The 144,179-nt window shown below is 46.5% G+C and overlaps 2 protein-coding genes across 6 annotated transcripts; one reads left to right on the forward strand and one right to left on the reverse strand.

Annotated features, from left to right (window-relative positions):
• Positions 1-44,125: 44,125 nt before the first annotated feature.
• TSC22D3 (TSC22 domain family member 3) lies at positions 44,126-107,029 on the reverse strand. 5 transcript variants are annotated; one of them, XM_047081836.1, is made up of 4 exons: positions 106,870-106,936; positions 105,770-106,195; positions 46,803-46,854; positions 44,126-45,682 (listed from the first exon to the last, which is right to left on the reverse strand). In XM_047081836.1, the coding sequence occupies exons 2-4, from the start codon at positions 106,087-106,089 to the stop codon at positions 45,452-45,454; spliced, it is 603 nt and encodes a 200-aa protein (XP_046937792.1). In that variant the 5' UTR covers positions 106,090-106,195; positions 106,870-106,936; the 3' UTR covers positions 44,126-45,451. The 5 variants fall into 5 exon arrangements, with proteins under 5 accessions (XP_046937792.1, XP_046937788.1, XP_046937791.1 ...); XM_047081832.1 differs by having other exon boundaries at positions 106,829-106,895; XM_047081835.1 differs by lacking the exon at positions 106,870-106,936 and adding an exon at positions 106,446-106,528.
• An 18,354-nt stretch (positions 107,030-125,383) lies between these two features.
• On the forward strand, positions 125,384-127,272 carry NCBP2L (nuclear cap binding protein subunit 2 like). Its single transcript, XM_047082110.1, is given in 2 exon segments — positions 125,384-126,758; positions 126,761-127,272. Coding segments are annotated over 2 exon segments (516 nt in total). The 5' UTR covers positions 125,384-126,595; the 3' UTR covers positions 127,114-127,272.
• Positions 127,273-144,179: the final 16,907 nt, after the last annotated feature.

A 144,179-nucleotide genomic window follows, 5' to 3' on the forward strand; every position in this document is an offset into this window, starting at 1 on the left:
AATACATATAGTCATTTTGTCTGATGTAACTATTGTTACTTCAGCTTTCTTTTTGTGTGCATCTGCATGGATTGCTTTTTCCATCTCTTCACTTTCAGTCTGTGTCTTAGGTTTGAAATGAGCCTCTTGTAAGCAGCATATAGATGGATCTTTTTTTTTTTTTTAAATCCATTCAGTCACCCTATGTCTTTTGACTGGAGCACTCAATCCATTTACAATTAAATTAATTATTGAGGTATGCAAGCACCTGGGTGGCTCAATCAGTTGCGCATCTGACTTTGGCTCAGTTTTGTGATCTCACAGGTTGTGGGTTTGAGCCCTGAGTCAGGCTCTGTGCTGACAGCTCAGAGCTTGGAGCTGTTTCATATTCTGTGTCTCCCTCTCTCTGCCCTTCCCCCATTCACAATCTGTCTCTCTCAAAAATAAACATTAAAAAAATAAAAATAAAAATAAAAATAAAAAAAAATAATTATTGAGGTATGTAATTATTGGCATTTCATTCATTGTTTTCTGGTTGTTTTTGTAGTTCTTCTCTTGCTCTCTTCCCTTGCAATTTGATGACTTTCTTTAATGTTATCTTTGGATTTCTTTCTCTTTATTTTTTGTGTATCTATTATAGATTTTTGGTTTGTGGTTCTTATGAAGTCCGTGTATAACAACCTATGTATATAACAGTCTGCTTAAAGTTGGTGGTCATTTAAGTTTGAACACATTCTAAAAGCACTATGCTTTTACTTCCCTTCCCCATGTTGTATGTTTTTGATGTCATATTATACATCGTTTTGTGTGTGTGCATCTCTTAACAGATTATTGTAGATATGGTTGATTTCATGACTTTTGTCTTTTAACCTTCGTATTAGCTTTATAAGTGGTTGATATACTACATTTACTATATGTCTGCCTCTACCAATGAGGTTTTTTTCTTTGATATATTTTTTTATTTCTGGTTATGGCCTTTTCTTTTGACATTAAAGAAGTCCCTTTAATATTTCTTATAAATCTGGTTTAGTGGTGATGACCTCCTTTAGATTTGTCTGTCTGGGAAACTCTTTATCTCCCCTTCAACTGTGAATGATAACCTTGCCAGGTAGAGTATTCTTTTTAAAAAAATTTTTTTAATGTTTATTTACTTTTGAGAGAGAGAGAGAGAGAGAGCATGAATGGGGGGGGGTGACAGAGAGACAGAGAGAGACAGAGAGACAGAATCTGAAGCAGGTTCCAGGCTCTGAGTTGTCAGCACAGAGCCCAATGCGGGGCTCCACCCCATGAACCGTGAGATTGTGACCTGAGCCCAAGTCGGATGCTTAACTGACTGAGCCACCCAGGCGCCCATGCCAGATAGAATATTATTGATTGTAAGTTTTTTTCCTTTCAGCACTTTGAACATATCATGCCACTCCCTTCTGGCTTACAAAATTTCTGCTGAGAAATCTGCGAAAGTCTTATGGGGTTCCCTTATGTGTAACTAATTGCTTTTTCTTGCAGCTTTTAAGATTCTCTCTTCATCTTTAATTTTTGACATTTTAATTATAATGTTTTTGTGTGGATCTCTTTGGGTTCATCTTGTTCAGGACTTTCTGTGCTTCCTGGGCCTGGATGTCTGTTTTCTTCTCCACGTTAGGGAAGTTTTCCGGAGTTATTCCTTCAAATAATTCTTCTGCCCCCTTTCTCTGTCTCTTCTCCTTCTGGGACACTTATAATGCAAATGTTAATATGCATGATGTTGTCCCAGAAGTCCCTTAAACTATCCTCATTTTAAACATTTTTTTTCTGTTTGCTTTTCAGTTTGATTGATCTCTACTCCCCTGTCTTCTGCATTGCAGATCCATTCTTCTGTATCATCTAATCTGCTATTTATTCACTCTAGTGTATTTTTTTATTTCTGTTGTTGTATTCTTTAGCTCTCATCAGTGCTTTCTTGGTTAAAGTTTTCACTGTGTGTACCCATTCTCCTGAGCTCTCAGCATCTTTATGACCATCACTTTGAACTTTTTTTTTAACTTTATTTATTTATTTCTAGAGAGAGAGAGCATGAACAGGGGAGGCTCAAGAGAGAGAATCTCAAGCAGGCCTAGCGTGGAGACTGGTATGGGGGTGGGGCTCGAACCCACTAACTGTGACATCATGACCTGAGCCTAAATCTAGAGTCAGACACTTAACCGACTGAGCCACCCAGGTGCCCCATTACTTTGAACCCTTAATCAGGTAGATTGCTCATTTCGGTTTCATTTAGTTCTTTTTCTGAAGTTTTATTCTTTCTTTTGGAACATATTCATCTGTCTCTTCAACTTGCCTGACCCTCTGTGTTGTTTTTACATATTAAGTAGTTCAGCTAGATCTCCTACTTCTTTTTAAAATTTTTTTAATAATGTTTATTTGTTTTTGAGAGAGAGACAGAGTGCAAGTGAGAGAGAGGGAGACACAGAATCTGAAGCAGGCTCCAGGCTCTGAGCTGTCAGCACAGAGCCCGACGCAGGGCTCAAACTCACAGACTGTGATATCATGACCTGAGCCGAAGTTGGACATTCAACCGACTGAGCCACCCACGTGCCCCTAGATCTCCTACTCTTGAAGGAGGGGCCTTAGGTAGGAGATGTTGTTTGGGGGCTCAGAAGCACAATACTCCCCTGGACATCACAGCCAGAGGCTCCAGGGTCATCCCCTTTGTGGGCTGCATCCAGTCTCCTTCTTGGGCAGGGCTGTGCTTGCTGTAAGTACATTGGGGGGAGGCACTGGCCCTTGGCCTGGTTGGCTGCAAGGCCCAGCCACAACTGCTGCAAGTGTGCTTTTGAGCGAGGGTGGCCCCCAGGGGCCAGGCTGCAACTTACCAAACTTGTTCTTGTCAAGGTCCCCAGTTTCCTCCAAGTTACCAAGTCCAATGGCCAGCTGTCTGTTCTTAATGCACTAGGCCTGTCAGCACCAGTTGTCGCATTGATCACTCACTCCTTGAAACTCTTTCTTCACTTCTTTTTTGGGACCCCTCTACACTTGCTTGGTTCTTCCTACCACACCGGTTGCTCCTTCTCAGCTTTGCAAGGTCCTTCTCATCTTTGTGATCTTTAAACAGTGGAGTGTTCAAGGCTTAGATATGTGATAAATCAAATATATATAGGATACATCAAAAATATATAAGATGAATATATCAACTCCCTTATTCCAAATCTGTTGATATCTGCCCATTGCCCACAGCAGTTTTCAAACTTGTTTGTAGGTGGTCTTTTTTTTTTTAATGTTTGTTTATTTTTGAGAGAGAGAGAGTGAGCACATGAGCAGGGGAGGGCCAGAGAGGTGGTGGGGAACAGAGGATCCAAAGCAGGCTCTGTGCTGACAGCAGAGAGCCTGATGTGGGGCTTGAACTAAGGAACCGTGACATCATGACCTGAACTGAAGTCAGATGCTTAATCGACTGAGCTACCCACACGACCCTGTGGGTGATATTAGAACAAACAAACAAACAAACAAACAAAACAGTGGCACTTTAAAAAAAGACACTTTGTGAGGGGCACCTGGGTGGCTTTTGGTTGGTTGTCTGACTTTGGCACAGGTCATAATCTTGCAGTTGGTAGGTTTGAGCCCCAGGTTGGGCTCTGTGCTGGCAGCTCGGAGCTTGGAGATTGCTTCGGATTCTGCGTCTCCCTCTCTCTCTGGCCCTCCCCTGCTCACTCTCTCTCTCTTGCTCTCTCTCAAAAATAAACATTAAAAAAATGCTTTTTGAAACAAACGAAGCTTTTTAACACAAGCAAATGTGGAGCTACTCTAGCTGGAGAGCCATGGAGATCCTACAGCACCATCCACCCAACGTCCTCCTCATACCTGCCTCCCTTCTCACTGCTGGCAGCTACTGGAGTAGCCCCTTGGAGGCCTCTCTGTGGAACCTTCATACTCCAGGAAACACAGTTGGAAACCCTGTAAGATAAAGCCCAAACTCTTACAAAACAAAGAAAATGTCAACAATAAGAAAGTTGTTCTCCATGCTCTGGGCCCTGCTCCCTTGCCCATGTCCTGGCTTCCCACCCTATCTGCTCTTCACACTTTGGCCACAGCCAACCAATGGCAGGTCCTTCAGTGAGTCTCAGCCCTCAGCAGCAGTTTCGGCCCTCAGTACACACATGTCATTTACCCTTGGAGAATGCGCTATCCTCCCTGCCCTGCCTCTCAGTCTGACAAACTTAGTTTTCAAGAGCCAAGACAAAATCTGTAAAGTCTTGCCTGGCTCCTCCAGGAGGATTTAGGGAGTCCTTCTTCACAGTCCCTTGGAGAAGTCTGAGAGTTACGTTTTCTTGGCCTGGGTGCCTCAAAGGGCAGGGATCTTACTCTGCTTATCTCTGGATGCCGTAGCACCTGGTTTATCACAGACGCTCAATCAATGTTTAGAAAACGGCCAAGGAGACTACAGTGATGGTTTTGACTCTATTAATAGGCCCTATTGATATGTCGCTTTAACCAACAAGACTAACTAGAGATCTTTACTATCTTTACTGATAAGCACGAAATCAACTGCGCCTGGTGGCTTAGTTTCTTTTCTCCCAGCCTGGAAGTCATAAACAATGTGTCCCCTCTGTCACAGGTTCCGGAGGGGGAAGAGAGGTTTCTTAGAGCCAGCTGAGGTTGGCAGCTTTCCTGAGCCATATCTGGCCTGAGCGGGAGCCCCACAGGACCTCCAGGTTATCAAGCACACAATGGCTACAATGTGCTGGGCTGCAGGAGCGAAGAGAACAATTTCTATAGCCCCTATATTGTTTACATGAACTTCACAAAAGCATTTCACAACAGTGGAGGGGCGCCAGCCTTAGCTGACTATCAACACAGGGAAAGGGGTGGGGGATGGTGGAGAGGGAAGTCTATAAATTCAACACCAACCCACCCTGGAAAACACACTGAGGTGGCTCCCACTAGCTCCTTGAGAGTTTGTTTTGTTTTGTTTTTCAAAGAGGTAGTGAGGGGGATAAAGGGGACTTAATAGTAACAGCTCCTATTTATTTAGCATTTACTGGGTACCAGAGATTGTACTGATGATTCTGTGTATATGGTTCATCATAATCTCTTGAGATGATACTACTATTACTGTTCCCACTTTACAGATGAAGAAACTGAGGTATGGTGAAGCCAAGTAGCTTGCCTGAGGTTCACAGGAGCAAGCCAGGATTCAAACTCCCGCAGTCTTGTTTCAGAGCCCAAGCCTTTAACCAACTGCACTTCACTGTCCCCCATTGGTTGTACCAAGGCCACTGAAGCTGTGGTCCTGCTCCTCGGAAAGCTGACTAAGATGGTAACCAAAGACTGACACGTCCTCAAGGAGAGAGAATATGGCCATAACTACACGGGGCAGAAATCAAAAATGAAGCCCAGAGAGGTTTGCCAGAGTTGCTGCTGAGGATTGTGGGCAACAGAATGGGGGCAAGTGAGGAACTTATCCCAAAGGTGCTGAAACAGATTCTTGTACACCCATATTCACAGCATTCAGCACTGTTCACAATAGCCAAAAGGTGGAAATCCAAATGTCTCTCAAAGGACAAGTAGATAAACAAAATGTGGTTTACACATACATTGAATTTCACTCAGCCTTAAAAAAAAAAAAAAAAAAAAAGAATGAAATTCCTGGGCGCCTGTTTGGCTCAGTTGGTTGAGCGTCTGACTCTTGATTTCAGCTCAGGTCATGATCTCATGGTTCATGGGTTCAAGCCCTGCAATCAGGCTCTGTACTGCCAGCGGAGCAGCACAGGGCCTGCTTGGGATTCTCTCTCTGTCTCCCCCTCTCTCTCTGCCCCTCCGAGGCTCTCTCTCTCTCTCAAAATAAATAAATAAACTTTTTAAAAAACTTTTTTTTTAAATGAAATTCCAATCCATGCTACAACATGGATGAACTCTGATGACATTATGCTCAGTGAATGCAGCCAGACACAGAAGGACAAATACTGTCCATTTATATAAGGTCCCTAGAATAGTGAAATTCTAGAGACAGAAAGTAGTATAGTGCTTACCAGGGGCTGAGGGGGGGCAAGAATGTGAAGTTACTGTTTACTGGGTACAGAGTCTCAGTTTGGCAGGATGGGAAAGTTCTAGAGATGGACAGTGGCAAGCAGTGGCTGTGGAGCAATGTGAATGTTAGGTACTTCATGCCACTGCTGTACGCGTAAGAATGGTTAAAATGGAAACAGGATACAATAGAATGAAATAAAAACAGACTTAGCAGCCACCTGGCCCACAGAGCTTGCAGCCCATAGGGAATGGTGGTGGGTTTTGAGGTCCCCAAACAGAGGGTCAGATGGCAGAATTTGGTCACTCTGGGAGGAGCAGCAGTGAGCGTGTGTGGACTGAAGAGGGTGCCAGAGAGCTCCGGAATGGTTTCTTCCAGTCACCTCCTTCCTCCCACCCCTCCCCCGACGCTGACTCCCAAGTGCGTGTGAGCGCCTGCACACACACACACACACACACACACCCCTACCCCACTGCGGAGCTGACACCGCCAGCACAAGCAGCAGCTGGGTGTGGCCTGACCCCCAGGGAGTCCTGGGGAATCCCTCCAACTGAGCAAAGGTCGAGTCTGCCTCTCCCAGCTTCTCCTGGGAACACTCCCTCCCGTTTGCGGCGGCGCGAGCTAGTGTATCCTCCAGTGAAAACATTTTTAAGAGGTGCTACCTGTCCAGGCCTCGGAATTGTCCTGGGGGGCGGGGCGGAAAGGAGGCAGGCCAGTCCAGTGGAATGATCACGGACGCTCAAGTGCCACAGACGTGGATTCGAATCCCGATTGGACCCTTTGGCCCAGTATTTGACCTCTTTGTGCCTCAGTTCCCTTATCTGTTAAATGTGATCAAGAACAGCACAGGGACATACTTTACAGTTGTTGCCAGGATTAAATGTGTCAAGTGCTTGCAACACTGCCTGCACGTGGTGAGTGCGAAATAGGTTGTCAGCTACTATTATTCCCTCACAAGGTGGCTGTGATGAAGGCCTGCAAAGGGTGAAAGCACCCAGTACCACATGGGCCTGTGAGTGGTGCTACCTAATAATAGTAACAGGAACAGTAGTAGTGGTGGTGGTAATAATAATAATACCAGAGACCCGGGGTCGTCGGCAGAGAAATGGCCAGAGGAATGTGGAGACGCAGAGCAATGCTGGGGGAAGGAAAGCCACGGTGTGGGGTCTCTGGGGAAGCCAGTGACAGCCAGTCCCCAGAGAGCACTGCCCTCAAGCAGCCATTCAATAAGGCATGGGGAGGGAAGGGAAGAACAGGCAGTAGAGAAGCAGGGACACTGTTGGCCTTCCACCAGTGGGACACCTTCAGGGAAGGGGGAAGGAAGCAGGCTTGCCTCCGAGTCTCCAGGGACCAGCTATACAGTACCAGCCTCTGTTTCAATTCCTCCCCTCTTGGTGTCTCAGCTTTGTTTTTGTAGCTGGAGAGGAAAGGCCTGGGCGGGGCTCTGCTGCACAGCACCAGGAACCACAGACCCAGCCGCCCCCGGATTGAGGGTACAGAATGTACCCAGACTGCAAACCACACCCTTGTAGCCCAGGGAGGCCCCTGGGGCTTCTGGGGGAACTGTCACACTACATTGTTTGAGAGCCCTGTGCCTAGCAACCAGCCTGGGGTTCCACAGCCCTCATACTGTGGGATGACAGTGGGATGTCCCAACAGGTCAGGACTGAATTAAAGAACTTCTTGCCAAAGGGTCTCCCAGGACTTAGGGTCCCTCTGATCTGCAGAGAGGTCCACAGACCCCTCCTGTTGCTAGAGTAGGTCTGGAGCTGGCATAGGATAGAGCTTCCAGCCTAAGGCCACCGTAAGGGGACACTCCCAGCCACAGCCAACTGCCCCCCCACCCCCAACCAATTTAGGGGAATGGCGTCTGCTTCCCTCCACCTGTCTGCACCATCCTGCTACAATGCACCTAACTAGAATTTCCAGAGCAGTGAAGAGAGAGAGACAGATGGGACATTCGGGGAAGGTGGAGACAGTTTCCTGAAGCCTGAAGTGACTAGAAAATGAAAACAGATTGGGAGGGGGCCAAGCCCACGGCAGATGGGGGAAGGACTTCCAGGTGGGTAGGCTGGAGGAAGAAGGCCCTGTGAAACCGGGATGAAATTCAGCGAGGGGACAAGTGCAAGGGGTTTGTTAGCGACAAAATCTAACAACATAATTTAGCTCAACACAAATAAGAAAAACACCAAGAGAAGGAGGGAGTTGACCACAAGTTGAATATGAATCAGCCTCAAAATAGAGCATGGCTCACTTAACATTGGCCACATTTTCCAAACCAAAGATCAGGGCGCATATTTGACAAGAATGAGTGTACTTACAGGGAAACAAGCCTGAGTGTTTGGAACTGAGGCTCTCCCCAACAAGCCTAGGTGGTAGGCTCACTGAGACCATGCCTCTGACAATCTAGTCTGTCATCAGAGGGCTGTGTCCAGAATCTGGGCGAAACGGAGAAGGTTCAGAAGAGAACAAAAGATATGAAAAATGTGGCAAATATTCATAAAGTAGAAGCCGTTTGAGGAGGTGGACAGGACTCAGGTAAAAATGTCCAGCAGCTGGACCCTTGGGGCCTGTGCAACTTCAGGAAAGTTACTTAACCTCTCTGAGCTCCAGTCTCCTGGTCTTTAAAACTGGGATCATAATATCTGCCATAAAGGCTGTTGTAAAGATTTAAGTGATAAAAAAAATGCAAAGCACCAAATGCATAGTAGGTCCTTGATAAATGCATAGCTATGGGTTTGGAAAAGGGAAGGAAAACATGTGAGAAGATTTTATGAGGAGGGTACTAAGTAGATGTTCCCTCACATCCATGGAAACTGTAACAAGGAGAAAGGGACTATGGCCAGAGCAGGACTATGGGTGGGAGTGGGTAAGAACCTGGTGACCATTAGAAGTCGCAAAGTGGCAGCTGACAGGCTGAATCCAGCCCTCAGGCGTGTTTGGTTTGGCCCCAACAGTGTTTTCCAAAGTTTTGAGTTAATCGCCAATCTTTTTAAAAGTGGACGATTTCATATAAAAGTCCAGAGTTCTGGATTTTCTTGAAAAAGCAGAAAATCTAGCAACTCTGGACCCACATGTCTGCATGACAAGTGTGGGAGGGGAGCGAGGGCTGCTTCTTTTAGAAGGTCTCACACTGGTGCTCCTCTGACTGTGACAGGCAGAGACATTCTGTTAAATGCAGATGCTAATATCCTGAACAGGCAAATCCATGAGGACAGAACGTAGTGATTGCCCATGGCTGCAGGGAGGAGGAGGTGCAAACTCATATTGCTAACAGGTATGGGGTTTCTTCTGGGGGTGATGGAAATGAAACCAGGTAGACAGAGGTGGTAGTTGCACAAAATGGTAAAAACCACTGAATCGTGCACCTTAAAAGAGAGTATTTTGTGGCATGTGAATCATATCTTAGTAAAGCTGTTACTTTAAAAATGCAGATTCTGGGGGCGCCTGGGTGGCTCACTGGGTTAAGCATCAGACTAAGCCTTAGGTCATGATCTCAAGGTTGGTGAGGGCGGTTGGTGGGACTCTGTGCTGACAGCCCGGAGCCTGCTTTGAATTCTGTGTCTCCCTCTCTCTCTGCCCCTCCCTCTCTTGTGCTCTGTCTCTCGCTCAAAAATAAGGAAATAAACATTAACAAAACAAGGCAGATGCTGATTCAGTAGGACTGAGGTGGGGGTGGAGACTCTGCCTTTCTAAGGAGCTCCCTGGCATGCTCCAGACTGCAGGTCCTTGGGACCAGCTCTGTGCAACTCTTGTAACCGCTGGTTTTTAGCTGCTGCACACTGGTACCACCTGGGGAGTTTTTAAAACTACTGAGGCCTGGATCCCACCCCCCAGGGATTCTGATAACATTAATCTGGGATGAGCACATTAATTTGGGATGAGGCCCTGGGCATCCGGATTTTTGGAAGCCCCCCACCGTGATTCTACTTTGCAGCCAAACTGGAGAACCACTGTCTCACATCCTGGCCACGGTCCCCTTTCCCTGTCACCTGCCCTGGTGTGCCCCCGGCATTGGACTCCAGGCTGGGCTCCAAACCCCGGAAGCTCAGCTTCCGGGCCTCTGCCAAGCCCGCCTGGCCCTGCCCACCGCCTTAATCCCACCCTAGTTGTGAAGTTTCTGAAGCCAAACATTGCCTCCCCCACCTGTGCCCAAGTCCCTTGCTGGTGGATACTGTTCTGTTTCCTTGGGCGAGTTTGGGCCAGAGCATTTGTCAGAGGCTTTGGGAAAGTCCGATCCTCCCCGGGTGCCTCCGGTAAGTAAGGCCGGGACTCCCCGGGAGCCCAGGCAGGGTAGCCCCGCCGCCGCCGCCCCGGCCACCCTCCCCGCCACGCCCTTGTCTGGCAGCCGCATGGCAGCCCACACGCCCGCCGCTTCGCCGCTTCCCCGCTTCCCGGGGCGGCGGCGCGTGGGAAGACATGTGCTCACAGGGGAGGGTGAGGCGAGGCGAGTGCCGCTGATCTGCCCGGGCTTGGAAGCCACCCGCGAGCCAACCGCGGCGACTCAGTGGGCCGAGGCCAGGGGGAGGGGAAGACAGTGGGCGGGTGCGGGGCGGAGACCTGCCCACGGGGCTCACTGGGTAATTCATTATTGCGTGCAAGCCTCTCTCAGAGGCGAGGCCCCGAGCAAGGTCCAGACATGGGCAAGTCATTCCAAGTGAAAAGAGGTTATAACCACGAAAAGAACATTTCGTTCTGAGTGGGAGGAAGACAGCTGGGCAAGGCCAATGGAAAGGCCCCCCAGCCAGCCTCGTAGTTACGGGACTGATACCACTCCCCAGATGTTTGAAGCAGAACATCTCTATCCGCCCCCTCCCCCGACCCCGCCCTCTGACTACTTATTTTCTCTGTGCAGTTGGCTTGAATGTAGCTATTTGTGTCCTCTTTTTCTCAAGGGCTTGCTTGCCTTTTTTTTTTCCTAGAGATTGGAAATGATTTAATGAGATTCTACCTAGAAGGTGCAGAAAAAGCTGGGGAAAAGCTGGTATTAAGGGCTTGATTGCTGAGGCTATCCTAATTGATTCAGCACTGGGGACATTTTCACTCTTGCTTTTTATAATTCCTAGGAGGCCACAGGGTCACAGAAGCATCTCTGGGGGCCTGTTGTAATTTGGAGAACAAACACAGGCCTCTTGTGGTGGTTGCTGCTTGGCTCTCCAGGTCCCCTTCTCTTTGCAGACTAGCTTTGTCCCCTTGGGTTTTTGGTGTGTGGTATGAATCGGGGGGCACAGGGGTGCCTGAAAGACAGCAATGGAAGATGATAGCAGGCCCCCCTTTGCCCCCCCCCAGGAAGGGCCCAGGAGGAGGTGAGCTTTTGAGCTCTTTGAGCTTCTCAGCTCCTTCCTTCCACCCAAGAGATCAGAGAAACTGCTAGAGAGGGGGCTGTGGCCCGAGGGCAGGCCGGCTTTGGACTGGAGCAGGGTTGGGCATTCTCAGAAAACTCAGTCCCTTGTTGTGGGCTGCCTCCCCACACTGAAAAAGCGCTGACAACACAAATTCTCAGCATCTCCTCTGCCCCACCAGGCCTAGCCAGCCTGCTCTCCACCCCTGCCCTTTGCCCTCTGTACCTGACTCCTTCTCCAACAATGACACAAGAGATAAAAGACAAAAGGCTGAGGTATACAGGGCAAGTGGCTCTGAATTAGGATGAGAGGCCCCCAGAGAACCACCATCTGTGGAGCAAGGACTGAGTTCCTCAGAGAAGGATCTTTGGGTGGGGGGGAGTTCTGTCACCAGGCAATGGTGGCCTGAAGGGATGGTCCCAAGATGTGACCTTGGGGAAGAGAATCTGATGAGGGGTGAGGGAGAACAGAGAGGGCATAAGATTAAAGGAGCACAATTCTACTAGCTAACATGTATTAAATGGTTTCTAAGTGTCAGACACAAGGCTAAGTGCTTCACATGGATAATCTCATTTAGTCCTCTGAAGCGCCCTAATTACCACCATTTTGCACCTTGGTGGTGGAAATCTAGGCATAGAGAATGTTGAGTAACTTGTCCAAGGTCCACAGCTGTTAAGGGGAGAGTGATGCTGAGAACTCAGTTCCATTTGAGTTTAGAGCTGCCACCCTTAACTAGACAGCCTCCCCACTGATAGCATAAAGGCCTCAGAGGTTACCAAGGAGGGTTCTGGCCACTCCACCCCAGGCCCTGAGGGACAACTGCATCCTATAGATCCTGGGAAAGACAGCAGGGATCATAGGGAAATTCTCACCCCATCCTCTGTGCCCAACTTTGCAGCATGTGGAGAAGAGCCCTTCTCTTCTGTCAGCCTCTGGTCCCTGCCTGAGCCATGTGTGGATCCCTGTGCAGCCACAAGGCTCAGGGGATAGGGGTGGGACTTGATGTTGGCACAAGTGTCTGGGTCAGAGTGGAACAAATCAGCACGCAGAGAAGCAGGCTCTGCCTTCTTGGCTCTTGCATCCACAAGGAGTGCTAGACTTCAGCTAGGAAAGTGTTCTAGATGTCCCTCCCAGCCAGTAGGGCTAAGACGAGGCCATCTCTTTCATCAGCTGTGCTAAAAATCACCCCCAGAAAAGGCAGAACTGTTTAGATACCTGTTGTTTTCCCCAGTGGGAACCTTTCGGTAAGGGTTTGCACAGGGGGCCCTTTGAAATGTTCTTAGGGGTTGCCTGATCCTTGCCCCAGCAGGCAGGCCCTTCTAGCCAGGGACAGTGTATCACCCAGACCAGAATCCATGCATCTGTTTGGGAGAACACTGTGTGCTCTGGACCGGTGCTGGAGCCCAAGGGGAAAGGGAAGTGTGCAAAACTGACCAGCCAAGGGAGAGACTGGGAGAGGTTTCTTCTATGGCATCTGGTCAAGTTCTTCCAGCTAAGTTTCACCAGTGTGTGCCACACTTTCCTCTTCTATGCTCACCGCCTCTGCCGTGACTCAGGCCTTCCTTGGTCCTCTGTCCCCTGAATTGCTGTCACAGCCTCTAGCTGCCCCATCTCCCTCCCCCCATCCTCTCTCCTTGCCACAACCTGAGCCATCTTTCCAAAAGACATATCTGATTATGTCAGTCCTCAAGTTAAAACCCTTCAGTGGCTCCTCATTACTCTCAGGGCAGAGAGGGTAAACCTTTTGGCATGACATTCAAGGCCTTAGTGGTTTGGCTCAAACATGCTCTCTACCAGTGTAGGGATACCGGAGAAAATGTGGAGAGGCCCAGGTAAATGTGAATTTCAGATATCCAGCAAATAATATTTTAGTTTAAGTATGTCTCTTGCACTGGGTCCTATATTTTTATTTGCAAACTCAGGAAAACCCTACTCCAGTGGTGTATCCATCATTCCTGATAATAGCTGTACATGAGGTCCTTCTCATCTCCTGGAAGGAGTCACCAGCATCCAAACTGATTCCTTTGCCCCTGGGCCCTCCCTCTTCTAGAACATCCACCCCCTGACCCAAGATGTTGCCTAGGTCATTCTCTCATTGCCATCCAATAATGCTATTTACATTTCTCACCCCTGTTCTAATCCCTCTCTTCTGGGGTCTTGTTGCATCCCACTGTCCCACCTAACATTTGGCTGTGTCATGTTTTGCATTGCGACCTGCTGATCTGTGGAGAGCATTTCTTGACTGGCCCCACAAGGCCTCGTCCTTTTCATTCCCTCCTTCCTCCCATCACTGGGTAGTGGGGCCTCGGTAAATGTAGGTTGACTGATCAATGGTTGATTTACTCCCTCACAAGACTGTGAGCTCCTAAAGGGTAGTTTCTGGACCAAACGTCACATAGTTCTGTTTGGTTGGCACCCATGCTGAGCCAGGATCTGTTTCCAATGTGAGGATCTAGAGATGAATAGCATTATGCTTCCGCCCTCACGGAACTCACAGTCTAGCCAGGGAGTTCCAGTGTGTATGGGTACTTACACAGGAACGTGAGTTGTGCAATGAACAAAGCACATACAGGGTGCAAAGTACTTACAGAGGTGGAAGGGATGAACAGAATTTGGGAAATGGGATGTTGGATAAATTATAGCAGAGGTTATATCTCCTTAGGGGAGGGTAAGGGCATTCCTGGCAGGGGAACCACAGGCACGCATGCATGGAGGCAGGAAAGCCCATGGTGTGTGTTCAGGAACCATAGGAAGTTCAAAAGCAGGGTCAGGCATGAAGGACCTTGAACAGTAACATGAGATGTTTGGATGGTGGATGATGGGGAACTGTTCAAAAGGGTTGAAGAATAGGGGCGCCTGGGTGGCTCAGTCAGTTAAGCCGCCAACTTTGGTTCAGGTCATGATCTCGTGGGTTCAAGCCCCATGTTGGGCTCTGTGCTGAGAGATCAGAGTGTGGAGCCTGCTTCAGGTTCTGTGTCTCCCTCTCTCTGCCCCTCCCCTGCTCATGCTCTCTCTCTGTCTCAAAAATAAATAAATGTTAAAAAAAATTAAAAAAAATAAAATAAATAAACATTAAAAACATTTTTAAAGGGTTGAAGTATAACCTTGACATATAACATTGTGTACATTCAAGGTGTACAACATGATGATTTGATATACATATATACTGTGAAATGATGACAATAGTAAGGTTATTTAACACATCCATTGTCTAGTTACCATTTCATTTAAGTGCTTTAACTGAGCAGACTTCTGTATTGAGAGAGGCGATCAAAGCCCAACACAAAAGACCACACATTGCATTATTCCATTTATATGAAATGCCCAGAAAAGGCAAATCCATAGAGACCGAAAGTAGATTAGTGGTTGTCTGAGGCTGTGGGGGTGGGAACAGGAAGTGACTGCTAATGGGCACGAGGGACCTTTTCAGGGTGATAGAAAGGTTCTAAAATTGGATTGTGGTAATGGTTACACAACTCGGTGAATATTCAAAAATCATGGAGTTGCACACTGAAAACAGGTGAATTTTATGTTACGTAAACTATACCATGATGAAGCAGTTTAAAAATAAGAGACCATCAGTTTGGCCACACTGTGGAAAATGGATTGGAGTGAGGCAAGCCTAGGTGTGGCCAGAGCAGTGAAGAAACTTCTGCAAAGGTCTGGGCAAGAATTAGTGAACTCTGGCGCTAAGACAATGGCAGAGAGGCCTGGGGGGAGGGTTGGAGTCAACAGACATTTAGGAGGTCCAATCAATGAGGTTCGGTAAACAGATTGCCTGGAGGGGATAAGTAAGACAGATGGAAGAGTCTAGGATGATACTCTGGTTTCTGGCTTTGACAGGTGGGCAGATGGCACCAGCAAACCTCACAGCGCTTAGTACAGGGCCTGACCCTTAGCACATGTTGGTGGAATGCATAAATGATTGAATGAATGAAGTGCCTTCATGTCATCTCCTCTCCTTCTGTTGCTCCCTCTCACCCATAGGCTAGTCCTCTGGCCCCCAGTGTGCTTATTTCCAGCACTGCCCACTCGGAGGCATGGAGCTGCCCAGGGATTCTGCTGTTCCTGGATTCACCTGCTAAGAAACACTCATCTGGTTTCTTCCCTCTGACCCAGAAACCGTCAGGGCACACAAGAGACCTCTGGTCTGGGGTGAGGAGGGGAGCAGTTGGGAATGGATGGCCACCAAAGCCCTGAGGACTCTTGTCATGGCCTCAGGACTCCTCTCTCATGAGGTTAACCCCCACCCTTACCTGGACTCTGCCACTCACCTACAACCCCCTCCCCATCAATCACTGCTGCATCCCGAGTCCTCAGGATGCCCTGTCGTCCTAGGCTTTCACTTAAGTTCCCACTTGCATCAGTCACCTGTCAGTCCATGGACCAGCGTCCATCTGAGTGTTCTCTTTGGAACGCCTGCCTCAGAATGACGTGGGGGGTGTTTAGTAAGACGCAAATGGCCAGCCCAGCACCTGACCCACTCAATCAGAATCTACAGGGCTGTGTAGGAGGAAGGAAGTTCTGCCCTGTTTCAGAAGTTTCCCCCCAGTGGCTGGGAGGCGCAAGAATGTGAGAGCCACTGTAGGGGAAAGCATGAACATGGATTAGGAGTGCTTGTAAGCCAGGGCACCTGGATGGCTCAGTCCGTTAAGTGTCTGTCTTTGGCTCAGGTCATGATCTTGCAGTTAGTGGGTTCAAACCCCATGTCGGGCTCTGTGCTGACAGCTCAGAGCCTAGAGCCTGCTTTGGATTCTGTGTCTTCCTCTCTCTGTCAGCCCCTCCCCCACTTGTGCTCTGTCTCTCTCTCTCAAAAATAAATATTTACAAAATTTTTTTAAAAAGGAGTGCTTGTAAGCCTGCCACACCGGCATGCAGCCCCCGGTGGCCACTTGATGGACAGAGAGCCCTCCCCAAAAAGCTCCCCACAACATGGGCGGCCTTCCCTGACATTCATCCCTCCATCAGGAAAGGCACTCTAGCACAACCGCTAATCGGATTACCCTCTTGCACAATCTTCTCCCCCTCCCCTCTCCCCCACTAAATTTCCACAGGACAATCAGTGCTCAATTGCTCTTTCCTCTGTCCTCCCAAGCACTGAGGACAGGCTGACACACATGAGAATTGGTTGTTTACATGAGAGCTCTTGAAGAGCCCAGACCAAGTTTGGGAAGACGAATGCCTTTGGAGTAACAACGTCTAGGACAGAGCCAGGCATACAGTAGGTGCCCAGTAGATACTTGAGGGTACTGAGTCACTAATGAAAGGAGCAAGAGGCATGAATAACATAAATGAAAGTCGTGCATCTGGCTATACAGAGTGACCACATTCCAAGTGTACCAGAGACAGACTTGCCCTCCTGGCTTGCCTAACAGTGAGGTCAATAGGTCAACACCACTGTGTTAGAACCCTGGAGAGGGTGGGAACACAGTGACCAGGCTAAAGAGCTGCAAGGCTGGCAGGGACCTTTATTCATTCATTCATTCATTCATTCATTCTTCAACCAACCAATTTTTTTAAAGTAGCCTCGACACCCAGCTTGGGCCCAAACTCATCACCCCAAGACCAAGACGGGAGGTGAGATCAGGAGCCGGATGCTTGACTGACTGAGCCACCCAGGCGCCCCTCCACCAACCAGTTTTTCATGAGCTCTCCCCATGTGCCAGGCACTGCACAAGGTATCAAAAATAAAACGGTGAACAGGACAAACAAGGCTTCTGCCCTCACAGAGCTTACAGTTTAGTGGGGGAAGACAGACATTAGATAATTATAGTTGTGAGAAGTGCTATGGAAGAAAAGAACAGTGTCCAGTGAAAGCGTATATAACAGCAGAACTTGAATTAGCAGGGCAGGAATGGGTGGGAGATGCTGTTCAAGGACAGTTTATACCCAAGGAAGTGACCTTGAGCCAAGACCACAAGCATGACCAGGAGTTAAACAGGCAAAAAACTGAGGGAAAGCATCTCAGGCAGGAGGTACTGCTGTGTGGGGACCTGAGGCAGTCACAAGCTTGGCATGTTTGTGGAATATGCAAGAAAGCTGGTGTGGCAGGAGAGGGAGTGAGGGGTGGGGAGGCAGGAGCTGAGACTAGGCAGCAGATAGGGGCCTTTTGAATCACAATAAGAGGCTTGGATTTCATTTATTTATTTATTTATTTACTTGCTTATTTTATTTTTTTTAGAGAAGAGTGTGCATGTGCATGCAAGCGGGGGAGGGGCAGAGGGAGAGAGAGAATCTTAAGCAGGCTTCTTGGTGCAGAGGGGGACACTGGGCTTGATCTCATGACTGTGAGATCATGACCTGAGCTGAAATCACAAGTCAGATGTTTAACTGACTGAGCCACCCAGGTGCCCTTTGATTTTTATTTCGAGTGGGATGGGAGGGTTTCAGGCCAAGGAGTGGTGCAAGATCTGATTTGTGTTTTAGAGTCCCCTGGTTGCTGTGTTGGTAATGGATTGAAGGAGGACAGGAGTGGAAACAGAGGGACACATCAGGGAGTTGTGGTGAGCTGGTCTAGGGTGGCAGCTGTGGAGACTGCAGCGGATGAGTTCGTTCAGCCCACACATTTTACAGATTAGGAAACTGAGGCCCAGGGAAGGGGAAAGACTTTCCCAAGGTCACTTGGCTTCCTGGTCCTGTTTTCCCACAAAAGGTAGGTTAATTGAAAACCAAGCAGGGAAGGCTAAGTGGATCTTGGCTGGCTAAATTCACTGATGCCTCATGGCACATCTGGGGTTCTGGAAGCCCATGCAGATGCTCAGAGTGGGATGGAAATGGAGGGACCCTGGTACCCATTAAGGCAGCACTCTGTAGTTCCACTGCCTGGGGGTGTAGCAAAGTCAGCATCAGCCTTCAGTTGCATATCCCAGCTCTGTTTAGTCTGGCCGTGGCTCAGCCAGGAGCTAAGTACTTACTGGCCAGTTCCTTCCTGCTTCCACAGTATAACGAAGTGCTGAGCTGGGCAGAACTCCCAGTGCGCGCCTCTCAGAGCAGGCAAGTAGCAACCTCATGCGGGGCCACGTGAGGTCGGCGCTGCGGGGGGGGGGGGGGGGGGGGGCGGGCCAGCACGCCTGAACTCGCATGGAATTGGCTGCTCTTGGACACACCACTTCCGCGGAAAGCCAATCACAAGAGCCACAGCACCCTTGCTCTTACCCCGCTCCACCCTCTGCACTTGTCCTTGTGAAAGCCACAGCACTTCCCGCCGCAAAGTGAGCTGGGGGAGAGAAGTTCTTTCCCTCCCCTGTCCCACACCCGGCCCAAAAGGCCCTGGGGAGAGGCGCCTGGCTCACTGTCCAAGTAAGATGAATGGGCTGCTTGCCAAAAAGAAACGTTTGCTTTTTGGAGAGAGTATTGTTGAAGACCAATTAGGGAGAAATGACCCCAAAGGGATGGTCAACCAAGGCTTTGTTGAAATGGCCTTGGGTGTAGATAATCATGAAAATAATCCTAGGCTGGAAAAAAATCTCACAAGTCCTCCCTTGCTAGCCGGCATCCATGTCCACTTCCGTGGCACCGCCCCAAGTGGCATTTGCCATCTCTTACACCAGGTCTCCCCCCAACCTACCCATGTGCTTTGGGAGTGCCATTCTTAGGGCAAGAGAGGCACCAGGTGAATTGAAAAAGCTCAGGGAAACTTTTCTAATCTTGGTTCTTTCATTAATGAATTGGATAACCTCCCTCTAGGTCTGTTCCTTCACCTAGAAAATAAGGAGTCTGAGTAAATGCTCCTTAAGAGCACTTTTAGATGTGACATGTTGGGAGTCTAAGAGTTGCTATGCACCAGATACTAAGCGTTATGTTAGTATGTTATGCACCAGGCTAAGCGTTTTACTTTCTTCATCTCTTTTAATCCGCACAACTCCTGTGAGGTAGATACTGTCATGTGTCCCTTCCACACTTGACAGGTAAGGAAAAGGAGGCTTGGAGATGTTAAGTGACTTACCCAAGGACACACAGCTAGCAAAGGGCAGAGCCACTACACTCCTGCTTCCTTAAACAGCAAGTTTGCTGGCTCTACACTGTCCAAATTGTCCTTGAAGTCCTGACAAGCTAGGAACGTCTAGGAGAGAAAATGACTTTGCCTCCTCATTTTACATTTTGAATTCCAAACTGACATGTCTGTAGAAACAGGTGGACACTTTGCTGCTGGGAGCTGAGGAATCAAGAGAAGGTCTCTTTTGGGGTGCCTGGGTAGCTCAGTTGGTTAAGTGACCGACTTTGGCTCAGGTCATGATCCCACGGTTTGTGAGTTTGAGCCCCACATTGGGCTGGCTGCTGTCAGCACAGAGCCTGGAGCCTGCTTCAGATTCTGTGTCTCCCTCTCTCTCGGCTCCTCCCCACTCGCACTCTGTTTCTCTCTCTCTCTCTCTCTCTCTCTCTCTCTCTGTTTCTCTCTCTCTCTCTCAAAAATAAATAAACATTAAAAAAAAGAGAGATAAAGGCTCTTTCAATTTTTTCCTGGCAGCGGTGCCATGGTGGGGGGTCCTGGGCACTCAGGGAGAAACAGGAGGGCACTGCCAGCTGGGAAAGTTGGCAGGAGAAATGCCTCATGAGGGCATCACCTGCTTTATAGAATCGGATCCCTCCCTTGGGTTCTGGGATGTCTGACAAATACTGGACAGGTTTGCAGGTCTATACTCTAATGATATTAATGAGGGCAGGGGAGCCTAGTGAAAATTTAATAGACAAGTATAAAAAGTTTCACAGACTCTGTCTGCAGAAGTTCCTTTGAAGGTCTACACAAGGCCGCAAGGGCTGCTCGGAGCTCTCTGTCCAAGGAAATTATTAACCTTCCTCGTTTCTGGAGAACGATGAGATCTGTTTATTAAATGCCTAAATTAAAGGGAGAGGATACAGTGCAGTTGGGGGTTTTCCACCATAATTCATCTGAGGCTCTCAGTCAGGGAAATTCGAGCCTGGGGCTGACTAGGCTTCCTGACCACTTCCTACTCCCAGACTTCCTCCAACCCTATGCCTTTAATAAGTTCAGGTTGTTCAGAGTTCAGCTTTCATTAACCCTTTGAAGTCTGGGTGGATAAATGATAGTTAAAGTCCACAAACCACTTAATGTACATCAAAGATTGGCCAAGGAAACGATTGTTCCAGCATGGATATTTCTATTGTAAGGATCAAATGAGATAACGTGTGTGTGTGTGTGTGTGTGTGTGAGTGTGTGCGCACGCATGCACCTGTGTGTGAAAGCACTTTCTGATCCTTAAAGCACAGTAAAATACTTTTATTATTATTTTTCTCAATAGGATGTCTTATTTTTTTGCAAGATAGATGCCTGTCCTCATTAAGTGCCTTTGGACCAACCCAACTGGTACTTGTTGAGCCTGGGAAAGTACTACCTCTTGTGTTCCTCAAGCTGATTAATACTTGATTAAGAACCTTCTGATAGGCCTGTTGCTTTGTGCACTTGGAACCAGTGTAATATGTGTATTGTTTCTCCTCAACAAAACTGTGAAAGGCAGAAGATGAAGAAGGAGCATTTCCAGCAATGCGGGGCCTTGGGTTTGTCCATTGCTTCACCTAAGAAAGGAGGGGGGGTGTCTCAGGAACACAAGGAATTCTCTTGTGTGCTGAGTAGCTGAGGTACCTTCATGCACATTGGAATGGATCAGTCACAAAGACAGGTCAGCTGAGAAATGGAGCTCATGTCCTGAGAAAACTCTCTTCCAAAAATGCCTGCAGTGACTCTCACATTAATGGTGGAAAAGAAAATTGGTAAAGCCCTTTAGAAGGGAATTTGATAATATCTCACAAAATTATATGTCTTTACCTTTTGACTCACCAATTGCCCTTTTGGGAATTTATCCCAAGGATATGCCTCTAACAATATGGAAATGCATATGCATGAGGTTATTCATTACAGCGTTGTTTATAATTGCAAAATATTTGAAACTTACCTAAGTGTCCATAACTAAGAGAGTGGTTGAGTAGGCTTTTTGGTACAGCCACAGAGGCACCTGGGTGGCTCAATCGATTAAGTGTTTGACTTTGGCTCAGGTCATGATCTCATGATTCATGAGTTCCAGCCCCACATTGGGCTCCCAGATGATAGTGTGGAGCCTGCTTGAGATTCTCTCTCTCCCTCTCTCTCTCTCTCTCTGCCCCTTCCATGCTCTCTCTCTCTCCATCAAAAATAAATAAGTAAAATTTTTTAAAATGAGGATACTCTCTATGAACTGATATGGAGTGATTTCTAGGATATGTTGATGGAGGTGGAAAAAAGCAAAATGAAAAAAATGTATCTGTAGTATGCTTCCTTCTGAATAAGAAAAGGGGGAAGTAAGAAAATGCAGATACATCTGTTCACACATACAGAAAGAAACACAAGAAGAATAAATCAGAAGCTAATAGAATGTGTTACCTATGGGAGTGGGTGGGAACAGCATATAATAGGAGCTTCATAGGCATTTTCTGACAATGACTTACAGGTGTCATGAAGGACACAGTGGAAGCAATGGTAGAGTCAATCTGGAGTACCAAGAAAGGTTTCTGTTGCTGTCTTGAAAGATTAGTACGTGGTCACCAGGTTGGCTGCTGAGATTGGCTGGGCAATTGTCCCAGAGAGAGGGAACGGTTATGAGCAAAGGTGCAAAGATCCAGAAAGGGGAGACAGCCCAGTATATAAAGTGGTTGGGACATTGAGGAAGAGGGTGACAACTGGGAGAGAAGGCTGGAAAAGGCAGTCAGGAACCAGAACATGGACTTCCTTTTATACAATGGTAAGGAGTTGGAATTTTATTCCAAGTGACAAGAAGCTGTTGGAATATTTTGAGCAGAGGAAATGATATGAGCCAGTTGATGCTGCAGCAGTCTCTCTGGCTACAGTGTAGGGGGTGGGCTGATGGGGAGAGAGTGGAAGCAGGGAGGCCAGTAGTAATACTTATGGAAAGGACTGGTCCTGCTCTGGAGACATTTTGAAGGTACAACGGGTGGGACAAATTGGTAGATTGGGAGTGGGGGAGGATGAAGGAAAAAGAGGAGTCTGGGATAATTCCCAGATTTCTGGCTTGAGTGATGGGGTGTCTGATGGAGCCGTTTAGCAAGATGAGAAATGCAGGAGAAGGAGCAAAACTTGTGGGAAAAGGTGGTAAGTTTTCTTGGATGTATCAAGTGTGGGGTGTCGGTGGGACACCTAGAAGTTGGATGTATGGGTGTGGGGCTCAAGGGAAAGGTCCTGGCCTGGACCATAGGTGCGGGACCATATACACGGAGATTGAAAGGATGAGGCCAAAGCGGGAGAGTGTATGTACTATAGTGAGAAGAGAAGAAGTTCAAGGACCGAGTCCCAGGGAACACTAACATGAAATAGTGGCATAAGATGAAGACCCAGTAGAGGGAAACTTTTAAAATGAATGTTAATAGAAATAGGAGAACAATTCAGAGAGCAGAGGGCCACAGAGACCCAGGGGAAGACATTTGCAAGAGGAATGCAATCAATGACTGCAAAGTGGCCATTGGGGCATTCACTTCTGATCTTTGAGCCTGATAGTTGGGGGTGGAGGAGCCAAACCTCAGGGACTAGGGAGTGTGGGGGAAGTGAGGAAGTGCAGTCAGGGAGGGGGACTCTTCTTCAAGACCTTTGACTGTGGAGGGAAAGAGTAAGATGGGTTGGCAGCTGATGAAGTGTTGGAGGAGAACAGGCAAGTGAGACCATCTGAGCTACAGAGAAAGAGTTACTGGACACACAGGCTGAAAACCCAGAAAAGAAAGGTATTAACCAGTGGAGTCAGGTAGGGTGGGAGGGTCGGGTGGGGGCCTAGGTGGCCCGGAGAGCCCCAGGAGAGGGGTTAGGGTTTATTAGGAGAAGGGAGACCTCTCCGTCTGAAGGGTGACTTCTCATGAAATCATTTTTAATACAAAGGAAGCAGCAAAGATCAAATTATCCATGCATGAATTCGGGCTCTTTGCAGACTTGCAGAGTGTGGGCATAATCCTATGTTGGTTCAGATAGGGCCCTGGGGTTTGGTCACAGGCATCTGGAGAGGAGGGTGCAGACAGGGGCACTGGTTGTGCGCTGTGAACTACAGACAGTACACACTTGGGATGTGTTTGTACAGACTCAGACACAGTTTCATGTACGCATGGGAGCCATGATAAATCATCGAGGTAAAAATCTCCCTTATAACAAATTATGAGACTTTACAATGAATGCATAAGACCTAATTAATAGGTTTGCTGATTGTTCTTTCCTGCCCTGGACTTCTGCCAAAAGCTGGAGGGCTGAGAACAGGACAGGGAAAAGGGCCCCAGGCTCCTTTCCTGGTTCTCAGCTCTGAGGTCGCCCCTGGCCCTGAAGGCTCAGCAGAACTTGGGGCAGAAGCGAGACCTGGGTTTGGCAGCAGTGCTGATCTTTTACGAAGCAGAGGCTCATTGGTCATAGTTTGTGCCAAGGGCAAAGGACTCAGGGCTAAGACATTCTGTCCCTTTGCAGACAATAGAGCCTGTAAGCTGCTTCCGAAGAGCTCATGCAAGTCATTGTCTAACTGAAAAAACAATGTGCTGACCCTTGCGTGATATATATTGGACAAACAAAATATTTGGTTTTGGCCCAGGCTCTGGCTGCAAGCTTGCTGCGTGACTTTAGGCAAGTACCTTCCACTCTCAGGGCTTCAGCTGTTCCATCTGCCAAATAAGTGGAGTGAACAGATGATCTTGAAGGCAACTGCCACCCCAACATTCTATCTTTTTTTAATTAATAGACTTTCTTTTTTAGAGCAGTTTTAGGCTCATGGCAAAATTGAGCAGAAAGTACAGAGTGTTCCCATATTCCCCTTTCCCTGCACATGCACAACCCCCTCTCCTATGGACATCCTTCACCAGTGGGACATTTGTTACAATTGATGAAACTGCACTGACACGTCATAATCACCCAAAGTCCATTGGGTGGTACATTTTATGGGTTTTGGCAAGTATATAATTATGTGTGTCCACCATCACAGTATGATACAGAATAGTTTCACTAGCCTAAAAATCCTCTTTGCTCCCCTGATTCATCCCTCCCTCCCCTCAGTTCCTAGCAACCACTGATCGTTTTACTGTCTCCATAGTTTTGCCTTTTCCAGAATATTGTATAATTGGAATCATACAGTATGTAGCCTTTTCACATTGGCTTCTTTCACTTACTAATATGCATTTAAGATTCCTCTATGTCTTTGTGTGGCTCGACAGCACCTTTCTTTTTAGTGCTGAATAATAAATATCCCATTGCCTGGATCTACCATAGTTTATTTCTCCACTCATCTGGTGAAGGACATCTTGGCTGCTTCCAAGTTTTGGCGGTTATGAATAAAGCTGCTGTAAACATCTGGGTGCAAATTTTTATGTGGACATAAGTATTCATCTCATTTGGGGCAATACCATGAAGCGTGATTGCTGGATTGTATGGTAAGTATATGTTTTGTTTTGTACGAAACTGCCAAACTATTTTCTGAAGTGGCTGTACCATCTTGCATTCCCACCAGCAATGAATGGGAGTTCCTCTTGCTCCACATCATCACCAGCATTTGGTGTTATCAGTGTTTTCAATGTTGGCCATTATTTTTTTTAATTTTTTTAATGTTTATTTATTTTTGAGAAGAAAGAGACAGAGCATGAGTGGGGGGTGGCAGAGAGTGGGGGGTGGCAGAGAGAGAGGGAGACACAGAATCAGAAGCAGGCTCCAGGCTCTGAGCTGTCAGCACAGAGCCCGATGCGGGGCTGGAACTCACGGACCGTGAGATCATGACCTGAGCTGAAGTTAGACACTTAACCAACTGAGCCACCCAGGCGCCCCTCAACGTTGGCCATTCTAATAGATAAGTAGCGGTATCTCACTGTTGTTTTAATTTGCATTTCCCTGATGACATACCTGATGTTGAACGTTTTTTTCATATGCTCACATACCAACTGTATGTTGTCTGTTCAGGTCTTTTGCCCATTTAAAATTTTGTTTCATGTTTATTTTTGAGAGAGAGAGAGAGAGAGGCCGAAAGAGGGGAGACAGAAACCGAAGCAGGCTCTGCACTGTCAGTGCAAAGCTCAACCTGTGGCTTGAACCCACGAACCCTGAGGTCATGACCTGGGCTGAAGCTGGTTGCTCAACCAACTGAGCCACCCGGACAACCCTCCTTTGCCCATTTTCAAATCGGGTTGTTCATTTTCTTACTGTTGAGTTTTAAGAGGGATTTGCAGATTTGGGATAACTATCCTTTATCAGATGTGTCTTTTGTAATTATCTTCTCTCAATTTGTGGCTTATCTGCTTATTATCTTGACAGTGTCTTTCATAGAAACTTTTTTCAGAAATTTTAAACTTTAATGAAGTTCAGTTTATCAATTATTTCTTTCATGAACTGTGCCTTTGGTGTGGTATCTAAAAAAGTAATTGCCTAAGGTCATCTACATTTTCTCCTATGTTATCTTTTAGAACTCAATATTGTTGCTTTTAGGTTTTACATTTAGGTAAATGATCTGTTTTGGATTATTTTTTTAAAATTGTTTTATGTTCATTAATTTTTTAAGAGAGACAGAGCATGAATGGAGAAGGGGCAGAGAGAGGGAGACACAGAATCCAAAGCAGGCTCCAGGCTCCAAGCTTTTAGCACAGAGCCTGATGCAGGGCTCAACCTCACGAACCGTGAATCATGACCTGAGCCGAAGTCAGATGCTTAACTGACTAAGCCATCCAGGCGCCCTGTATTTTGAATTAATTTTTGTGTAGAGTGTATGGTCTATGCTTAGATTCATTATCTTTTGTACATGAGTGTCTAGTTGTCCCAGGACCATTTGTTGAAAAGGCTACGTTTGCTCTATTGTATTGCCTTTCCTTCTTTGTCAGATATCAGTTGAATATATTTATTTGTGTCAGTTTATGGGCTGTCTGTTATGTTCCATTGATCTCTTTGTGCATTCTTTCACCAATACCATACTGTCTTCATTACTATAGCTTTATAGTAAGTCCTATAGTCAGGTAGTGTGAGTCCTCCGACTTTATTCTTCCCCTTCAATATTGAGTTAGCAATTCAGAGTCATTTGCCTCTCCATATAAACTTTAGAATCAGTTTGCCGATATCCACAAGATAGTTTGCTGGCATTTTGTTTGTGAATATGTTGCATCTATATACCTAGTTAGAAGGAACTGACATCTTGACAATATTGAGTCTTCATATCCATGTACTATCTCCTTATTTATTTAGTCCTTTTTTGATATCTTTCATCAGAGTTATATAGTTTTCCTTATATAGATCTTGTACATATATTGTTAGATTTATACTTACACATATCATTTTGCGGGGTGCTAATGTAAATGATAATATGTTTTTAATTTCAAATACCACTTGTTCGTCGCTGATATATTGAAAAGTTATGGACTTTTGTATATTAATTGTGTATCCTACAACCTTGCTATAATCAATAGTTTCAGGGTGGTTTTTTTTTTTTTTGTCAATTCATTCAGATTTTCTACATAGACAATCATGTCCTCTATGAACAAAGATTGTATTGTTTCTTCCTTCCCAATCTGTGTGTCTTTTCTTTTATTGTCTTATTGCATTCGCTAGGAACTCCAGTATGACGTTGAAAGGGAGTGGTAAGAGGGGACATCTATACCTTGTTCCTGATCTTTGTATGAAAGCTTCTATTTTTTCAGCATTAAGTATGCCCTTAGCTGTAGGTTTTTTGTTTTTGTTTTTGTTTTTTTTTTTTTGGTAGATGTTCTTTATCAAGTTGGGGAAGTCTCCCTTTATTCCCAGTTTTCTGGGAGTTTTTATCATAAATGGATGTTGGATTTGCCAAATACTTTGTCTATATCCATTAATATAATCATGTGATTTTCTTCTTCAGCTTATTGATGTGATGGCTTATGTTAATTGATTAAACAATGTTTTTACATTTTTATTTTTGAGAGACAGAGACAGAGTGAGATGGGGGAGGGACAGAGAAAGAAGGAGACACAGAATCCGAAGTAGGCTCCAGGCACAGAGCCAACTGTCAGCACAGAGGCCGATGTGGGGCTCAAACCCACAAGCTGTGAGATCCTAACCTGAGCCGAAGTCAGACACTCAACCAACTGAGCCACCCAGGTGCCCCCATTAATTGATTTTTTTGAATGTCGAACCAGCCCTGCATACATAGGACAAATTCCACTTTGGTTATGGTGTATAATTCTTTTTATATATGTTGGATTTAATTTGCTAATAGAGGATTTTTGCATCTGTGTTCATGAGAAATATTGGTCTGAAGTTTTCTCATTAAAGCCTTTGTCTGGTTTTGGTATTATGATACTACTGGCCTCAAAGAATGAGTTAGAAAGCATTTCCTTTACTTCTATCTTCTGGAAAAGATTGTAGAATATTGTTATAAGTTCTTAAATGTCCTATAGAATTCACCAGTGAGCACATTTGGGCCTGGTGCTTTCTGATTTAGAAGGTTATTAATTATTGATTCAATTTCTTTAATAGATATATACTTATTCAGATTGTCTATTTCATTTTGTGTGAATTTTGGAAGATTGTCTTTTAAGGAATTGGTCCATTTCTAGTTCATCAAATTTGGGGCACAAAATTGTTAATAACATCCCTATATTATCCTTGTAATGTCCATGGGATCTGTACTTGTGGTCCCTCTTTCATTTTTGATATTAGTAATTTATGTCTTCTTTTTTTCTTAGCCTGGTTAGAGACTTAGAAATTTTAATGATCTTTCCAAGAAACCAGCTTTTGGTTTTGTTGATTATCTCTGTTAATGTCCTGTTTTCAATGTCCTTAATTTCCCCTCTATTTTTTATTTTTTTTAATTTAAATTTTAGTTAACATACAGTGCAATATTGGTTTCATGAATAGAATTCAGTGATTCATCACTTACATACAACACCCAGTGCTCATCACAAGTGCCCTCCTTAATACCCATCATCCATGTAGCTCTCAAACCAATTTCCTCCATCAGGTCTCAGTTTGTTCTCTTTCTTTTTTTTTTTTTTTCTTAAAAGATTTATTTAGTTTTGAGAGAGAGAGAGAACACAAGGGAAGAAGGGGCAGAGAGAGAGGGGAACAGAAGATCCAAAGTGGGCTCTGTGCTGCTAGCAGTGAGCCCGATGCGGAGCTCGAACCCATGAATTTTGAGATCATGACCTGAGTTGAAAAAGTCAGACGCTCAACTGACTGAGCCACCCAGGTGCCCCTGCTCTCTTTCTAAAGAGTCTCTTGTGGTTTGTTTCCCTCTCTTCTCTTCCCCCCCTTCTCATATGTTCATCTATTTTGTTTTTTAAATTTTACATGAGTGAAATCATATGGTGTTGACTTATTTCACTTAGCATAATACATTCTACCTCCATCCATGTTGTTGCAAATGGCAAGATTTCATTCTTTTTGATGGCTGAATAATACTCCATTGTATATATAGACCACATCTTCTTTATCCATTCATCAGTTAATGGACATTTGGGCTCTCTCCATAGTTTGGTTATTACTGATAATGTTGCTATAAACACTGGGGTGCATGTAACCCTTCAAATCTGTATTCTTATATCCTTTGGGTAAATATCTAATAGCACAATTGCTGGATGTTAAGGTAGTTCTGTTTTTAGTTTTTTGAGGTACCTCCGTACTGTTCTCCATACTGTTCTCCAGAGTGGCTACACCAGTTTATATTCCCACCAAGTGAAAGAGGGTTCCCTTTTCTTCACATCCTCACCAACACCTATTTTTTGTTAATTTTAGCCATTCTGACAGGTATGATGTGGTCTCTTATGGTTTTGATTTGTATTTCCCTGATGATGACTGAAGAAGATATTGAGCATCTTTTCACATGCCTGTTAGTCACCTGGATGTCTTTTTGGGAAAAGTGTCTATTCATGTCTTCTGCCCATTTCTTAACTGGGTTATTTGCTTTTTGGGTGTTGAGTTCAATAAGTTCTATATAGATTTTGGATACTAACCCTTTATCAGATATGTCATTTGCAAATATCTTCTCCCATTCTGTAGGCTGCCTTTTAATTTTGTTGATTGTTTCCTTTGCTGTGCAAAAGCTTTTTATCTTGATGAAGTCCCAATAGTTCATGTTTGCTTTTATTTCCTTTGTCCTCAGTGATGTGTCTAGTAAGAAGTTGCTCCAGCCGAGGTCAGAGGGGTTGCTGCCTGTTTTCTCCTGTCAGATTTTGATGGTTTCCTGTCTCATATTTAGGTCTTTATTTTAAATTTGTTTTTGTGTATGGTGTAAGAAAGTGGTCCAGTTTCATTTTTCTGCATGTCTTCATCCAGTTTTCCCAGCACCATTTATTAAGAGACTGTCTTTTTTTTTCCATTGGATATTCTTTGCTGCTTTGTCAAAGATTAGTTGGCCATATAGCTCTGGGTCAATTTCTGGGTTTGTTCTGTTCTGTTTCATTGATCTGTGTGTCTGTTTTTGTGCCAGTACCACACTGTCTTCATGACTACAGCTTTGTAATATAGCTTGAAATCTGGAATCGTGATGCCTCTAGTTTTGTTTATCTTTTTCAGGATTGCTTTGGCTAATTGGGGTCTTTTGTGGTTCTGTACAAATTTTAGGAGTGTTTGTTCTTGCTCTGTGACAAATGTGGGTGGTATTTTGATAGGGATTGCATTAAGTGTGTAAATTGCTTTGGGAAATATAGTCATTTTAACAATGTTTGGTCTTCCAATCCATGAGCATGGAATACTTTTCCATTTCTTCGTGTCCTCTTCAATTTCTTTCATGAGTGTTCTATAGTTTTCAGAGTATAGAACTTTTACCTCTTTAGTTAGGTTTACTTCTAGGTATCTTATTGTTTTTGGTGCAGTTGCAAATGGAATCAATTCCTTGATTTCTTTTTCTGCTGTTTTGTTATTGCTGTATAGAAATGCAACAGATTTCTGCATATTGCTTTTGTATCTTGTGACTTTGCTGAATTTGTGTATTAGTTCTAGCACTTTTTTGGTGGAGTCTTTCGGGTTGTCTACATAGAGTATCATGTTGTCTGTAAATAGTGAAAGCTTGGCTTCTTCCTTGCCAATTTGTATGCCTTTCATTTCTTTTTGTTGTCTGACTGCTGAGGCTAAGATTTTCAGTACTATCTTAAATAGTATTGGTGAGAGTGGACATCCTTGTCTTGTTCATGACCATAGGGAAAGGCTCTTGGTTTTTCCTCATTGAGGATGATGTTAGCTGTAGGTCTATCATATTTGGCCTTTATGATATTGAGGTATGTTCCATCTATCCCCACCTTGTTGAGGGTTATTATCAAGAATGGATGCTGTATTTTGTCAAATGCTTTTTCTGCATCTATTGATAGGAGCACATGGTTCTTATCCTTTCTTATATTAATGTGGTGTATCACGTTGATTGATTTGCAAATATTGCTATCTTCTTGTCAGTCTCTCCAATTTTGGAGTGAGAAGTTTGCCCTATGACCTCACTTCTCTCTCTTTTTTAGTATTTATTTATTTTGGGGAGAGTGCAAGTGGGGGAGGGGCAGAAAGAGGGGGCAGAAAGAGCCTGCACTGACAGGCTGACAGTAGTGAGCCTGATGTGGGGCCTGAACTCATGAACTGCGAGATCATGACCTGAGCCGAAGTCAAACGCTCAACCGACTAAGCCACCCAGATGCCCCTGACCTCACTTCTCTTATGGATCTAAGTTTTTTACTTGTAATTTGATGGAGCAGTGACTTCTAAGCTTTTTACATGCTGTAATGGAAACCAGAAATGTCTATGGTCTTTCTCTGTGGGTTTATGTTTTTTCTCCCTCTGGACAGGAACCTTGTCTGTCTTATTCATCTTATATCTTCAACGCCTAGCACTGTGCCTGGCACATGGTAGGTGCTCAGTACTGAATGTATGATGAAAAAAACGAGGGACAAGGAGTCAGAAGACCTGGGCTGTGTGATCTTGGGCAAGTTCCTTCCTCTCTCCCAGTCTCAGCTTCCTCTCTGATGTTGTTTGTTCCTTTACTGCCTCCCTCCCTCCCTCCTCCAGAATGTAGACTCCATGAGATCAGGAACTTTGTTTGTCAGAGAGCCCAGCACACAATGTGGTCTTTTTTTTTTAAGTTTATTTATTTATTTTGAGAGAGAGAGAGAACACGAGCAGGGGAGGGGCAGAGAGAGGGAAAGAGAGAGAGAATCCCAAGCAAGCTCCACACTGTCAGCTCAGAACCTGATGTGGAACTCGAACTCACCAACTATGAGATCACGACCTGAGCTGAAACCAAGAGTCAGTCACTTAACTGACTGAGCTACCCAGGAGCCCTGCAACAGGTTCTTTATTAATATTTGTTGAATGAGGGCGCCTGGGTGGCTCAGTTGGTTAAACGACTGACTCTTGGTTTCGGCTCAGGCCATGATCTCACAGTTCGTGGGTTCAAGCCCTGCATTGGGCTTTGTGCTGACAGCTCAGAGCCTGGAGCCTGCTTCAGAATCTGTGTCTCCCTCTCTCTCTCTGCCCCTTCCCCACTCTCTCTCTCTCTCTCTCTCTCAAAAATAAAAAAATAAATAAAATAAATATTTGTTGAATGAACAGATGGATGACTGAATGACTGAATCTACAAAAAAAGGGGTTTGCCTTGGTACTTTGATGGCAAGGATTTCTGGGAACTTTCCCCTTCCCATACCCTAATGGGGTGCCTGTCTGAGCTAGTTTTATGTGCTCCTAAGAGAGCTTGATTCCTCTCTAGGAAAGAAATGCAAATAGGTCACATGGGTTAAGATGGTCCGGAGTATATGGAAAAACAAGTAGCCAAAGTTGGGACACAGTGGCTTCCCTTCGTGTCACCCAGGAGAACCCAGGTTGTGCTCCAACATGTGTGTCTGACTGCAGTTTGAAGCTTGAGGTTGAGCCCTTCAAAGCCACATAGACTTAAGTAATGTGACCCAGTTCTTTGGTTTTGCAAAGAAGGGGGCGTGCAACTGGAAGAAGAGAATGCAGTTATGTACCAGTTTCTTCCTAAGGGCAAAAAACAGAATGTTCAGCATTTGTGGGAGGGGCAGGAGTTGTGTTCCGCCTGAGGAATTCTTGCTCACTGGATGGGCAGGGTCAGGTGACACACTTCCATAGCTAGGCCTGGCACCAGAATGGGCCCTGCCCAGGGTCAGAAAAAAAATGTTTTAAGTCTTAGCTTCCCTAGCAGCTTGCAGCAGGGCCCTGCTGTCCCATTTCACAGACGTGGTGGGGCAGATTGAAGGATCTTCAAAGGAAACTCTTGTTGAAGAATTCAGTTGGGAGCCCCTCTGACCAAAGTTCTAAAGGGCCCCTTGCCTTTTGCCAAGAGAAACCCATTCCTTGACCCTTTGCAAGGCCGAAGTTGCTGAGATGTTATGGATGCCTTTGGAGTGAGAACAGGGGACTCACAGGGAGCAATCTATCTTTCGGGGACACTCGACGTCTATGTCTTTCTTCCTAAGGTGAGCAACTGCTCTTCAGCAAGTTTGAATCAGGCTGTTGAAACAGATCCTGTATTCCTAAGTTTGGGGAACTGGGCGTTATTGGGTAATTTTTACACACAAAGGTCTTTCAGCTCTGCGAAAAACTCTATTCCCATAGAAAATAATCCCCTCGAGTTAACATCTTCTCAACGCAGCCTGTCTTGTGTGAGATGGAAGGGTGGAAGACAGTGGGGACTGGTGGGATGAGACCGGACTGGATGGCTTGTAAAACCTCTTGCAGCCCCAAGATGCGACAATTCTGTGCTGATGTTACTTTTACCGTCACCAAAATCTAACAGGGTCTTCTCTGAAATTTTGCCTTTGGGTATCAGAGACCCAGATTTTGACCTGAGGCTGCTTATTTTAGGGATTACTCTCCTTTTTACCTCCATAAAGACATTTAAGAGGATAGGCCGGCCTCCCAGTTTCTGGAATCTGTCCGGTGAGAGGCCTTTTGGGTCATCTCCTGAGGCCTTCTTGGATGAGCAATTCTGGGAAAACAGTTCTGCAGCAGCAGAGACCCCACCCCACCCCAATCAGGGGTCTATTCTGCTTGCTTTGTTCCCAAGGCATATGGCCACACCTACCAGCCAGCTCTGGCCCCTGCAGTAAGCACATTCCCCTATGTGGAAGTCAGTAGTCACAGACCCTTTCTTTTCTGATGCATTTTTTGATGCTCTCTTCCCCTTTTCTTCTCCCTCCTTCTCAATCTCTCAACACATCCAAACTCTTAGAGAAGAGACTGCTGGACATGCATTCTTCTCTTCCTTAAAAACAGAAACTTGGGTTTGTTTGGGGATGGCAGTGAACCTAGGTAAAGAAAGCCTCCCTTAGGAGGAGTGACCAGGCCAAATTTTGGCCAAAGAGATGTAAGCAGAAGTGCTGTGTAGTATTTCTCAGAAGCTTCCTCAAAAGGAAGGTGTGATTTTTCTTCTTCCTCGTTTCTGTTGTGTGGACTGTGGGTACAATGCCTGGAGCTTGAGCAGCCATTATGGGCAATGAGGCAACATGCTGAATATGGTGGAACAGGAGCTTGGAAGAAGTTTAGGTCTCTGGTGACTTTATCAAGTCACTGTCAATCCTGGACTGCCTGCCTCCAGGCTTCTTTTATGGGGGACACAGACTTCTATCTTTTTAAAGCAAATGTTATTATTTTTTCTGTTATTGCAACTAGAATTAATCCTACCTAACACCATACCCACTCCATAAAATGAGACTGTAGCTTGATAAGTAGCTCCAGATAATGGGATGGAGTTTGGGGGTTAAAATATGGACATGGAGAAAAGTGAGCATGACTGTGGGACTTTCCCTAGTCCAGAGGCAGAGAAATGCCACTGGGCTGAATGCAGTTTCCCTTCACAATGAGCCCTGTGAGAAGCCACATCACATCTCTCAGATTTGCCACAGTGCTTAGCTCAGTGCCTGACACATAGGACAGATTCAATTAAAACATTATTACAAGAATAACCAATTCATTGCTTTCACAATTGATATACTCAACAGGGCATTTTCTTGTATGATTTCAAAGACATTGGGAGTGCTCCCCCCACTCGTCCCCCTCCAAAAATTTCTTCCCCAACTCACCATCCCCCGCCACAATATCTGAAACTCATATATATTTATTTATTAATCAGTTTGTGTCCGGTACTGTGTTTGACTCCAAGGTTGTAGCAGTGAGCCAAACAGGTATAGGTCCTGCCCTTGGGGAGCTTCCAGTGCAGTGGGGTAGAAGCAATAAATAAAAATATGTGAACTAGTCATTACAATCTGGGATAAATGCAGGGCACCTGGGTGGCTCAGTTGGTTAAGCCGCCAACTCTTGATTTTGGCTCAGGTTATGATCTCATGGTTCACAGGTTCGAGCCCCACATCAGGTTCTCTGATGACAGTGCAGAGCCTACTTGGGATTTTCTCTCTACCCCTCTCTCTCTGCTCTTCCCCTGCTCTTGCTATCTATCTCAAAATAAATAAATTTAACAAAACCAATCTGGGATAAATGCAATGAAAGGAACAGTACAGAGGGAAACTTCTTTAGACAGGCTTATGGGCAAAAGCCTCTCAGAGGAAGGGGGACGTCCGAAGGATAGGAACAAACAGTCATGCAAAGAGCAGGGTGGCTGGCCGTGCTGGCAGGAGCATTCTGGACTGCAGGAACTCCATGCACAAAGGCTCTGAGGTGTGTTTAAAGAATGAATGGAGCTCAGTGGGTTCGGGGCTTGGCAAGAGCAGGGGAGTGACACTCGAAAAGGCTGGAGAGGTCAGCAGAGGCCAGATCATCCTGGCCATGGGAGGGAGTTTGGACTTTATCCTAAATGCAATGATAAGCCTTTGATAAGCTTCAAGCAAGAGAACACCAAGATCTGATTTTGCATTAAGAAAGCCACTCTGGCTGCTATGTGGAATTGGACAAGGTCCAGTGGGCAAGCAGGGAGACCAGTGTAAGACTTTTGCCTCCTTGTGAGAGAAGAAGGTGGTTTGGACCAGGTAGTGGCAATGGGGCTAGAGAGAAGTAGAGGGATTCGGGGTGCATGTTGAAGGTCGAGTGGACCAAATGGGCAATGAACTGGATGTGGAAGTTGAGGGATCAAGGGTTCTGCTTTGAACAGTTGTGTAGATGGTGGGAGTTAGATGGTTTTGATCAGGTAGATATTGATAGACTTGTGAAACATACAAGTGGAGCTGGAGAAACATACAGATGGAGCTGTGGGGGGTGTGGTGAGGGGCAGTTGGATTTTTGAGGCTGGAGCCCAGGGGAATGCTTAGGACTGGAGGTGTAAATTTGGGAGTCATTAGCGTGGCAATGTTTCTTAAGACCTTGGGAATGGATGGGACCCACCACAGAGAGAGAGTCCTGAGGGGGCAGAGCTGAGCCCAGAGGCACTCCAACAGATAGAGGAACAGAAGCAGGCAGAGGTGGTTGAGAAGGGGTGAGAGGATTATTTGTAGGCTGCCTGTCATCCCCAACAGAATGTTTTAGAGTTTGAGAAGGCTGGTAGATAGCACCTCTTCCCTTCTGCCTGAAGTCAGAATCAATCGAGAGAGACACACACGGAAGTCAGGAGAGAAGAATATCGCCTTTACTAAGCATAAAGTAGCTGCCTCCATACGGAAACATGAAATGATCTCTAGTGGGCACAGAGTCAATGTCTGACCTGGTCTGTGCCTAGCAGAGCACCTGGCACACAGTAGGTACCAATGTTTGTCGAATAAAGGATTCCAGATGGCAAGATTGAAACAACCTTCACAGGCCATCCGAGCATCACCTGGGGAGCTTTAAACTGCCCATGCACACGTTTTAATCCCAGATCAATTTTATCAACATTTCTGGGGATGTGGTTGAGGCATCAGGTCTCATGAAACTTGCCAGTTGACTCCGTGTGCAGCCAAGAGTAAGAACTGTTGCTCTGGTCCAATTCCTCATTTTACATATGGGGACACTGAGACTTGGTGCAAAAGGGTCATCTGTAACATTAGGGGACTCATTCTGGCCCTGGTGCTGACCTTGTGAGTAGCTGGGACAAGCCAGTTTCTCTCTATGGGCTTGTGGGCCCTCCTTTGGGAGTGAGGAGGTTAGGACAGCCCCATCCAGCCCTAATGGTATATTAATCTATTCTCTTATCCTACGTGTGACAGAATTCACTGGGACATGGCTTGTGCCTTGAGATGCTTTGACATGATGATTTAGTTTCGTGCTTGAAAAGACTGGTTTCTGGATTGGGATATACAGCAAAGAAGAGATGTTGGGGACAGTTCACGAGCCACAGAGTCAGTCTTTGGTAGAGAATTTGTTCTGTTTCCTCTTAGGTGGTGGCAGCAGGAAGCTCACCAGTGGACCAAGAGCAAAATAGCAGAGGAACCCAGCTGAGGAAGGTCCGTCCAATGGGCGGGGGCCACCTTTTTTTTTCACATTCCTCCTCTTCCAGTTCTTGTCTTCCTTTGCCCAACCCCCTCTGACTTATCTCTTTTTCATTCCCTTCCTGCTCTCTACAGTTATCTGCATCAGACACAAATCTTTCCAAGGTGAACCTATTCTCTCTGCCTATCCAAGATGTCCTCCATGCAACCCACCCACCTCTCTCCCAGTTCAGTTTGATGACTCAGAGTTTGTAAGTGTGTTGTTCATGAAACAAGAAAGACTAGGAAATAAGGCTGTAGGTGATTCCTGGCTTCACAAAATTACATGGGGGTGTTGTGGTGCTGAACCATGGGTTGACGTTTATAATTTTTTAAAAGTAGGCTCTATGCTCAACGTGGGGCTTGAACTCACAGCCCTGAGATTAAGAGTTACATGCTTTACCAACTGAGGCAGCCCGGTGCCATGCCATGCTTTTTAAAGGTGGATATTTCTTGGGGTGCCTGGGTGGCTCAGTTGGTTAAGTATCTGACTCGATTTCAGCTCATGTCATGATCTCGTGGTTCGTGAGATTGAACTCTGAGATGGGCTCTGTGCTGACAGTGCAGAATCTTCTTGGGATTCTCTCTCTTCCTCTCTCTTTGTCTATTTCCCTCCACCCCTCCATCTCAAAATAAATAAATAATTAAAAAAAATAAAGGTGGATATTTCTTCAGCAACTTGATAAGGACTCAATATGAGTATGAATAGAATCTGGGGGCTGGAAGAGAAACTGAGGCCTAGTGCAACGAGGCAATATGTGAAAATCTCATGGCTAGAGGGCCCTTCTTGGTCTGGGTACTTACTAAGCCCTGGGCTTAGAAATGATCCTGGGTAATCATTTTGTTTTGCAAGTGGGAAAACAGGTCTGACAATGCCAATAACTTGCCCAATGTCACACAGTTTGTTAAACAAAGACTAGGATTATGCCCTAGGACTCCTGACTCCTCTCCTTGGAACACCTCAGCCACCTTGGTCTTCCCCAAAGAGACCTTTAGGGACTAGTTATACACACATATATACGTGTGTGTGTGTGTGTGTGTGTGTGTGTGTGTGTGTGTGTGTTTAAAAGTTTAATGGGGTGCCTGGGTGGCTCAGGTGGTTAAGCATCCAACTTCAGTTTAGGTCATGGTCTTGCCATTCATGAGTTCAGGCCTCATGTTGGGCTCTATGCTGACAGCTCAGAGCCTGGAGCCTGCTTCGAATTCTGTGTCTCCCTCTCTCTCTGTCTCTCTCTGCTCATGCTCTGTCTCTCTCTCTCAAAAATAAATAAACTTTAAAAAATATTTTTTAAAAAAGTTTATTTATTTTTGAGAGAGAGAGAGCACACACAATGAGGGGCAGAGAGAGAGAGAGAGAGAGAGAAAGAGAGAGAGAGAGAGAGAGAGAGAATTCCAAGCAGGCTCTGTACCATCAGCACAGAGCCAGACGTGGGGCTCGAACCCACGAACCATGAGATCATGACCTGAGCTGAAAGCAAGAGCTGGAGGCTCAACCGACTGAACCACCCAGGTGCCCCTAGTTTATTTTTATAAATGGCGGGGCTGTGGTGAGGACTCTGAAGAGGAAATGTCAAAAAGAATAGACTAAAAGATAAAAGCAGAGAGATCACAAACCTCAGTGTTCCTTGGGGATTTTCCTTTCTGTCACACTTCCCCAGCTGGCCATTCCTCCTCCCTCACATGGCCTTTCTGTGGGCAGCCTCCAGAGTGTGGCTCTGGGCCTCTGGTTGGCCTCCTCTGCCCCCATCCTCCTGCCCCCTGGGGCACATGTTTGCTCACATCGCTTCAGCTCCCGCGACGCAGACAACACCCGCATCTGGTGCTCTAGCCTTGGACTTCACACTGCTTTCCACAGCTGGTTTTGGGATATTTCCACATGTAAATATGTTGAGCTCAGCTGGAAAGCAAATTTGGAATTCATCTTCCCTATGAAAATCTGCGGCCTGTTCCTACACCCGTTTCCTTGGGCGCGTCCATAGTCTCCCAGTCCTCCGGACTCAAAACTATCCTGTCACCAGAGGCTGGTGGGGGGGGGGGGGGGGAGGCAGAAATGGGAGACTCGTTCAATGGGTCCAGAGTTTCAGTCCGGCATGATGAGAAAGTTCTGGAGATGGACAGCAGTGATGGTTGCACAACAATATGAACGTACTTAATGCTGCTGCGCTGTGCATGTAAAAATGGTTGCAATGGTAAATTTTATGTTATATGTATTTCACCACAATTAAAAACAACAGAAAAAAACAAAAATCTTTCTTCTAAAAATTTTTTTTCAATTTTATTTGTTTATTTTGGGAGAGACAGAGAAAGTGAGGAGGGGAGGGGCAGAGAGAGAGAGAGGGAGAGAGAAAATCCCAAGCAGGCTCCACGCCCAGCAGAGAGCCTGATGTGGGGCTCAAACCCACGAACTGTGAGATTGTGACCTGAGCTGAAATCAAGAGTCGGACACTCAACCGACTGAGCCACCCAGGCGCCCCAAAACAAAAATCTTTTAAGCCCTTCTTGACTCATGGCTATTTCACTCTCTCCTCCCCAGCTCACTCTGTTAAATAAAGGTCATGCTAATTTTTCACTCCGCGGAGGTTCTGCAAACTTTCATATCCTCCAGCATCAACAGGAGTGACCAATTCCCGAACCTCACTCCCTTCTTTAGTCTGGGAGTGGGGTCTGGAATCTGCCTTTAAACAAACTTCCCCACACAGTTCATGGGGATGGGCTGCAGACTGCATTTGGACAAACACTCCCTTGCAGTGTCTTTTGGTTTTGTCCTTTTGTCTCCTTTCCATGACCCCTGTCCCTGCCCCGGCTGGCCCTCATCACCTCACACCTGGATTACAGCAACAGCTGGCCTGCCTTTGGCTAGCCTTTCTCTGCTTCAGCCTCCCCAGCTGCCAGCACCCATCTTCTGCAAATATCTTTGGCATCACATCACTTCCCTACTTAGAAGCCTACCATGGCTCCCTCAGCCTGATTAGATCCTATCTCAATTCATCTGACTGGGAGCCAGCCAAGTTGACCTCCCATCCCCCCTCTTTCCTCCTTCCCTGTTCACTCCCATCCCTGCAAGCTCCTTGATCATTTTTAATCTAATGTGAGCCTCTTCTGCTAGTTTGGGGTGGTCTCCTTTCTACCCACCTGTGAAACACTTCTGCTTACACAAGAGGAATTAGAAAAGCTGTTGAAATTCGGGGCGCCTGGGTGACTCAGTCCATTAAGTGTCTGGCTCTTAGTTTCAGCTCAGGTCATGATCTGAGAGTTCGTGAGTTTGAGCCCCGGATCGGGCTCTGGGCTGACAGTGCGGAGCCTACTTGGGATTCTCTCTCTTTCTCTCTTTCTGCCCCTCCCCTGCTTGTGCTCATTCTGTCTCTCAAAATAAATTTTAAAAAACTTAAAAAAGGGCGCCTGGGTGGCTCAGTCGGTTAAGGGTCTGACTTGGGCTCAGGTCATAATCTCATGGTTCATAGGTTCGAGCCCCACATAAGTTCGGGCTCTGTGTTGATAGGTTGGAGCCTGGAGCCTGCTTCGGATTCTGTGTCTCCCTCTCTCTCTGCCCTTCTCCCACTTGTGCTCTCTCTGTCTCTCAAAAATAAATAAACATAAAAAAAAACTTAAATGCAAACTGGTGCAGCTGCTCTGGAAAACAGTGTGGAGGTTCCTCAAAAAATTAAAAATAGATCTACCTATGACCCAGAAATAGCACTGTTAGGAATTTACCCAAGGGATACAGGAGTGCTGATGCATAGGGGCACTTGTACCCCGATGTTTACAGCAGCACTTTCAACAATAGCCAAATTATGGAAAGAGCCCAAATGTCCATCTACTGACAAATGGATAAAGAAGATGTGATTTATATACACAATGGAATACTACTTGGCAATGAGAAAGAGTGAAATCATGCCATTTGCAGCAACGTGGATGGAACTGGAGGGTATTATGCTAAGTGAAATAAGTCAGAGAAAGACAGATACCATATGTTTTCACTCATATGTGGATCTTGAGAAACTTAACAGAAGACCATGGGGGAAGGGAAGGGGAAAAAATAGTTACAGAGAGGGAGGAAGGCAAACCATAACAAACTCTTAAATACTGAGAACAAACTGAGGGCTGATGGGGGGTGGGAGAGGGGGGAAAGTGGGTGATGGGCATTGAGGAGGGCACTTGTTGGGATGAGCACTGGCTGTTGTATGGAAACCAATTTGATAATAAATTATATTTAAAAAAAACCTTAAACCTGTCTCGATCCTCTTTCCCGTTTCTCATTGTGTCTGTCTCCCCTCCCCACCAGTGCTGGCCCTGCCATTCACTAGCTACATGACACGTGGCAAGCCGTTTCACCTTTCCGTGCCTTAACTTCATTTTCTCATCTGCAGAATGGGGATCTTAGCCCATTCTCATAGGTTTGTGGAAAGGATTAAAAGAGGTCATGGATGTAAAAGTTTACAGCAGTGTCTGGCACAAAGTAAATGCCATGTAAGTGCTAGCTATTATTACTAATTATTTTTATGATGACCCTTCCAGCCAGCTTCTCCCTGGAAACCACTTTTGCTTGGAAGAGCTAACTGAGGGAGTTCTCTGTCAAACCCTGCCCAATCTAGCAGAGGTGATCTGCAGAGCTTCTCTGCCTGAGACAACCTGAGGAACTGGGCTGTCTACCAAGCTCTAATTATGTTCATTAATTTCTAACCAACTAGGAGGAGAGGGAGATTTGAAAGCAAGAGTGTTCCAGAATATGTACGATGATGTTAGGACAACTTCAAAATACCCTAAAAGGACGGTGGGTTGGGTGCCTTCTTTCCGATGATCTTTCTAGAATCCTTCTGCCTATACTTCAGGTCCTTCCTGATCTGCTTGCTCCCTGGGTTCCTTCTGGGAGCCCAACTGGGAAAGCCTGTCTCAGTGGTAGTTCCCAGCCTGAGAGCTTTGCACCTTGTACCCCAGTAGTCCTTGTCTGTAAATAATCTACTGCCCACATTTCAGTTCTACTTTTCAAATCCCCCTCAGTGTTTTTGTGATAAATACAATGAATTCCTTTAAAAGCACTACTGAATCCACAGTCACTGTCATTAAGTGTTCTCTCTCTCTCTCTCAATGAATACTAAAAGTTCAACTACTATTGGGTTGAGGGGAGTCTGAGAATAATTCTGACATTTTATTTATTTAGTTTTAATTGGTTTTCAGTTTATTTATTTTTAGCATGAGCGTGCACGCACGCAAGAGAGAGAGAGAGCGAAAGCGCACAACTGGGGGAAGGGCAGAGAGAGAGGGAGAGAGTTGAGAATCCCAAGCAGGCTCCACACCATCTGTGTAGAGCCTGAGCAGGGCCCAAACCCATGAACCATGAGATCATGACCTGAGCCAAAATCAAGAGTTGGTCGCTCAACTGACTGAGCCACCCAGGCGCCCCTGACATTTTAAAAGAGCCCCTTGTTCTCACAAAGGCTGGGAACCACTGCCCCATGGGGTATGCGGGAGCCGTGGGGAGTAGCACCAAGCCCTCTGGCTGTCAGTTTTCCTGTCAAATGGAGGTAACTCATAACTACCCCTTTTTCTAAGATCAAGAAACAGAATGTTCTGCATTCATGAGGAGGGGCACAGAGCGGTGTACTCGTGATTCTCATCAACGTATGGGGAGGATCAGATGAGATAAGAGATAAGAGGGTTCTGGGAGAGGAGGCATGTTCAGGCAGGGGAGCATTAATGCTGCTGTTCCTCTTGTTCTTTTCCTTGTTCTGGGTCCAGCTGGACCAGCTGAGCCCAGAACCCCAAAGCCCGTGAAGGTCTTTCCGGGACTAGTGTGTTCTTTTGTCCCTCCACACCCCTACTTGGTTTTCTGTGGAGCAACAACAAAGAACTCCTGTATGTAACTAACAAACAGCCGCAAAGTTCCTCTTATCTAGTCTAGCAACCGGTGTGGCCTCAGAAGTTGTAGTGTTTGTCTCTGTTTAGTTGGGGTTGCCTAGGAAACAAAGTTGTTCTCTCTTTCCCACTCTGTGACCATGGGCCAGTTTTTTTCCCCCCTTTTCTTGTAGGGAAAGGCTGGATGACTGGGGAGGGCCATGTGTTTGCTGAGCCATCTTCTGGGTTTCTCTTTTGCATCTGTGGGTTCTTGTTTGGCTGGAGAGTGGGTGTGGGAAGTCTACAGATGAACCGAAGAGTCAAAAAGTCCCTGAGGGCCTCTTGAAAGGGGGAGGGGCTTGGGACCTAGTGGGAGCTGGGAAGAGCCGTATTTGGGTCAGGGTGGATGCCTGGTCCAAAGTTTGTTCCTGCAGCTGTGTGAAGTGTGTGCGCCGTGCAAATCGGCCGGTGTACACAACGAACTTGGCATCAGGAGCAGAGAGGTTAGGAGCAGGTGGGGAAATTGGGATTTGAGAGGCCAGCCAGGCAGAGGTTAAGTTCTGAAGAAGAGTTTTGGCAATTGGAAAAAAAGAGGCCAGCACGTATGACTGCTACAGTGAAAGAAGCATGGCATTTTGAATATATTTGGACAGTGATTGGCACAAGGGATGGGGGCCAAGACCTCTTGGTCCTTGAGGTTTGTGGTTCAGGAAAATCAGGGGGTTCTGTTAAATTTCAACTGGCAAAGGGATAGGCATAGATGTTAGAGGAAGTTGAGAGTGAATGGAATCACCTCCCTGGGAATAAGGTGGGGCTTAGTACACAGCTCAGGATCTATGGTGGCTCCAGGGTTGGGTGTGGCTAAAGAGACATGGAATAACTCGTGGACAGAATCAGAGAAATGGCAGGATTCTGGATGCCAGAGACCTGGGGTCAGGGAAAGAGTGATGGATGAGAATGGACCCCACAGAGAGCCAGAGGAAGGAAGCAGAGTCATGATCCTTCGACCTGCCCATGCGTGCACAGCTGGTGGGTTTTGAGCCAACTTTCAGCGGTGACAAGTGCAAGGGCAGGGATCCTGAGCATCTTTCCTTGGGGGAGGGGGATCCTGTTGGGCACCGTATACATTCTGTGCCCTTTTCTCACGAGGGTCCTCTTAACTCCTTTGCCAAGGTCAAGGGTCTCACGTGGATTGGTATTAAGGAGGATGCACGAAGTGATCCCAAAGATGTTTTCAGAAGAGGGAAGAGGCCCACTCGCGTTTATTTGGTTCCCTCCCTTTTCTTTTGGGTCCTTTTCTTTTGGGCCTTCTTGGGGTATCCTTCCTCCCAAATCAGCCCCTTAAGTTGAGGTTGTGTGTTAGCGGTCACTTAGCCACTTGCTCTGGAGCGGTCTTATGAAAGCAGGGAGCAGGCCAACGGGGTAGATGTGGGGTTGAGTCCCCCAATTTGCCATAATAGCTGTGTGACTTTCGGCAAGTCACTTGCAATGGCTGAGCCTCAGCCTCCTCACCCGTACAATGCGGGTGTTTTGAGAGTTCTGCAAGATCACGGATGTGGCACTGGCCTGCCACTTAGAGGGTGCTCATGAATGTTCAGTGCATCAGAGAAACAGGGCCCCCAACCACGCCAGGGCCCCCCCCCAATACCCACTCTGTTTACACTCAGACGCCAGGTTTATTTTTAGAAAAAAAGAAGAGCAAAGTTTATTGAAATTTCAAGCTACATTTGAAAAATCAAAATCCAAATCCTGGAGACATACATCAGAAAATGGAAAATGTTCACTGCCACAGAACCCCCTAGACACAAGCTCCCTGAGTACATCACCCAGGCACCGTCGGGTCAAAGCCATCCCCTCGTCCATCCCTTGTCCACAAGGGGACACCAGCAAGCCAATCATGCAGTTCACTTGCAAGTTTTCCACAAACACCAAAACAAAAGTTTCTCAATGACAATGTGAAGTCACAGCTGCTCTTCTCTGAACCCCATTCTATGTAGTCAGCACCAGTGAATGGTGGGTTTGGCATCTGAATGAGGACCTCACACATCTTCGGGCCGGGGCACACATGGGGCAAGGGCTGCAGCAACAAGGCATCTGTGGCCACATTCAGAGGCTTGGCCCTACTTCCTGCCTTTTCTCTTTAGTCTTACTTAACCTAAAGGACACACTGGATCAACTTGGTAAATGAACACAGTCAAAGAATTAGCCTTAAGAGATAAGAGACCAGTTGATACTCCCAAAGCCGGTTAGGCCCTTCAACACATAGGTGTGTGTGTGTGTGTGTGTGTGTGTGTGTGTGCGTGTGTGTGTGTATACATTGCTACACTAAGATATAGATCTAGCCCTATGGGTATATATACGCATGTATGGCTATATAGAAAAACTATGCCAATACTAACCAAACAGAACTTTGTAAGCAGTCATCCCAAAGCTGTAATCCCACACTGGGCTGTGCGCAAAGCCATGCATTAGACCATATGAACCAACAGAAGACTGACTTGGCTCAATCTCTCCTATCTGTGGCCCTGCCTTGGTGAGACAGGGGAGAAGAGAGAGGTTGCCTCTGCTCAAAACACGAGTGGCTTCTTCATAGGAACAGTCGTTGTCAGGTGAAGCTGCTGAAGATGGCCATGGAAATGAAAAACAGACCCCTTATGCTTTCTGGAGTAAACTGGCATCACATCTCACACTACCTTTCTCCTTTGCCAGTTGCGGCCAAGTTGCCCAGACCCTGGGAGCCCCCAGGACACGGTGGTATTAGAGGCTCACTGGCTGGGGGTGATGTGGCCCCACGCAACTCAGCCTCCAGAGACCTGCTCTTTGTCAGGGGTCTGTCACTGGAGTGGACCCAAGTGGCCATGTCCTTAGGACATCTCTTGGCACCAGCTATGCTAGGTGTAAAGTTCTCCACGTGAGATGACGCTTGGGGAACCAAAAACAAACTGGAAAGAACTAGGTAGAACAAGTTTAGTGGCTCTGCCCACCCTGAGGACAGAGCCACTTACACCGCAGAACCACCGGGGGCCTCAGGTGTGTGTGGGGTTTCTGGAACTGGCTCTTCAGGGCTCAGGCGGGACTGGAACTTCTCCAGCTGCTCTGGGCTTGCCAGGGTCTTCAGGAGGGTGTTCTCACGCTCCAGCTGGGAGTTCTTCTCCACCAGCTCCCGGATCTGCTCCTTCAGGATCTCCACCTCCTCTCTGACTGCATACATCAGATGATTCTTCACCAGATCCTGCCAGGGAGGGGAATCACAACAAAGCCATCCAGGAGCCATCACGGCCCCTCTGCAGCACCTTCACCCTGCTGTCTGGGCACCCGTGCTGTCCCTCGTGCCACTGGCCCTCCCCCCAACCTCCCCTATCAGCATCCTGGCCTTGCAGCCCTATTCCTCCCTTTCTCCAAAGCACTTAGACCCACTCAAGAGAGCTGCCCGACTGGACAATGCCTGAGCTGGGAGCCCAGCTTTGAACTACACAGGATGCCTTCTGCAAGTTTCTACTGACTTTCAGAGCTGGCCACTTAGGAGCCACTTCTGTTGGTTGCTGGTGGTCGGCTCTATACCCGTTTCTACATTAAGGTCCTGTTGCTGGCTGACCACCTCTCAGGGAGGACCTGCTAGGCACCCCATAAAGTTTGTCTGCTGTACACATCTTCCCCAGAACAAGATTGGCTCTTTTGGAGACTCCTCCTCTTCAAATGACCCAGCACACCAGTTGCATCTGTGGTGCAACCAGACAGGACACTGGTGGCCCTGGGGGAAGGTGCCAGGATTGCTGCATCCTCTCTAAACCTGATGATTGCACTGGGGGTAGGGAACTGTGTCACTGGGCACTGGGGGCACAGTGAAGTGGTTGCTGACTGCTGGAGGCCCCAACCCCCTGCAGTCATTTTGACTGCTACCTGGAGTATGACCTCTACCTAGTAAGGAGAGGGAGATGGGGAGGGGTGCTCTGCTTCTTGGTTCCTCCCAACTCCTGACCCTAGCCCAGGCTCTGCAGAGGCACTGCAGTGCAGTTGCATCCAATGAGCTCCCGCCCCTGCCAAATGCGGGGATGCAGACAAATTCAAGAGTCTGAGCTCCCTGCCCTGCAACCTCCCCAGGAGGGAGCTACAGGCTGCTGCAAAGAGCGGGAGGAGAAAAGGAGGGGGTCCAGCAAAGGCGACTGCAAATGCCCTAAAAGGTGCCGCTATGTTGGGATGGTACTTAGGGGCTCCAAGGGCATAGGAAGCAGGCCGTTGGCTTCCTCAGGCTCTTGCCTAATGGCTTTTGCACCCACCCCCCTCAGTCCTGCCCGAGTTACATAAGCGGCAGCTAGGTCTGGGGACAGGAATGACGCAGTGATGCCACTCACCATGGCCTGCTCAATCTTGTTGTCTATGGCCACCACGCTGGCTCCAGAGGCACTGCCAAAACAAAAAGCAAAGCGACCGCGTTACCCACTTGGTTCCACTCTGAGTACCTGGCAGCTGCAGCCAAAGTCCTCCATCTGCCCCAGCTCTTCCTCTCTCCCACCTCCCTGGCCCGGAGTCCCGGGCACTTTGTTCCCAGGCCCTGCAGGAAGCTGCACCTCCCCACCCGGGCCGGCTCCCCGCCGCGTGGAGCAGCGCGCGGGTCCCGAGGCGCACCGGCGAGCGTGGTCTGCTCGGCCGGCCCGGGCGACAGGCAAACAATGGGGGCGCGCGGCCTGGGGAGTACCCCCGCCGCCAGCCCATTCCGGCGCCGGCCCAGAAGGTCCCGGGTGAACCTACCGCGCTCCGAAGCTAGCTAGGAATTCCTTCTCGGCTCGGAAGCTTCCGGCCTGCTCCCCAGCGACGCACGGCGCGTGGCCTGCCCTGCCCTGCCCGGCCCCGCCGCCCCTCTGCCTCCGGCTGCCTCCGCCTCGGGCTGCAGCAGTTCGTTCTCACGGCGCATCGGCCGCAGGGACGCTCCGACGGCGGATCCCAGCGCGGCGGTGACCCCCCTCCCTGCGTCCCCTACCCCCGCCCCTTCCCAGGATGCTGCACCGCGGGGAACGGGGACCGGCGGCGCACGGCTAGCTCGGTGATCCCGCTCGCAGCCCAGCCCCCGCCGGCGCCTCGGCTCGGGAGCTGCGGCCAGTGGTTACCTGTTATCCAGCTTAACGGAAACCACATCCCCTCCAAGCAAGGAAGAGAAGAAGGAGATGTTGAAATTGTGCAGCTGATAGACCGCCACCTCCATGGGGGTCTGATACATTTCGGCGTTCATAGCTCGGGCTGCTTGGGCGGGCTGGGCGGCTGGCGGCTGCTGGAGCGCTGCACAGGGCTGGGCTCTGCGAGTCGGGCCCAGGGGCTAGGAGGGGGGCGAAGGCTGCCGATGGGACGCAAAGCCAGGCAGGCGCTTCAGAGTTGAAGGGAAGTGACTCGAGGGGTGTCACCTAGTGTGTCACAAACTCCACAGCCGCCAGTCCAACCCAGACTCGGAGATATTTCGGCTCCTGCTTCTTTATATAGGAGGAGCTGGCTGCGTCACATGGCGTCAGGGGCCATGCAAATGAGTCCTGTACCGGGCTTTGTGGTCCAGTTAAACCACATCCCCTCCCTGAACCTTAAGCTAGGACTGTAAACAGTTCAGCACTTTCTTGTGCCAACTGGCATCTGCAGAGAGGGCTCTGGAGATTGGTAAAAATCAAACTGGAGCTGATTCTTGAAGAAAGAAGTCCAAATGCCCTAACAAGAGCAGAAAGCATTCAGTAAAGGGTGGCGCTGGTTTTCAAAGCTCTTCTTCAGGTGTCAGCCGGCACACCCCCATGGCTTTGCAATGCCATCACACACCATGCTCCCTGGGTACCCACCCTCACCATCAGGAGCCTCACCTTCTTCCTGCCGCCTGCCTTCTCAGCCGCTCTTCTGCACACACACTTTGTCATCTGCATGTCCCCTCACCCAGCCCGCTGGCCTGCACCCAGTCCCAGCCCCTATACACTCACCTCCTCCTCCACAGAAGGATGTAGCCTTCTGTGTACTGACACATGCACAGATCTGTGACATGCTCAGGATGCAGCTGAACTAATCTGCACCTCAGTGTGCATGTAAGGAGAGGACAGTGTCCAAGAACTCCAGTGAGCCGGGGGAACATGTACCATGGGGAGGCTGGGGCCATGTGGGTGACAGAGGAGGTGGGGGAGGAGATGGTAGGGGAATGAGTGCTGGAGTGACCACAAGACAGGGCCCTTTTCCTTTGATCTCCATACCCTACTCTGCAGAGAAAATACCTTCCACATTATCCAGGATTTCATGTCCCTATTTTTAAAAACAATATTTCCTTACTTTCCTATAAACAGCAAACTACAAACCAAGGCTATATATAAATTATCCCAGGAAAACACCTGCCCTGTGATTCGCCCAGCCACAGGTAAGAAAGGCTACTTCACTTCAGGAACAGATTCCAAGTTACAAGGAAAATGAGGTGGTTGTTGCCTACCAAGAGTTACATATGTTTCCATGAAAATTTGTTTTCATTCTTTTCAGGCTCAAGCTTAAACCAAATAAAAGTCTGCAGCGGCTAGAGGTCCTTTTCTCCTGATGTTTCCTAAGCGAGGCCACCTGGTGGACAGAGGCGGAATTGCAACCAGAAGGAGCAATCTAGACAGAACAAGGGACAGGTGATGACCCAACCGCAAGGATTATTGACATGGACTCAGGGCCGTGAGGAGAACATCGGGTTCCACCACATACACAATAGTTTGGATGAAGTTGGGGCCAGTACCCATGAATCAGTTTGTGATTCAGGCAGTGGTCCAAAGAAATACCCTAATGCAATCATGCTCCTGGAAAAGTACTGGGGCCTCTTATCAGCGAAGAAGGTAATTACTATTTGCCTGAGGCTATTTCTCCTAACCAGGTGCCTGGCACCGACACCCTGGCCAAGGCCCCAGTTAAGCCCAGTCTTAAGGCCTTGATTTTCTCCAGGCTGCCAGTGCCATTGTGCCACTGAACAGCCAACATTTTTGCCACTATGAAATGGGGCTCCCACTGGATCCCACAGGTGGTAACACATGCACAAGGGGCTGTTCTACTTGCAAAGGGCTGACAATAGAACTATCTGAGAGAACCTACTGTGCGCAGGCCCAGGATAGTGTATGTCTTCACCCTAGTTTAGGTGGGAGATAATCCCAGTCTCTGGATATTATGTTACCTTTAGGTCATAAATTCTCCCAATTTTGCACTCAACTGTGTGTAGTTGGCAGAACAAAGCACAGACTATATTTGTAGGTCATCGAGAACACTAGCTGAGGAAAAATAAATACTTTTCTTAAATCAGAAGCTTAATTGATACTGGAATTCCCTGATAGAGTAATCTGCCCTCTGTGCCGCAGGGAGCTTTCTTGGCCCCAGGAAAGAGTCGAGGAGGTTTCATTGGCTTGTAAATCTTTCCTAAACTAACTATTGCTACCCACCCCCAAAATTCCAAGTGAAATGATGAAAAGAAAGAGGGAGAGATAAATAAGCTGGGTTGGCAGAGAAAAAACACCACCAGGGAGACAAGGCATAGGACAGAAGAAAAAATAGCTCCTTCCATGGGGACTCCCTTATATGGAGTCAGAGGCAAAGAAACCAAGGTGGTTTGGGAAGGGAAAGGAAGAGAACTTTGCTAGCAAAGTTGCGTTTGAATTGTACGTTAATTATGCTTTGATTAAAAATAAGCTGAGTTTGGGGCGCCTGGGTGGCTCAGTCTGTTGAATGTCTGACTTCGGCTCAGGTCATGATCTCGTGGTTCGTGAGTTCGGGGCCCCACATCAGGCTCACTGCTGTCAGCGAGGAGCAGGCTTCTGATCCTCTGTCTCCCCTCTCACTGCCCCTCCCCCGCTCATGCCCTCTGTCTCTAAAAAAGAATAAACATTCAAAAGAAAAGAAGACTGTCTTAAAAAAAAAAAAACAACTGAGTTTGAGACCTACCAACCATAATGTCTACCATTAAGTGAGCACCAGCTATGGGCCAGACATTTGTGCCAGCTGCTCCACAAAACCTGTGGTGTAGGCACTGTCACCATCATTTCACAGATGAAGAAACCAACGGTCTAAGAGGCTACCTTGCCCAAGGTAGCACAGCTAGTAAATTACAGAGCTGGGACTCCAATCCAGGTCTTCCTGACCCAGAGACCAAGTTCGTTCCTACTGCATTTAGGAGTGGGGTAGGGGGTAGGTGTGTTGAATAAGTGAATCAATGCAGTTGGCGGGCTGGGTTGGAGGTGCCCAAAAAGCAGTAAGGAAGAAGAAAGGATGAGGGGCAGGACATGTGCCTCTAGGATGCCAGCAGCAGTACTGTTAGAGAATGGTCCAGAGGCCGACTTTGAGCTCTGTCAGCACAGCTGGCTTTTCTGACGCTCATGGCAGGGGACAGCAGCATCGGGGACCAGAAGAATATCCAAAGTGTCCGTGTGAAATTTATAGTGGGCTGGGCTCACCCACATCATTTCAAAAGGCAGCCACACAGTCCTCAAAGAAAGCTCACTCTGTCTAAGGAAATAGGAAATATTAATCCAGCCCGGTGGCTCCTGCAATGACAAATATGTAGTCGGGGTATATGATACCCCAAAAAAGTAAGTAGTCTGAGAATAATCACAGTACAGGCAAACCTCCACTTCCTAGGGCCCCACTAACTAGCATCCTTAATTAACTTTTTGTTGTTGTTGTTTCATATTCCTGCTATGCTCAGCTTTTAGGAGAATGAAGCCAGGCACAAGAAAACAAGCTCCTACCAGGGATTTAGTTTTACAAAACAACTTCGAAAGGATGTCCCACGTTCAGCCCACTCAGCCCACGCTCAGCCAATCTCTCATCCCCTCTATACCTCTAGTTTTGCCTGCTGCCAGGCAAGTGAGAAGTGATCACCTTGAGGCCTTAGGATCCACCATTAGCAAACAATGAAACAATAGCTGGATCCCAGGATCCCAGAGTTCGCTAAGGCAAGACAATGGACATAAAGGTCCCTGTAGAGAGATTTTTTCAAACAAGGGCAGGTAAGAGGGGGAGAAGAGAAGAAGCGGGAGGACTCCAGAAGGTTTTCTGCTTAACCCCTGGCACACTAGAAAATTCCTCTGCCCAGAATATCTGCACGAAACTTCACAGTGAGTGGAGGCTTGTGCTGTATGAAGTATCTATGATCTGATCTAACTTTTCTGAGAAAGTGCTGATCCGAGAGGCTCTCTGCGTCCCTATGTCCTACGGAGGTGGGCCCCAGGTAGGAAACCGTGGGCTAGGGATTCACCAGCCCAGCGACCTGTGTGCATATATCCAAATTCCCTTTCTTCTGTCCTACACTCGACAGGCTGGGCTGGACTCAGAGCCAGCACAGCAACAGCGGCTGGCTGATGAGCCAGGTCCTTTGCTGACTCACAGGTCTAGCCCCAGTGGCCACGGGATTCGGCAATTAAACACACACAGCTGCCCCCTCCCTCTCTCAGGGGTGACTTGTAGATGCAGGGTGGCATACAGGAGGACAGAGCCAACTCCCTCCATTTTAGGAGGGCCTGGAAGCTGACTTGTTGAGCTGGAAGAAGTGTCTCAGCATTCCCACCGATATGTTCCACTTCAAAAGCCAGACTCTCTAGGACAAGAGCGCTTCCTACTTGGGGTTCCCACGGGACAGTGGGACAGAGACTGGGTAGTCTGGGCCACAGAAGGCGTGGGCCAGATTTCAGCACGCTGGTGAGGGGTGGGGAGCTGACTTGGGGTGGGTGTGGTAGGGTTGGGGGTGGCGATGAGGGGGAACATCTCACTTCCCTTTTTGTCACACTTGAAGCATTGTGTACCATGTAGCCCAAAGGAAACTATTTATAGGCAAGTCTTCCTTATTTTCTACAGGGAATGTTCCACCCAAAGATTCGGCAATGGTGCCAGCAAAACACAGGGTCCTGTGTCAGGAGAAGCGGAAAAAGACACGACGTGAGAGGTGCAGGACAAGCCACAAAGCAAACACAGGGTTAGGAGCTGGAAAAGGAAATCAAAAAGGATATTGAGCACTGGAGCATTAGCACAGTTAATGGGGCGGCTGCAAAACAGCCCTCCCCTCTTATTCCTCCACCCCGGCCCCCTTCCGGCTGAAGCTCTGGCTACTACTAATTACTTACTTGTCCCTTTTTCTGAAGAGGCTGGGGGAATAAGGAGGCTGAAATGCCATCGTTTAATTTGTCCTTGCTTCTGTCTTATCTTCTCTCTTCCCCTCTGCTTCCCCCTCCAGTGTGGAAGACCATAGACAGGAAGGCCACTGCAACTTACATCATTACTTTGGCTTCATGGAAAATCCCCAAAGTCCAGAAGGAGGGAAGCAAGAAGGAAAGACGGGGACAGAGAGAGCGCCTTGTCCTCTGTGGGTCATGTGAACTGCCCTGCATGGCCAAGGCCCAGAACCCTGACTCTGGGGGGGGGGGGGAGGAGCAGGAAAATGGTGGGGGAGGATGCGAACACAGATGCAGAAGGCGATGATGGTAGGAGGGACCCCAAGGAGAGTCCTGGTGGAGATGGATACTCTCTTGGAGAAGCAGTTCTAACCACTGATTTGGGCCAAGCCCTGACACCAAATGACAACAGGAGCAAATGAATCGTGCCTTTCAGCTCCCTCCGGGACAGGGTCCCATGTGAGCTTCACAAACAATCTCTGAGTGACACTAGGGATGAGAGGCAGAACCAAACCCCATTCTGACAGGGCGGGCCTCCCTGCTCACCCTCATTCAGAGGAGTTCAAAAAGCGCTCTTGTCGAATCATCTTGGTCACCCCAACTTTGGCGGCTAACTCTGAGGGGAGGCAGTTCCTCCCGGTGTTTTGGAAAGACTGGAAGTATTGGCCAACGTTAGCCAGGAACACTGTTTAGCTCAGTGGATCTTAAATCTTATGAACCTTGTGTCAATATTTATGCCTGTCTCCTTTCCCCTTATGCCTCGCAGCTGGGAAAATTGACCTCCATCATTTTTCTGAGCCCTCTTCTCATTTTCCACCCTCCCCATTACCCATCTCCTAGCATGAAATAGATGTTCCTGAAAAAGAGACTGCAAAATTAACCTTAGTCAATAGAATCTCCTCCTCCTCCTCCTTTTCCCCCTGTGTTGCCATTATCATTCAATTCAAGTCAGTTCAACTCAATTCAATTCAAAATTGACTGAATGCCTATTTAAAGCCTAAGGCCCTTTTTGGGGGGGGGGGGGATTTAAACAACCAAACAAACAAATTTTTGACCAGTCAAAAATTGTGCTTCCTTCCAGAATATCCTGGGCCTGCAGCAAATTCCGGAGTCTCCCTACTTGGTTATATCTTAGTGAAATGTCTGCTTCAGGAAAAAGCCCAGGACTTGAGGGTGTCTGGAAGGGTAGCTTGGGGTTCAGGAGGGCCACAACCACTGCCATCCCCAGGCATCACTTCATTCCTCAGAATTGACTGTGCTTTTTTTTCTCCTCACCCTGACCATTGGGCCATGCCCATCTAGATGGGGATAACACAGCTGCCGCAGAGCTTGGACTTTCGGACCTACGTAGCTGCTCTGACCTTGTAGCCTAAGTGCCAGTGCCTCTAACTCAGATTCTCTTCCTTAACCCTCAACATTTGTAAACTAAGGGGTTTGTAAACCTTGTTTGTAAACAAAGCATAGATATTTGCTCTCTGAGTTACCACTGCCTTCCTTCCGAGAAGGGTGTCCATGTTTAGTGTGGGGATCACCTCTACCTGCCCACTTCTCGGTCTTCCTTCTTTGGCCAGCTCCTCTTGGTCTTAACCTTGGTTAAGGTTAACCTTGGGAGGCTCACCCTCCCAAGCCTGCACCATCTTCAGGCAGGCGGAAGGCCTCCCCTCCCCCAGTCACAGCCCACCCTCTGGAAGTCCTAGCCCACTGCAACCTGCTCAGGAGCTGGCAGAGAAAGCGGCAAGAACATGGCCGCCCTTCACGTTTGCACCAGCCCTCCACCAGCCGACCCGAGCCAGGGAGACCCTGGCAGGGCCTCTCCCTGTCCCTTCTGCTCTGTGGAGCAGCCCCAAGAGCTAAAATTCCAAGCCATTTTTTCTTGGAATGGGTTGCCAGGGTTACTTTGAGTGGTGTATGAAGGACTCAGGGCTACTGGTAATGCGTGGAAGACAAGAACCAGGAGGATCTCGCTGGGGATGTGGAGCCGGCTGACAAGAAGCCAATGAAGAGGCCAGGGCCTCCAAGGTGGAGCACCTGGCTCCATTGTGGGCCCTGCTATAGAATGGGTGACCTTTGAAGTGGTACAGGTTTCCTGGGGAACAAAACGCCAGTAATAATGCCAGCCTCTTTAGGTGCTTGGGCTCCTGGGCCACGATGGGCAAGCATTATGAGCCTCCCAAGGCTCTTGCGTTGTATGCCCCAGGCCCGTGCTTACCTCATAGCAGAGCTATTCACCAAGGGCTCACTTGAGGTAGCTCCTTGATCCTCTGTGGTGGGATTCTCTGACTTGTGAAGAGGGGCTCTGCAGACTGCAAAGGGCCTCCCCACTCTCCAGCTACCCCCAGAAGCCTCGGAGGTTCCTGGATGGAAAGGAGGCAGCCTAGCTTCGGTGAGGCCAGTGGCAGGAGGGGGCAGGGGACATGCTACTCGCACCAGAGAAAGGAAGGAGATACAAGGCAAAGCTCCTCCCTGGCAGCCCCCACCCTGGCCATGGGAACAGTGCCCGGGAGCTCAAAAGAGTGTTTGTTGGGAGGGTTAAGGAAGGCCTCCCGGCTCGGTTTGAGAATTGCTGACAAGGAATATACATACCTTATCAGGAAGAAAGAGAAGCACAGAGGCACACACATCCATGCAAACATTTCTCTCAGCCTTTCACCAAGTCTAATTCACAGAGATAGGTAGGAGAAGGACATTATGCATATCTTCTGTCTCTGTCTCTGTCTCTCTCTTGGCTATTGCCAGCTTCCTCCTGACCCCAAATAAGTAGTAAGACAACAGGACATGGCAAGATGGCAAGGCAGGACACTCTAGACCAAGCCAGCGTATCAAAAGACACAGCCTTGGGGGCTCCTGGGTGGCTCAGTCAGTTGTGTCTCACTCTTGATTCTGGCTCAGGTCATGATTTCATGGTTTCTGAGTTCAATCCCCGCATCGGGCTCTTCACTGACAGTGCAGAGCCTGCTTTGGATTCTCTCTCTCTCACTCACTCTCTCTCTGGCCCTCCCCTGCACTCTCTCTCTCTCAAAAATAAATAAATAAACATTAAAAAAAAGACGCAGCATTGGCTCTCCCTGACATCCAGGGCCGGCTGCATGCTGTGCAGAGTCATAGGTGATAGGGTTCTTGGGAGAAGCGTGGAGAGGCAGTCAGATGGGTACAGGGGGAACCAGTTGAAGCCTCCCACTGTACACCAGGAACAGGAAGCCTTCGTGCTGCCAGGTGCACAGGTTTCAAAGATGTCGATCACACATTAAATTAAAAGAAAAATAAAAGCAAGCACTGCTTGTACGCAATCATATGAATGCCAAAGAAACGATCCTCACAGGCTCCTAGAAGAAGACCGTTCTAACTACAGCCAGTCGTGGCACAGATGCTATGTGACTGGTTACCTGAGAAATGTGATTTAAAGGGCACTGAGAAAAAATCCTCTCAGTACAAGATGTCTGCCTGACCTAGCTGCTGTACTGCCTAACGACATCACCATCTGAGTCATACTCTTGGGTTCTAATGATCATTCCTGGACTTCTTTATAATTTGAGGAATTAAGAAAGGGTTTTTTTTTCTCCATGAAAAAGCCCTGGGAAAGTGCCACATTCTGCCACGATCGGTTATGCATACTTAAGTATGAACTCAATTTTCATATTACTTTCAACAGAGTGGTCAGGGGCTGATCAGCACTGGAAGACAACTGGACACACAGCAGGTAAACCTTGCTTGGTGGGCTGCAGAGGGAAAGAAATGGATCCTTATTAGGTTTTTTTTTTTAATTTTTTAATGATTATTTTTAAGAGAGAGAGAGACAGAGAGACAGAGCACGAGCAGGGGAGGGGCAGAGAAAGAGAGAGACATAGAATCTGAAGCAGGTTCCAGGCTCCTAGCTGACAGCAGCAAGCCCGACGCTGGGCTCAAACTCACAAGCCGTGAGATCATGACCTGAGCTGAAGTCGGACACTCAACTGACTGAGCCACCCAGGAGCCCCAAGGTTCTTATTTTTTTATGTTTATTTATTTTTGACAGAGGGAGACAGAGGATCCGAAGTGGGCTCTGCACTGACAGCAGTAAGCCGGATGTGGGGCTCAAACTCATGAGATCATGAGATTAAACCATGAGATCATGACTTGAGCCGAAGTTGGATGCTCAACTGACTGAGCCACCCAGGCACCCCCGTTTATGAGGTTCTTAATATCAGGATCACCCTGGGGGGAGCTTGTGAAGAATATGGATGTCCTGGGCTCCATCCAGCCCTAGAAAATCCAGTGGAATAGTGTGTGGCTTGGGAAGGGTATTTTCAGATGGTTTGGATGCAGCTTTTCTGGTCCCAGTCCATGGAACTGCCTTTGGGAGCCACTGGCCTAAAGGTGACAGCCAAGACAGGGTCTACTCAAAGAGTCCCCAGAGGGTCAGGGTCACCAAGAGTTACTTTGTGTGATACACCATGATGGGGTTCAGAATATTCTGGGCCTAAGGTCTGTTTGCCCTTCACTTGCTTTCCCTTGCCTTGTCAACTCCTGAAAATTTGATCAGAACATGAATGAGCACTGCTAAAAGAAGGATAACCCAAACCTGCTCTAATTTATAAACCAGTCTCTGACAAATTTCACCTGTCTGTTATGAGGAACAGATTGCTTCTAAGACACTTCACAGCTGTCAGCGGGAACTCTGCCTGAGAGGCTGGGGACGCAGAGGGTGGGCATCAGAGGGTGGGAAGGGAGAAGAACCCGGGGAAAGGGAGAGAACAGGGAAGGGCTGAGTTTTCTCCAACAGCACAGTTTGGTCAATTAACCAGCCCTGCCTCCCTTCTACAAAAGCCAGCTCTTCGCCAGCCCTGTGCCTGTCACCACCTGGTCAAATGTGGGTCTGTTCAGAGGTAGGCTAGAGGGGTGTGACTCATTCCCTCCTCAGGAGCCTGCTGGGGCTGACTACAAAGAGTTACTAGGATCTCCGCAACCATGCTCATCTCCAAGGGAGGGCAGAAGGGGAATTAGATGCTCTCTCTCTGTGGTACGCACCCGGCCTGTGTTTTGGTATTTTATTTTATTTTTATGTTTAATTTATACTGCCTGCTAGGTTTGGGGCTTAAATAAACAAAAACTATGCTTCCCCCAAGGCTTGAACTTCCTGGTTGCCTGTCAGCAACAGAGTGACCCTTTTAACCTCTTCTCTTGCTCCTTGAGACAGGCAGTGCAGAGGGTGGGGTTGGAAGAGAAAGATATTTTGGATCCAAAGCCTGGAAATTCTTGGTGCCAGCTTAAAATACCATCCTCGCCCCCGCCCTTCTCGACATGTATGTTAAGTTCCAAAGCCACCTTACCAAGCACAGACTTGTTTTAAAGGCCACAGCAGAACTGTAAGGGGAAAGCACAAAAATGGGAAATTCAAAGTATTTATTGATTTTTTAAAAAGTCTACCTCCAGACAACTTTGTACCACCAAGCAAAGACAGAAGGGCCCCAGGTCTTTGTGGGCAGAGCAGACTTAAAGGCCTATAGACTGAGTAGAGTACGGTGAGCCTGCCTACCTGAAGAAGGCTCCCTGCCAAAGCTCATACACCTTAAAAAATAAGATGAACACTGGCTCCTATGTCCTAGGATAGAACTCTAACAGCAAAGTAATGAATCCTGGTCTGACATCCTGTTATTTGCTAAAACTAATAATACCATGGAGTTTGTTGACAGACTTTCAGGAGAGCTAAAGTAAATATGGAAACTGAGGAATGGCCAAGTATAGACAGTTACTAGCTCAGCAGAGGAGAAGAAAGGAGTTTCACAGTTATTCCTTGGGCATCTTGGGGCACTGGGGTCTGGGCACAGTGGGGAGGTAATCCGGAGGCATCTGTCACATCACTGGATGATTTCTCTCCAACAATAGGCTGCTGCAATAATGGACTTGGCCCACAGAGCTGGGTCCTGAGCCCTTAGAGAATAATGGTAAGAATCGAGAGGGACTGCCCTAATACACATGCCAAGGGAGGTGCTCCCTCAGAAACACAGCTTTCTACATGAACTTGGTCAAGTAGGAAGAGACTATGTCAAGAGGCCAGAGTTCTTTTTCCACTTTGGCCACTAGCCAGCTGGGGGACTGCTTGGAAGGTTCTAAACCCCCTGTGCTGCCAGCTCCTCATTTATGAAATGGGAACGATGCTTCCCTCCCCAACATATACACCATACAAGGTGGATAGGTTTATAGACACCTCAAAGTCTGGAAACAGATAACATCATTGTATTATTTTTGCAGACTGACAATGTCTTGACAGTAACATATACACATATTTGCCCAGGTTTCCTGACTTGGTGGCTATCCTGTCAGTGACACAGCTGTGTTCTTCGGAAAGTCAGAAGGGCCACGTGATCACTCCATAAGTAAGGGTCCCGGTCCCCAAACACTGCTGGCAAAATGGCTCACTGGGTAAGCAGCCCTATCAATGCGATTTCAAAGCCTGGCATTGCTAACTTTGTGCCCAGTTTCAATTTTTGTTTCCAAGGTTTCACAAATTATTGGTACTGCTTATGGGGAGGGGGTAGCATGAGGGACAAGAGGCTAACTCATTTGCTTGGAGGTCTTTGGCAATCTGTCCCTGTACACAGGACTTGTCACTTGCATAACATTTTGGCCTCGAGAGTCTCTTCGATGGCACAAGCAGTCAGTAGTCGGCAGGACCTCTTGTCTTTCAAGCAGGACTGAAGGCACAGCCAGATAAGACCATGACCGGAAGTGGGCACTGTACCCTCAGAGTCTGGACAGTACCTGGCACACAGTCTCAATATGGTAAATATGTACTTTATAACTAACTAAAAGGTTTGAATAAGTGTTAGAACTTTGCTAATGGCTCCCGCAGGGAGGAACTATAGGCCAATTCATGAATTTGCCTTCTGTTAATGCTTTAATTTGGGGACAATCACTGTCTGAGAGCGATTCTGCAGTTAAAAACATGAAAGACTAGTGAAAATCAAACATACTTGGGAAACCCAACCCAAACACAATTTAATTGAGTAAGTGGCCACTAATGACCTGGAACCGAGGCCAGACCTTTTCAGTAAAAAGGGATAATTCACCCGCGTGTGTGCTCCTGGTTCTCCACTAACGCTAGGACTTTGGTCAGTTTCCATCTTTAGCTGGAGGGGTTGGGTCAGTTGGGAACAGGGCACCCACAGGGAGCAGTGGAGGGTGATGAAGCCCAAGAGCAGGGCAGCCAAGTCTCAGCTGGCAGTAACATCAAAGAGGGATTTGGGGCAAGCAGGCCTCATTCTGAGCCAGTGACAGCCATTTAACTGGAAAGATGTGGGTGCGGTGGGGGGGCAAATGGGGGCAGACACACACACACACACACACACACACACACACACACACACACACAAACCTGTCCTGATCAAAAATACCCTGATACCCACCAAGATAAAGGAAATCTTCACTGTTAATGTCACCATTGTCACCATTGGGTTTGAAGTCTGAGGATCCCTGTTAAAATGAAAAGTCTTTCTCAGAAGGGCAAATGTTCAGTTTTTTTCAGGGAAGGAACACGACGGCCTGCCTGGTGTGGTTCTGAATAGTGGGGGGCTTCTGGGAGAACTGACGCAGGCTGGCTAAGTATAGACAGGTGGGGTGCTGCCTGGGAAGGGGCCTCACAATGGGTCCTGGCTGACCGGTGGCCTTGGGCTTTCAGGGGCCAGGCAGATGTACCCCCATATTCCTGGACTCACTGTCAAGAAACCAAACTGCCTGAGTGGGCAAACTCTAAGAGCAGTGGAGTTTATGACAAAGGAGATGGTTTTCTCCTGCCCTCCTTGGGAAAACGGTTCTGAAGAATCTGTGAGGAGCAGGGATATGCCTGAGCCTTACTGGGGACATTTAACTTCCATGTTCCCTGTCCAGGGGATTTTGTTTGCTTGCTTGTCAAGGCATCCTCCCTGGACACACCTTCCTCAAGTTTGACTTACTCATTAATAAGCTGGCACGGGTGACAAACTGACCCCCAGGAAGGCTCCATTGGCTGATAAGGGGTTGATGGGTTCTCCCTCCCATGGGGTAATTTCTTTTTCCCAAGAGCCTCCTATTAACCCAAAGGAACGAAATCTAGTGGGGGAAATGCCAGGCAGAAAGGCAGGTTGCTGGGGGAGCTGTCTTTGGCCATTTTCTGCCACTCTCTGTTGGCAGTCGCCTTCTCTGCCTGTGCACCAGGCGGCCCTGGCAGCAGACACAACACTCACACCAGAGCTAGCCAGGCCAGCCCTTCCCCTCCGCACCCCTCCTTCATACTCTTGTAAAAGCCTGGCAGAACCTCCTCCCTGAAACCCATTCTGGTCTGACCAGGTGATGGCCAACCGCCTAACACCAGGCAGAGCCGGGTCAATGGAGGGGGGGCAGGGTGGGGGGACAGCCCCCCACTCCTCCCTGTGGCCCTGTTGTGAGGCGTTGGCAGCTGGGAGAGGACCTGAAACCAGTTAGCCTGGGGCTCCCAGCCAGCAGTGTATTTTCATCTTGTTTTGACTGGGACTGTCCTCCCCTGTGTAAACATGTCCATGACAGGGGGAAGAAAATGTAGAACAGCTTAAAATAGGTGGGTGGAATACATCCCACCCATGAATCACCAGCACGGGGAATGGCCTGTAGGTGGGCCTTGCTTTAAGCAAACCTGACATATGAAAACCTTGATTCAATAAGCGGGTGGGGATGGACAGCTGTTAGGTCTTGACCTATCACTGGGAACTCTCAAAGCCACATCTGGTCCAAATAATAACATCAGTGGCTCCCGTGTACTGCTAGCTTAGCAGGCACTGTGCTAGAGTAATTATATACATTAGCCTTTTGAACCTTATCAGCAGTTGGAGGATCGACAGTAGGGGGATGGGTATCATATTATCATTAGGCCCAATTGGTGGATGGGGAAACAGAGGCTCAGAAGGGTTAAGTGACTTGCCTAGGGTCCCCAGGCTAGTAAGTGGCAGAGGCCAAATATGATACCCTGGTGTGTGATTCTAAAGTTCCAGGCTGTCTCTGGCTAGGCGTTTTGCTTTGTTTTAAGGCGATTTCCAGGCATCCGTGGCACGAATGTCCCTTCCCACTGAACCCTCTGCATCACAGCTGCAGGGGAACTGGGAACCTTCTCAGGGTCAGGGTGGGGAAGCCCTTGGGGTCGGGGCTGGTTCTTTCCATTGATTAAAGGATTCCCATCTCAGTCCCCTGGAGGGGGGGGGCGGCCCTTAGCATGTCAGAATGGAATGGATCTGTGTTTCAACTCAGGGACTGGCTGACTGTTTAAGGGCTGACTGTTTAAGGGCAACTGCTTGACCAGACTCTGGGAAGGCCCCTCAAGTAACTGCAAATAAGTCCAAACTACTCACACACCAGGCCAGGGAAGGGACAAAAGACTCAGTATAATAATCTAGTATAAGGAAAGACCAAATGTAAACATGTATTTTGAAACAAAATGTCACCAATCATGCTGTTGGTGCATGGCTGGCCCCCAGGGCTAAACTGTGAAGTAGGAGTCTGTCTTCAGAACCTTCCTGCTTCCTTTACTGGTACCTTCCTCCTGCCTGTTCCCTCAGGCAACCTGTGCCCTCCTGCTGCTGGGAGTTCCATGGGGCCCCTTACTACTATGTCGGGTGCCCTGCCCTCCCTAGCAGTGCCCACTTCGGGGGAGACTCTGTCTCCCTCCCCCAAATCAAACGTACCTGGTTTGAGGGCCAATCCTAAAGGACAAATTAGAGAAATGTATTTGTGCCAATGGCAGGTAATGACTTAACTTGTTTTGCTCTGCCAGATCACAGGGGCTTTAACCCACAGATTTTGGTCAGTGGTTATTTCAGGCATGGGTGGGGCATGGGGTTGGGGAGGAAACAAGGTTGGGGGGGAGAACGATAATGGGAGTGGGTAGGTTGTTTTTCAGTGATCTTCAAAACTGGCCAAGTAGGCCACATGCTACTCTGACTATAGGTAAGTCTGGATAGACAGAGAGGGATAAATACTGTGTCCTTATACTTGTGCTGTATTCTTTCCAGAACATGGCGGAAAGAGCACTGGAATAGTAATCAGGAGACTTGGGTTCTGGCCTGGTTTTGCCCCTGGCTACCAGAACAACCTTGGAAAAGTCCTGTAACCATTCTGGACCCCACTTTTCCCTAAACATAAAACGAGAGAATCAGGGCTGCAAATTTATATTTACTTGGGTGCTTATTTGATGAATGATTCCCCTATTTAGATGGGGAGCTCCATGAAGCCATATGCCAAGGGTCTAGAACAGTGTCTGGCACATAGCAGCACTCAACAAATGGAATAGTAGAATGAATGAGTGAATGACCTGAATGAATGAATGGCAAGGCAACTTCTGACTGTGCTGCCCGTTCTAATAGTCTCAGCCTCGACCTCGTCAGATGCAGCTGTGCCTAGAGTGGAGGGACCCAGGCCAAGGGCTGGGTGAAGCCCTCAGGCCTTTGTGCTCAGGATCATCAGGTGCAGGGGCAGCCTCTAGGACCTTAGGTAGCAGGCAAGAGCTTCTGTGAGGCCCAGGATGCCTGCAGGATGCTGGATGGGAGGGCAGTTAAGGGTTGTAGGAAGGGCAGGGTCGGTCAGGAGGAGTCAGGAGAGTAACTTTTACACAGTTTTCTGTAAACCGGGAAGCCGAGATAACAGAGAAACTGATGGGTGTCTGGGCTGAGGTAGGAAAAGTGCCGAGTTGCATGGTGACTCAAGGTCAGGAGCTGGAATGGGGCCCGGAGCTCTCAAGCCTCCACTCACCCCCTTGGGGCTGCCCCTGGCTCCAGGCCAGCTCCCTGAATAGCTCCCCCACCCCCATCCCCTCCACAATTCCAGCCTCCAGCCTGCTGCCCTCCCCCAAGGCCACATGGAATCCTACCCCACCCCCCACCCGCCTCCCTTTAAGGACTCCAGTGCAGTCACCCATCAGAGCTCTCAGAGGCCCACCTCTGGGCAGGCCTGCCCCCCTTCTCAGTGTCTGCCCTGCCCATATTCACGCTCTGACGCAACTCCTCCCCTTCTTACGCAAAAGAGGGGAGGTTGGCCAGCACGGCCTCCCCTCCCCCTCCTAACACACCCCCTGCTTCCCCTCCTCCACTCCATGGCTAGGGCCCTCTCCTAGAAACGTTCTCAGGCATTATTCTGAGGCACTGAGATTTTTCTCCCATGGCCCCACTCTTTTCTCCAGCACCCTTCCCATTTTAACACGGGCCACAGTTTCAGTCCAAAATGATGAACCTTTTAAGAGTGAAATTTCAGGAATTAGTGAGTGGAGTGAGAGATTATTTATGGGGCAGGGGCCCTTCCCAGAATTCTTGAGATAATGTTTGGGAGGTGGTTACCTCCATACTCTGCTCTGAGTGTTCATTAGGCCAATTCTGGCCTTTGTTGCCCCGGGAGTTGGGAGACCAAAGTTCTGGTTCCTGCACTACCATTAAACTTGTCTGTGTGACTTTGAGCAAATCAGTTAATCCCTCTGAGTCTCAGTTTCTTCATCTGTCAAATGGGAGTAATTACCCCATGCCCCACCCACCCTGATGGAGCTGTTAAAAGTAAAGGAGTGTGTGTGTGAATTTGTGAGTGTGAGTGTGTGTGTGTGTGTGTGTGTGTGTGTGTGTGTGTGTCTGAGAGAGTGCGAAAGCAAGAGCCAGAGAAAGAGAGAGAGCTTACTAAATGGCAAGGTCCCGGACAAATACCAGGAATTATTATGTCTCCCTTCTGCTGTGCTTGAAGGACCTATTCAGGTTGCATGGCAGTGCCCTCCTTTTATGAAAAATGTCAGCGTGCCCCAGAACCTTTCCTCTTTCTCATTCTGTCTCTCCTCCAGGGTTTGGCCCTTACCCAGATTTGGTCTCCTACACACCTCTGCTTTGCTTTAAGAACATCTCTTGCTCTGCCCCTGTCCCCTTCACCACCCATCATGTCACCCACAAGCTTTCCTTTACCATCCAAGGGCCTCCAGCCATTCTCTCTCCCTCTCTGGCCATGACCATGGCCATGGGTGTGCCCAATGCTCTTTCAGCCCTGAACTCAGCCCACCCCCACCAAATCTTTTAAGAGGAAGGATTTGGTCGGCCGGGGGTTCAGGGGGTGGTAATGATCGAACCTGACAATTTGCTATCGAGGCTGAACACAGTGCAGAACACCCAGCATGTGCTCAAGAAACATACCATTGGTTGGTTACAGATGTGTGTGTGTGTGTGTGGGGGGGGTAGATTTGGGAGTGGAGTCTGCTTTGGGGCCCCTGAAATCCTGCCAGATAGGTAATTGCCTGCTCCACCTCTAGATTCACCAGGCCCTGTACCAGCCTGCTCTTCCCACCCATCTTCCCCTTCACCTCTCAACCCTCAGAATGGGCTGGGCTCTTTCATCTGCAGGACCTGAATGCTATAATGTGATCTCGGGCCTCCCTGGCCTAGTGCCACAGTTTCTCTGGTGACCCCACCTTTGCCCCAGGGACAAAAGGCTGGGAGCAGTTTGGGGCACCCTCTGAATTTCCCAGCATAAGCAATCAGCTCCCTCTGAAGGACCGCACCCAAGAGTCTTTTTACCTGAGGAAACTTGGGTTTCCTCCCCAGAATCAGAGGCCCCTGAGCTTTTTCCCAGAGGCTGGAGAGTGATGCCTACCACAGTTCCACACAGATATTGTAGCTGTGCTCCTACATTAGGGGCCATGGCAGTCCCTTTGCCTGGCAAATACTGGAGAGAAAGTTTCTCCCAGATTGCGGGAGGGGGGTGGGCAAAGCCATTGCTTGCCTCTGAATGCTCCCTCAGGGCTTCATTTCAACCCTCTCCTCCCCAAAGGAGGAAATTAGAAGCAAAAGGTGACCTTGGCAGGCCTTGCCAGGGACCCGTGACAGGGCAGCAATGCATGGCCTCATTTTGTTGGCCCCCGCCCACCTGCCTCCCTCCCTCTGCCTGCTGCTGGGCCCCCATGTTGGCAGGCAGGTCTGGGGGAGGTGAGACTCTGGAGGCCACTGAGAAAGCTGGTCCCATAACAGAGATGGTGAAGGCAGTCTCAGGGGCCCAAAGTTTAAGCAGTCGGAGGGAGCAGTGGTAGGACTCTGAGGTAAGTGAGGGAAGAAGGAAATCAATAGGACAGAGTCTAGGTCTTCGATGGAGGTTGGACATTGGTAAGAAAGGTCACAAACTCTCACATTTGTTAAACCAGTAATGGAAAGAGTAATGATAATAATAATAGCTACTACTTATTGAGAGTTTATTACGTACCAGACATTGTGTCCAGCGCTTTTCATGCATTATTTCATTTATTCCTCACAACAACCCTATGTAATTTTTTTTTACACATGACACATGAGGAAATAGAAGCTCAGGGAGGTTGTGACCATCCCAATGTCACAAGCCTAGAGCTGAGATTTGAGGACCTTGTTGACTCTGGAACCCATATTCTTCACCACTAACCCAGCCCTCACTGCTCCTGTCCCAAGCATGGGCCCCGTGGTCAAAGGGCCCACCAGGTACCCTCCAGCATGGTTTGGGCTCCCAATTCCCTGAGAGCCTCAGTTACCTGGAATTGACTTTTCTTCACCCTGCTTTTTTCCCCTAAGAAGCCAACAATTGCAATCAAGGATTCATTTAAGAGCATCCAGTGGATGGAAAAGGGGTCACACAAGAGACACATGAATCAGGAAAGAGACCAACTTTTGTTCTTGGCTCTGCCATGAAATTATCACGTGACCCCAGGCAGGTTGAATCCTCTTTTAGGACCTCAGTTTCCACATCTTCCCAGACATTCTCTCTGGTCCCAGGCAGGGATCAGTAATGTATAAAATCTAAGAGTATCAAATTCTTAGTGATGGGCCACTGACCACCCTCTCCTCCATGGAAGAAGGCCTGCCAATTTGAAAGTGCTCCCACTCCCCACTCCGGGCTTACCCTTTGGTTAGTCTGCTGTAACACTCACCACCACCCTCAACATCTAGTCTGGGATCCACTCAAGACCTCTGTGCCAGGAGGTAGCTCCTTATCAACCAAGCCTTCTCTCCTTGAACATGCATCAATATGCCTTCCAGTCACTACTTTGAGATGACCTTGATTTGCCCTTTCCTCCCCTTCTTCCTCTCCTTTTCCCCTGTCCACTATTGCTCTGGGAACACCATTCTTCTTTTCTTCTGGCAAACATGTCTGACGCACACCAGCTGGCTTCCTCCTTGAACGCGCAATTCTCCCCTTTGGCCTACTTGGCATCTTCTGGCCTCTTTGGGTTTTGTTTTGTTTTCCCACATATTCAGAGACATGGAAGGAGCCTTGAGGATCAATTAGTTCAATTCCCTCCTTTTATGAGCGAGGAAAGAGAAATTTGGATAGAGTAAATGACTTGCCCAGGGTGATACTGCTAGGCAGGGGCTTCATCCAGGTCTGTCTGATTTGGGGGCTGCTGCAAGGCGGCAAGGCCTTAGCCCATCAGCCACCATTTCCCTCCCCTTCTCCAAATGCACCTCTTGTCCATGTCACCCCACTTGGCACGGATTCTATTCCCTGATTGCTTTCCATGTGTATATACCTAGGTTTCCCAACAAAAAAGTAGTCCCCGGGGGCAGGGAGCCAACTAATTCCTCCTACCTGAAGGAGGTAAAAAGCAGGGGAAATGACCTGCCTAGGGTCATACAGCTCATTAGTGAAAGAACTGGGAACAGGATATGGGCCTCCTAGTCTCCATTTGGGGCCACTTCTACTACATTGCGATGCAAAACACCTCTGTTGCTCTCCCATTCCCCCCCTTCTGTACTCTACTGAAATGTTTCCTTCTTGCCCCTTCCTCCCTTTTTTATCTTCTCCTCCTTCCTAACTTCTGCCTTTTTCACAAACCTGCTGGATTTCAGAGCCAGAAGGGACCTCAGGGATCATTTGATTCTACCTATCACTTAACAGAAGAGAAAACTGAGACCAGGAGATGGGAAGTCATTGGTTTAAAATCGGGCAGCTAATTAGTGGCCCAGCTGGGACTCAACGCTGGGTCCCCAACTCCAAGTTCAGTGCTCTTTCAACCACCCTCTTCCCATCTGAGCTTTATGTATAGAGTCCTTCTTACTTGAAAATCCCCCCTTAACCTGCCATCCAGGTCCAGCAAGATCTGAGAGTGCTTGCGCCCAGGATCATAAACGCCCCTGGGGAAAGGTAGAAGGAATAGAGAGGCCGGTAACCACTCACATCCTCCCACATCCCACCCCAGGAGGCCCCAGCCTGGCCTTGTAGAGAGTGGTGACTATCAAGTATGTGTTGAGATAAAGCCATAGCCTCTCGTATTCTCAGTTCATGGCCTAGACAGTGGCGTCAAAGCCCGAGCTGGCTGCAAAACGAGGTCAGTTCACTGTCCTTCCAATGGAAAAATCTTGTAAAATCAATAGCACTTATAATGTCAACAGACCCGGAGACCTTTTCTCTGTTTGTTTTTTCCTCCTGAGCTGCTCTTTCTCACCCACCCTACTGTGAAGGCATAGACAACACAGTAATCTGGCAAGTGAAGCCAGGAATCTGCAAAGACCAGCCCCCAGGTCCCAGAGCTCCTGAATCTAAGGCAGAGAGGGGGCATGTTGAGGTATGAATGGCTCATGAAGACCCCTGCCATGGCCCTCCTGGATCTCTCAGGCAAATGCTAATCAAATCCCTCCCTGGCAACTGGCTCCTGGTTGCAAATAACCAGAAGCTGCTCAGAGCTCTAGTAGAGATTCTGGAAGCTGAGCCCTACCCTAGCTTTACCTCACTGGGCCTTAGCTAAGGAAGAGAACAACTAGAAAGCCAATTAGACAACACCATGGGGCCTTCTTGCACTGGGAAGTGTCTGAGGCCCTCAGACTGGAGTGGATGTTGGCCCTTTTCCCAGACATCCTTCCCCCACCTCCAGTGGGTGTGTCCTACCTTCTCTCCATGCACACAGAGGGTGGCTGCCCCCGTGCTGTTATTTGCATGGTCACAAACAGGCTTCTTCCTCCTGTCCCTAAACTGGTCATACCACAGAGCCTGAAATTTCTACTATTAAATGCAGTTCTTCATATGAAAGTGTTGTCAATTTATTCTAGCCTTGATTCATTCAACAAATATTCATTGATCACCTACTCTGTGCCAGACACTGGTAGCTTCTATCAACTGTGTTTTATGCTATTTTCCAAGAGTAAGTGTGTGCCAGGGTGTGGGTCTCTGGACACTGGGGGCATCGAGGCATGGGGCATGAAGCAGGAGACACCTTTTCCATACACACTCATAGGACCAGGGACAAACATCACACCCCAGAGGAGTTGTCCTGGGTGACTGCAAGAGGCAGACATAAAGACAATCACAAGGCCTTCCATGGCTAAGGCACAACTGTGCCCTCTGCCCTCTCTCTCCATGGCAGGGTTCCTTGCCCATTGGCAAGGCAAAGGGCAAGACATTTGGGAAGAAGTGGTTCCCTCTTTTCTGATATGTCCTCTGGGCACTAAGTTTGGTTCTTTTGCTGGTCAGGATATATCCAAGGCACTGAAAGGCAACTAGGTAGCTCTTCAGTGGAAAGTTTTCCTGGTTAAACATCCCACCCCCAATGTCCAAATGCATGAACTGGATTTCACAGATCATCTTCTCCTAGGCAAGGCCTTGGCCCTGGGCCTGTTCCCCCAACCCTGCCCTCTGGGCGATCTTGCTCAAGGATGCCAAAGGAGTTGGTGGCAGGGGCTGGGAGCAGAGCCCAGGTTTCCTGGATTCTGGCCTGGCACTTTTGCCACCAGACCCTGCTACCTCTCCCTCTCATCTCTTGCCCTTTGTGCTGCTCTTGTCTGTACCCTCTGGAGGCATGTGCTCCACATACGACTAACATTCACTGGGTGAGATGTCTCTGCCCAACACCACTCAGTGGTTCAGCCATATGGGGCATAGGGAATCTGGCGGTCTGCTTCCCATGGGGCCAGGCCTGGTGGGGAGGGGAGGGCAGGCCACTCTGCTGGTCTGAGATCTGCAGAGTTGGGTCCCTAAGCCTGTCATTTTGTTTTCATGGGGGACCCTAAGTGCAGCCCCTAAACTTGGCAACCCTAGAGCCAGGACTGGGTCCCATGGGGCCCCCCACTCCCAGGCTTGTTGCTATGACACATGGTTCTACAAGTGTTGAGTGGCATTGTAGGGGCCGGATGCAAACGGCACGCAGTGGTGTCTAGCTGTGAGCCAGTTGGCCAGCTGACATTTCAGGGTCCAAAGAGCTTGTGTGTACTGGACAAGCTGTTTATTGTGGTCTTGGCACTGCCCGGCCCTTCAGACAGCAACAAATGCTCCCAAACTGGGAAAGGAGAGGAAATAAGGAATCAGCCGTAGCCAAAGAAGACCTGGAATCTCTTCCCTCACACCATTTGCTCCCTGCAGCTGACGTGCTGCTGCTGCCAACCATCGGAAGTGCCCCTATGAGGGAACTGGAGGGGGCAAGCCCCACAAGCCTCTATTCATGAAGACCTAGATCCCAAAATCATATACATGCCCACATCAGTATCCTTCTGCCTGCCCGGCTCCCAGAGACTGCTGCCGAAGGAAGGTCAGGCAGTCAGTATTTGGACTAGGAATGAAAAATCTTGATATCACAAGGTCTAAATGTGCAGAGGAACTGGTATGCCAAGTCTGCAAGCTACACACACACACACACACACACACACACACACTGCATCAGTTAACATTCACTGAGTGCCTACTTTGCACCATAGTTCAAATCACTTCATATACAGTATACAAGTATACATGTTATCTCAATTAACCCTCTCCAATCCCTAGAGGGTCGATATCATTTGAATCATTCTCAATTTACAGAGGGGGAATCTGAGGCTCTGGTAGGTGAAACAACTTACTCAAAGTCCCACCAGGTAGAGTGAGTGGCTGCAGAAGATTCAATGCAAGGTCTCTCTGGCTCCAAAGCCTGTGCTCATTACACTACAGGGACCTTATGACTAAGCCTATTTGTTCCCTTGTACAAAAAAAAACCTTGGGGAAGGAAAGAAGGGAAGGGTAAGAGGGAAGATCCAAGAGCTTGGCCTTGGAAAAGAACCACAATGATGGGAGGGATGGCAGATGAGGGTATGAGAGAGGGAGGATGGGCAGTGGAATGCCTACCAGACACCCGAACTATGATTATCTATGTCTGCAGCTTGTCTCTTGGTAACCCCCCTTACCCCCAGCGTGGTGCCTGTCATCACACTGGCACTCACTCAGTAAAACCGCTAAAGAACAAATAAGCCCAAAATGGCGACCTTGGGGAATACACACAGACCAAGGTGTTGCCTCCCACTTGTTAAGACCCAAGCTTTAAAGTGGCTTCCCCAGAGACTGGGTCACCAGACATTACTTAATCCCCCACCCCTGGCACGTGGCAGGCATTGTGAATAAAGAGACAAACCCAATAGGGTCCCTAGCCTTGAGACGTGGCCAGATTGGCAGGGGAGATGTTAGATTTGCCTTGAGCCACCCCAAGGGGTCAACTGAGGCAAGGGGTGCAGGCTGTGCTCAGTCAGGGAACAGAACTAAGCCCCTGGGCCTCCCCAGGGATGGGGCTGTTGCCTTTCAGCTCCACTCTTGGAGTTGGGCAGCCCCACTGGAACCATTCTTCATTCAGTTGCTTCTACAAACGCAGCTCAGAGCAGTCTCTTAGGATAGTGCTGGCCGCTTTAACTGGCAAAGCTAGAGCCTGAAATGGGTCAGGGCTAGGAGAAGGGGTGAGACCACAGGAGCTTACCCTTGCCTTCTCTCTCCTTAACGTCTGCCAGTGGACCCTCCACCACCAGGAAGGGGAGAACACCCTTCTTCAGAGCTTTCCCCCACTGGCACATTGTCTCCTCCCTCCCCAGGAAGCCCAAGGCTTAGAGAAATGAATCCAAGTAATTAACTAATTAATGAATATGGATGGCAAAGTTGCTGAGGTTGCTGGAAAACACCCTGTTGCTGCCAACACACACAGCCCAGCCAGGCACCCGCCTCCCTCCGTAGGCGAAGAGGAGGCTACAGAGGGACTACTTGACTGTGTCTCCCCAAGGCTCCAGCTGCAGCAGAAATGCCCGCCACCAATGCCAGGAGACCTACTTCTGGGCAGCACAGCCCTACTACAAAGATGGCCCCTCCAGGTGGGGCTGCATTCTGTTTGGTTACTCAACATCAAGGGTACCCTGTGGTCCAAGGAAGTCCGTCTGTAGGCTCTCCCAATGCAAAGTGCAAGGCTGCGGGAGATGGATGGATGGAGATAGGAGAAGGGGAGAGAAAAGGAGAAAGAGAGACGGAGAGCCACACACAGCTGGCAGGAGCCCATCTCCAGCTGTTGGGCGGGCTGTTTCCTTTGATAAAGCACTTGGCAGTACTCCCAGTTCTGTAGTTTCTGGCCTGCAAAAGCACACCCGGAGCACGAGCCTGCCTGTGGGAGGACTTCAGCCTTGCTTTGTTTTCTTTCTTTCTTTTTTTTAAGCTCTGGAAAATGCCCCTCCCCTTCCAAGGAACCTCGCTCCTCCCTGCACCCTGGCAAATTGAAGTTGTACCAACAGGTGATGTGGGCTGGGCCACCAGTGTGTCTTCACAGAAAGAGTGGCAGAGGGCCTGAGACGGGTGTGCAGTGAGGCCTAGGCATGTGTGCGTATGTGTGCGTGTGTGTGTGTGTGTGTGTGTAGATGGGGGTGGAGACTGTGTGTGTTTGTGTTTGTCTGAGAGGCTGTGCTTGTTTGTTGTGGCTGATGCTGCCTTTTGTGTGGCACATCATCACTATTCTCCCCGCCTAGGCTCCTTCCAGCTCACTAATGTTTCCCTGGAAAGGACTGGGAAATAGGGGAAGTCCCAGGGTCATGTGATCACACAGACCAGCAAGCCCTCCCTCCAATCCTTGGCCCTGTGGCTCCATGGAAGCCTGTCTCCTTTCTCCCTTGTGAAGTGAGGAACCAGGCTTGAAGGCCTCTGGGGCTCCCTGGAGGAACCAGAGTGTGGAGTGTCACAGATCCCCCTGCCCCCTCCCATCCTCCAGGCTCATTTATGGCCTAATGACAAAATGCCCCCACTCTGACCAGCTCCCAGAGGGCCTCTACCAGTCCCCAGCTTCCCAGATTCCTGAGGGGAACTTGATCTGGCCCAGGGGCCTGCACCGGCTCTTCACATCGTCCCTAGAAGTTCCTGCTCCTTGGGAGCCCCCAGCACAGAGCTCACTCCCATACCCAGCCAGCCCCACGGAGGCACAGGAGGCCGGGTCTCTGAGGGAACCTCTCAGGGTCAGTTGCAAGGGTGCCACACAGGTGAGGGGGGCCCTGCCGAGGCCAGCAGGAGTGACAGAACTTCCTCCCCAGCCCAAGGGGGAGGTGGCCACTCCACCTGAAGCAGCTCAGGGTGACCATAAACCACTGACCGCTGCCCCACTGTGCCCATGGCCCAAACCAGAGTGGCCCTTGGCCCTTTGCAATGGGAGAAATGAAAACAAACACAGCTTGGGAACTTTGGACCAGCTTCCAAACTGAAGGTCCTCAAGTGTCCCTTGTCCCTCATCCCCCACAAAAAGCATTTGCCTCATGAAAAAAGGGAAGACATGTAGACTCTCAGGACATCAGAGCCAGTCGTCACTTTAGGAATCATCTAGTCAAACCATTTCATCTTACATACGGGGAAACTGAGGTCCAGAGTGAGGCAGAGACTTCTGCTGGTTAGCAGAACAACTGGCATCAGAAGTCAGGGCACTGTCCCAACGACTTCTGGGTCCTGGCCATGGTTGAAAGAAGATACACCAACCTGAAGCCCAAGAAGGTGCTTTGGGACTCAGAAGCTATAGACTCAGCTCTAAGTGGGCAGTGTAGCCTGATGAGCTGAGGCCATGAAGGTGGTGTGGGGCTGTGAGCACTCTAGACCCCTTTCGCCTGCCAATAGTTATGTCTGCTGACACTGCTGGGCCAGTTGGGCATCATACTTGGGGCTCAATGTCAAGCCTGAATTGGGTTCAGAACCCCTGCTCTTCCCCACCTTCACCCTTTCTAGAATATTCTTTATACTGAGGTTTCAAGGTCTGTAATGGGGAGGAAGCCCAGCCCTAATTTTCCCCCTGGTGGGGTGGATGGGGGACAAACCCAGGTATATGGCCTTTACCACTCCTTTGGGATTCAAAGCCCACCTGCTTCTTACCAACTCAGACCTAATACCCCAGTTGTGAACACAGAGGATGTGGGTGGGTGGGAGTGCCTACCAGCTCTGAGAAGGTGATAAGCCATGGACAGCTTTCCCAACTGGGAGCAAACTCTGGGGCCAGATTGTAGGCAGATGTCAAAGTCCACCAGGCTGACTGTGGCATACTTAGGCCAAAATTAAATTGATTGAGTCTGTGCTCAAGTCATGGTCTGGGGCTGAAGCTGAGTTGGCCCTTCCCTCTCTGACATGGCCAGCCCTGCAATACTAGAAGCTGCCAACCCTTTACTATGGCTGGTGTGGAAACAGCACATGCTGTTTTCTGAGACAGGGTGACCTGGATATCTGGGAGAAGCTCCATTAAAATAAAGAGCTCAGCATGGAAGATGATCATGCCCACTAAATCAGTTCATTTTGTTCTTGCTCAGGCCTGTGGTATACAAGCATCAGTTAGAACAAGGTCCTTCTTGACTTTCTACTCAAGGAGTTCTGCACCAAGATTCCAGACAGTTGCAACTGGCATTTACTTAATTCCACCCATGTTTTTATGGAGCCCACCATTTTATAAGACATTTTGGCATGTGCTCTTCTGCATATGTGGAGATATATTTTTATAATTGTTCTTGAGTGATTTCTCTGCATGTGTTCCACCCCCGAACTTGACCCAGAGCTCCTGAAGGGTGAGAAGCACGCTTTTGGTGTTTTTTTTTCCCTTCCTCCCTCCTCCTGTGGCATTCAGACAGTGATATGGCCAAGAGGACAGTCTCAATAGTGCTTGTTCAACTCAGTAGCAACAATTGAGGAGGCCAGTATAATTTCTGAATTCATCTGCAAGTGTATTCAGTGATGATGGAAATCTGCAGCTGGATGTATCTGTTGTGGCAAAGAAAGAGCGATTCTTGAAGGGAGGGCCACCCAAAGCCAACATGTCAGTTGACTTAACCACCCCTCCCCATCCCATCTTCATGAAATAACAAATAAGCAGTTGGGAGAAGGGTGGGGTGCCTCACACCAAGCAGTCATTAAGCCCAGAAGCTGGACATTCCATTTCCCAGCATCCTCTACTCTGTTTCATCCATCTCTTTGGCAACAAGGGTGTCAAGCTGCTTTCTAGGTTCATTTTCAGAAGTGGTGGTCTTCCTGAATCTAGTTGCATGACTACATCGGATCCAGACTGAGTTATTGATAGGAAACTGGTGAAATTAGAGAACATGTTTGCTCATTTGTGGATATTAACATACACCTTGCTATGGGTTTGCCTAGGAGAAGATATGAGGGGACTGGTTTTAATGGTGGGAACACTTTTATAGATAGGAACCCTGGGTATTTAGGAACACTTTTCTTAAAATGCTCTTTCCAATCAGAACTGTCTCTGGGTTTTCCTTCTCTCTTATTACACAAGTGGCCTCACAGACTGAGGAGCTAGAAATCTCTCATTGCTAATAGGAAGAATACAAAGGTTGTCTAGTGACCTATGTTATAGCTAAGACTGAGAATTTAGCTAATATCCCTAAAGAGTGAACTACTTACTATTAACCAAGTTGTTAATTAGGGTCATGTTTGCACTTCAATTGTCAGCTCCAAACATCTGTTTATTTAAACCATGTCACTTTAGGGGCGCCTGGGTGGCGCAGTCGGTTAAGCGTCCGACTTCAGCCAGGTCACGATCTCCCGGTCCGTGAGTTCGAGTCCCGCGTCGGGCTCTGGGCTGATGGCTCAGAGCCTGGAGCCTGTTTCCGATTCTGTGTCTCCCTCTCTCTCTGCCCCTCCCCCATTCATGCTCTGTCTCTCTCTGTCCCAAAAAAAATAAATAAACGTTGAAAAAAAAATTTTTTTAAATAAAAAATAAAAAAAAATAAACCATGTCACTTTAGTTTATTACAGTTATAGCCACTGGTGAGATAATCTGCTTAGATTTCACAAGTATGTGTGAATTGCCTACCTCAGCCCTATTTTCACAGAATAAGAGTCCTCTTGAAGGCACAGGGTCAGACTAAAGATAATAAATGATTTTCCTTCTCAACAGAACTAAAAACAAGGCTTTAATTAATTCACCCAATTCTAGGATTGAATATCTATATTACATTTCTTAATGATGTTAATCTGTCCAAGGGTGACCCACAGGATTCCCATTGATCCAAGAACAACCTTTAGGCAGACATTTCATTGGCTCAGAGATTGTTTCCCCATCATTAAATGCTGCCCTTCTCAACTGTGGAGTCACCCCCACTTTGTTGGTAGAAACTGCAGGTGGCCAGGGAGAGGGGACAGCAAAGGGGGGCAGTGGTAGAGATCATGAAGCAGAGAGGTGGGGGGATTCATGGTAGAAAATACCTTCCTAAGGAGGAAGAAGCAGAGGCAGAGAATTCCAGGAGGTCTGGGGTAGAGAATGGGGAATAGAGGCCAAGATGGTTCTCCCAGGCAAGCCTAAGTCTTGAGGATAGTCCAGACATATACACCCTCACAAACCCTCACACCACACACACACACACACACACTCACACACACACACTCACACACACACACACACACAAGCACACAGACCTCTTTTACATACACTTCCTTGCCATGACTCTCAAGTTCCATATACAGGAATAGACTCAGATGGATTTACACACATATGTCATACACACGAGAACACCATCCCTCCAAGATGCTATCTTTCCAGCTGTCCCTTCACAAACACAGGTATCTCCCAACCCACATAAGTGTAGTCACCATACATTTTTTCATACATTTTTTGCATATTTAAACCTGTTTTTTTAAATGTATATGCACATTACTACCTCAATCCCCTCCACACACTCAAGTCCCGACACAGGTACACAGTGACACATAGACACACACTCACATACATTCTCCTTCCCAACAAAGGCAAAAGGAGTCCACGCTCAGTAAAACCTAGTGCTCTGTTCCTTGGTGGAGGGGATCTGAAGGAGTGACTGGATAGTTAGGGGAACTTGCAAAGTACTTTTTCTAATGGCTCTTAGTATGGTGGAAAAGTCCATCAAGGACATTTGAAATCCCTCACAGAGTTCACTCCCTTGGCCTATAGACAAGACACCAGCGGTAACCTTTAGCGACTGCCAAAAGCTTCTAAGACTCTCTTAGTCCTGCTATGCTAGCTGACCTTTGCAAGGAATCCTGGGTATTTTGAACTAGGGACATTTAGTATAAGATATAAAACAAAACAAAACAAAAACAAAATCTTTCCCTGACATTTAAGAACAATACTAAAGCATCTGTCCAATTCACCTGGCAGGCCTGGCCTGTGGCAAGATGGTAAAGAAGGAAAAGTTCATTTTAAAGCCCACCTGCCCTGGGTCCTCATCTTGTCCTCTGCCAGGCTTACTCTGTTCTGGCCAACGAAGACTAGAACTTGGAAAAGGCTTTTGGATTTGACTAGAAGGAGGTCATGGGTAAACTTAGAGGGAGTCTATTAGGTCTGAGATCCAAGTGGTGGGCACTGTGATCTAAGCAGTGCCATCTGCATAGGAAATCTAGGGTCCAGTGAGTTTTGATCCAAGTCCTGCCAGTCTGTGCATTAAAAAGTTCAAATGTGGCTCGGCTGAAAAGCAATCAGATCTGTTATTGACACTGTTTCATTCTGAATAGCACGGAGGACTAAAGGCTTTCTTTACTTAGTTCATTAGTTAGCTAACAAGCATTTTCCAAACACCTACTGTGCATGTAGCACTGTCCCAGACACTCAGCTCTTGCTGTCTCTGCTCCTGCTATTGAATTTCTGAATACAGGCTGTTGCCAGACATCCAATTTTCTGAGTGCTTGCTCTGACAGGGAACAATGACTAATGAACCAAACATCAGGGAGGGCCCTCTGATCTCCAGCACAGAACATGCCCATAAAGGCAGAGTCTAATTTGTTCAGCAAGCAGCTGCCAATTCTTTTGGGATCTTAATTACCTGGAGCAGTTTATATGCGTGAATCCCCTTGGGAGAGAAACCCTAAACCCTGTGTTTCTCACACCCTATCATACCCCAGGTCCCATAAATGGCTTTAACCCCCAGCCACTGTACATGGGTACACAGTCCAGGCCACAGAAGTTCACCAGACAGGCATTCAGGCACTGCACACAGCCTTCCTTCACACCACACACACGTGCACACACACACTCACACATGCAGAGGCAGCCATGGGTGATAGAAAGCACTCTAGACCACAAGTCAGGAGATCTTGGTGTCAACCAATTCTGCCTCTGCTTTTTTGTGTGACCTTGGGCAACACTTTTTCTGTCTCTGGCTTCTGCCTCCATGCTTATAAAATGAGGGTGGGACTAGTTCTCTATGGCCTTTCTGGTTCTGGGACATGACATTCTGCTTCCTGAGCCCCAAAGGATCTGGGTGATCAGGTCAGGTTTGTAAAATGGGAATGAGACTAGGACAATGGCTGGCTCAGGAGCCCGAACAGTCACCATGACGGAGAAGGGGAAATATCTCTGCCTCCTGGGGTCAGCCCTTCCCAAAGTTCCATACTACTTCCCAAACTGTTCACAAACTGGGCTGGTGGGTTGAAGGCAGCGCAGGCTCTACTGTTCCCTTTTGCCTCATCTGCCTCTCCCGTCATTCCTTGTATAAACCACTGCTCCAACACTTGTTCATTTGAACCAGCCCTTTAGCTCAGACCGACTAGTTCCCTTTAGCAATGATTAAATGGTCTCGAGAGTCTCCCAAGTCTGTAAAATGTAAATAACAGCCCCTGCCCTGGCAGCCTTCACAGGCTTTCCAAAGGATCAAATAAGATAAAGCCTGTGAAAGTGCTTTAGAAATTGTCAAGTGTTATGCAAATTTGAGAGATTATTATTAATGATGGGTGGGGAGGCAGTCACGTGATGCCAGAAGCTGAGTGCCAACTTGCCTGCTCTCCTTACCATCTCCCCTGGGTGAAGGCACTGGCATTGCCAGCCAGCCTGTGGCCAGCTAACACATCAGGAGGGATGGTTTTTTGATTAGCACTCCATTTTCCCTTAGCAGAGTGTAGGACCAGAGGAAAGAGGTCAAGGAAGGAGTAGGTCAATTTGGGCATGGTGAGAGAAATGTCTAGAGTAGTGACTTAAAATTTTTATCAAACAGAGTCTCAAGGGAAAACCCAATTTATAAACAAAACAAAACAAAACAAAACAAAACAAAACAAAACAAGCAGAGCTACCATAATAGTTGAGTAGTTGAGGCTGGGGTGAAGGGCATGGGGCCCCAGTGGATGGGCCCTCTGCTTGCCCTTAAGATCACTCTGATGGGTCTGTAGGGCTCCAAAGGAACACACTGGAAAACTGGCAGTGTAGAGCAGGAGCTCATGCCTGGCACCTAGTGCTCTAAGCATCCAGAGGACAGCCAGCCACAGCTTGGGCACTGGAGGGACAAGGGTATGGGGCACAGAGAACAGGGGTGAGAAAATGCTATAGAAAGGCAGACAGAGTTGGGTGCAACACTTTTTGCCTACTCAGCAGCCTTGACTAGGGCCCCAGGCCTGCATTCTTGGATAACGCCAGAATGGGGTTGCAGCACTGGCAATCAGTGCTGGAAGGCCCATGCAAAACGTGGGTCCAGAAATGGGTGAAACCAAGGCCCAGGCTAGATGAATGTGAACAGTACTCTTGCTTTCTCATTTAGCTTAAGGGAGAAGGAGTTGCTCCCCAGGGTGAATCCACTGAAGTACCTCCTTCTAACGTGTGGCCCCACCATGAATGAGCATCCCTGGCATGGTGAGGAGGAAAAGGCCAGAAGGAACTGGCTGGACATCTTCAGGTGGGGTCAGTGGCTAGGCAGACAGATACCTGCCACCAGCCCAGGAGCTGAGCAGAAGAGGAGCTTTGAAAGTGCTGGCGGGTACAACTGAGGACCCAGCAATCCAGGCAAGGCATATTGGGCCTGGTCAAGATTGGAGCCCAGAAGCGGAGTCAAAGAACAAGGAGAGAGAGCTGGGGAGCCAGGGGGTCTGGGAAAACTGAGAACAGTTCCCTCCTGGAGCCCTTGCTCCATTTTTCCCACTCTACCCACCCAAACAGGCTCAGCAACAACGCACAGCTGACCGACTAGGCAGAAACCAATCAGATACTGCAGGTACCAGATGAAGGATCCAGGCCCAGATAGGGGTTATGTGTGCCCAGGACTTTCACACAGGCAGGCCATGGGTAGTTGCTGACTCCGAGGCTGATGGGACAGTGTCAGGGATTTCATGAAAGTTGCTGCAATGGGGAGGATATCATAATAATAAAAAAATCACCTTAGAGTAAATGATGCTGGCATCCTAGAAATATCCGGTGCTGGTATTTCTATATTATGCAGGCCCTTTGCGAAAAGCCCAGCATCTTTCTCTAGGAGATTCTTATTCCACATGTGTCTTCCCCTGATTCCTTTTCCACATGTGGTGGCCTAGAGCTCCTTCTCAAATTACCCTGAGGTAGCTGCTACAGAGACACGTTTGCTGTGCCAGGGCTGGGCAGGAAATGGGTAACCCAGAGCAGAGGATCAGCAGCAAAAGCCATTTGTGCTTGAAGGAAATGCGAACATTTGGAATTCCGGTGTGCTTGGGCGGAGGGGAAGAGGTCATTACATCAGTCCAGACGGTCTTTGTCCCTGCTCTTCTGGAAGGGAGCAGTGGGACCATCTCGGAAAATGTGTTGGATGAGAGAATCACTTGGCTAGGGGTTACTTCCCCTGCATAAGCCTGTGTGAGTGCAGACACGGGGAAGGAGGTGGAGAGGGGGGCTCCTGAGGGGCCTGGAGAGGAACAGAACTCAAGGAGGAAAGAAGAGCAAATGAGCCAAAAATAGCTTTGCAACAGACCCCTCCTGAAGGACTGTAACCCTTGCTCCATAAGTGGTTAGCGCTCCTCCCTTCAAGCAAGAATGGTTTTGCTATTACAAGCAATTGCCTCACGCCTGCTTTCTGAGATATTTAAAGAGTCAACTGATTCAGGTACACATGAGGGGGTTTTCCAGATTATTCCCTGCATCTTCCAAAAGTGTGGGCCTGGCTGGGTTGGGGGAAGGCACAGAGGCTCAGGCCCAATTCAGCTCCCTGATCCTCAGGGTAAGCCAGAGCCTTCATCCTGATACCCAGTGCCTTGTGTCTGGGCTTCAGTGTGGGTGGAGTTGGGGCATAGCCAGGAGTCTTCCAGTTACCTCTGTGAAAGGTAACCACATCCCCAAGGGACAGCCTTATACATAGGTGGAGAAGGTGGCTGCCTGCTTTGTACGATTTCAGGGGCTAGAGGTCAGAACAAATTTTCCCAAAAAGGTCAGTTCCATCAGCCCACAGCTAAGCCTACAGTTCTCACTTTGCTTACTCCATTGGAAGGTCCAGGTTTTTTTTTCTATTTGAGAGAGAGAGAGAGAGCGCGCACACAAACAGGGGAGAGGGGCAGAGGGGGAGAGAGAGAGAGAGAGAGAGAGAAAACAAACAAGGGAGAGGGGTGGAGGGAGGGAGGGAGGGAGGGAGGGAGAGGGAGGGAGAGAGAGAGAGAGAGAGAGAGAGAGAGGATCCTAAGCAGGCTCCACGCTCAGTGTGGTGCCTGACACGGGGCTCAATCCCACGACCCTGGGATCATGACCTGAGCTGAAATCAAGATTTGGACGCTCAACCAACTGAGCCACCTAGGCGCTCTGTGGAAGATCCAGGTTTAAACAGAATCGTGACTTGGGAAGGGAAAGCACATTCAGCTACTACCAACTGTTTATACCTTAGCAGGATTCATTTCATCACATTAGCAGTAGCAGAAAGCAGGTCTCCCCTAGGGGGATAGATGGCTCAGAGGTCAGGAGGTTGGAAAGTTCTGAATATATAGTTGACAGCCCTCAGCAGCTGAGGGTAGTTTGAGGGAGCCTGTGCTAGAAGGGGGATTGGGGAAGACAAAACAGTGTCAAAGACCAATCCTACCCAGTTTGCTGTCTTCTGAAAGATGTGCCTGCTTCCTCTGTCCCAGCCGAAAATGTTTCTGATTTGACAAGTAGGTTTACAACAAGGGAGACACAATCTCCTCTCCAGACTGAGGCCCTTCCCCAGAATTCATACCCATCTCTGCCCACTTAATGCAGGGACAATGTGCTGGTGAGGTCTGGAGCCAAGATGCCATTCACCTTCCCTACTGGGCTTCAAGGCCTGGCAGGACCCACCCCTTGCTTCCTGGGGAGCATGAAAATAGTCATTAGTTCTTTGTCTGTGGTGGGGTGGGGGTGGGAGGGGATATGTGCTCCCTTGGCCAAGCCCCAGCCCTGGAGACAAAGAATAAGGAAGGAATGCACAAAGCACTGCACCTGGAGGCCAGGAGTCTGTCTCCACTAGTGCCAGGCACAGACCTGAGTGGAATGGGTGCTCTGAAAGACAGCTGGGTTGGAATTTGCTGTGGTCCCGTTGCACTGGAGAGGTTAGAAGCCATCTGGACAACTAGAGCTCTAAAGATGGAGTGCTGCCGCCCAGCTGAGATTCTCCAGAGACACACGGGAGCCTAATGAGGTTGCCAAGGGAGCCGTCTGGCAGCCTCACATCAGGGGAAGGGATATGGAGCAAAGACACAGAACCAGGCTCCAACAGAGGGCCCATAGCCAAGATAGGCACGGCAGGCAAAAATGCAAAGATCATTCACAAAGACAGCAAGTATTAAGTCCAGCTATAGCCCGACAGAGTGAGCCACTGTGCACCCCCTGCCTCTTGTGGGCGGTAGAGACTGGGGGAGCCACATTCACCCAGATTGCCACAGGGCCAGCCATGGTGACATGGCCGTTGCGGCTGGTTCCAGGGTCTCGGCCTAACTGCCTTGCAAAAAGCAGCGTGAGCCTCTCTGCCCTTCACCTACAGCTTGGCCCCTGGCAGGGTACACCTGGCCAGCTCTGCTATTTTATTAAGTGTGTGCTGAGCCAGGGAGGAGCAAGGGAGGGAGGAGGATGGACTCGAGGAAGGGAGGAAGGTCCAGGATGCCAGCCTCCTGAGGTAGATTCCGAATGAATACACTACTGATGGTGAAAGGTAGCAGCATAGCCTCTTCCAATTCTAGCACGTCTGGGAGTCATTTTTCAGCTCACACTTCCCTCCTGTGACAGATACATAAATCCTTGGCTGAAGAGGTTGCCGTGCCCCTTCCTGTCTCAGACACGATTTCCTCAGATGAATTGCACCACCTCCCTCAGACTTGCATGGGTCAGATGACCCGACCAGGCACAGTGACATAGCCATCAGGCTGCGATGAAGAGGGAGAAGGGAACTATGATTTCCTATCAGCAACCTGGCCCTGTCTCTCCCCGAGTCAAACCAGGTACCAGTGGACAGGCCCCTTAGAACTTCCTGGACGAGTCCATGGCATAAACAACCATATGACAGGTTCCAAAGACACCCAGAAATGACATCTGTGTGACTGAAAGCCAACTCCCAAGCATTTCTGGGTGTCTTTTTCCACTTTGTGAAATGTCCACGGCAGTGCTTGGTCTCAGCTCACCTTCTCCTTACACTCACATTTTCCTTCTAGTTCCTATATACCTCCAGGGATACAAGCTCACTTTTATTTCAACCCAAATAATGAGGAAGGAAGAACTACTGGGGGAAAAATTAGACCCATAGCACAATTTCAAAGCTGGCTATACATGATTTAAAAAAAAAAAAGATTACCCTTTTTTTTGGATTATCCACTGCCATGTCCGAGGCTACCCCGGCCATGTGAAATTCAACCATGATTGTATTTGGAATCCATTTACAAGCGGATAATTTATTTTTGCAAGAATCTTCCTTGTTTATGCTCAACTCAGACTGGTGTCAAAGAGACCCTGCATGCCTGAGTTCCCAGAGACTAGCTAGAAGGGTGGAGGGCGGGCAACGTGGGATTCAGTGACTGCTGCGGATATTCCACAAAATGCATAATGAATATGGAGTAAATCAAAATGTGACTCTACCCAGATCAAAGAATGTGGCTACGTGGGTATGGCAGCTAAAGACAGAGGTGGCAATGAATCGTTAGCACACAATTTAGTATCATTAAGAAACAAGCATCCTGGATGCTCTAAATAGGAAAGAAACAGGTAGGAACTATGAGGTCATCTCCTTTCTCTACTCTATGGCCATCAGGCACTAATGAAACCCTACACTGCTCCAGTCTCCTGTTGGACAGCTAGCTCAAGGGGTTAGGGCAGGCAGTTGGGTACTCTGTAGTCCAGTTAATTCTGCTCCTTTCCTATCTTGCCATCTTCCAAATGTGTGTCACTGGTCGGAGGAGAGATGGGGGGGGTTGGCTAAAGGCAAAGGTGTGCCTGTTACATTCTCAACTGTTACAGAGGACAGAATGAAATCTAAGTGGAGAATTTGGAGATGGTCTAAAGGATAGAGAAATACAAGGTGGTTCAAAGTCTTTAAAAAAATAGATATCGCTAACTTGGAAAAGAGGGCTGACAAGAGGCAGAATAACTACCATTAAAGCATATTAAGTGTTGTATAAAAAAGCTGGAGGTCGGGGGTGCCTGGGTGGCTCAGTTGGTTAAGCGTCCGACTCTTGATTTAGGCTCAGGTCATGATCTCAAGGTTCCTGAGATGGGTCCCGCATCAGGCTCTGTGCTTGACAGCACAGGGAAGCTGCTTGAGATTCTCCCTCTTTCTCTGTCCCTCCCCGCTCTTGCTCTGTCTCTCTAAAAATAAATAAATAAACTTAAAAAAAAAAGAAAAGAAAGGTGGAGGTCAGAATTTAGGAGGAACAGTCTCAGAAAACAAAGGTTGTTTAACAGCAGATTTACCACCAAAGGATATTGATGGTATTTCCTCTCTTGGAGGTGTTGGCTGCTCAGCTGTCTCTACTTGGCCCTTTTGCTAAAGACAGTTCCAGGGACCAAACAACACAGGAAAGAGATGTAAGGCTCCTGAGGTGCATCCCAGCTTGACGGCAGGAGACCACCTTTCTGCTTCCCTTCCAGGGCTCATCCCCATTATCTGCAAGGTGAGCCCTGGGAGGAAACAGGGCATGTTTCCTGTCTCAGGGCAAGGGAAGGAGGAAGTAGACCAAACTTATTTACCCAGAGCCCATCACAAACTCCCAGCAGAAACAGGAATCCTCTTCTACAGTTTGATTTTATACAAATTTCCCACCAAATATTGTCCGAATCTGTCCAGAAATCAGCACAAGTCCATGTCGCTTGCCACAGTGACTTATTTCCCGTCCTGCTGTGGCTTTGTGCATTCAGAGAAAGACTGTAACCTCCTTGACTTGCTTCCTGGAAATACCTCCTTACATTTGAGTTGAATTTGCCTGTGAACAATGCTGAGAAGAAATCGCTGGAAGGTGGTGAGGACAGCCCCACCAACTTTCCAGCGGCATTCTCCCCACCCTGTGTGGGGGGGTGTGGTAGAGACAGTGCCCTGGAGCAAGGCAAAGGCCTGCTGGTAATCTGGAGTGTTGAGTGTGTCATGGGGCAGCGCAGGACACTGGGGGTATAAAAATAGCAGGGTGTTCTTACACTTGGAATAGGGCTGTCACAGGAGGCCTTCAAGCTAGGTGTACATGGACGAGATGATCTCAAACCATACAGTATGGCTCTCATTATCCTCCGCCTCCTCTTTCCCGCCTCTGCTAACACAGTGTGGTAGTAGGGCCCCAAATGCAGTGATTTGCTTACCACCGTCAAGATATTAGCCACATGCGGGGCACCTGGGTGGCTCAGTCGGTTAAGTGTCTGACTTTGGCTCAGGTCACAATCTCACGGTCATGAGTTCGAGCCCCGTTATTGGGCTCCGTGCCGACAGTGTGGAGCCCACTTCAGATCCTCTGTCTCCCTCTCTCTCTGCCCCTCCCTAGCTTGTTTTCTCCCTATTTCATAAACAAATAAACATCAAAAAAATATTAGCCACATCTGAGTACTGCTAGTATAGTCATTTATTTAATATTTTCTCTAAAATAAGCAGATTCACCTGTGAAAAATGCTTTCACCTCAGGAACATTTTTGAGATCAAACAGTGTATGTGTTAGACACATCCCCTCCCCCACGACATGTCAAATAAATAAATAGCTATACAAATAGAAAAACAAAGTTAGTCCATGTAACACCTAAAATCATTTTGCTTACCACCAGCATACATTTACCACGCTTGGGGAAACAGTACTCTCTGTATAGTTCCCGCAGATGGTCCCCACCGCCAACAGGCAAGGCTTTATCCTTCTCCAATGTAAAGCAGGCAGGGCTTTAGAATGCCTGCCTGGCCCGGAATACCTTTCCTGAGCCTGCCTCCCTCGTGCCTTCCTCTTAGGGCTAGGGCCCAGGTCCTTATTAGTTTTCCCCTTTCAGGGGCCAGCCCCAGCTAAGGTTCCAATTTGAGAGTTTGTGAAGGAACACAAGGCCCTTATTCTCAATCAAGTGCTCCTTCCCTCGAGCTATTTCCCCTGCTGAGAATTCCACACTAGACCTCACTTACCTCGGACAGTGCCCTCCCTGGAGTGGACTTCTTCAGCCTTGGCCCCAGGGGCTGCATCGGCAGAGTGCCCCAAGCCCACATCAGTAGCCTGCCAGTGCGGCCTGGTGGTCACACACGCCCCAGCAACCTCTGGCTGGGAGCTGGGGACACGTGGTGCCCCTAGCTCAGAAGCCAGCCACTGGCCCTCTGCTCCTCGGGTGGTCGTTGGGAGATAGAAGGAGGCCCGGAGCAGGGACACGAAAGGAGGGGCCAAAGCCTGCTGCGGGCCAGAAAGATGTGTGCCCATATTGGCTAAACCCCAGGACTTTCTAACAATCAGGGCTGAGATTCCTTCAAGCCCAGGCAGGGTGTCGACCCCTTGGGGATGCTTTACTAGAGATTCCTGTTTCCGCTGGAGTGTTACAACTTTTGTTGTTGTTATTAAACAGATAATAATTCCCCCCCCCCGGCCCCATCCCTCACCACCCCTACACCCAATCTAACCTGGGCACTCTCAGGGTCTCTGGATACAAAGCCCTTACAGCAGCAAAACTGCTCCTAGGCTGGAAGCCCCGCCCACTCGGCTCCTGGCTCCTGGCGGCTCCCGGGGGCGCCCAGAGCCTCTTAACTTCCACCACCCAAGGGGAGACGCCTTCCAGTTCAGGGGAGCTGAGTTTGAAAACCCTGTGGTGAGGAAAAGCAAGCCAGGTGAGGACCCAAACCCTACAACTTGAAAGGATACCAGCAGATTCTTATTTGTGACCTCGTTTCTTTGGAGGTGTTAATTAACCTCTACTTGGTCTGGGCGTGGCACAATCTACCTCCCCTCTTTCTTTCTGTCCTCTAAACTCTCTCTTCCTCCCCTTCCCTCCCTCAAATTCACCTTCTACCCTCTACCTGGCCTCTCCTCCTTTCTCCTCAGACCTCTCCTCCCTTTCTTCCTCTCCTTCCAGCAGCCCCTAAGGTACCAAGGAAGACCATAGAGCCTATAGTGCAGCACTGTTTCTTGTAGGAATTCCAATATCCCTTCCGATCTCAGGGATCTATGACTGATTGAGTGGCAAGAAATGATTGTTGAAGGTACTGAGCCAAGAAGAATGAGGGCTAATAGCAAGGGAGCAGGGCGTGTGGTGGTGAGGATGAGGGCACTAGGGCAGTGAGCAGGTGTCTGGACAGGTGTGTGTGTGGGGGGGTGTTTCTCTTCTACTCAATCTCCCTATTGCAGCTTCCCAGCAGTGGAGATGCTGGTGGGGACATGGTTGGCAGAGGACATCAGAGATGACCTGCCACATAGGGAGCCCTGTGCTCTCATGTCTGGCCTTGCTAGGAGCTCTCTGGTTAGTGAGATGTCACCTACTATGACTTATAGACTCTCACCACACAACTCGGGGAGGGATGACCAACTTTGAAAGACTCTGAATGCAGTGCAATGTACCAAACACTAACACTCACCAAGCAGATTGGTTTTATGGTAGCTCATCTGTGCATTAGTGGGGGGAGAGTAGCTATATATAATGTTTGTCAAATTCTCAAAGGGCCCTGCCTGAGTCATGCAGCTGTAGGTCTGGTGAAATTGGGGGATTTACCAAGAAAGCAGGTTTCTAAGACAAGGGGTCATTCTAGTCTCTCTTCTTAGCTTTTTTTTAGATCTAGATGTGAACATCCAAGACCTGAAAATACCCCTGATTCAATTGAGAATCTTCACAAAGACACACACAAAGAACTAGAAAAATGCATTCTGGATTGAGTACCTGAGTTTTGGGGCTTAAGGGGCCACTGGGAGACATTTAGCAGAGAGGCTTGTTAGCAACCGTACATTGACCACACCCCCTAACATCCTAGTTCTCCTTACTAACTCATTCCAAGCCCATCATCCTTTGAGTTTTGAAAATCAACCCTAATGTTCTACTAATCTGGACTCCCTCTTAAGGTCATGACTCTTTACACATTTACCACATTCTCCTTCCCTCTTCTTGTTTCTGTGAACTCCTTCTCCCCAACCACACCATTCTAACATTCAGGCATCCAATGACTTGGTCAAGTGCCTGTACATCCCATCCACGTACATCAGGAGTTTAGAGGCGTTTTCCTGAATATCTGAGTGGAAGAAGCTCTCCCCTCCCCCATTTTGTCAGTAGGGAAAGCAGCAGCCCACAGGAGGGCAGGGAGTTACTTACTCGAGCTCAAGCATCAGATTGGTGGCAAAGTCGGGACTGGAACCCAGATCTTCTGGATCTAAATCTGACCCACTTTCCACCACCTCGAGCTGTAGCTCCTCCAGGAACTGTGCCTCCTCCACGAGTTCAGGGTCCTCCCCAAGCTGGGGCTCCTCCACGAGCTGGGGCTCCTCTAGCCTTTCCCCTTTCATCTCACTGCTGCCCAGGAAAGCCTCGATTGCCTGGCAGGGGTTGGTTCCCTTTCTCTGTCTCTGTCTCTCTCCCCTCCCTTCCTTCCTCCTTCTCTCCCTTTCGCCTTCCGTGTCTCTCTCAATTGCTCTCTCCTTCTCTAGCTCCCTCTGTCACTGCTGGGCTAGGGTGGGAGCAACTGGAAGCTCTTTTCCAGCTCAAAAGAAAAGTGCTCTGGGAGCCTCAGGGCCAGCCTGAGCTGGCTGGGCTGTGGAGGCAGGAGGAAGTTCCTGGCCCTGAGTGCCTTGGGGGCTCCTAGGCTCTGAGGGAAGGCTGGAGCTCCTGGGGTGAGCCCTGCCCTCTGGATCTTCTGCCGAAGGCCAGGCCGGGCCAGCTTCCTAAACTAACTCCCAGACTGAAGGGGAGGGCCGGATCCTCCGGGGGGAGCCCAGACGGCGGCTCTGCCAGCCAGTGGCTCTGCCAGCCAGCCCCTGTGGTGGAACTTTGAAAAAGACCAATGTTTCAGTAACTGATTTCTTTTTCAACATGAACAGCAGGCCTTTCTGTCCCCCTCGCATGACTGTGGCTGTGGCAAGCAGCCCCAACCTGAGCAGAAGCAGGATTCCAGGGCTGGGGCTCCATAACACCCAAACCACTGGTCAATTCTATTAAATAAAATCAAATAAAAAAACACCGTTTTTGGCATCAGGTGGACCCAAAGCTGGTCTCCTGGCATGGAGATGTTGTGTACCTACTGGGATGGGATGTGCACAGCCGTCTAGAGACGAGAAGTCGGAAGACCATTGGGTCAGAGAATCAGGAGACATGGTTTCTCTTTTCAGCTGGTCACTAATTGGCTGTTTGTTTTGGGGCAGGTACGCAGCCTATTGTGGGCCTCAGTTTCCTCATCTGTAATGGGAGGGGATCAGACCAAATGGCTGCGAAAGCCCTACTAGTTTTGAGCCTCTGAGTCTGTGTCTAAGATGTATGTGGAGGCAGAAGGTGCTGGCCCCCAACTCTGGGAAGGGGGAGGCTCAAGGTCTTGAAGAGGTAGTCCATCCCCATCTTCACTGCCCTCTGAAACCCTTTTTCATTTGTTATCAATGCCAGTAGAGTGCTCTCATGCTTCTGTGGGTTTTGATCTCTGGTAAAAATCTCAAAAGCTTGCCCTGCATACCGCCACCCTCCCAGGAAGGAAGAAAGCCAAAAGCCTTCTCAGTCATTTATACCTGAGTGTGAATGAAGAAGGTTCGGAGAGCAAGCCTTGACAGGGAGAAAGCTTGCCAGACTGGGTTGCAGGTGTTACCTGGCTCTGGGCAGGAGAGGGTGTGTGATTGATGGAGTGAGGGGAGGGGTCAGTGAGTGGACTGGTGAGAGAGGAAGGCAAATCAGAGAAGGTTTTGTTCTGGTTCCACAGAAGATTTGCCTAATGTAATGAACTGAATGCTTCCTAGGAGCACCCTCTCACTTAACCTTTCCAACCACACTCCCCCATTCTTTAGATGAGGAAACTGAGGTCCAGGGAAGTCACTTGCCAAAGTTGCAGAATCTGTCAATGGTAGTTTATCAGATGTGAAGCCCCTGTGCTTCATGAGCACGCGGTGGCTAATGTCGTTCTCTGCTTCTTGGTGGCCCCTTCAGGGTCTTTCGAGGGTGGAGAAGCCCATCCCAGCTCCCCTACAATGGCCAGCACCACCCATTCTTCTGGTAGAGGGACAGGGAAAAGCAGAGTAGGATCCTGATTCTCTAGGATCCTGACTCCCCAGGACTCAACAGCCCTGGGTATGCCTTGCAGCTACTACTAGAATAGGATATAATATGTCTCCTACGTTTGAATAGGAGAGTAAAAACACAGCATTTTGGAGACATGGCCATTTCTGGGGGCCAATTTCAAGTATAATTTTCAGTGTGTTAATTCTTTATTTGCTTCACTGACCTTCATCCTGTTCATCTGGCAAGTGAGCTCTTCAAAGTCTTCCTGATCCTGATTTTCGGCTGATAGACTATTACAGCCTTTAGAGAATCACTCTGCCTAAATCAAGACTGCTTGATCTTGGCAATGAGAAAATGTCCTTGGGGTTTGCTTCTATATGAAGGCTTCAGTGAGCAAGAGGAACTTCAAAATCCACGTCTTAGGGCATCGTAGTGACTGGGTTCATTTTGCCTTTCCTCGCTAATGATTTGGGGCAAGAATTGCTCATAGAGAGGTACATGCAGTGCTCAAAGTTTTAACAAGGTGACTTCTTTTTGCAGACTTTCTAATCCTAGAGGAAGCCCCCTTAGCTTGTGTTCTCGTGGCTTCCTGCACCTTTCCTCCATTATGATCAATTGTATGATACATTTATTTGTGTAATTATTATTTAATGTCTGTCTCTACCACTAGATTGTAAGTTTCCTGCCACAAGGATTCTGCCTGGTTTGTTGGCTGCCACTGTGTCCCTTGTGTCTAATCTTTGTGTGTGAGGAAGAAGAAATCCTCTTCTTCCACCTGGGGTGGGCAGTCTTATACCAATGCTCCTAGCACAGGGGTGCTCCCCAAAACTGTAAGATGGTGGAAAATGGGTGCCCCTCCCACAGAAGCTAATTTGGCTAAGAGATGAGAAGGAGGCATGGGGAAAGGTGCCCTAACCGCTCTTGAGTCCATACCCCCACACCATTCCAGGCCCGGGAGGTATGTGCTAGGTTTAATGACTGGCCTCCAATGGAAATTTCATAGACATTTTTATTATGAAAGTATTTTCATGCAAACACTTTCTTTCATATGCCACACATGCACTTTGCTTTTCCTTATGAGTACCTGCTTCTGACTCCTTTGCCTGTCTGTCCCCTTCTGTCCATGGTCCTTATAAACCAGCTCCTCTTGGGGCGCCTGGGTGGCGCAGTCGGTTAAGCGTCCGACTTCAACCAGGTCACGATCTCGCGGTCTGTGAGTTCGAGCCCCGCGTCAGGCTCTGGGCTGATGGCTCGGAGCCTGGAGCCTGTTTCCGATTCTGTGTCTCCCTCTCTCTCTGCCCCTCCCCCGTTCATGCTCTGTCTCTCTCTGTCCCAAAAATAAATAAACGTTGAAAAAAAAAATTAAAAAAAAAAAAAACCCAGCTCCTCTTACACCTTTACCCAGTTCTTTATTTCTACCGTCACCACCTTCCCCACATTTACAAAGTATTATAACATCCCATGGTACTTTCATTTAGCTTCTCTGAATGCTTGTAGTCAGGAAGTTCTTCCTATTATCTAATCTCAATTCTTCATGCTACAGTAGAGGCCTGTTTCCTCTTGTTCTGTTCCTAGTGTAGCTTGGAAGCAGCTAGTCACCATCTCTGAGTTGTCACTTTTCTTATATTTGAAGATCAACCACTCTTCTCTCTCTTCACCACCCTCCCCTCCACCCTCAAACTCCTCTTAGATCAATCATCTTAGTTCCTATAGCTCCACCCCACTGCTCCTTGAAGTCCCAAGTTTACCTCCCATTGGCTAAATAAGTCTCATTGGCCTTATCTGGACCCTTCAAAATTAGATTCCCTTGGATCGTGCCAAGCTCTCGACTGTTACCTGCCTTGCCATTATGGTGGGACCACCTCTCTCCAGTGAAAGCTCCTTGGAGCCCCTTGATCAATGTCTTTGCCCCTCTCCAAGGTGTAGCACCCCTTCCCCTCTGTCTTCAAGTTGTTTTTCAGCCTGGACAAATATCTGACATTTGCAGCCCAGAAAATTTACACCTCAGACTCCAGAAAGGAGTACAGCCTGAAGCTCTGTGCCCCACTGCCTCTGTACAATGAGGAGCATTCATAACTCAGAAGGAAGCCCACAAAGAGAAAAGAAAACCCAGATGACCCTCCCCTTTCTCTTTTCTTTATAGTAAATAATTTACAAAACCAAATTTTCCTCCCCACAGGCTATACTCACTTTATCACCGGTCCCCAGGGCCAGCCTTTACACATTTCCATACTGTCATGGACTATTTTTAGCAAAGGATGACATTAAGTACTAGTTGCCCCGTGTGCTTCAAACTCATCTCTTCCTCTTGTCAGAATATTAGTCCTCCTCTTTTGGACCTGCCAGCTACTCATGGCCTAGAGATATTTCCAAGGGTGTGAGCAGCTACCTAGTGGTATGACTTCAGTGGGTCTTTACTAAGTCCTCTGTTTTAAAATGTCTCATTTGGGGGCACCTGGGTGGCTCAGTCAGTTAAGCATCCGACTTCGGCTCAGGTAATGATCACAGTCTGTGAGTTTGAGCCCCGTGTCGGGCTCTGTGTTGACAGCTCGGAGCCTGGAGCCTGCTTCAGATTCTGTGTCTCCCTCTCTTTCTGCCCCTCCCCTGTTCATGATCCGTCTCTCTCTGTCTCAAAAATAAATAAACATTAAAACAAATTTTAAATTAAAAAAAAAGAAATAAAAATGTCTCATTTGGCCCGGGTCTGCTCATTAGAATTAGACTGGGTCTGATGATTTCAGTATTAGAGATTCATTTCTTTAACTCAATATCACTTCCTCAGGAAGCCTTGTCTCTCCCTTGTTATATTCTCTGTCAAAAGCTCGTTCCTTTTCCCTCTTGGCACTTACTAGTTTGTAAATACACATCCATTAATGTGTTTGGTTGTTGTCTAGCTCTCCTACTCTGCTGATTATTCTATGATGGCTGTGACCATGTCTCTTGTTGTGAGTTTCCCATTCTATTCCCAGCGCCTAACAGTGAGCCTGGCACATGGAAGGTGTGCAGAAAATACTTGTTGCTGACCAAACATGCTCATAAATTTAAATGTGAGTTCTCCAGGGCACTGGTGGGAAAGGGTGTGAGCATGAGTGCCCAGCATACTAGTTGGGGGAGAGGGTCCCAGAAAGCAAGGGCAGAGTGCTGACCATAGGTAGCACTCTCCTTCCCCAGGTGACTTGAAGCTGGTTCCCTTTGCTATCCCTTTCCTATCAGCTTGAGGCTTCCCTCCTTCCTCAGCTTTACCCCAGGGCCTTCTTTGGTAGCGCATCCGGGAAAGAAGGATTTGACCAAGGTGCATATAAGGCTAAAACTAGCAACTTTTTAAGGCTAGCAACTTTTTTCCAAAGACACTTGGGAAAACTGTGTATATATTCTCATGGCAGCACCTTGACATGTCCCTGGTTCTGTTACCCACCTCAGAAGGGGCTTGGTGGAGATCAAGGCCAGGGGTGCTGAGATATGAAGCCACACACCCCCCTGGGTCCTCTGGTGCTCACCTTCGACTGTACTCCCAAGCTCAACCCACCTGGACCCAGTGAGCTTTCTTCAGGCCCTAGAGGCCCTAACCTACCAGGGCTAGCCCAGGTCCCTGAGGAGAGGGTGCTAGGGACCAGCTCACCTAGAGTCAAGGGGAGCAAGGAGAGGAGGGCCAGAGTTGGCCTTCCTCTAGTTCCTGAAGCTTGGAGACTCTGGGTTTCAGTCTAGGAAGAATGGAAAGTGTTCTTGGCTGCTGTCCCCACTCCAGGCCAGCCCCTTCCTACCCACGATCCCCACTGGACTGGCAAGGCTCCCCTCCCCGTCCCAACCAGGGAGCACTGTAGCTGCTTCCCATCATGCCAAAGCCAAACCATTCTTAAGGCCCTGCTGGAAGCCACCGCCATAAAGAGACTCTCCCTTCCTAGTTTGCTTTGGCACCACCCAAGTTCCAGACCTGCAGAACCAGGGCGCAGCAAGTTTAAGGCCTTTCCGTCAAGGAGCAGGAGTCCCTGCTGGGCCTGAGTTGCTCTAGTGGAACTGCTTTGTTCCCCTGAAGGCCTTCGGGACAGCTACTCTACTCCTCTACTCTTAGCTCCCCAGGCTCCATCCTAGCCTTTTCCTCCTTCCAGCTCTTCTTCAGTGCTAGGCAGGGTAAGCACTCAATAAATCCACAGTGGGTGCTCGGTAAAAGTGGGCCCTTGGTCAGTAAATGATGAACTGATTGACTGAGATGCTTGGTCACTCAGTCCAAGGCCAAATGAGGTGCTGCCATCATTCACTTCTCTGTGTACCTGGGCCGGCCAAGTATGTTGCCTTAAAACAGAGCGGGGCTTTTCTTATTCTTTCCTTGTTGTTGTTTTTGTGTTTGTTATGTTTTGTTTTGTTTGGCTTTGCTTTTACTGCAATGGACTCTAAACTGGAAGGGCAGGGTGATAGGGACAAGAAAAGGGCTCAAAGCCTGGGAGGGCTCTCAAGAAAAGGAAATTCTGCACCTCAACCTCACACTCCCCAACATTGACTAGATTCTGGCTGTGATCTGGGAAACTTCAGGGAGCTCTCCTGAGCCCTGAGATGATGGTCTTGAGTTTGTCTGAGGATTCATGAATCTGAGCTTTGGATACAACATGTCTACTGGTAATTCCCACACCACTTTTCTTTTTACATTGTTTCCCCATTTCTTCCTCTTTTTCTCTAACCAGAGAGCAGTGTCCCCAACTACTCTCAGCCTGTGAGCCACTTACCGGCTGGCAGCACAGTGGGGCGGGCTCAGGCAAAGACTGGGGAAGAACAGAAGAGGAACTATTGGTTTAGTCACAAACTTTGAGCCAATGGAATATTAGATTGATTGGGCTATTCTGTGTTGTAGATAGTCAAATGAGCTTATTAAAGAAATATGTCAGTGAATCTGGTAAGCCTGATTTTGCTAGGGGCTCAGTTGCAGCAAGCTGGTAATGTAATTTTCTGAATAGACCAGGAAGAAAGCTAAGAATCATTGTGAATTCAGGCCAGCCTGGGGACTCTAAGGCTTCACGAAGAATATACTGGGAATTGGCCTTCTTTTAAACAGCTCCTCCAGCTTGTAGTAAACCCTTTTCTGCATGGGGTCCCAGAGCAGTCCCTGAACCAACAAGCAGATACAAAAGGAAGAGGGACTTCTAAGACCTGTTCTGGGGCCCCTCCAGATGCACCAGGCTGTCTCTTAAGCAGCATAGGATCAGGTAATAGAAGAAGTCGCCCTCCCTGCCCCCCTCCTGCCCCCGCCACTGAATGCCCCAAACCACACTAAGCCCACAGCAGTTCACCTGCCTGCTTACATTTGCTGCTGTGGGGACTCAGGCTGGATCACCTTTGCAACCTGACTGCCTCTGAGAAGACTGCTTGCCTGACACTACAGGGAGAGTAGGCTTTTCCCCTGGAAATATGATTGAGCTCTGTAGACCCCCAGCAGGCTTCTGAATGCCTGGCCTCAGGGAAGCCTGCCACTGAGCAAGCAGAAGTTTGATGCCTCAGTAACCTGGTTCTGTTACATAAGGCACTATGGGAGATATGAGTCAGGACCCTCAGGCTGGCCTAGGCCCAACCTAGTCTGGGAGTGAGGCTACGCAAGGTGAGGGAGGGCGGTCGAGGGGTGGTGTGTATATGTGGAGGAAGCCAGCAAGGAGCCACTGGAACCACTTCTCTTCTTATCACTTCTCACCCCCTTCTTCCTCAGGGATAGCAGGCGTGGCCAATCAATGGCCTAGACAGCTCTGACAGAAATCCTGGCCAGACCCCTAAGCTGTGAGCAGCTGCTCTACATCTCCCCTGAAGAGAAGACAAGAGGAAGTGGGTTGAATACCCAAGCCTATTTTGTGAGTAAATTCTTCCTTCGAGGAAGGATGAGGAAGGTCCCTGTGGGGCTTTGTCCACAGGCAGGGCCCTGATTTTAAGCTGGGCCTATTTGAGGAAAGCAGCTCCCAGGAGAGGAAGGCTGATAGCGTAGCCTGGGGCATCACTGGCCAAGCCTGCTTCCAGCTCTTGTTTCTCCTTGGGCTAGTGTCTGCACCATGGGAAGCTTCCCATTCGGTCTCCTGTACTGGATGGCTAGGATCTCACACCTGTTCCCAAAAGGGCAATAGTTACTTTAAGGCAGGGATCTCCAGCTAGAAGGTACAAGTGAATTCGACTTGCCCACTGATAAGATTCCCTGCTGCCTGGATTAGCATTTGGAAAAGTCTGCTTTCTACTCTCACAGACCCCTGTCTTATGCCCACTCTGACTCCTTAGCCCAGATGAATTTCGGCACGGTCGATAGGGGCCTCCATAAGCCCCTGCCAAGACTCCTCATCAAACCTTTTTTTGAGGCTAAGATCTAGCCTTCTGGACTTCATGGGGCTTCCATTAGCCCACAGGGTTCTATGGAGGGCCTGCTCTGCCAAAAGCTGTGGTCTTACAGCAAAGCCCTAATCCTTGTCCCATTATTGCAGGCACTGGGATGGCACAGCATGTCCTGGGCCGTTACTGTGGCTTCATCTAAAAGGGAAATTTTGTCTTTTTGACCCCTGTGGTCCTGGAATGCCTTCCCTTGAGCGCACTGAGCACACAGAGTGCCCCACCAAATGTGCCCAAGCTTTAGTCCCATTTGGCACGTTGGCTTCTCTGGAACTCAAGAGTCTATTTTGCACGATACCGACCAATTTATTATGTAAACTCAGCCACCCATGACAAATTATGGCTTTGTAGTTATCTTGAGAGATGCCTTAAATAAGAGGAGAAAGTTCAGGTAGGAGCAGCATCGCGATGAGCAAACACAGTTCAACGGCCACCGCCAGGTGCAGACAAGGCTGGCCTCACTCCTCTCACCTGGCCCCACAAGGTCGGGGGCAAGTACCGGCCAGACACATCCATCTCCATTTATCCAGACTCCCTGGCCTTCAGGACCTGTTCTGGAAAGGAACCAACACTCTACCTGGAATCGAGAGCTTGTTAGTTTATCTGGATGTGCAAATATAAGCAGGAGTATTAACCTTGCTTCCTCTTCCTCTTCTCTTCAGGCAGGGAGGAAAAATAAGGTCACCCTGGAAGAGTTATTTTCTGAGGGGTGGGCTCACTCACATGGGTCCATTCCTGGCAAACTGGAGGCGTAGGTGAAATTCGTGCTCTGTTCTTACCATTTGTCTTTATGAGCACAAACCTTCCACCTTCACCTCTTCAGCTCTCATGCTACCCAGAGCCCTGGGCTGCAGCAAACCTTCTGTGGACTCCAGCCTTGTCTCCCTACCTCTCTTCTCCAAACTTGGCTTTCCCATGCTTCATTCCCATAGAGCCTTCCTTCCAGTCAGTTGCCTCCCTCAAAGAAGGTCTGGTAAATAAATCCACACAAAGAAGTCAATGATAATTAATGATGTCACATGTGACTCTTTTAAAAGGTATGGTAGGGGCGCCTGGGTGGCGCAGTCGGTTAAGCGTCCGACTTCAGCCAGGTCACGATCTCGCGGTCCGTGAGTTCGAGCCCCGCGTCAGGCTCTGGGCTGATGGCTCAGAGCCTGGAGCCTGTTTCCGATTCTGTGTCTCCCTCTCTCTCTGTCCCTCCCCCGTTCATGCTCTGTCTCTCTCTGTCCCAAAAATAAATAAACGTTGAAAAAAAAAATTTTAAAAGGTATGGTAGACCCTGGCCATTTATGAAAGGGACACACTAATTCATGAGCATCCTGAGACCATATCATTTTCCCTATAAAGCTTCTATGTCCATCACTTCATTAAACTTTTTTTTAAAGAATTTTTTTTATTTTTGTTAATATGGAAGAAATGTTAACAGTAAAACTGGTGAACCTAGGGTACATGTACTGAATTACTGGAGGCTTTTTTCATTTTATTTTCTTGCTAAATACACTGAAATTAAGCTTTACTGAGGGATAATAAAGTACAAGGGTTACTTTGAAGTGATGCTCTAACCCATTTTGTTTGCTAATGTATGTGGAAGTAGCTTAGTCGGCCCTGGTGCTATAATAAAATACTATAGACTGGGTGGCCTCAACCATAGGCAGTGATTTCTCATAGTTAAAAGTTGGAGGTCCAAATTTCAGATACTAGCCAGCTGGATCCTAGTGAGAGCTCTCTTCTGCTGATAGCCACTTTTTCACTGTGTCTTCATCTAGTCAAGAGAGAACTGTGGAGTCTCTTCCTTTCCTTAGAAGGACCTTGATGCCATTGGGAGAGCCCCACTCTCATGAAGCCACTTTTAGCTAAACCTATCTCACAGAGGCCACATCTCCAACCACTGTCACATTGGGAGTTAAATTAGGGAGGACACAATACAGGCCATAGCAGTCAGGTCTCAAATCGTTAGTCTTCCGTAATTCATTTTGTGCTTATAGGCTAAAATACAGAAAAAAGAAAAAACTTGAACTTTTCCATACTCCTTTCTTTAGAAAGGATAAGAAGCTGCTGAAGCCTTGCCCACTTTTCTCTTTCCTTTTTTTTCTTTTTTTTTTTTCTGGATGTCCATTTGGTGACAGGATTTGGACATGAGTACGTATCGGCCAGAGGACCCATCAAGGTGGGAAATGGCTGTGTTTTTCTTTTTCTTTTTTTTTACTTTTCTTTTTTTATTTCTTTAATTTCATTTTTTATTTTTTTAAAATTTACATCCAAATTAGTTAGCATATAGTGCAACAATGATTTCAGGAGTACATTCCTTAGTGCCCCTTACCCATTTATCCCATACCCCCTCCCACAACCCCTCCTGTAACCCTCAGTCTGTTCTCCATATTTATGAGTCTCTTCTGTTTTGTCCCCCTCCCTGTTTTTATATTATTTTTGTTTCCCTTCCTTTATGTTCATCTGTTTTGTCTCTTAAAGTCCTCATATGAGTGAAGTCATATGATTTTTGTCTTTCTCTGACTGACTAATTTCACTTAGCATAATACCCTCCAGTTCCATCCACATAGTTGCAAATGGCAAGATTTCATTCTTTCTGATTGCCGAGTAATACTCCATTGTGTGTATATATATATATATATATATATATACACACACACACACAATATACAATATATACAATATACAATATATATGTGTATATATATAATATATATATAAGATATGTGTATATATATAATATATATATGATATATATATCTTCTTTATATATATATATTTTATATATATTCTTTTATATATATTCTTTTATATATATATTTATATATATATATATATATAAAAAGAAGATATATCCACATCTTCTTTATCCATTCATCCATCGATGGACATTTGGGCTCTTTCCATACTTTGGCTATTGTTGATAGTGTGCTATAAACATGGGGGTGCATGTGTCCCTTTGAAACAGCACACCTGTATCCCTTGGATAAATGTAGTGCAATTGCTGGGTCACAGGGTAGTTCTATTTTTAGTTTTTTGAGAAACTTCCATACTGTTTTCCAGAGTGGCTGCACCAGCTTGCATTCCCAACTTCATTAAACTTTTTAGCTTTCTTTTCATGGTGTTCACTAGCAGCTGACTCAGGAAGGGGGTGTTGTCCCCAAAGAAACAGATGTTTCCTCATTTCATAGAATCACTACATTTGTCTGGACTCTGAGGAGAGGACCTGGGCAATCCCACTTCTATGTGTCTAGACCCCAAAGAATTGAAAAAAAGGGACTCAAAAAGATACCCATAGGGGCACCTGGATGGGTCAGTCGGTTAAGCTTCTGACTCTTCATTTCGGCTCAGGTCATGATCTCACTGTCATGAGATCAAGTCCTGTGTCAGGCTCTGTGCTAGGCGTGGAACTTGCTTAAGATTCTCTCTCTCCCTGTCTCTCTCTGCCCCTCCCCTGTGTGTGTGTACTCTCTCTCTAAAAAAAAAAAAAAAAGATACCTGCCTACCCATGTTACTAGCAGCATATTTCACCATAGCCAACAGGTGGAGGCAATCCAAATGTCTGTGGACAGATGAATGGTTAAACGAAATGTAGTTTACCCACACAATGGAATATTATTCAGTCATTAAGAAGGAATGAAGTACTGTTACATGCCACCACACGGGTGAACCTTGAAAACATCATGCTAAGTGAAAGAAGCTGGACACAAAAAGCCACATGTTGTATGAGTCTACTTATGTAAAATATCTAGAGCAGGCAAATTCATAGAGACAGAAAGTAGAATAGAAGTGACCAGGGGCTGAGGGGAGGAGAGAATGGGGAGTTATTGTTTAATAGGTATGGAGTTTCTGTTTGGGATGATCACAAAATTCAGGAAATGGATAGCAGTGATGGTTGCACAACATTGTGAATGCCTTTAATGACACTGAATTGTATACTTAAAAATGGTTCTAATGTCACTGAATTGTATACTTAAAAATGCTTAAAATGGCAAATGTTATGTCACATACATCTTACTGTAATATATGTATATACTACTTATATACTTTATATACATACATAAAATGCACACACATCATATATACATATGACATATGCATGTCATATACATACACCGGCGAAAGCCTCTTAGCACGTGGAATTCACATCTGTGCCTCAAGAAAAAGACAATTACTTACATGTTGAGATTCTCATGAGGCATCCAAACTATAAATGTTAAGTTTGCAAATGCATTTGCATTTTTAACAGGGAATGTGCCTTAATCCAATAGTGCCTATTCTTTGTCAGACCACTAGGCACTCAGGAAATAGTTATTTTAAATAACCTTGGGCTAGGGAAGGACTTTCGAAGCTTGATACCAAAGGCAAAAAATCACAAAAGGCAAAGAATGACAGCCTTAACCACAGGGAAACCCAAAACCTCTCCATAGCAAAAAAACACAAAACAAAACAAAAAACCCACCAAAAACAAAAAACCTCCATCCTCGAAATCAAATGGCAAATTAGTTGACAAAGGCTTGCAATCTCTAATTCAGGGTTTCTCACGGTGTGGTTCTGCATACCACTGGTGCCACGGGAGAGGGGTTCGGTTTTAGATGGTACACAGTCATAGAACTGAATTTTAGAGTATGAATTTGGACATGACAGCAGACAGGCAGGGGAGTCATTTTGCCTCTCAAATCACACCATGTCAGTGGCTACGCCCTCAGAAGTCAAATCCAGGAATATACACTTATGAAATCATTAGTTCTAAGACCTACTTAGAGAAGCACAAATAATTTTTATGCAAATTTTCTTGAAAACCTGCTCTCTGAATCTCCATCTTTCCCCTTACTGCTATATATCAACTCAATAGGGAAAGTGAAATGAATTAGCACACACAAAGCCATTCAACATTTTTGCTCTTTATTACTTTCTAAGCATCTGAGTGTGGGAACTAGTTGTTGCCAGGTAGAAGCTTAAAGGTAGACTCCTAGGACTTTTAGAGCTGGAAGCAAACTCAGATTCAGAGTGTCTCAGACCACACTGGGCAAGTGTGCTTGGGGACCAAAGGCAGAACAGCCGATTAAAAAGTTTTGAATAAATTCTTAGAAATAAAATTTGAGGTTATAACAACAGCAATAACAGACTATGGCAAAAGCTCTCACACCAGCTTGCCACACCTTACCAATCAGTTAAGGCCCCTTGAATTTCAACTTTGCAAGGTTTTTTTCATAGGCTACATTTATTTTATTTTGTTTTATTTACAGTTTTTTTAATGTTTATTTATTTTTGAGAGAGAGACACACACACACACAGAGTATGAGCAGGGAGGGGCAAAGAGAGAGGGAGACACAGAATCCTAAGCAGGTTCAGGCTCCAAACTGTCAGCACAGAGCCCAACTCGGGACTTGAACTCATGAACTGTGAGATCATGACCTGAGCCGAAGTCAGATGCTCAACTTACTGAGCCACCCAGGCGCCCCTATTTACATTTTTTTTACTTACATTTTTTTAAAGTAGGCTCCACACCCAACAACGTAAGGCTTGAATGCATAACCCTGAGATCAAGAGTCACCTCTATGGATTGAGCCAGCCAGGCGTCCCTCATAGGCTATATTTAAATTGGAAATTTTAGCTGCTTATCCAGTATGTTCTATCTGCCTCCTTAGTTCTCCAGTCTTAGAAGCATATTCAAATGGTAAGGCAGAGTCCCTTAATAAAAGGGTGACCGACCATCCCAGTTTCCCTGGGACTATCCCAGTTTGAGCGTTGAAAGTCTTGTTTCCTCACATTGGAGGGTTTGTCACCCTACCTAGTAAGGACATTTTAACCACTTGATTAGTTTCTGGGCTAATATTTACCTCTGCTTAACAATTCTTTCTTTGCAGACAATTCTTTAGTGTCTGATTGATCTTAGGTGGAGTTTTGGCTTTGCTCTTTGTTGTGAGGCATCAGGCAAGTTACTTAATTTTCCCAAGCCTCAATTTCCTTTATTAAAAATCAAGAAGGGTGATAACAGTACCCATTTCATTGGGTTGGTGTAAGTATCAAATGAGATTAGTATATATTGTTGTAAACGCTCCATCAATGTTAGCTATTAATCTATTATAATTGTTAGGTACCTAACACAAGATTGAAGGGATGGTATTTAAAACACATCTTCCCTCACTCAATATTTTTTTCAAGTTTATTTATTTATCTTGAGAGAGACAGAGACAGCACGAGTCAGGGAGGGGCAGAGAGAGAGGGAGACAGAGAATCCCAAGCAGGCTCTGCTCTGCCAGCACAGAGCCTGCCCCGGCGCTCAAACTCACGAACCATGAGATCATGACCTGAGCTGAAATTCAGTCAGATACTTAACCAACTGAGCCATCCAGGCACCCCCCCCCAATATTTTAGAGGCAACTTCACATACCAACAAGCTGCATGCCTGTTACCACTCATTCGTAGGTATATACACAGCACGGTCCACTGGAACTACCAGGCTATGAGAGTTAATGCATGTGGCTCAAACAACAACAGAAATCTCACTTAAATATTAGTAAGTATTTTTCCAAAGACTAGGTTAAAATTGTAAAATCTTTACATAAGACCACACCAATAATTAAGCAGTCATCTGACAAAAAAACAACAGCAACATAACAACACAACGGTTATGGGCACTGGCTGTATAACAGGAAGCCAAGGGAAAACCAAGTGAGTGTAAAACGCATCCCTGCCCTCATATTGCTTACACCCTTGTGTTCCAAGGATACCAATAGCTAAGCCCAGGAGCCAGGGACAAATCAAAGCAGACAAACCAGATAGAAATGAAGAATGTACCCTGCCCTTCCTCCCTAGAATATAGGGGCCCTTGCAGCAGGAGAGTAGGCTGCAGAAGAGGCAGGAGAGTCTCTCTCCCAGGAGAAGAGGCAGGCTTGAAAGTAGACAAATTAAAAGAAAAAAGACACCCAAGCAGGAATTTGAAATATCAAATCATTAAATGGAATAGAAGTAAAAATGATGGCACTTGAAACATTAAATCATTAAATGGAACAGAAGTAAAAAGTATGGCTGAGTTTTGAAGACAGAAACCCTGGAATAAATGAAGTAAGAAAAGACAAAATTTTCACTTTGGAGAAGGCTGGCCAGCTCAGATACGGGAGAAGTCCCATGACCGACAATAATGGTCTCCTACTCTGCTAAGGAGCATGTCATTCTGGGCAAAAGCTAAACCAAACTCAGAATCTCCAATTTCTGAGGTCCCAGAAAAGGTCAAGGAAAATGAGATAATGCTTTGTCCTGCTGGAACTATAGGGCTATTACCACAGGACCAGGTCACTCCCCAGACTCACCGAAGCCAGAGGGCTTGCTGGTTTGCTACTCAGCTGTTTGGGACACTGAGTTGCTCTGATTCCAGGAGGCAGGGTACTCAGGTACACCTTCTTAACAATTCGCCCTGCTCCCTCCACCCATACCCCCAACCCATAGTATTTCCAGGCTTTGCCAAGAACCAAGAGTCAACAGACAGGTGTCAATGGAGTAGGTGACAAAGGAGGTTTTTCCATTCAAGAAACCCAGATAACCAGAAAGCATCCCAAGGTATGGCACAATCCAACATTTTGATCTCAGGCTCTCAGCCTCATACCTCATGCACATAGGTCCGACCTCTTAGGCCCTGAACCTAGGAACCAGAGCTGAGGAAGCTTTCCCTCTTATCTTCAGCAATGCCATTTTGGGGCAGTTTCTCTCCCGGTTGAAATAGTACAAATGCTATAGGCCCTCTTTCCAGGTGTTTCTGCCACCCCTCCCCCACCACCAATTTCCTACAGAGCGGAGGGCTTTAGCTCCGCAGGGATGCAGAGTCTGTCTGTGGTGTGAATACACTTGTAGTAGTCTTTGGCCAGAAATGGAAGATTCCCTCGAAACCTGTTCCACATGTGGCCTGGTTTCTTCGAGACAAGGAGATAAATTGATGCGTAATGTGAAACAATAAATGAGAAAGTGCATTGAAGGCATGGAAAATGCCTGAGAAATACAACTTGTTATGATAATGCTTAGCGAAGTCAGCAGCCCTGCTTGTCCCCTCCTGGGATTTCTGGGCTGAGGAGGCAAACCTGGTCCTTAGCATCAAGTGAGGGCAGTTCCAACCAATCTTAATTGCTTATAAAATTTCCTATGTGTGCTTCACTGAAAAGCCACCCAATGATTCAAATATTCTGTGGATGCTCAAAATTGCTTATTACCTTGTCTCAACACACCACCTGCCCATGACCTGGAATCTCAGAACTACAAGGAACCTTAAGAGGCCAGAGTGATCAGGGAACTTGCCCAGGTTCACACACCGAAGTAGAGCCACAATTTGTACCATAACCCAGGTCTATCTCAGCGGGGTTCTCTTTCTCTTAATATAACCTTTGTTGTTGAGAGAATAAGATCCACCCCTATACACACACACTAACACACACACACACACACACACACACACACACACACACACTAGTGTCCCATCCCAATGGTTCTAAGAACACCAGACCTAAGGCTGGGTTTCCTGCTTCCCCTGACTCAAAATTGCCTCAGTTGTCTCCCCGCTAAAGACTGACTCTTACCAGAGTGTCTCAGACTGGATGGAGGGCAGAAGCCACCTTATATCTTCCTATTATGTTTCTCCCCTCTCCCTCTTTCCTTGCCCTTCAGCAGGATTTCTAGAAAGTATGACCCACACCCCTACACAGGCCTGGGAAGATATGGGTTCATCCACCCCCCGGTCCTAGGATGCTCTCTGGGGCTGCTTTTGCCCATCATTGGAAATTGAAGTCTGTAATCCATGGAGGTGGGGGTACCCCCATCCAGAGTCTCAAAAAATTCTCACACATCTCTAATTTTTCTTGTTCTCCACCCTCTCCCCACACCAGCAGAGGGCTTAATTTGTCTTGACATTTTGCTTACCCTCGCGGTCAGCCAGGGCCACTTGGTAATTTAAAAGCCCTTGCAATTTCAATCTGAGTTTGCGTATTTTGAGAAGGGTAGAACTCAGATCCCAAGAGCATCCCGCGGCAGAATCTCCAAAGTGGCAGTGGAAATGTATGCATTTGAGGATGGGTGCTGCCAGTTACCCCCAACCTATCTAGGGCTCTGTCCACCTTCTGGACTGCAGCATTTCCCTGGGAAAGTCTCCTGCGGGCACCTTTCAAGATCGGGCTCCCACCTGCAGGGCCTCCCCTCAGCCCCACGGGACTCCAGGTAGCATCAGCGACAAGTCTTATCGCCCCGCCCCTTGTGAACTTCCCGGTAGCGCCTTCTGTCAGAGGTGAGGGTCCGGCAGAGGCTGGCGCTGGCCCGGCCCGCGTGCCCATCTGTATGCCCAGTCACCCACCTGTGGAAGAAGAGCAGGATGGACAGCATGGTCTGGTCGATGTTCCGGTTGCAGATGCCCTCGTTGATCAGGTAGCAGGGGTCCCGCAGCACGGGCTCTAGCGAATCCTGCCGCATTATGCTGTTGAGCTTGTCGGTGTTGAGGTTCTCGAAGATCAGCTTCTCCTGCAGCTGCCGAAAGTTGTTCACGGTAGGGCTGCCCGGGTTGTTGTTCTCTCCGCTGCTGTCGCTCTGGAGCCCGCTCCTGTGGGCCAGGTCCAGGCAGCAGTTACAGCAGTCGAGACCGACAGGTGAGCGGCAGTCGGTCTTGGACTGGGCCATCTTCTCAGACTCGGTGGCCGCTTGGTCTGCGAGGTCAGGGTCGGCTGGCAGGTGCGCGCCCGCCGGGCTGGCCTGAGGGGACTCCAGGGTGTATGGAAAACACGAGCTGCGAGAAGAGTTGGAAATTAGCACCTAAAGCCAGCCACCCTCGGCTCGGCCCCCTCCTGGCTGTGCCGCTCCGGGTGCGAATAGAAACAGCTGGACAAACAGCTCTGAGCGGATCCTTGGGCTCACTTCCTCCTCTTCTTCCTCCTCTTCCTCCTCCTCTTCCCCTCCCCCTCTGCCCTCCCCCTAGGTGCCACCCGCGGCCCTAGCACAGTCCCAAGTTTCCAAAGTGTGAGCGGGGCTCGGCGGACCTGTGGCAGCAGGAAGGGCGGGCGGCAGGGCAGAGGGAGAGCCGGGGCGCGCCCTCGCTCCCTCCCTCCCTCCTTCGCTCCCCGCCTCCCCGGCTCGCTGGCTCTCCCGCTCACGGGCTCCCCTGGGCTGTGCCGGCTGAGCGGTGGCAGGGGCCGAGAGCGAGTGACCCAGTGAGCCGGTGAGCGAGTGAGCGAGCCTCACGCCCAGGAGTCAGCACGGGGCTGTGACAGCATGTAAATTACCCCGCGGGGCGGGGGGTTGGGGGGCGGCGGAAAACCCTCGGCCGCCGCAGCCGGCTGGCTTCTGCCCCCAATCCCCTGCCCCCGCCCCCCCCCCGCACCCTAGGGCCCTCTCACCCTCGCACCCACACGGCCGCCCGCACCCTCGCCCGCGCTGCCGGGAGCCGGGCCCGGCTCTCCCCACCCCGTCCGCGCGCCCGGCGCCTGGGCTCGAGCTCTCTCGCCGCTCAGGGCGCATCCTCCGTTAAGAAATCTACTAGCGATCTCTGGTCTTCAGAGCTCCGCGGGAGGGCAGACGTTCCGCGTCCCACCGAGGACGGGTCCCCCTGCAGGAGAGACGCCGCCGCTCCCCGTGAGCCCGCCTCGTGGCCGCCTTCAACCACCGCCCCCCACAAGCCTGTTTCTGGCGGGGGTGGGTGGGGGCTGCAAAGAGAGCGATTGCCCCCACAGAGAGTCCGAAGTGCCAGGCACGCTCTACCGAGTGCCCAGTGAAAGCCTTTGAACGACACTCACAGAAGCGCGCTCAAACTCGCCTCGGTTTCTGTCCCCTTCTTCTCACTTCTCTTCCCCTCTTTCCCCCACTGGCTCTCGCCTCTTTTCCCTGAACCCCATTTGAGGCGATCTCTGCCCGGGCTTCCGGGAATACCCGGCTCCCCGGCAGGCTTCCCGCTGCCTTGCCCCCTCACCCTCTCTGGGCTCGCGTCTCAATTTGCCTTTCCGTCTCTCAGCGCTTTTTCTCCACTCTCTTCACTTTCTCTCATTTTTTTTCTTTTCCGTTTTTCTCTCTTTACCCATTTCCGCCCCCTCTTCCTTCTCTTTCTTGCCCCCTTTCTTTCCTTATTTTTCTCCGTTTCTGTATTTCCTCATTCCCCCCCCCTCTTCTCCCCCATTCCTTTTTCTCTCCTCGTTTTTTCTTCCCCCTTCATTTCCCCCGTTGTGTTTTCTCCGCGCGTCCGTCGCCTCGGCACCCCCTCTTTCTCCTCAGTTCTGTTCTTTTCTCCTCACTTCAGTATCTTCCCCTACTTTTCCAAGCTTACTCCCCGCACCCTTTTTTGATCTCCACCTGCCACTTTAGTTCGTCTCTGCCCTCACCCTTTCAAGAGCTGCGGTGAGGGAACGCTCACCGGCACTGGGGCCGTGTCGAATGAAACTGCGGGCTGTGGCATTCTCAGTTCTGAGGAGAATGTGATTCTGGGGCCACGGAAAGGTTAAAGGTCAAATCCGTGGAGAGCAAGGCAGGCTGGTTCCTTGGGTCATACCCCAGGCTTGCGGGATGTAGGGATGTGCTGGGTGGGCAAGTGGTAGACTTTCAGGGTGTCTCAGGATTGGAGAATTGGAATACGTCGAATGTGGAGGATTCCCTAATTATTGGCTCCCGAAAAAAATTCAAAATATTCATGATCAGTTTTCACACAGAACTCCAATGGATTTCAGTTTCAGTCAGCACTTCCCACCCCCCTTCCGCTCGCTTTTTTTCACAAGCCCGCGGCCCTGGCCATAGAGCAGTATATACCGCCATCTTGTGTTTAAGACGTGGAACAACATTCGGTGCCTCGCGGTCAGAGTTCAAGCTTTAGGAGCCGGCAGGGGTGCCTCCTAGTGGAATCCACAGGGCATTAGTTCTGAGAACAGGAGGGAAAACTAGGCGGAGCCTTTACACTAAAAGCCCCGCCCCCCCCGACCCCCATGACCAAGCTGTACCCGCGGACGCCAGTCTGGGCCAGAGCCACCCTGTTTCTGGTGGAGCTTCGCTTGCCTCAGTCCCTGTAGACCGGGCTTCCATACACTTGAAATTCTCTCTAGGTGCTACAAACATCAGCCCTGTGATTAGGAGCAAAGGGAGGCCAAATAACTCCTGTTCCCAGTGCCCTCTGGGTCTTTTTTTTAATTAATTTTTTAAAAGTTTGTTTATCCTGAGAGAGAGAGAAACAGCGCGAGTGGGGGAGGGGCAGAGAGAGCGGGAGGGAGAGGGAGAATCCCAAGCAGGGTCCGGTCTGTCGGCCCAGAGCCCCAGGTAGGACTCAAACTCTCGTGAGAAATCATGAGATCCTGACCTGGCCGAAAACCAACAGTGCGAGACTCAGCCTACTGAGCGTCCCCGGCGCCCCGGCCCTATAGGTCTTATATGGGGTCCGACATCTTTAGGAAATGGAGGGAGGGAAGTACTCTCTGCTGTAGGGGCCAGAAAACCAGAAATGACCTGTATCCATAGCTCCCGACAAGGTCCCAAGATCAGAGATGAAAGAGGCATTTGGAGGTCAGTGAGCAGACCTGTAGAACTGAGAGCATGGTCCCTATGCTCTCACAGACTGCTGAGGATTCAGTTTGGTCTCTCTAAAGGCAATGCTTTAGATGCAATAGTTTCCCTTTTTCTTCTTCTTCCTGGTCTTTTTTTTTTTTTAATGTTCTTGGGTAAAGGCCAGAGGAGGTAGTAGAATATGAAATTTCATATGGTTGTGCAGACTTATAGCCTACTGAATTGTTTTTTAATTACAGTGGTTATGATTTTCCCTCTTGTTTGTAATTATTTTATGGTAAACATTATAACAAACTGTATTAGCTCCATAAATGTTTACTTAAGTTGTGTTTTGAGAACTGCTGGGGCCTTTTGCTTCTATACGTGCCTGAGTCCTCTTATCTTTGTGCATAACCTTGGGACAAGGCCCTGGTGGAAGTATTTCCTTCTTGGCATTTGGCACCATTAAACCCAAGATTTTTTCCCCTTGACATTTCCCTTGTTGTACTCCTTGCTCTCATCAGTGTTGTTAATAATTCAGTGCAGCTTTGCATACTATATCCAGGCTGATCAGGAGCAAATATAACCTAGGTATAGAAAAATCTAGATAGTTCAGTGATAGAGTTCAGAAAGCTGCTGTGTGTCTGCATACAAGTCCAGCTTGTATTGATATATAGTATACCTCCACAGGGAAGGCTGACTGGGCAGGGCCCCCTTGGCTTCTCTCTGTGAAGCCTTGCTTTGCCTACATATATTGTGTTGGGTGGAGACGCTACAAGCAGCAAAATGCTCTTGCATAAGCCCAGTGAGCAGAAGGGGGCCCCACTTCAAGGCAGAGCTGGTGGCTCTCTGGGTGGAGCAGAAAGCGAGTATAAGGGGCATCTCCTTCTCAGATGGGGTCATTCAAGAGTCACTTATTCTGCACTTGCCCTGTGCCAAGTATGGTGTTAGTGGAGATTCAGAGGTAAATGAGACACAGCTCAGGCCCTCAAAGAAGGTATGGTCTAGCCAACAAACCAGATACGTCAAGAGACAAAAGCAGTACAAATGAGCGGTGATGAGGGAGGCCTGGTGTGTGGTGGGAGCAGGTGCTGTGGAGTTTGGAGAAGATGTCAGCTCTGGAAGGAGGAAGGGCAATCTAGGTGGAGAGAGTAGAGAACAGAGACCTGGTGGTGAGGACAAAGTGTATGCTGGGGCCCGGGTGGGGGGGATTACAAAGCAGGTCGGTGTTGTGGGAGAACAAGATGAGAGATGGAATAGTGTGAGTCGAGGCTGGAAAAGGATGAGGGACCAGGTCTTAGAGGGGCTTGTGTGAAACATGAAGGGGATCTCGACACACAAGTCTGCTGTGCATTTGGAAACTGTTAAGAAAAAGGATAGGGGCTCATGCGTGACTCAGTCGGTTGAGCATCCAGCTCTCAATTTCAGCTCCAGTCATGATCCCAGAGGTTGTGGGGTCAAGCCCCAAGTTGGGCTCCATGCTGAGCAGATTCTCTCTCTCTCTCTCCCTTCCTCCCTCTGCCCCTCCCCACTCCTCTCATGCTCTCTCTCTAAAATAAAATAAAATAAAATAAAATAAAATAAAATAAAATAAAGAAAAAGGATAGATACCATTTATTAAGTCCCTGCTATGTGCCAAGCACTTTACATATATTATCGCATATAATCCTCACAACAACCCTGTGAAATAGGTATTGTAGTTCCAGTGATGAAATGGGTTTAGGGAAGTTAAAGAAGCTCTCAGGTTACATAAGTAGTAAGTTAGGCATTTGAATTTGAACCCAGAGCTTTCAGACCTGGAAGCTTGTGCCTTTAACAATTAGGTGACTTTTTTGTAAAGTTTATTTATTCATTTTGATGGAGAGAGAGAAAGAGTGGGGGAGGGACAGAGAATCCCAAGCAGGCTCCGCACTGTCAGCGCAGAGCCTGAGGCGGACGGGGCTCAAACTCACAAACCTGAGCTGAGCTGAAATCCATAGTTGGACGCTTAACCGACTGAGCCACCCAGGCACCCCAACAATTAGGTGACTTTTTAATGATGGGTTTATCAAACATTTATAAAGCATAACGGCTGTTTAAAGAAGATCACACACTCAAAATAAAAAGATGCAATCAACGATTTACTAATATATTAAAAGATTTTTATTTGTAAGGAAATTGGCAAATCTGGTATAATAATTAATACTAGAATATCTGAGTTTTGGATCACCTACCATGTGTCAGGCACCGTTCTAAGTGCTTTACATGGCACCATCCAGTTTAATTTATCACCACAATCCTGTGAATTAGCTCCTACCATCATCCTCACTTAAGAGATGGGAAAACTGAGGCACAGAGAGATTATCTGGTCTATCTAAAGAATAGGTAGCTGGGGGCGCCTGGGTGGCGCAGTCGGTTGAACGTCCGACTTCAGCCAGGTCACGATCTCGCGGTCTGGGAGTTCGAGCCCCGCGTCGGGCTCTGGGCTGATGGCTCAGAGCCTGGAGCCTGTTTCCGATTCTGTGTCTCCCTCTCTCTCTGCCCCTCCCCCGTTCATGCTCTGTCTCTCTCTGTCCCAAAAATAAATAAACGTTGAAAAAAAAAAAAAAGAATAGGTAGCTGCCCTGTAAGCCCTTACACTTCAGCTATGTTCAGGTAAGGCACACAAACAGTGATCTTCAGGCAATCCCTTTTCCCTACCATTGAAATTCAATTTTGTTAACATTTCTTGACTGGGGAAAGTAGATTATCCTTCCAGAAACTTTTCTCAATTGTCCATCACAGATTTGTAGATTATTATAGCCTGGCAAGGATTTAAAACCTGGATCAGGGGATCTTATTTGTGCCAAGGACCCCTTTGAAAGTATAGTGAAGTTTAGAACAATGTTTTCAGATACATAAGATGAAATATGTAGAATTACAAAGGAAATCAATTATATTGTTATGTTGTTATCAAAAGATTAAAAATAGAAGGTTGTGATATAGTTATATAAGTGCTTGTTATTAATGTAGTAAATGACAAGATCTAGATGCAGCTATGATAACTTCAAAGTAATGATGAGTGTAAAAGTATTTAAAGACACCTGTAATAACAGTAATGTGACAAAATACTGATTTCCACCAGTGATGAAGTCACGGGTACTGCTAATCCTACTGTGATCTGTTCTTTCTATTTGTAATGAAAGGAAATCTAAATTTCAGTTAGAGGTTGGGGAAAATAAAGACATTTTTCCATTGAAATTTATATTTCCTCTGAATTTTTAAGAATCTTTGTTCTAGACCAACCATTTATAATATTAAAACAATAGTTAACATGAATGAGCCTTTACTACATGCAAGCTACTGTTCTGGATCTTTACAAAAACTTTTCATTTATCCCTCATAGTAAGCTTATGAGGTAGCCTTGTTTTATGGCTCTGAAAGAGATGGAATTAATTTTCCAAGGTTACACAGCTGACAAGTGGAAGAGAATGACAAATGTATTTTCTCACAGTTCTGGAAGCTAGAAGTCTGAGATCAAGGTGTTGTAAGGGTTGGTTTTCACTGAGGCCTCTCTCCTTGCCTTCTACATGGCCATCTTCTCCCTGTGTCTTCGCATGGTCTTTCCTCTGTATACGTCTGTCCACATTTCCTTGTCTTATAAGGACATCTGTCATATTGGATTAGGATTCACCTTAATGACCTCATTAACCCTTTTAACTTAATTACCTCTTTAAAGACCCCCATCTCCAAATACAGTCACATTCTGAGGTACTGGGGGTTAGGATTTCAACATATTGGATGGGGGGGGGTGGACAATATAGCCCATTACAGACTCCAGCCACAAAGATTCAGATTCAGTAGGTTTGTGGTAGGGAACAGAGATTTATCATTTTAATAGGTCCCTAGGTGATTCTTATAGGCAGGCAGGTTTAGGAACTATTATGTTCCCAACTACAAACTTTCTTAGCACAGTGCTTGGTCATGGTTGGTGCTCAATAAATATTTGTTGTTTGACCAAGAAGAAATAGAATATGGAGATGAGCCCATGGGGGACATTTTCAAGAGTCCTTAAGGATCATCAGGTAGAAGTTAAATAGTTAGGTCTCAAATAGACACCTCTGCAGATAGGGAGCTGGACCCGATGAATTCAATGTCCCATCCTTCTTCCTTTTAGTTTTTTTATACACAAAAAGAACAAGGTGCAAATTTATAAGCAAGTGTTAAGAGAACATGAACTAAGAACTGATTTGAAAGGGACAGCATTAATAAGGAAACAAAAATAAGATCCTATATATGTAGGATATTTGTGTCTGTGATTGTGTATTTACTTCTACGTGGAGCTTTGCCTGTGGATATTGGATGTGTGTGGGCGATGTTGGAATATGGAGATATACGAGCAAGGAGGATTTGTATAGAGGGGTGTGTGAATGGGCACTTGTGTCAGGTGTCTTGATCTCATTTGAGGGCCACTTTACATAGAGCTCAAGAAATGGTTACCATTTTAATAATTAAAAAATTTTAACAGTTTTATTTATTGTTGAGAGAAAGAGAGACAGACAGTGAGTGGGGGAGGGGCAGAGAGAGAGGGAGACACAGAATCCGAAGCAGGCTCAAGCCCTGCTTGAACCCACGAACCTCGAGATCATGACCTGAACCGAAATCGGATGCTTAACCGACTGAACCACTCAGGTGCCCCTTAATAATTTTTTAAAAATAGTAGTAGTAGTAGTAGTAATATAAGGCCGTGGTACTCAAAGAATCTGTAGTTTTTTTAGGTATTCTTTTTTTTTTTTCAACGTTTATTTATTTTTGGGACAGAGAGAGACAGAGCATGAACGGGGGAGGGGCAGAGAGAGAGGGAGACACAGAATCGGAAACAGGCTCCAGGCTCTGAGCCATCAGCCCAGAGCCCGATGCGGGGCTCGAACTCACGGACCGCGAGATCGTGACCTGGCTGAAGTCGGACGCTTAACCGACTGCGCCACCCAGGCGCCCCTTTAGGTATTCTTTAAACACTGGCTTTACTATAGTTTGGTTTTCTATCCCTCTATTACAACTTGGATTTGCTTTACTCAGATTTGACATATATTTCTCTTGGTGGAATTAAAATATATCCCCCCTATAGAAGAATTTTAGATGGAGTACTGACAGTGGTTACTTCTAACGAAGGGGTGGGGTTAGGGAAGGTGAAAGGAGTAAAGGCAAGGGACTTTCTAGTTTTATCATGTGCCAAAAAATTAGTATGTTTTACTATATAAATTAAATAATTTTATTATAAAGTAACACAAGATTATTTTTTGTAATTTAAAATCTTTTTTTAAAGTTTATTCATTTTGAGAGAGAGAGAGAGAGAGAGAGAGAAAGCATGCACAAGCAGGGGAGGGGCAGAGAGAAAGGGGGAGAGAGAGAGAGAGAGAGAGAGAGAGAGAGAATCCCAAGCAGGCTCCCCACTGTCAGCACAGCCCTGATACGGGGCTCAAACTCACAAACCATGAGATCATGACCTGAGCCAAAATCAAGAGTTGACATGAGCGTCTGGTTAAGCATCTGACTTTGGCTCAGGTCATGATCTCACGGTTCATGAGCTGGAATCTGCATCAGGCTCCCTGCTATGAACGCAGAGCTCACTTCTGGATCCTCTGTCTCCCTCTCTCTCTGCTCCTCCCCTGCTTGTGCTCTATCTCTCTCTCTCTCTCTCTCTCTCTCAAAAATAGATAAATAAAAAGAGTCAGACACTTAACCAACTGAGCCACCCAGGTGCCCCAATACAAGGTTATTTTAGAAAACAGCTGGTGTGAGATGGTGTGAAGAAGCCTCCAAATTCACTCACAATTCTGCCAGCCAAGAGCAACTTTTATCTTACTTAGCCTCCCTCTTTGCAGAACTGTGTCATGGAGGTCATATGTTATCACATCCTAATATCCACAGCGCATTGTCTTCTGGAGCTCAAGGTCTCGTGAGAGAAAGAGAGAGAGAGAGAGAGAGAGAGAGAGAGAGAGAGAGAGAGAGAGAAAGAGAGAGAGAGGAAGAGTGGCTTCCCAGAAGAGGTGATGTCTGGATTGAGACTTAAAGATGCATTGCAAGGGCTGAGCCCATTTTCTAGTGCCTAGTAAGCATTTGCATAATGCGATGGTGGATATAAAACACTTAGTGGCTAGCACATAGTAAGAGCTAGACCTTATTATTACCTGACCCTTTCAAACAGATTTGAATGGCAACTTGTGTTCGCTATGAGGAGTAATTGAGATAATGCATGTAAAGTACTAAAGATAGTGCCTGGCATCTAATATGTACACGGTACATGGCGGCAGTTTATAGTGTTGTTTGTTGGTAGTGGTTTTATTATTTTGGGATTCTACTGGATTGAGATGGAATCTTCTGTCTCTGATCTTCTGTTGTTTGACTCTGGAGTTTGTCCTGTTACATTATTTCCTTTTCTTTATTTTTTGATTTAAAAATTTTAAAATATTTTGTTTTTGAGAGAGGGACAGACAGAGCTCGAGTGGAGGAGGGGCAGAGGGAGAGCAAGACAGAATCTGAAGCAGGCACCAGGCTCTGAGCTGTCAGCACAGAGCCCGATGTGGGCCCTGAACCCAGGAACCACTGTGAGATCATAACCTGAGCTGAAGTTGGATGCTTAACCGACTGAGCCACCCAGGTGCCCCTGTTCTGTTACATTAAGCTATGATGTCTCCAAGTATGCTTATGTTCGGAGCTCTTTTCCTCACAACAACCACTGGCTAACCACCACTGCCACTATCACCAGCCACGTGGTGTGCTCCTGTTGTAATCTCCAAAAGCATACAGAACCTATTGGAGCTTGATGGTAGAAGTGGAGCAGACCCCTGGTTTGCCTTAGAAAATATTTTTTGTATACTAAAGAGATAGTTTCTGGGTTTCTGATTAGTACAGCTCCTGTATTGCTGAAGACAGATGGTAGAAGTGAATCAAAAGCTTTCCCCATCTTTTGGGGGCACTTTCATTATTCTGGACCAGAAGGTAGAGCGTACATAGGCTGCAAGTGTGCTCCTCAGTCCAACCACATCTCCCCACAAAAGCCAAGAGCAACTCCTTCCTCACCAGCAGCTGGCGGTCACTTTTTCCCAGGGTCCCTAGTTAGTGCAACTCTTAGGGTTTTTGCAGAGCTTTGCGGGTATTCTAATGGGAATTTGTAATGTTTATTTATTTTGAGACGGAGAGAGGGAGAGAGAGAGAGAGAGAGAACAAGTGAAGGAGGAGCAGAGAGAGAAGGAGAGAGCGAGAATCCCAAGCAAGCTCTGCTCCACCAGTGCAGAGACTGATGCGGGGCTTGAACCCACAAACCATGAGATCATGACCTGAGCTGAAACCAAGAGTCAGCTTAACCAACTGAGCCACACAGGTGCCGCTCTAATGGGCATTTGTAAATGGTGGGTATCAGAGATTGCTAGAGATTGCCACCCTATTAACCCAGAATGCCCTGAATATAATCAATCTTCTTACTAAAGACTTCAGTAAGAAGGCACAGAAGACCTTTGTTTTTCCATGGTCCTTTGTGAACTAGCTTTCCACCCCTCCATCCTGATGATCCTGTTTTCGGGAGTCATCTCCGTTCACCCAATACAGGAGTCCTCTGCCTTTTTGTAAGGAAAAACTGTGCTGAACTTTCCTGAAGCTTTGATCTCCTCTAGCAAGAGGGAGGTTAAGGGTAGAAGGAAGCTGAATGAACCTAGGGGCTGCCCATCAGGGTGTGGGAGTGAGGAGGGTTGGGGGGCAGGGACACTGTTTTCTGTCTTCCCCTCTGAGCTGCTAACCCAGGCACATTACAGAGAGCAGGGCAGGAGGACGGTGACTACCTTGAAGAGATAACTTGTAAGACTTCCATGTTGCTTGTAGATCCCAAGCTACTGATTAGGGACCCCTGACCTAATATAGCAGAAAAATGGTTTGTGTTGTTGTTGCTGCTGGTTTTTAATATCCTTCCCAATGTGTATGTCCCTTCCTGTATTAGCTTTCTGAATCTTGATACTGTGCACTCAGATTGATCTCTTAGCCCTACTTTCCACTCCTTGGGCCATTTTCATTTACGTTTCAGCCACCTCTGGAATTCTGGACCTGGTTTATCTAGTCCTTTGTCACCACTCCATATGTGGACATAAAGGCAGCCTCCAACTCGTACATAGGCTAAGATCTCAAAGTTCATTCCGAAGTCGGTTGTTTGGAAGGAGACATGCATTTTTCTATAGAAGAAAAAAGAAAAAAAATGTTATTAATATTAGTTACAGTTTCAGACCAGCCCATTATATATATATATATATATATATATTTATATATATGCCATCCCACTATATATATTAGAAGTGTGTATAATATATATATTGTATATTATATAATATAATATATATAATATATAATATTATATAATATATTAATATATAATATATAATATATATTATTAGTTATTATATATATTAGTTATATATATATTAGTTATAATATTAGTTATAATATAACTAATATTACTTACAGTTTCAGACCAGCCCACTCTGACAGCACAGAGCCTGAAGCCTGCTTCAGATCCTCTGTCTCCCTCTCTCTTTCCCCCTCCCCCACTCACACTCTGTCTCTCTGTCTGTCTGTCTCTCTCTCAAAAGTAAATTAAAAAAACATTAAAATTTAAAAAAAAATGTGGGCCATTTTCAAGGAAAAGTTAGAAAATCTTGGTCATCCAGCTAAAACAGGAAGAGAATCCAAGGGAATAAGAAATGCTTTAGCCTTATTGCTGGCTGGAGCTGGAGTCAAGGAAGTTGAATTGGATGAGGTAGATGAAGCTTTCATGGAGGCTCTCTAGGGGACTTTTGACGACTTTGCAAGGTTGCAGAGGGTCACAACACTAGTTCTTTATTATTTCTAATTTCACTTCAAAACTGATGGCTTTCAGGGTGCCTGGATGAGTCAGTCTTGGTTTTGGCTCAGGTCTCACAGTTCATGAGTTCAAGCCCCACATGGTGGCACAGAGCCTGCTTGGGATTCTCTCTCTCTCTCTCTCTCTCTCTCTCTCTCTCTGTCCTTCCCTCACTTGTGTGCCCTCTCTCTCTCAAAATAAATAAATAAACATTTTTAAAAAACTGATGGCTTTCAGGTGTGGCTGGCTGGCTCAGTTGGGGGAGCATTCAACTCTTGTTCTCAAGATCCTGAGTTCGAGCCCCATGTTGGAGGTGGAGCCTATTAAAAAAAAACAAAACTGATGGCTTTCAGTAATCATAACTACCATATACTGGGCTCCTACTGTGTGACAATTCACACACCTGCTCCTAATTTGATCCTCACAATAGCACTCTAAAGTAAATACTATAATGACCTTTATTTTACAGACCAGGAGACTGGGTTTCAGAAAGGTCAGTGAACTTGACGAAGGTTATTAGGTACAATTGAAAAGAAAGCCAGTGGTTTCCCATTCCCCAACCCCATGCTTTTACGGTGTGTACCCAGCCACCCTTTTCTTTCCCTTGTCAGGAGGTACGTTATGAGCATTACTCCTAGGGCTATCAGCCATGATTAGAGTTGTTTGTTAGCTCATATAGGAAACGAAGAACGAAGAAGTCAAGAGAGGTGAAGGGAGGGAGGAAAGGATGGAGGAAGGGAAAGGTTTTAGCTAGGGAGAAGCTCAATGAAGAACCCCAGATACAGAAGTGCTTCTCAAACTGTACTGTGCATATAAATCACCTGATGCCAGCAGTGAAGATTATTCTTCAGCAGGTCTGGGGAGGGGCCTGAGATTCCTGCTTTCCTAACAGGCTCCTGGGTGCCCCTGCTCCTGTTGGTCCAGGGCAACACTTTGAATAGCAAGGCCGTATAGCGTAAATGATAAACAAAAAAACCAGACATCATTAACATCCCGTTCTTAAATTTTTTCAATGTTTATTTATTTTTGAGGGGCGTGGAGAGAGAGAGAGAGAGAGAGAGAGAGAGAGAGAGAGAGAGAATCTGAAGCAGGCTCCAGGCTCTGAGCTGTCAGCACAGAGCTGGACGCGGGGCTTGAACTCACAAAACATGAGAGCATGACCTGAGCCTAAGTCCATCGCTTCACTGACTAAGCCAGCCAGGTGCCCCATTACCCCGTTCCTAATTTAATCAGGATCAGCTTGTACACTGAACAGTCACTTTATTATTCTCTTTTCTCCTGTAGGCTGTCCCAGGCCACTGTCTCTGCTTCGGGTCTGCCTGTCTGTTTCAGCTTATGCCCACCTGCTCTTTTAAATCCAGGTGTTAAAGACATATGAGCATCTTCTGCCACTCTGAGCTCTAAGCAGCCTTAATCAGGCATTAGTTTCTCTTGGCACCGGCTAGATCTCTGGCCATGGGGTTCCAGGTCTCAACAGCTGCTCCCAGCTATCTTTCTACCACTAGGAACAGGCTTTATAAAGGTAAAGCGTGTAATACTACTGTCCCAGTTCTTTCTAATTTCCTTTCTCAGAGCTGCTGCCTTCATTTGCAGCCAGAAACAACCTGGCTTATTTCTTTGGCAGAGTTGAAATAATACCAAGCATTAGTCTAAGGCAGCCACTGGAAAGGTTCTTCACAGAGTCTTGCTGCCAATTCCAAAAGGCCAGTAAAATTTTTTTCCTGGAAGCTTTTTTGCCCTACCTTGCCACTGTCTCTCTTCCCTCCCCCCAGGATTTTGATCATGATCCTTTTGAGCCATTCTTCAAATTTTTCTTCTATTTTTAGAGTCTCTGACTCATTCTTCCCCCATAGCAAAAGTCAGGGAGGGCCTTCTGTTCTAGCCAAGCTCTCCTTTTTAAAGTTGGAAATAGTCTTTCACAGTGTCTACAAATCAACTTGATGATTGGTGGTGCACAATGACTGGATTGCTTTTCCATCTTCTCTCTCTGTGTGTCCTTTCTAATTCCCCTTTTAGGTAGTGTTTGTCCAGCCTCCACTTGAGTACACTAGATAAGTTCACATTTCATGATGGGATAAATGAAAAGCTGTACCGAAAAGGACTTGCAATCTTTCCTTTGTAACTTCTATCCATTAATTTTACTTTTACCATATGGAGCAGAAAGAATCCTTCAAATGTTTCATGACGGCTGTCATATTTTCTTTTAACCATCTCTTAGCCCAGTTCCTAATCAGTCCTCAGTAGTTTCTTGACCCCTATCTAGATGCACCTTAAAATAAGGCACCTAGAAATGGATATACTGCTCCATACTCATTGGTGCTGAGTACATTTGGACCGTTCCTTCCTGTGACCTTCTAATACAATTTTACGATTATGTTGGCTTAAAAAAAAAGTCATCTTGGGGCACCTGGGTGGCTCAGTGCATTAAGCGTCTGACTTCAGCTCAGGTCACGACCTCGCAATTCATGAGTTTGAGCCCCACATCAGGCCCTGTGCTGACAGTTTGGAGCCTGGAGCCTGCTTCAGATTCTGTGTCTCCTCTCTCTCTGCCACTTCCCACACTCGCACTCTGCCTCTCTCTCTCTCTCTCTCAAAAATAAATAAACATTAAAAAAAAGTCATCTCTTCACATATATTGAGCATCTACTTTGGGTCAGATACAGTACCTAACATCTACTAAGCAACCTCTCCAAAGGTTCAGTGGTAGAGGGTCTCTGTTCTCTCTTACCCCATCGGGCCAGGAGACAGCATACAGCTAACCTCTTCCAATACTTCTTCCTGTTGTCTACCACCCTCCAGGTCTCTCACTTATTGACGACCTCAGCATCTCACTTATTGTCTCCCCAACTCTGGTTACCATCCTGAGTGACTTTAATGACTCATCTAAAGCTTCATCCTTTCTTCCTTTTTTGTTTTTTAAAGTTTACTTATTTAAGCAATCTCTACACCCAATGTGGGGCTCAAACCCACAATCCCAAGATCAAGAGCTGCATGCTCTACGGACTGAGCCAGCCAGGTGCCCCCAAGCTTCATCCTTTCAATCATTTTCACCTCCAATCCACTTCACCAACCAATTCCCATGATCTACTTTATTTTCAGCAGAGGACCTCACCACTTATTTCATTATGCAAATCAAAGCCATCAGATGCTCACTTTTATTTTCCTGCCCTGACCCCACCCTGCCATATAGTTGCTTCCCTACACATCCTAATCTCCTTCTCTTTTTTCTTTCTTTTCTTTCTACTTTTTTTTTTTTTTTTTTTTTGCCTTGCAGGAATAGGCCTAGCTTGTCCAGTTCAAGGCTAAGCCATGTATTTATGCTTCAGAGCCCGTTCTCTCCCATCTCCTTGGAGACTTTTCTCCATTGGTTATCCCTTTTCTCATCTGTATCCTCAACCACTCTTTCTCTTTTTACTGGCTGCTTCCCATTGGCATTTAGATATGCTTAACTTTCTCACATTCAAAGGAAAAAAAAAAACAAGCAAAATTCTTCTTCAACTCTGTTCCCAACTGGTGCTCACCCTATTTCTTTCCTTCCGTGATCACGGAAGCTTTGCAAACACAGCAGTCTACACTTGGTGTCTCCATTTCCTCACCTTCCATTCCAAACTCAGCCCTGCCCTTTCCCCCACAGTCTGGCTTTTCTGACCCCAGAACACCACTCTTACTGCTCTTGTTGAGGAAACCAATGACATCCCGATTGCCAAACCCAGCAAACAATTTTAAGTCTTTATTTTCCTGGAGCTCTCTCTGCTGCATTTAACATAAATGATTGCTCTCACTCCACTTCCGTCCTCATACCTCTCTTGAAAGTGCCTACACTTTGGCTCTGGTCATGCTGTTCCTCTCCTGACTCTCCTCGTTCCTCTTGGTTATTCCTTCCTGTTTTCCTTTCTGGACTCTTCCTCTGCCACCCCTTCAATGCTGCTCTTTCCCAGGATTCTTCTCATTCTATACCTTTCCTTGGGTCATCTTATCCATCCCCATGGTTTTACCTACTTTGCTGTTCACTCCCTGATCTATATTTATAGCCTCAGATCTCTCTCCTGAGCTCCAAACCTGAATATTCAATTGTGACTAAACATATAGGACATGGTATGTTCCACAGGTACCTCAAAACTAAGCTCAGTATGTCACAAATTCATCTTCCTTACTCACATCTGCCTCCCCCCCATCCATCCCACTACCACCATTTTGGTGATGCAGACTCTTATCCACACAGTTGTCCCGACCTGAAACTTAGGAGTCACCCAAGACTCTTCATTCAACCAGTTGCCAAGAGTTGTTAAAGTCTATCTTCTAAATATCTGGTGTGTCTTTTCTTTATGTTACTACAGCGTACTAGTCCAGACTCTCCATCACCTTTCTTTAAGCTATTTATTTATTTATTTTTTTATTTTTTTAATTTTTTTCAACGTTTATTTATTTTTGGGACAGAGAGAGACAGAGCATGAACGGGGGAGGGGCAGAGAGAGAGGGAGACACAGAATCGGAAACAGGCTCCAGGCTCTGAGCCATCAGCCCAGAGCCCGACGCGGGGCTCGAACTCACAGACTGCGAGATCGTGACCTGGCTGAAGTTGGACGCTTAACCGACTGCGCCACCCAGGCGCCCCTCTTTAAGCTATTTAAATAGCTTCTCAACTGGTCTCCTGCCTCTTGACCTACTCCCCTTTATTTTTTAAACATTTTTAATGTTTATTTATCTATTTTGAGAAAGAGAGAAAACACAAGTGGGGGAGGGGCAAAGAGGAGAGACAGAATCCCAAGCGGCTCTGCACCATCAGCACAGAGCCTGATGTGGGGCTCGAACTCACGAACCATGAGATCATAACCTGAGCTGAGATCAAGAGTCAGAGGCTTAACAAACTGAACCACCCAGGCTCCCTGGCCTATTCCCCATCTAATCTGCTCTCCATATTGGTGCTAGAATTGGTTTTCTGTAATGCAAATCAGATCACATCATTCCTCTGCTTCAGGCCTTAGCATGACTCCCCACTATTTACTGGTAGTGTCCAAGCTGCTTTATATGCCTTTATAAAGCCTTTCATAACCTGGCCCTGCCTACTCTTCCAGTCTTATCTCCTATAATATTTTCCTTGTCCTCCTACCCAAATAATACCAAACTGAACACCCCATTAAGCTTTCATGCCTTTGTACATACGGTTCTGCCGAGAATGACCCCTTGTCTTCCAGACAAACTTATTCAAGTTTCAAAATTGAGCTTGGAGTGTGTCAAGATAGTTACACAAGAAACTAACAGTAATTTGCCTCTGCAGAGAAGTGGGTGGCTGGGGCAAAGGGGTAGGAGGCCAACTTCAGACTCCCTCCCGTTTCTCATTCTTTTCTACATTTCCTATTTTGCACCAGAAATGTGAATTGGCTACTTGAAACATAAATACAATGTGATCCCTTTTTTAAGGAGACTTAGGGATCCTATCTTCTAGAAAGTGGTCTCCTTCTCATCCTTTCCCTTCTGTGATTTTACCTCCTTTCTTTGTGTTACTTCTGGGTCTAGTACATGCTCATGTAAGTGAAATAATCACATTTGTTGTAATTGATCTTTTACGTCATCTGTCTCTCCAGACTGCGAGCTCCTTGAGGGCAGAAGCTGTCTGTGGTTATTTCCCAAGAATCTGGCATGGTGCTCCATAAATGTTTATCAAGCCAAAGAAAAAATGAATGAAGAAATGAAATATGGGATGCCCCAATTGTAAAACAGGGCTCCCAAGCCTGTGTCTTTCCAAATCTCCCTCACTTTGTTCTTTTGCCTTGTGTTGAATCTAAAAGTAATAATTTACATATATTAAGTATTATCCATCACCTTGTCAGTTTGGATTTAGCATCATCCAAGGCTGCCCAGATCCATTCAAAATCCCTCCTACCTTGAATCATTGGAAGATTTGATTGGTATTTATATGTCTTATTCTGGGTCACTGAATTACAGAATGGAATACTTTGTCCAACACATGCTGTTTATTGAACACCTACAATGTGTTAAGCATTATGCCAGGTGCTTTTTACACTTGACACTGTCACAGCATTTGCTGAGAGGTAGATATTTTGATCCCCAGTTTACAGATGTGGAAATTTACATTAGTATGGTTAAGCACTTTGCCCAAGGTTACATTTCTAGTAAGTGGTGAAGCTGGGATTTGAACTGCGGTCTTTTGACTTCAAAATTTTGACTTCAAAAATCAATTTGACTTCAAAATTGATTCATAACACTACACTGACAGAAAGGGGCCTCCCCACTGCCTGACCATTCTGCAAGGGGTTCTTCAACGTTGGCTTGAAGCTCTTGGTGCCTAGTGCTCACTGCTCACCAAGGCAGTCCCTTCCATCTCAGGCAGTTTTGACCGTTTTAAAAGCTCTTGTTTGTAGGAAGCGAAAATTATAAATGAGCTGAACAAGACATAACCAAGAATAGAGCCTTTTGGCTCCCTGCTAGAACTTCCCTTTTGGTCTGACACCAAGCCATTAGTTTACTCAACTAGTTACAGACTCATCCCAACAAACACCTGGAGCACCCAGCCTATATTTTGCCATCTCATCTACAAGAAAATTATGGGAAACTTTGTCCAATGCCTGGATAAAATGCAACCTGCTATAGCTATCACATTCTCTGATCTGCCAATCTAGTAACCAGATTAAAAAAAAAAAAAGAAATGAGGCCTGGGAGGGATATTTGTTTTTAACAGCGCAATTTGTCAATGACTCAAAGTAATGAGTTTCTAGCTGCAGACTTTCAGACATCATTGAGAGGCTGTCAGGAAGATGGTTTTTGGGCAGTGGGCTTCCCAATGCTCTTCAAATGACATCTAAATAGGCAGGGCCCGCCATTTTCATTGCTTTGAATTGTACAGCACTGTCGTTTGCACCTGGTTTTTATTTAGGCTTCTATTTCAGTTTTCGATTTTATTTTTCTTTGTGTTCTGCCCTTGCACATGTTTTCTCTGTCTGGTTCATTCCCGAAATTTCTACATCCTCCTTCCAAACACACACACACACACACACACTCACCCTCCTTGTCTGTTGAGAGTCAGTGCATATGCAGCTCCCCTCCCTCTGGAAGCCTTCTCTGATGCCCCCACGCTGGGTAACTGCTTCTCCTCTGTGACGTAGTAGGAAGTGCACAAGGTGACCATCACAGAGCAGATCCCCAGGAAATGTTAGTTCCCTTCTCCCTTTCGCCTTTATATATTTCTACAACAGTGTTGATCACACCATATTGTATTTTCTTGTTTACTTGTCTGGCTTCATCACTCAATTTTGAACTTACAAGTTCGTTCGTTTGACAGATATTTATTGCATGTCTACTGTGTGTGCAGATCGTTGCTCATGCTTAGTGCTGGGGGTACAATAATTTCTGAAAATTGTAAGTTCACCATGTCTTTTTCTTTTTCTTTTTTTTAAATTTTTTTTTTCAACGTTTATTTATTTTTGGGACAGAGAGAGACAGAGCATGAACGGGGGAGGGGCAGAGAGAGAGGGAGACACAGCATCGGAAACAGGCTCCAGGCTCTGAGCCATCAGCCCAGAGCCCGACGCGGGGCTCGAACCCACGGACCGCGAGATCGTGACCTGGCTGAAGTCGGACGCTTAACCGACTGCGCCACCCAGGCGCCCCATCTTTTTCATTGTTGTATTCATAGCACCTAGCATAGTGCATGGCAAATAAAGAGTGTTCATTAAGTGTTTAAGAGAAAGCATTTCCTCAGCAGAGTTCCTCCAAGTGTGGTCCTTGCACTACTTGCATCTGGAGGGGTGCAGTTTAGATGTTAAATGTCAGTTCCTGGATCTTGCTCTGGATCTACTCAGTCAGAGCTTTGTGGCGGTATCAATATCATAGACAATGACATTTATCTGAGGCGTGATTATTGATAATAGATCTACCAAGTCAGAATCTCTGAAGGTTGGGCTGCAAGAATCTACATTTCCATCTAGTAGTGCGGGTATTTCTTGCGCATTAAAATTTGGGAACTGTTGCAAAATGGGGGTGTGTGGAGCTAATGGCTATTTTTGGAAAGTGTAGCTAAAACCGATTGAATCATTCTTAATGCCTCTGACTGGGGTAGGAAAATTTAGTAAAGGCGGAAAAGGGCATTAGTTAAAATGCTCTGGGGAGGTTTTTGAAATAGATGGACTAGTCTAAGATGAAAAGTGGAATTATTGCTAATAAAATCTAATCTTAATTTAGGTCAAATTTATGATGCCAGAATGTTTTCATTTTTATAGAGCTACATGTATACTTGATAGTGTATATAGATAGATAGAGAGAGAGAGAGATAGAGAGACTTTTGTCTAACCTAACAATACCATATATTGATTTCCATATTATAGACTTGAATCATAAATTTGTTATTTTAAACTATGACAGGGTATATTACAATTGTATTTGTGCTTTGGCCCAGATTATATATATGATTTACCTGATGTCTAGTCCTTGATCACGAATGATAGTAGTGCTCATTCTCCATGAAACTTTGGTCTGTTTTACCGTTTTGTGCCATATTTTTCCATAGCATTGTTATTAAATTGTTCTTTGGTAATAGATTAGGTATGTAAGATCTGAGTTAATCAAAGGCACCATAACATCCCTTTAAAGAAGACTTGCAAAGTTGCATTTTATGACCTTGCTCCTGGGGCCTGGAACTTTCTATTTTAAGTTTGCCTTGACATGATCCTCATAGTCAAGAGCTGAGGTATCTATGCGTCAGGGCACAAACCTCTTAAATATACCAGGTTTGTGTTTTTGCTTCCTTCCTTGTAACTTTACTTTTTTAACAATTTAATTTAGGGTTTTGTTAGCGGTGTCACTGCTGCCAAGATGGACCACAAGCCACTGCCCTCACGGCGCCCATTAGGCACCATGTCCAATGACCTGAGACTTCTGTGCAGCGATCCCTCCTTGGAGCTGAGCGAGTACCGGGACCAGCAGTTCGGTGGCAATAATGATGAGCAGGAGAAATTACTGAAAGAAAGCTTCACACTTTATGTGGGGATCTTTCCTTTTATACTACGGAAGAGCAAATATATGAGCTCTTTAGTAGATGTGGTGATGTCAAGAATATGTTTATGGGCCTGGATAAAATTAAGAAAATGGCATGTGGTTTCTGTTTTGTAGAATACCATAACAGATTTGAGGCTGAAAATGCCATGTGGTGCCTAAACGGGACCCGCCTAGATGATCGTATTATCCGCACAGATTGGGATCTAGGCTTTAGAGAGGGCAGACAGTATGGCCATCCCCGACGTGGGGGCCAGGTAAGAGATGAGTTTCATGAAGATTTTAATGCTGGTAGAGGAGGCTTTAGAGAAGCTTATGACAGGAGAGAAATCCACTAATGACAAACCTGCAGCTCTGGCCCCTAGAAAAGTCTATTAAGGAGCACCACCAGGTCAGCACATAACCCATTTTGTAACAAGTTTAAATTACTTGCTGAGCAGAGACCCTTTTGATGTATTTTTTCTCTCTGAAATGTTATTAAATGGCACAAACCAAAACATTCTCTTGTTCTTGTCTTAATTTTGAAGCTGGCTCTCAGATTACCAATTTGTCCATCTGGTGGTCAAAAGTGAAGTGTTCTTTAGGAATAAATGAGGTATGTAAGATCCAAGTCAACCAAACCTCCATTTCAGGAAGACTTCTGTTGGATTTTATAGTCATGTTTCCAGGGCCTGAAATGATTTTTTTAAAGATATTTGACAAATAAAGTCAAATAAATGGAAAATTAACAAATATATATCAAAGGAATAAAAGCACATTACTTTAAAACATAAGAAAAAGGCAAGAACTGTGTCTAGTTTATTTCTGTATACCCAGCACTTTGCACAGTAGAGCCACTCAGTAAATGTTGAATAAATGGGGTGACTGGATGGCTCAGTCGGTTGAGTGTCTGACTTCAGCTCAGGTCATGATCTCATGATTTGTGGGTTCAAGCCCTGCATCGGACTCTGCGCTGACAGTTCAGAGCCTAGACTCTCCTTCGGATTCTGTGTCTCCTTCTGTCTCTGCCCCTCTCCCGCTAGTGATCTCTCTGTCTCTCAAGAATAAATAAATGTTAAAAAAATTTTAAGAAAAATATGGAAGAGTTTATAATGAAACAAAAATCCTCTTTCTCCACCTATTCCTATCCCAGGCCTATTCCCTGGTCAATAACTTTTAATTTTTTTTTAAAGATTTTGTTTTTAAGTAACCTCTGCACCCAATGTGGGGCTCGAACTCATAACTATGGGATCAAGAGTTGCATGCTCTACCAACTGAGCCAGCCAGGAGCCCTTAATTTTTTTAGCAAGTTTTTTGGTTGTTGTCATTTCTTTCCTGGTAGTTTCTTCCATATTTCTAAAACACCATGACTATATATACTATTTATTTTCATTTTAAACATCTTCTATTGACTTCTTGCTTTCATAGATGAGTGTTTAGTTCACTTACACTCACATTTGAACTTTTCTCCATCTTCTTAATATAGTTTACACTTTATTTACTTTTTATTTTTTTTAATTTTTTAAATGTTTATTTATTTATGAGAGAGAGACAGACAGAGTATGAGCGGGGGAGGGGCAGAGAGAGAGGAAAACACAGAATCTGAAGCAGGCTCCAGGCTCTGAGCTGTCAGCACAGAGCCCGATGCGGGGCTTGAACTCATGAACCGTAAGATTATGACCTGAGCCGAAGTCAGACGCTTAACCGACTGAGCCACCCAGGCACCCCAACACTTTATTTACTTTTTCTATTGTTACATGACATAGGTCAGGTTATACTGCAGTAACAATCTAAAAAACTTTAGTGGCTTAAAATCACTAAAGTTTGTTCCTCACACTACATTTCCATTGCCAGTTGCCTGGGGGTTCTGCTCCACACTGCAGTGATCATCCTCCTTCTGGGGCCCAGAAGGCCTAGACACCGTTATTAGTGTGAATTAGTTGCCGCAATTCCCTCCCTCTTGCTGGTGATTGGTTTAGGAATCCCGGCTTAAGCCGACCAGAGGTTGACAAACCCTGTGATGATCATTATTTATAAATTCAGGGGTGGACGATGATCAATGGGGACCCCAGTAAAAGTGAAATGAAGCATTTTTAGTTTATGCGTGAAGGAGAGATTGTCTCTGTCATTCCCACTGGGTGTGAATAAGTATGTATAGAAGGATTGCTACAAGCAGCCTTATAATCACAACAGAAACTAGCCCCAGGAAGAACTGGACACTTTAAACGGTAAAAGGAGGGACCGAAGAAACTGCATCCTTCAAGAAATTATTCAGCTTCTGAAATCAACTAATCTTTTTTTTTTTTAATTTTTTTTCAACGTTTATTTATTTTTGGGACAGAGAGAGACAGAGCATGAACGGGGGAGGGGCAGAGAGAGAGGGAGACACAGAATCGGAAACAGGCTCCAGGCTCTGAGCCATCAGCCCAGAGACCGACGCGGGGCTCGAACTCCCGGACCGCGAGATCGTGACCTGGCTGAAGTCGGACGCTTAACCGATTGCGCCACCCAGGCGCCCCTGAAATCAACTAATCTTGCAGCACGCACTGTGTCTCAATGTCCTATTGTGTGAGATAAGACATTATTTTATTGTGTAAGCCAGCTTGTTAACAGGCAGCTGAAAGCACTATGATACCAAATACTTTTTCTTGATTCTATTCTTGTGTAAATGATTTAAGTTTCTCCCTTGAGAGCTCAAGCATCTATCTCCGGGGTTCATGACCTTACATCTGGAAAGTTAGTAAAAATCATTTTCTTACTCCTGATTCCTTCACCCTGTGACCTGAGGTACTCTTCTCTGGTCAACAAAATTCTTGCCTGAATAAGAGAGGAAAAGGAATGTCAATTCTTTATAGAATGACTATTATGCACTGGGCACTTTGGGTGAGGCTTTAAAACACAGTCCCATTTATTCACAACAACCCTGTGCCTGTTACATAAGTGAGGAAACTGAAGACTGGAGAAGTAAGGTCACCAACTAGCAGGCGGCAGAGCTGGGGTTCAAGGCAAGCGATTCTGTGTCAAAGCTGGTGCTCTTCATCAGGGTACTCCATTGTCTCTTGCCCTTGCTTACCTTCAGTCAGGCCATTAGGTCCAAACCTCTCTTTGACGTTCCTTTTTCTCTGGAAATTATCCCACTGGCTACGTCGTATTTGAGCTGTCTCTCCCCCAAGCAAGCTTCTTGAATGTGTTGTCCTTTCTGCCTTGATATCCAGTATCACTCAGGCTCAACACGAATACCATCCAGCCATATTTATCTTGACTTCATGGGAGAAAAAGGAGCATCTGACATGGATTTCTGGCCAACATAATTTACTCTGCATACAGTAATGGAGTTTACCAACATCTTATGATCTCCCTTTTACAACTTCCTTGAAATGGAAAAAGAGATTTTGAAAGTCGTGGGATCCAGAATTTGTTTTTAATTACATACTGTTTCTGGAGGAATATCTTGGCATATCTCTCAACCCCTCCTCCTAGTGGCCCCATTTGTATTGCTCCCAAGATGTCTTTTCCTAGGCTCAGGGAAAGCATTTAGTAATGTCTTGTGAAGCATACTTTTGGTTAAGTAAAGGAACGTTCATACTGTATGGCTAGAAGACTCCTCCAGTAGTTTTTACAATACACCAAATTCTTCAAAATCATGCTGAATACATCAATAGAATAAAGGATAAAAGTCACATGATCATCTCAATAGGCACAGAAAAAGCTTTTGAAAAAATTCAATACCCTTTTCATGATAAAAATGCTCAAAAACTAGGAATAGAACAGAGCTTCCTCACTCTGATCAAGGGCATCTATAGGAGCGTCTGGGTGGCTCAGTCGGTTAAGCATCCAACTTCAGCTCAGGTCATGATCGTATTACGGTTGGTGGGTTTGAGCCTTGCATAGGGCTCTGTGCTGACAGTTCAGAGCCTGGAGTCTGCTTCATATTCTATGTCTCCTTCTCTTTCTGCCCCTCCCCCGCTCACACTCTCTGTCTCTCTCAAAAATAAACATTAAAAAAATGTAAAAAGGGCACCTATGAAAACCCCACAGCTAACATACTCAGTGTTGAAAGACTGAAAGCTTTACCCCTAAGATCAGGAACAAGACACTTTTATTCAATATTGTACTAGAGGTTTTAAGCTAGGACAATTAGGCAAGAAAATAAAATCAAGGACACCTACATTGGAGAAGAATATGTGTAAATATTCTTATTTGCAGGTGACATGATCTTTTTTTTAAAAAAAAATTTTTTTTTTAACGTTTATTTATTTTTGGGACAGAGAGAGACAGAGCATGAACGGGGGAGGGGCAGAGAGAGAGGGAGACACAGAATTGGAAACAGGCTCCAGGCTCTGAGCCATCAGCCCAGAGCCTGACGCGGGGCTCTAACTCACGGACCGCGAGATCGTGACCTGGCTGAAGTCGGACGCTTAACCGACTGCGCCACCCAGGCGCCCCTGACATGATCTTATATAAAGAAACTCAGGGGGCGCCTGAGTGGCTTAGTCGGTTAAGCGTGTGACTTCGGCTCAGGTCATGATCTCGCAGCTCGTGGGCTCCCACATTGGGCTCTGTGCTGACAGCTCAGAGCCTGGAGCCTGCTTCAGATTCTGTCTCCCTCACTCTTTGCCCCTCCTGTGCTCACACTCTCTCTCTGTCTCTCTCTATCTCTCAAAAATAAATAAACATTAAATTTTTTTTAAAAAAATAAAAAGAAAAAAAGAAAAGAAAAGAAACCCAGGAGTCCACAAAAAATAACTATTAGAGCTAATAGTTTAGCAAAGTTGCAGGATACAAAATCCATATACAAAAATCAATTGCACTTCTATGAACTATCAATAAAAAAATCCAAAATGAAATTAAAAAAGCAATTTCATGTATAAGAAAATCAAAAATAATAAAATATTTAGGGAAAAATATAACAAAAAAGTGCTAAATGTATACTCTGAAAACTACAAAATATTGTTGAAAGAAATTAAATAAATAATTGAAATTAATGGAAATAAATTGAAAAATATCCTGTGGTTCATGGATTGAAAGACTTTTTACTATTGCTAACAGACAATAACTCCCAAAGTGATCTATAAATTCAATGCAATTCTTATCAAAATCCCAGCTGATTTTTGTAGAAATCAATGAGCTGACCCCCAAATTCATATGGAAATGTAATAGAATGACCAAAACAATCATAAAGAGAAGAAGCTGGAAAACTCACACTTCATGATTTCAAAACTTACTACAAAGCTATATAGTAAACAAGACTGTTGTACTGGCATAAGGATAGACATACATCAATGGAATAGAATTGAGAGTACAGAAGTAGATTTACAGTCAATTTTTTTTTTGACACGGGAACTACAACAATTCAATGGGGGAAAGAATAGCATTTTATTTTTTCTTTTTTATAAGTTTTTATTTAGGGGCACCTGGGCGGCTTAGTCGGTTAAACGTCCAACTTCAGCTCAGGTCATGATCTGGCAGTTCTTGAGCTCGAGCCCCTCATCAGGCTCTGTGCTGATAGCTCAGAGCCTGGAGCCTGCTTAGGTTTCTGTGTGTGTGTCTCTCTCTCACTCTGCCCCTCCCCCACTCATGCTCTGTCTCTCTCTCTCTCTCTCTCTCTCTCTCAAAAATAAAAAAAACATTAAATTTTTTTTAAAAATACAAGTTTTTATTTAAATTCCAGTTAGTTAACATAACAGTGTAATATTAGTTTCAGGTGTACAATATAGTGATTCAACATTTCCATGCAATACCCTATGCTCATCACAAGTGCCCTCCTTAATCCCTATCACTTATTTCACCTATCCCCCACCCACGTCCCCTCTGGTAACCATCCGTTTGTTTCACTACTAGATATTTACCCAAAGAATACAAAAATAAAAATTCAAAGGGATACATGCATGCCAATGTTTATAGCAGCATTATCTACAATAGTCAAATTATGGAAACAGCCCAAGTGTCCATCGACTGATGAATAGATAAAGAAGCTGTGGTATATATGTACAATGGGATATTACTCAACCATAAAAATGAATGAAATCTTGCCATTTGCAAAGACGTGGATGGAGCTACAGAGTATTACACTAAGTGAAATAAGTCAGAGAAAGACAAATGCCATGTGATTTCACTCATATGTGGAATTTAAGAAACAAAATAAAATGAGCAAAGGGGAAAAAAAGAGAAGCAAACCAAGAAACAGACTCTTAACTATACAGAACAAACTGTTGGTTACCAGGGGGGAGGTGGGTGGGGGGAAGAAGACATCCAGATGGCCAGCAGACACATGAAAAGATGCTCAACATCACTGACCATCAGAGAAATACAAGTCAAAACTACAATAAAATATCATTCACACCTGTCAGAATGGCTAAAATCAATACAAGAAACAACAGGTGCTGGCAAGGATGTGGAGCAAGGGGAGCCCTCTTGCACTGTTGGTGGGAATGCAAACTGGTGCAGCCACTGTGGAAAACAGTATGGAGTTTCCTCAGAAAGTTAAAAATAGAACTACCCTACGATCCAGCCTTTGCACCAGTAGGTATTTACCCAAAGAATAGCCTTTTAAACAAATGGTGCTGGGACAACTGGATATCCATATGCAAAAGAATAAAGTTGGACCCCTACCACACACCATGTACAAAAATCAACTCCAAATGGATCAAAGACTTAAAAAGCTAAAGCTATAAACATGTTAGAAGAAAACATAGACATACATCTTCAAGACCCTGGGTTAGGCAATGGCTTCTTAGATATGATGCCAAAAGCACAAATAGCCAAAGGGAAAATAGATAATTTGGATATTATCAAAATTAAAGACTTTTGTGTTTCAAAGGACACCAACAAGGAAGTAGAAAGACAATCCAAATAATAGGAGAAAGATTTTGCAACTTACGTATCTAATAAGGGACTTGTATCTAGAATATATAAAGAAGTCTTATAACTAACAATAAAAAACAAATAACTCAACTTACAAATGGACAAAGGATGTAAATAGATATTTCTCCAAAGAAGAAATACACATAGTCAATAAGCACATGAAAAGATGCTCAGCATCAGTAGCCATCAGGGAAATGCTCTCAAAACCACAATGGGATGCTAGCTTGCAAACACTAGGACAGCTATAACCAAAAGGTCCGATAATAACAAGCGTTGGTAAGAATGTAGAGAAATTGAAACCTTTGTATGTTGCTGATAGGAATATAAAGTTGTGTGGCTGCTTTGAAAATAGTCTGTGAGTTCCTTGAAATGTTAACATAAAATTGCCATATGACCCAGCAATTCTACTCTTAAGTGTATACCTAAAAGAAATGAAAACATGTCCACACAAAAACTTGTACATGAGAGCTCATAGTACCATAAATTATAATAACCAAAACGTGGAAACAACCCATAGTCCATCTACTGATGAATGGACAAACAAATGTGATATATCCATATGAAGCAATATTATTTGGCTGTAAAAAGGAATGAAGAACTGATACATGACTCAGTATGAACGAACTTTGAAAACATTATGCTAAAGTGAAAGAAAACCAGTCAAAAAGGATCACAGATTATATGATTTCACTTATATAAAATGTTCACAGTAGGCCAATCCATAAAAGACAGAAAGTAGATGAATGCCAGGATTTGGGGGAAAGTGGAAAATGTGATTGCTAATGCATATGAAGTTGCATTTTGGGGTGGTGATAATGTTTTAAAATTGATTGTAGTAATGGTTGCATAGGTCTGTGAATATACCAAAAGCTTTAAATGGATGAATTGTACGGTATGTGACATAGCTCAATAAAAGCTGTTACAAAATCATGCTGGGGGTGCCTGAGTGGCTTAATCAGTTAGGTGTCTGACTTCAGCTCCAGTCATGATCCCATGGTTCATCAGTTCTAGCCTCACATCGGGCTCTCTGCTGTCAGTGTGGAGCCTGCTTTGGATCCTCTGCTCCCCCCTCTCAATGCAACTTCCCTGCTTGCACGCTCTCTCATAAATAAATAAATAAACATTAAAAAAATAAAACAAAATAAAAAAAATCATGCTGAATAGGGGTGCTTGGGTGGCTCAGCCTGTTAAGTGTCTGACTCTTGATTTTGACTCAGGTCATGATTTCATGGTTCGTGAGTCAGGCTCTGTGCTGACAGAGCAGAATCTGCTTGGGATTCTCTCTCTGCCCCTCTCCCATTTGCATGCATACCCTCTCTCTCAAAATAAATAAACATTAAAAGATCATGCTGAATAAAAAGCTTGTTGGAGGTGGACAGAGAAAAGGGGGCAGACTATTTTATCTGTGTCTCTTCTAGTAATATCGAAGGCTTTGCTCGATTAAACACTTCTTACCTAAGACTTGCCTTCCCTACAACCCTTTCAACTTCAGCCCATTTTCTTTTGATTTGTGTTCCTTGATGGGTTTTTCTATGGTGCTAGTACCACGAACACCTTCCTTTGTGGGGTAAGGGGATGTATATTTAGTCCGATATTTGGATTCTTTGCTGTATTCTGTCCTAGAGGAACTATCTGCTTGTCTGGGTAAGGATAGGACACTGGAACAATTTCTGATCTAAATCCAGGGATAGCTGGAATGGATATATAATGCGACATTTAAATCATCTCCTCTCTGAAAGATAGTTTTGCTATCCACTTAATGCTTTTGGATTTCTTTGTGTATCTGGCCAATGAAATCTTCATCTTTACCGATTTTCCAGATTAAAAAACCAGTTCCCTTGGAACTTTAACTGGCTATCCCCAGAGAGGCAGAGAGAGAGGGAGAGAGACAATCCCAAGCAGGCTCCATGCTATCAGCACAGAGTTTGATGCAGGGCTTAAACCCACAAACCACGAGATCATGACCTGAGTGTAAATCAAGAGTCAGACACTCAATGGACTGAACCACTCAGTCGCCCCTGACTTTTACTATTTTTTTTTAAATTTTTTTTAACGTTTATTTGTTTTTGAGACAGAGAGAGACAGAGCATGAACGGGGGAGGGTCAGAGAGAGAGGGAGACACAGAATCTGAAACAGGCTCCAGGCTCCGAGCTGTCAGCACAGAGCCCGACGCGGGGCTCGAACTCATGGACCGCGAGATCATGACCCGAGCCGAAGTCGGCCGCTTAACCGACTGAGCCACCCAGGCGCCCCGTGACTTTTACTGGTTTAAAACTCATATTCATTAAATAAATAATTATTGAGTCCCTACTATGTGCCAGCCACTCTATAGGTTTTGAGAATACAGCAATGAACAAAATGGACAAAGTTTCCTGCCTTCATGGAACTTGTGTTTTCGAAGGAGAGGGCAGAAAAGAAATAAGTAAAATAAGTAGGTTGGATGGTGATAAGCTCTGAAGTGTTCAAATAGATCAAGGAAGAGATATAAGGACTACGCAAGGTTGGACTGCAATGGAATATAGAATGCTCAGTAGGTCTCACTTGAGCAAAAATCTTTAAGAGGTGAAGGAGTAAGCCATTTGGATACTGAGTGTGATAGATTTTGTGACTGTAATAATTCCTCTCATCCAGTATGTTCTTTTTGTAACGTGACTTTGCTACTCTTCCGATCAAGAGGTAGAGTTGTCCCCTCTCTTTTCCAATCTGGGCTGGTCTTGTCATTTGCTTTAACTAACAGAATGGGATAAGAACTATTTGTAAAACCATCAATGCTAGGCCTTAAGAGATCTCACAGCTTTTGTTTTAGCAGTTAACCTCTTAGTACATGGTTGCTATTTAGAGAAGTCTAAACTCTCCAGCTGGAAAAAAAGACCATGAGGAAAAGAATTAAGGTGCCCCAGTCAGCAGCCAGTGCCAAGGCTCCATGTGAGTGGTGCCATCTTGGATATTCCAGATCCAGTCAAGCTGCCCAATCTGACACCATGTGGAGCAGAGATGAGCCTTCCCTACTGAATTCTGCCCAAAGGACACAGACAAAAAAAGTAAATCTATAGAATAATTATAAATCATGTTAGATTCTACAAAGGAAGCAAACAAGAGGATAAGAAGAGTAACATAGGGGACATACTTTAGAGGCACTAGCCTGGGACGTCATCTCTAAGGGGTTGACATTTGAGTTCACACTTAAAGGACACAAAGGAATGTGGTAATAGTGTACAAGGCAGAAGAAACATCAAGTTCAAAGACTTTGACTCAAAGAGGGAACTTAAGTGTGTTCCAAACACTTAAAGAAAACCAGGGAAGCTAAAATAAGGAAGATGAGGCCAGAGAGGCAGACAGAGACTAGATTGCATAAGGTCTAGCCAGGTGGTCAAGAATTTTTATTTCTTTTTCCCCAGGTGCACCGAAGGTTTTAAAACAATGTGATGTGATCTTTCATTTTGAAAGGGTCACTTTTGCTGTTGTGGGAGAAAGGATTAGAGGGGGAGAAATGCAAGTGGAGAAATTCGGTCATATTGCAATCTAGGCTAGCCTTGAAAGTAGCCAGGTTATAGTGGTGACAACGAAGATGGAGAAGTGTGGCTAACTTTCAGATACGTTTTGAAGAAACAGCCTGCTGATGAGTGAGACATGAAGCACAGGATAAGAGAAAAGGAAGAATCAAAGATGACATAGATTTCTGGTTTAGGCAAAGGAGTGATGGTGGTGCTCTCTGCTGAATGTAAGGAAATGATTAGGAGAATCCAGTCTTCTGTTTTGGATATGTAAAATGTGGTATATTTGCATGATATCTGTATATAGGCGTCAAGTGGACAACAGGAACCCATAGGAGAACTCCTAACTGGGAGATTTATTTGGGGGTTGCCAGGAAACAGGGCACTTAGATTTAGGGGAATGGCTGAGATTACCCATTGAAAGAATATAGCATGAAATGGGAAGAAGGTATAAGACAGATCACCGAAGAATATCAATATTTAAAAATTAACTAAAGGAAGAACAGATAGCAAAACATAGTGAATGGTGGCCAAGAAGTTAGGAGGAAAACCACAAGACTGTGGTGTCAAGAAAGGCAAGAGAGAAATGTATTTCAAGTGGAAGGAGTGGCCAACAGTGCTAAATGTTGCTGACAGCATGAGTAAAATGAGGACAGGTAAGTGCCTATTACATTTGACAATATCTAGGTCATTGGTGACAAGAGCTGTTTTGGTAGAGTGGTAGAGGTGGAGGTCTGATTGCAATGGATTGAGGATTGAATGGGAAGGCAAGAAGTGGAGACAGCATATGTAGAGAGCTGTATATATGAAAAGTTGGCTATCAACAGGAATAGATAAACGGGATGGGAGTTGGATATATGGACAAGGGAAAATGTATATTTTTAAGATCAGCAGTATTAGAACACACTTGATCTTTGATGGAAATGATCCTAAGGAGAGGTAAGGATTGGCGTTGCAGAAGAGGAAGGAGATAACTGAAGAAGATTCCTTGAGGTAAAGAAAAGGGACAGGATTCAGAGCACAATGGATGGACTTGAGTGCCCTTTCAAAGTTTAAGTCTGCAAACTTAAAGCAAAACTGATCAACTTAGTCATGTGATACCCCCCTGCACTATTCAGCCGCCTGCTTGGGTGAAGTCTCCAAGAAGGCAAATGGCAGAGGTCATTCGAGTTTGGAGTTTGGCCAGAAAGAGAGTTTCAACAGAGGGAGAGATGACCAAGGGAATTGACTGTATTTGCAAGGATGAAACGTGGATTCAGGACTGGCTAAGGAATGAAATAAAGTCAGAATGGAGGCTGATGGATATTGTGAAGAGTGATGGCCAACAGATAGGAGGTCTTGGAGAGGGTGTGTGTGTGTGTGTGTGTGTGTGTGTGTGTATCGGTGGTAAGGATGGTTGGCAGAGGAGTGTGACATTTCAAATAAAAATGGCAGAGGTGGTAGGATGTTGGTGATGATAATATCCAGGGGTAGCCATAGGAATAGGTGGCTGAGTTGGAGTGAAGGAAAAAAAAAGCATGGGAGATGGCTAGGTCGAGGAACTGAGAATCTGGTGGCTCATCCATGTGAATGCTGAAGCACTAACTTTGTGGAGTAGGAGGACAACATCATCTACTGAGTGTGAGTCAATCAGTGTGTTTGCTCTTTTCCAAAGAAGCTGGTTTTTGTGTTTGGACTCTACTCTGAACCTCAGCTGGACCCTCTGCAATACTGGGTAATTCACCATTTCCCTAATTAGCTCCCTCTCTCATTCCTCAGAACAGTTATTTTTGCTATATACTACTTTCTGAAGTAAGTACCTCTCTCCTCACGCTTTGTGCATGACTTTGCTTCCTACCATCAAAGACCATCGGCTATCAGGAGGGCAATCTCTCACACCAGCTCCTTACATACAAACTTACTTATATATGCACAATACCACCGTTTCTTCCTTAAGTGGGATCTAATCTGTTCTCCTAAGACTAATGCACCATCAATGTGGAGCTCCACAAATGTGCCCCATGCCAGCAACATCCCCTCTCTTCTGTATCTTTACCCTATTTCTACTCAATGTTTCCCCTGAGGATCTGAACTGGCACACATCTGTCCCATCTGTATAACAGCAGTGGCTGCAACCATTACCACCACTGTCCTTCATCTGGGCTTGTCCTCACGGGCAAACTCATTGAAAGTAAAGTAAAACTAGTGGAGAAGGCATTGCTGTCTCCACTTCTTCATCTCAGAATCACTTCTTTATTTCTCTTTTAATTCTTTATCATCTTGATCTAATTTCAAACTTACAGAAAACTTGCAATGATATTTAAAGAAAAACTCATTTTGCCTTTTACCCAGATTCCCCAAATGTTAACATCTTACCACATTTCTTCATCCTTTTCTCTCACCCCCAGCTCCTCCTCCTTCATTCCCCCTTCCTTCCCCCCCCCTCTGTTTCTCTCTCTGTCTCTCTCTTTCACACACACACACACACACACACACACACACACACACACACTCTTTTATTCTGAACCACTTGAGAGTAAGTTGCAGGCATGATGCTATTTACCTTTGATACTTCAGAATATATTTTCTAATAACAAGGACATTGTCTTACACAACCGAGGCATGATGATCAAAATCAGGAATTTACTAAGCTACAGACCTAATTCCTAAATCAGTTTTCACTGAATGTGTTGACTCAGTGATGTCCTCTATAGCAAGAAATTTTGGTTCATGAGTAGCACTCAGCTTTCATGTCTCTTTTAATCTGAAATAGTTCTACAGTCCTGTGTTTCCTCACATTGTCCATTTTGCAGAGTATGCACCAGCTATTTTATGGAGTGTCCTTCCATGTGAGAGTATCTGCATTTTCCTCATGATTAGATTCAGATTATGCACTTGTGGAAGGAATGTCACAGAAGTGCTATCTCCTCAGGATGTTGATTTGACCTGTTGCTGGTCACGTTAACTTTGATAACTTGGTTAAGATCCCATTTGCTGGGTTTCTCCATTATAAAGTTACTATATTTTTTCCTATTCTACTAATAGATATCTAGTAGGGAGACACTTCAAAACTATATATAAATATCTTTACTCCTCAAACTTTCTTCTGCTAGTTTTGGAATACACTGATGACTCCAAACAAGTGGTGGCCAAATGTTCTCCCCCCCTGCTAATTTTACCAGTTCTCCTACATTTTTTAAAAAATGTTTTTATTTATTTTTGAGACAGAGCATGAGCAGGGGAGGGGCAGAAAGAGAGGGAGACACAGAATCTGAAGCAGGCTCCAGGCTCTGAGCTGTCAGTACAGAGCCTGGCACGGGGCTCGAACCCACAAACTGTGAGATCATGACCTGAGCTGAAGTCAGACGCTTAACCGACTGAGCCACCCAGGCGCCCCTCCTACATTTATTATTATTGTAAAGATGACCTTTCTCTTCTCTTCCATTTGTTTATTTCTATCTGTGTGAACTTAAAGATTCCTATATTTTGCAAAGGCTTATCATCTTTTATTATGATACTTTATTTTAATGCTCAAATTTTCCAGATTTGGCCAGCAGAAGTCTCTTCATGCTGGCTATAGTATCAATTTGACATGCTCCTATCACTCCTTGAGTAGTTTGTTACTTTTTTTCACAAACAAGATAGTCCCAGCTCATCTTACTCCTTATCCTAGTCCTGAAATTAGTCATATCTCCAAGGAATCTTGTTCCTTTTGGTGAAGAATGTCATTTAGGAATGAAGATCTGGGTGTTTATTGTGCTCGTTGCCTGTAGAGCATCACAGAACTATGAAATAGATGTATGTATATACACCTACACACATATGTATATGCATATAATGTGCATAAATGAATACCTGCATTGCAGCTAGATCTATTTCTGTATCTATCTATATTAAAAATCATAAAAGCACACTGGTGGTTCAATTCCAATTCAATACCACAGAATTCATTCTGTCCTTCTCCTTTTCCATATTTTAATTTTCTTCACCAACAGTAAGATAATCTGACTCCCATTATCCACAATATATCATAATCACTTCTTTATGTACTATACTTTGGCTTTGGTTCTACCAACTTGCCAAAATTATTCTTGCCAAGGACACAAATTTTTGTAATTGCTAAATCCAAAGCTTACTCTCGTCCTGATCTTCCTTGATCTTTCCTGTGTGTCTGACTGTGTTGAAACTGCTCCTTCTTTTTTTTTTTTCCTCTGGGTTGTGCAATTTGATTTCTTCTATTTTTTGATAGAATATATATCTAGAACATATAAGTGTAGATTCTTATCCCTTCTTCCATAGAGCCAATGTACATATTCTTAAATATTAGACAGCCTGCAGAATTGGGGAAAGGTTATGAACCACTCGAATTTGCTAGTAATTCTGATAATCCCGAGTATGAAGTCAGTCTCCAGTTTTTGGGAATATGGAAAACCCCAAGATAGTAGTTGTGTTTATAGTATTGGTTTAAGAAGGTACATATTGGGGTAAAGATTCCAGAACCCCAGGAGCCCATAGTCCATGTTGTGGGAACCTCAGCTCATGGGCATCTCCTTACTTTCAAGTCTCAAGGCTTCAGGGTTATGTCAGGACTAGGCCAGAACTCAGGAGACTTTTGTGGTTTGAAGTGTTGCTGAGTCTCCTCTCAGTTTTAAGCTAGAAGTTTCCTGGAGGAGGCTGGTTGGCATGGGGCCTGTTTGCTTGAGAGTTGTCATCCTATGTGGGCCCGAGTGTCTGCTGAGCTGGCGAGTGTGTTGAATCATCAAAACCAAAGCCCTTAATGATAAGTGATGATGAGCATCTTTTCACGTGTTTGTGGGCTGTTTGTCTTCTTTGCAGAAATGTCTGTTCATGTCTTCTGCCCATTTTTAATTGGATTATTTGTTTTTTGAGTGTTGAGTAAAAAGTTAAAAATAGAACTATCTTATGATCCAGCAATCACACGACTGGATATTTCCCCAAATAATATAAGAAAACTAATTCAAAGGGATACATGCACTCCTATGTTACAGCAACATTATTTACTCTCTCTCTCTCATATATATATATATATATATATATATATATATATATATGTATACACACACACACACACACACACACCATCACACCATGGAATATTATCCAGCCATAAAAAGGAATGAAATCTTGCCATTTGCAATGACATGGATGGAGCTATAACAGAATGCTAAGCAAGATAAGTCAGTTAGAGAAAGACAAATACCACATAATTTCACTCATATGTGGAATTTAAGAAATAAAAAAAACAAGCAAAGGGAAAAAAATAAGAGTGAGACAAAGCAAGAAAAAGACTATTTTTTAAATTTAATTTGTTTATTTTTAAGAGAGATAGAGAGAGAGTGAGAGGGAGCAGGGGAGGGGCAGAGAGAGGGAAAGACAGAATCCCAAGCAGGCTATGTGCTGTCAGCATAAAGCCTGATGCGGGGCTCAAACTCACAAACTGTGAGATCATGTCCTGAGCCAAAATCAAGAGTCAGACACTCAACCAACTGAGCCACCCAGGTGCCCCAAGAAACAACTCTTAACTATAGAGAACAAACTGATGGTTACCAAAGGGGAGGTGGGTGGGAGGATGGGTTAAACAGGTGATGGGGATTAAGGAGTGCAATTGTAGGAATGAACATAGGGTGTTATATGAAAGTGTTGAACACTATAGTGTACACCTGAAACTAATACAACACTCTGTGCTCAAACAAACAAACAAACAAACAAAAAAAACCAAAACCAAAGCCCTCAAGTTACTGTACTTCCCACAGGGGCATAATATCTGACAAGACTCCTCAGTATTTTCTCTCTGGCCCTGATCTTCCTTGACCTCTCCTCTGTGTATGACTCTGCTGAAACTCCTCCTTCTTGAAACTCACCACTTCCTTAGTGCAGTAGGTAAAATAATGCCCCCCACAAAGATGTTCAAGTTCCAATTCCTAGAACTTACAAATATATTGCCTAATATGGAAAAAAGGACTTTGCAGATGTGATTGAGTTAAGGATCTTGAGATGGGGAGGTTATCCTAGATTGTTTAGATAGACCCAATGTAATCAGAAAGTTCTTTATAAGAAAGAAGGAGAGCAGTTAGAAAAGATGATGTGATGACAGAGGCAGAGATAGTGAAGGAGACAATACTATGCTGCTCTCTTTGAAGATGGAGGAAGTGATCATGAGCCAAGGAATGTAGGTGGTCTCTCAAAGCTGGCAAAGGCAAGCAAATGGATTGTTCCCTAGAGCCTCTAGAAAGAACCGGCCCTGTTGACATCTTAGCTTTAGCCTAGTGGAATTGATTTTATTTTTTTAATTTTTTAAAAATGATTTATTTTTGAGAGAGAGAGTGTGCATGAGTGGGGGAGGGGCAGAGAGAGAGAGCGAGACACAGAATCTTGAGTAGGCTCTGGGCCTTAGCACCAAGCCTTATGATGCGGGACTTGATCCCACAAACTATGAGTTCATGACCTGAGCCAAAATCAAGAGTCGGACGCTTAACCAACTGAGCCACCCAGGCACCCCAAGACTGATTTGAGATTTCTGACCTCCAGGGATATAAGATAATAAATGTGTTGTTTGAAGGCACTGAGTTTGTGGCAGTTTGATAACTAACAGAATAAAAATAGAAATCCCCTCCTTATGTGCAAGGGATATATTCAAAGAGCCCCAGTGGATGCCTAAAGCCACAGATAGTACTAAATCTTACATTTACTGATTTTGCCTATACCTACATACCTAGGATAAAGTTTAATTTATAAATGAAGTACAGTGAGAGTAACAACAGTAACTATTAAGAAAACAGAACAATTACAGCAACATACTATAATAAAAGTTATGTGAATGTGGTCTCTCTCAAAATATCTTATTGTTCTGTACTCACCCTTCTTCCTGTAATGATGTGAGATGATAACATGCTTATGTGATGAGATGGAGTGAGGTGAATGAAGTAGGCTTTGTGACATAGCATTAGGCGACTATTGACTTTCTTTCTGACTGTATGTCAGAAGAGGGAACATATGCTTCTGGACTGTGGTCGAAATAGCAGAAAGCAAAACCACAGATTGGGGGGACTACTGTACAATACAATAG

This window comes from Lynx rufus, unplaced genomic scaffold, assembly GCF_022079265.1.
Source record: "Lynx rufus isolate CCGP_SWC_20201006 ecotype Redwood Valley unplaced genomic scaffold, mLynRuf1.p SCAF_19, whole genome shotgun sequence".
Classification (NCBI taxonomy): domain Eukaryota; kingdom Metazoa; phylum Chordata; class Mammalia; order Carnivora; family Felidae; genus Lynx; species Lynx rufus.

Excerpts from the sequence above, each read along its gene's own strand:
- TSC22D3 (XM_047081833.1), bottom strand. The coding sequence starts at position 106,923 with ATGCGCCCTGAGCGGCGAGAGAGCTCGAGCCCAGGCGCCGGGCGCGCG. Across the intron at positions 106,196-106,828 it reads TCCCGGCAGCGCGGGCGAGG|CTCGTGTTTTCCATACACCC; the intron begins GTGCGGGCGGCC and ends CTCTTCTCGCAG. Across the intron at positions 60,039-105,769 it reads ATCCTGCTCTTCTTCCACAG|GGATCCTCAGACTTCAAACC; the intron begins GTGGGTGACTGG and ends TCATTTTAACAG.